General features: G+C 44.6%; 1 protein-coding gene across 1 annotated transcript; it reads left to right on the top strand.

The window, feature by feature from the left end:
* Nucleotides 1-313: 313 nt before the first annotated feature.
* Nucleotides 314-58,870, top strand: WNT9A (Wnt family member 9A). The gene is made up of 4 exons (XM_075746868.1): nt 314-467; nt 38,357-38,616; nt 42,622-42,884; nt 55,885-58,870. The coding sequence occupies exons 1-4, from the start codon at nt 373-375 to the stop codon at nt 56,356-56,358; spliced, it is 1,092 nt and encodes a 363-aa protein (XP_075602983.1). The 5' UTR covers nt 314-372; the 3' UTR covers nt 56,359-58,870.
* Nucleotides 58,871-144,179: the final 85,309 nt, after the last annotated feature.

Genomic DNA, 144,179 nt, shown 5'->3' on the forward strand with positions numbered 1-144,179 from the left:
CACACTCACCCCCCGCACCCCCGTTCCCCGCACCCCCGTGCCCTGCACACTCACCCCCCGCACCCCCGTTCCCCGCACACTCACCCCCCGCACCCCCCCGCACCCCCCGCACGCCCGTTCCCGCCCCGCTCTCTCCGCCCCGCTCCCCCGCCCTCCCCAGCTCCCGCCTCCCGGGGGGGGCGTGTCCCCACCGCCTCCCGCCCCGCCCCTCCCCGCCGGTCCCGCCCCTCCCCGCTGGCCCCGCCCCTGCCCCGCCCCTCCGCCGGCCGGGCGCTCGCTGCCGGCCGCGCTATAAGAAGCGGAGCGGGCGGCGGGACCGCAGCGGGCGCGGCGGGGGAACGAGATGAGCAGCGCCGGCGCCGCCGCTGCAAGATGCTGGATGGACACGTCCTGCTGGGATGGCTCTCCTCCTGCGCGCTCCTAGGGCTGCTCGCCTGCGCCCCGCGGCCCTCCGCCGCCTACTTCGGGTAGGTGCTCAGCGCGGACGCGCCCGCACCCCCGCTCCTTCTTTTTAACTTTTATTTTATTTTAGGTTTGTGTGTGGTGGGGTGTTGGTGTGTGGTTTTTTTTTTTTTTTTGTTTCCGAAAGGGGTTTTGCACCTTGCCCGTCCCGGCCGAGGTGGGGATGCTGCTGTGCGCCTGCTGACAGCCTCCTTCCCTCGGTGGGTGCGGGCATCCCCTCCGCCGGCGCTGACAGCCGCCCTGGGAGAGGGGTACGGGGAGGGGCAGCCCGGTGTCTCTTCCCCCCCCGCCCCGTCCCGCCGCTCGGAGCCGGGCGACCCTAATCCCCTGGGCAGGCTGCCTGCCACGGCCGGGCTCTCCGGGAGCTGCAGGTTGCAGCCTGCCAGGGGCTGCCGTGCTTTTCCCGGGGGCCGCAGGCAGAACCTCTGCGGGCGGGGGAACGTTTTTTTGCTCTGCCCTTCCCCGGCAGGGTGAACGGCGGTGGCCCGCACCGAGGGGACCCGCAGCAGAGTGACCGGGGAGCTCGGCTCCAAGGTGCGTACTGTGACCCCCCCCACCAGCATGAGAGACAGCCCCGAAAAAAACTTTTTTTCCCCCCAATTTAAGTGCATGCCTCGGCACCAGGTGCTGGCAAGCGGGTCCCGCCATCACGCCCGGCGGCGTTGTTTTATTTATTTTTTTTTTTTGGGGGGGGGGATGCGTGCTGCCGTCACCACCCTGGGACTCTGCAAAGCTTATTCCCGAAAGACGTGACGGTCCCCAGCGGGTTGGGCGCGGAGAAACGCGGAACCTCCGCATCCCGCCGCGCTCACCTGTGCGCGGTGCGGCGGAGCGGCCGGCAGGGGGCGCTACCGGCTCGGTCCGCTCCCGCTCCGCGCAGGTGGATCCCGCTCCCCCCACCCCCTCCCGGACCCCCTTATCCCCCTTCTCCCCCTTCTCCCCCTTCCTGGGGCGGGAGGCTGAGCTGGAGGAGCCAAACCCGTTCACTCCCTCTCTTTAAAGCCCCCCTGTAGCAAAGGGTCCGCTGGTTTTCCATCTGCGCAGCCCCCACCCCTTTGCTTTTTTTTTTTGGGGGGGGTGTCAGTAGGACACGCTTTGTAGCTGCCTCTTGTCTGTTTTAAAGACCTGTCACGGAATGAGGTCGTCTTGTGAGGGGAGTGGGATGTGAGCACCTGATTAGAGGTTTTGGTGTAAGTTTACTCAAGAGTGATGGTTCTTGCTGCTTTTTGGGATGTTGTATTGTGGCCGCTGGTAGGAGCCACTGGACCAGCCCTGGAGAATGTTTTAGCAGACTTGAGGTTTCCCCCCCTCCTCTTTCCAGTAAAACAAATCCTGGTGTTGAGGCTTGTCCATTGCTTGTGGTCTGGCAAAGTTTTCCAAACAGTGCTACTTGCATCTTCTGTTTCCAACTCAAGAACCATTTAACTTCCTGCTGTTGGGGCTGGTTCTCTGAGGAAACAGCCTGTGCTGTGTGTGCAGGCTTTTAGGAAAAGCCCTCTTCTCCCCCAGCAGCACGCAGAGGGCCGTACCGAGCCCTTTAGCGTGTGTGTCTGCCGAAGACCACCGGCACCGTGCAGTTGTACTGTGCCTCAGGGACTGACAGGGCTTGTAAGGAGTTTGGCTGTAACCCCCCTGTTAAGCTGTGGGGTGCTGGTATCTGCTGTAGTGCAGCAGGTAACTCATTCCAGTTGCTTTTGGGATTTTTCTTCTGACCTGGTGTGGCTGGTGTAGATTTTTAACTCCAGAGGGAAGTGCTGCTAGGTCTGTCCTGACCACTCTGGGTTATTCCCTCTGTCTCAGTACAGCTGCTGTTTCTGATTTGAGACTCTCTGGCAATAAGAAGGGGAGAGGAGATGCAGCCAGATGTACACCCAGCCAGATGTGCGCTCTGGGGCTGCCGCAGCGTGTAGCAAAGTTTGCTTATGCAAAGCATCCTGCTCTCTGGTTAGAGCCACAGCGAAGGAGCAGCATCTGCTGCTAATCTCCTCTTTGTTCTTCCAAGAGGCCTAAAGCAGATATTGTACTTGCTGAGCTGCTGGGGACATGGGGAATAGTCAGTGCTGAGGTCCAGGGTCCCTGCTAATCCCTAGTGATATGTGATCTAACAAGTGTGGAAGGGCTGAGCCCTCCTTGCTGTGGGCTTCTGTGTATTGGTAAGGAAAGAAATCTTACCTGGTAAAAACTGTATGTTTCTGTGGAGCTCTTGGTGGCTCTGCAAGTGCCCTGTAATGCTTGGTACGAGCCCTTCTTGCCATGCCTAGAACAGTAGCCACATGCATGGAGGAACTGTTCCAGGTGAGGAAACACATCTGTTTGTTCTAGTATAAATCTTTCCTAAAAACCCAGATGCATCACCTCTTGCTCAGGGGCTGTGTTGAAATGCTGAAGCAGGTTCAGTTGATGCAACGTCCTTTCTAGGCAGGGGAAGGGATACTCCTTCTTTGTCCAAGACATCATCAAAGCCACCGTGACACCTTTTGGTGGCCTGCTAGACCATCTGCTCCGGGTTCTAACATCCCCATCAGAGGTGGTGGGGAGCAGAGCACACCAGGCGGCTGTGTGAAACAGATGTCATGCTGTAGCTTAGCTGCTCTGTTCTGCAGTCTGGTGGGGGATAGGGACAGCTGTGGATGATCCCTTCCCCCCTCCATCCCCAAAGTCTTATTTCAGGGAAAGAATTCAATGTCTCCAAATGTGTGGCCTGGCAGGGAATTAGTGCATTGGGACAGAAACCGGGCACGGTTACATGATAACGAGATTGTGTCAGCATGTAGTTATGTCTGTGCCTGCCCCACAGGGGCAGCTAGCGAGCGGGAGGGGATGCTGGGGTGGGAAGGCCATGGCTGGAGGCTGCTGCTTCTCTGTCTGCCTCTGGTGTCTGAGAGGGATGCACAAGTAGCCAAAAATGATAGAGGCCCTCTGGAAGTAGAGCTTGGTGTATGTGAGAGAAAGCATTGGTGCAGATGGGGCCCTTGCTGTCTTGCTCCATCCCCAAGCTGCCTGGTTAGGATGTGTGCTGAAGGTAATGGTTCACTGCTCTGGGGTGAAGGGAGGGACAGCCTTGTCCCTTGCCTGGGGTTATGCTGGCGGCCTCAGTGATGCTCCCTGAGCGTTGCTGATGTCCTCCCTGGTGGGGGAGAGAGGCGGGTGCCAGCTTGACCTGGAGTTGGTACACAGCAAAAGCAGGACCTGAAGTGATGCTGCTGTGTAGCAGTGAGCAGAGCTGAGTCCCTGTAGGCATCTGCTCAGAAGGGGCTTGTTAGCCCTAATTACTGATAAGCAGGCTGGCTCCAGGGCTGTGGTGATGCTACAGCTCCGAAGCCTTGTCTGATATGGCACTTGGTGCTACAGAGGAGAAAGCATGCTTGCAAAGCTGAGCAGGACCTGATGGCTTGTGGTAGGTTTAGAGTTGTGCATCAGGATGCCTGATGGTGTGTTTTAGGGTAGGAGTTACGTATGGGAGACTGTTACTGGCTGAGTCTGTACCAGAGGGGGAAGCATTGCCTTGAGATAGGTGTCAGCTGAGACTGGCTTGTTGAGATGAACTGGCTGTTCAAAAAGTGAGCCTGCTTTTATGTTCAGCCATCTCCTCTGCAGCTGGGCTGTCTGAAAACTAATTTGCACCATATTACAACTGGCTGGTGGGGGTAGTTTGGAGCAGCCCCAGACTGCCGGGATCCCTGAGAAAGCATTGCATTTCACTTTTCTTCCCTGCTTTGCTTTTCTTATGCTGTACAAGTTTTGAGTGTGGGTACCCCCCTTCTTCCCTCTCCTCTCTCAAATGTGGCTAGGAGGTGGTAGAAATGCCATAGAGGCATCTGGGAATTGTGTTGGGTCTTGCACTGCTGGGCTTTGGAAGTGGCAGATGACAAGATTAGCTGTGCTGGGGTGATGTGCAGGCTGATTAACTTCACTCCTGCTGTACCCTGGTGCTAGTGGGAAGGCAAACTGGCCCGTAGGAGCCCGCTGCTTTCCTGACCCTCCTGGTCTGTGGATCTGACTGAGGCTGCAACCTGTCCAGACCATAAATTACTCCCTCTCTTTCTGGGTGTTCTGATTTATAGTCTGATTCAGTTTTGATGCACCCCTTCCTTTTTTTTTCCTTGCTGGAAGAAGTGTTGGTTTCTGCAGGTTGGGATTAGCTCTGCTTTCCTCCAGCAGCAGCAGGAGCCGAGCAGCTCTGCCCTCTCCGCAAACACTTGTCAAGACAGTAGTAATGTTACAAGTGGCTCATGCTTACATACTGTTTATATTGACAGATTGCAATGTTCTTCATAAATGTAACTGATCTGTATACTGCACGCAGGCAACAGGAACCCTTAAATGCTTGCGTGGGGGAGAGGGAGGGAGGGGAAGCATAGCTTGCCCTAATTTACCAACACATCACTAGCAGGAGCAGGTTCCTTACTGCATGGTAGCGGGTTTTTTTGGTGTGGGAAGTGCAATATATTTTTGTTCCCCTTGGCAGGTGCAGAATAGGTATCCCTGTAAGGGCTGCTGGGGTAGAAATATTACATGCCCTGCAATTCAGGGTGTGCTTCTGCTGAAATTTACTTGGAAAAGATCTGAATCTTGGACTTGAAGTATTCAGGCATGAAGAATTCAGGGGTTGTGACCACCCCAATGGGGTGGGCTCTTGTAGGGGGCTGAGACTTAGTGTGAGTTTCTGAACTCCGCTGCTACAAGCGTGTGGCATCAGCTTGAATGTCATCTCCAATAAAAGCAAGCCCACTGGTGCTGGCAGGCTCTGCTGCCTGTTTTTTCCAGCCTGTGGGATATGCTAGGTGCTAACATGGCTGTTGCATATCAAGAATTTCTGTACCTGTCACTTGATGGTAGTGTGGGGCCACACACTAGTGTCTGCAGCTTCGGCTGAAGGCGTGTGAACTTCTTGGGAAGCTGTTGCATAGCCAGGCCACAGCGCGTTGGCTTTCCAGACACGCCGGTCGTCTCTGGCGTGTGTGAGATGGAGCAGCTGGTTCTCAGCACAACCCAAAAAAACAAAACCTGGACTCGGGTGGTGAGGGAGGAATGCGGCACGCAGGCAAACACAGCTGGAGTGTAAGGAGGCAGCTCCTGGGGCTGGGAGGGTGGCTTTGCCATCCCGTCCTGGGGTGGTTCTGCCTCTTCTAGATGGTGATGCTGGTTTTTAAGGTGCTGGATTTCTGTTTTTTCTTGGAATAGGAAGGGTGTGCCTTGCTTAGTTTGTTTTTCCACACCCCCCCCCCCCCCCCCGTGCTTCTTTTGAGCGGGTGAATTGTCATGTAGAGACTGATCTTTCTGAGCCCTGACTGGCTTCTCTCACCAAAACTGGCCTCTGGGTCAGTTGAAAGCAGTGTTTAACCTCCATTTCTTTGTCAATGGGACCCCCATGCTCAGAAGAAGCATTTGCTTTGTAGATGCTTGAAGGTGGCACTAGAATTGATGAAGTTCTGTAAGGGTGGTGACAAACCCAGGAGCATTTGGAAAAATAACTGTGCATGCTGCTAAGGTCCACCAGAAAGCTGGAGAGGGTCTTTTTACAAGGGCATGGAGTGATAGGACAAGGGGTAATGGCCTGAAGGAGGCTAGATCTAGATTAGATGTTAGGAAGAAATCCTTCCCTGTGAGGGTGCTGAGGCCCTGGCAGAGGTTGCCCAGAGAAGCTGTGGCTGCCCCTGGCTCCCTGGCAGTGTTCAAGGCCAGGTTGGATGGGGCTTTGGGCAACCTGGGCTAGCGGAGGGTGTCCCTGCCCATGGCAGGGGGTTGGAACTAGGTGGGCTTTGAGGTCCCTTCCAACCCAAACTGTTCTATGTTCTTCAGCTCTGGGGACAGGGATCTGGCCTAAATTGGGCTGGGAGGTACCCAAAAGTTCCTTCCACCTGCAGTATACTTGGAGGATGGAACAAAGCTTTATTCAGACAGGGATTATAGGTCTTGGACTCATGTACTGGCTTGACCATGTTGCTTGAGATTCAGGAGCTGCTATCTTCTGCCTCAGTTTCCCTTACTTGGAAAGACATTGGGGCTATTTTTCTCTGAACTCGGCTTAATGGTGAGCATTATATGTAGCTTCTCTGTCCAAACATTCTTTTTTTGCAGGGGTCACCAGTGCTACAGATGACTCCCTAGAGGGGAAGATGGCTTGTTAGGAAAATATTAAGTGATACTTGGCAAAGCAGGAGGAGGCCGGTGACTTTCTTTAGTGTGACTGGTGATGCAGAACCAGAGACCAGGAATCTATAGGACTCTGGTCTCCTGGTGAAAGGCCTGGTCAATGATTAACTTGCTTTCTGGAAGCTGCTAACAACAATAAAAGGGAGTCCAGCCCCACAACCCCAACACAAAAAGCCCATGAGTGTTTAATAATTAAAGGCCTTGTGCTTTATCGCAGGGTAATGAGAATCGCCTTAAGGCTTATTCAGTGGTAGGTAATTGAATTAGGTTGTGGGATTGGGAAGGGGGAGGGTTAAGTGGAAGGTCTGGAAGACTGCACAGAGAAGCTGGTGTGATGCTCTTTTAGCTTGAATCTTTCTGACTGGGCTGGCTTTTGTGAGTCTTTGCTTTTTTTCATTTTTTCTGTCTGCTTAATCTACTGTGCTTGCAGCCTTGGTGTAATTGCCTCCTGGAGGAGATGTTCCTGTCCCAAGGATGCTCATCCCATTGCCTTAATTTAGGGAGATGCTGACAGTGTGTTTATTCCTGGTGTTTGTCAGTGAAATGTTGATATTTAAAGACTCCTTGAGATTTTTTCGGTGGAGAAGCCAAGCCAGAAGACACCACTGAAATAAACTGTCTATATTCTTGGAGGAGTCTGACTAGCCAGAAGAGGTACTTGAACCTGTGAGCATCACCAGTGTTTCCACTGCACGAGGCAGTTTTTAGTGCAGAGCTGCAAGGAGGTGGTGGGACCTAGAAAGCTCAGCTCAGAATAGCTGAAGGCTAGACTGTCTCCCTCATGTCCCTGTGCATAGCTATTTCCTAAGGTGGACTTATGTTGGAAGAGGGTTTTGAAGCTTTTTTGGAGACTGAGGAGATGCTACATTGAAATATCCATGTGAGGGAGATTGTCTTGAACATGCTTTCGTACCACCAATGGTGTCAGGGCTTCTGCTGCCGGAAGGCCCACACAGATCCTCTGCTCCAGATACATGGAGCAATGTGGCACCTTCAGGGCTTGGGTTCTCTGGTCACTTGTGTTCTGTAGCATACAAATGGGACAACTTTACCCTAATGTTTGCTGTATGAGGCATTTGAGAGGAAAGAGCTCAATGCATTAAAACTATCTTAATCTGCTGCTGTATGTGAAGATTCTCTATGCCAAACCATAAAGCTTACAGCTACATCCTGGAGAAAGCCCTCTTGGGAGTGATGGCACTTGCTTAGTTCATACTAAAGCCTATTTTAGACAAAACTTCTCTACCCCAAGTTCCCTGACTACCCAGGTAGCAACCTGCCAGCTTCCCAGCGCTTCCCTGAGGGTGTGCATGAAAGCAATCCAAGAAGTCTCATGTACCTGGCTTTCCAGACTGCAAACATGCTGAGCCTCTGGCTTCCCTCCATAATGAAGCAACCTTTCTCTCTGCAGCCAAAAAAAGCTCTCTAGTGGCTTGTAGCACATTAATGCAATTGGTTTCTCAATCTCAGCAGCCCTCAAGCAGAGGGACCAGTTGCTTGCACTGTTAAAAGCTGATGGGGAGGCTACCGCTCCTCCTGCAGAATGTGACTGCAGGGAGACTGGTGCTGCAGGTCCTTGACCAGCACAGGGTCTGGCTGCAGGGAGGGTACGTTTTCCTGATTTACTGGGTGCAGAGCTGGGGAGCCACCTCAGGTCAAGTTGAGTAGGAGCTAGGAACTACTATGATGCTGGGTGGAAAGGATTAACCCTTTAGAAGCTGGGTTTTTCATGCCTAGTCTTAAATTTGTCCTTTTTCCCTGTTTTTAGCTGTGCTTGTTAAGGTTCCCTCAGATTGTGGCTGTAAGTGCTAATAAGTCTTATCTCTTGAGATACTGTCATAAAATACTTATGAAGTTTATCAGCTCAGTAAGCTTTACATTTTATTGTAATGCGTGTTTGCACTGTGCTAAGTGGAACAGGGAGTATTTTGACTACATGGATAAACATAGCAGTTATGGGATTTGCTTTAGCCGATAGAAAAATCTATTCTGACTTTTTTCCTTTAGCTGTTGCAGAGAACTCTATTTCAAATGGATCAAACAGCTCCTGCATGTACTATGTGGTCTTCCAGTCTGCTTGTGACCTTACATCATTCTTCTACAAGGTGTGGGGAGTATTTTGTTAATTCAGTTGCTGAAGGATTTCTTTTGGGGGAAGGGGAAATGACAGGTTAAAAAAACTTGAACTCTTCCTTTGGAAAGAACACAGCAAAACAGCTCTTCTATACATCCACTGTAGAACATGCAAACTCAACAGTATCTGACATTAATGCTGAGTCTGTGCTGGCTTGGAAGGTAGCATGGAGCGTGCAGTTCATGTTGATGGGATGTCAGGCTGTATGGGAGTTGGCATGAATTTTATGAGCAGATTCATTTGGCCTAGCTCATTAAAATAGCATTAATTGGACAGCCAGATGCTTATGGAGTTTGGGGAATTAGCTTGCTCTGAATTCTGCATTTGCTGTGCATTGGATAGACAAATTGCACAATTGTAGCAAAAATTTCCTTTCTTGGAAAAACTGGTCTGAGTCTTCCAGAGACTGAAGTAGCATAATTGGCCATTTACTGTGCATAGTAGGAGGTAGCTTCTTGTGTGTGGAGCAACATGTATTTCCCCTAGATATGAATGAAGTACTGAGATGCCTGTAGGAATATGAGCTTTGCTTAAAAACCTGTTAAATGGCTCTGGCTAAGGCAGTACTGGGAGGAATGGGCAGAAGTTTAGCCAGAGCCTTGGGCTGCCTTTGGGAAAACATCTCTGAAACCAAACTGTAGAGCAGCTTCCCAAAGCAAATAGGGTCAAGCAATTCTTGCTTTCAAGACCAAGTCCTTTGAGAAGAGGTCAGCAGATGAGCAAAATAATTAGCTTCCATCTGCTCTTAGGCTATATAATTTTTTCCTCCTCTGTTAAAGTCCAGCAAAATCAACAGTTTATTTTGAGATATACAAGGGTGTGTCTTGAGTCTGACCCCTGGGTGATGCCTTCATGTGTAACATGCAGGTAGGTGAGACAGGCTGCCAAGATGAATTGCTTTGATGCACTGCCATCGGGTTTCCTGCTTCTGTATCTTAAGCACCTCTTAACTCCTTCCCAAAAGGAGCTGGTCATGACTCTGCTCCAAAAGCACCAGCACTGCCAGATGAGCATCTACTGAGGTGGACTCACCCATGTCTTCAAAAATACCTGTTCTAACTTCCAGTCAGAGCAAGTTATTACCCTTCAAATTCCACCTCTGCAAAGTGCCTTATTTATGTTCCCTGCTGTCATCAATCAGCTATATGTGATAGCTTCCCCAGCTCTGCATGTGGGAGTGTGCTGTGTGTTGCTACAGCGTGTGTAGGAGTGCACTGGTGCTAGCTGACCCTTCTGTGGGCTTGGCTGTGGGGTCACTGAGTGCTTGTGTTGGAGGAGTGCTCGTCTGCTGAGCTCTGGCAGGTTGCTCTCATGACTTGCTGTCATCTTTGTAGACTTCCCCACCTGAGTGCTTAAAAGACACTGCACAAACATTGCTATGCCCTAGTCCTCATGATCTGCCTACAGATAATTCCTAGGGTAGATCTTGCTGTGTGAACCCCTACTGAGTTGGGTGCATTGACTGGCTTTCACTGTTACAGTGAGCTCAGACCTTTAAATTTCCTCATTGTAAAGTCTTCTCTACAGGGTAGATTAAGATTGGTGATCTCATGCTTGGTATTGCAACAAAGCAAAGCTGGACAGCCCTGGGGGGCATAACTGCACTTCTGTTAGATTGCAACTGAAGATTGTAGGCCAAGCTGGTTCTGCTGTGAAGTTGGTTCCGCATGTTGCGGAGGACCTCTTGTGGGACTTTCCAGCTTCATATTTTAGGATTACTGTTAGTAAACACCTTGCTCTGAAGTTGCCAAGGTGAAGCATTCAATCTTCTGGGTGTTAACTTCAGGCATAGCTGAGGAGCACTGAGCTTACAGGGGCTTAATTTTATCCTGGTGACCAATACTACGCTTCACTTGGGATCAGTGCAAAGACCTCTGGTAGCTGACTGCTGGTAAGGTGTGTTTTTTGGTGAGGATCTACCCTGCTTGGCCTTAACACCAAAGCTCCTCACTCTCTCTGCAGGAAGGGTAGATGTCTTACCTGCAGGAGGTCTGGCAGATCCTTTTCCAGATGGCTTTTATCTCCCAGATGTTGCTATGGCTTCAGTGCCTCCTGATTCCCATGGAAAAGCAGTCCCCTGTGGGTGCAGAGCCTCTTCTAAGGCAGTGCCTTTGAGCATTGTGGAGGGTAGGTGAGGGCACATCAGGCAAAGCATTGTAAAATACTCAGGCAAGTGAAGAAAATGTCCTTTCACTTGAATTTAGCTTAGGCCACTGTATTTTGGTGTTTCTCAGCTTCTATACATCCTACTGCTCTCTAGTCTCAAGCATAAGTATCCCAACCCACCAAGATCTGAGGAGGCCTGGATACCTCCTTCATAGTCTCAAAGGAGACTTCTAGTGTCCCTTCTCAGGTACGGGAGCATCTGTACCCACCGATGTAGGATATGTCACAGCACTACCTTCTCCCGCCTCTTGCAGCAGCGCTGCTTGTAGAGCTGAGCTTCTCTACTGTGTGGGATCAGCTTTGGTCTTGCTCAGGTGAGTTATGATGTGAATGAATGAGCTATGACATCAGAGTGTCTGGGAGCCAGGTTCAGCTCGGGGTGGGGTGTTCACCTGGGAGCCCAGGCAGCTGGTGGGACTGGGTGCCTGGGAGACAGCCGAGTGTGACTGCACTTAGGATGAGGATCCAACTTGGGCAAATCCTTTTGGGCTGACTATGTTGGTGTTGGCTACAGTGACCTCTCCCAGAGCAATCAATGACTTCAGTGGAGCTCGCCCAGCTCAGTGACACAGCGTTCAGCTTACTGCTGTGCTACAGCTCTCCAGGGCTGCCCATCTCCTCTGACAAGAAACCCTACCCTGGAGCCCAAACCCCTCTGGGGACAGTTCACCAGAACTGATACTTTATTTAAAAGAACTGACTTGTTTGGCTTAATCTTGACAAAATTCTTTTTTAGCCTAATCCTCTTCCAGTGTAAGGTGAGATCTTGAAATACCTGGCAAACTTATAGCATAGCTCTTTCTGCATCTCTGGGCCTCTCTGTAATCAAAGGTGAGGGGGGTAGGGATGTTTTCAGCCCCTGCCAAAGATAAATCTCCTGCTGGGAGCTAGCAGGAGCTATTTCCCAGTCTGTGGTTAGCAAGTTGATCTGACAGGCCAGAGGTGAAACAGCTACTTGAGCTGAATTACAGGGTCTAACCAAAGATCCAACACTTCCTTTGGCTCATTAGCATGGCTGTGTTGCATCCTTGGTGACTATTTCTATCTTCTGGCTTGTCCCATGTTGACTCTGGAAATCCAGAGGCTTAGCATGAGTTTGAAGAGAGGACTGAAGCTGAAGAGCTGCTCTTGGGAGAGTGTGAACATGATTAAACAAGGCTTTGAGCAGTGGTCAGTGTTATGTGGTTATTTTTCATTTTGCCTGATTGAAGCCATAATATCCATGCTGGCTTTTGCAGCTGATGAAAATGTGTTTATAGGCAGAGACCTGTCCCCACAAGGTGTGGGACAGATGCTGGACCAAAGAGAACCATTTGGAGGGGAGTGGGTCCAGGCATAATCCTGCATTTGTCTCCTGAGCTTGTGGAGGGATCTGCAGCCATGCAGAAACAAATCTCACTTGATGTAGTGGAGATACCTTAAAGCTAACTGCAGTTTGTCTCTGGGGATCTCGTAGTCCCAGTCTTCCCCAGTGCATGGACTGGGTTCCTCATGGGCTGTCCCAGACACTGCCTTGTGGGAGGTACTAGCGTAAGAGAAGGGCATCCTCCCTCAGCACTGCATCCCTCGAGGCACTTGCTTGGGCTGCTGCAAGGCTCATGGAAAATCTGAGAGCTGGAGGCAGCACTGGGAGGGGGGAGGCGAGCTTGGAGGCTTGGCCTTTTCTGACTCATCGGAGTTTGGGACTGCACCAGGCTTGACCTTGTTACGTGGTGATGCTGGCCATAGCAGCTGGCTGGGGTCCCTTGCAGACTGTGCTGTAGACAGTGGGGCACCTCATGGTGTGGAGGCGAGTGGTGACCCCCATCTGCTCCCAGAGGCTGACTGCTCCAGTGTTGAGTGTGGTATGAGGCTGGTGAGCTGCTCTCAGGGATGCTGTTGGGCAGATCAGCAGCGCAGGGGCACTTGAGTAGCCTTGTCCAAACAGATGCTCTCGCCTGGTTGCGTGGGGCTGTTTGCTGTTACCAGGGTTCTTTGGAGTGCTCCTTTCAAGTGCTTTTTCCAATTGAAGTGGCTGTAGAGCTGGTGTCTGATCTGTCTAGATCTGTTCAGAGGCCAGGGGTAAGGTTTACCTGGTTGCTCGATGGTGGGTGAAGGGAGCAGAGAGATTGCTAGACATCTGCATGGCTTTAGGCATGTCCATTGACCTCAGGGTACTTCAGCTTGTAAAACAGGGCTGTTCTCAGGGGGAGCAGGCTTGGAGCTCAGTCAGGGACTTGGTGCACATCCCTTGGCCCTTCTTGGAGCCCAAAGGGCTATTGGACTATGGACCATATCTGAAAGTGTCTTCTGTAGGTGCCTGACGGAGAGCCCTCTGACTGGGTTGCTGTTATTGCTCCTGCTGGAGGGATAAATGGGGTCCAAACCCAAATGTATGGGGGATCTACCAATGGCTGTGAGCTGTGAACTGCCAATAAGCAGGAAACCCCTAGCTTCAGCCTGCAAGAGGTGACAGCAAAACCAGCTGCGTAGCTGAGCCTTTGCTTCAACGGTGCAGTGTTGTACCTGCTATCCTTCTCCAGAGCCTTGCTGGGAGATGCACAGCTGGATTGTCAGTGCAGCTGCTGCCCTTGCATAAAGCACCAGCCATGCATGGCTCCTGCTACTGACAGCTGCCTGAGCGCCTCTGTTTATGTATCTAAAACTTGAAGGCTGGAGAAGGAAGAAATCTGACCAGTGCAATGGAAACCTTCAATTCCTTGCGGTCCCAGGAGGAGGAGAGTAGCTTCAGGCTGGAGCTAGGCATGAACTTCATTTGTACGCTGCCTCGCCTTTCCAGGAGGATCAGCCAGGAAAAATATCAACAGTTCCATTAAAAAGTCTGCTGGTTTGCTAAAGTAGTGGAATAAACATACCTGTAGGCATAACGGCCTGAACCGCACAGGAAACATTAACTAGAATGAACACACGCAGACTTGCTCCCTCTCCCCCTGTATATCTACCAGATAAAAAACACTGTGCATCCATGGTAATGTGTAAATCAAACAGCAGCTGGGGGGATTATTCTTAGCTGGGGAAGAACTGGCTTGGATCAGAGGGGCTCGGTGCTTTCCTAGAAAGGCAAAACCTGTGCTGAGGCTGCTGCCTGGTCTGGAGGGGGGTGGACCTGCAGTAGAAAACAGGGCAGGATGGGTTTTAGGGTGGTGGTTAGCCCTCTCTTTGATATCTATTGCCCCTTCTTAGCTTCCCTTTCCCTGTTTCTGTGGGAACTGTGTGTGGCTGAATTGGTTTTGCTCTAACCAGTTGAGTCCAGTTGAAAAACTGGGGTGGAAACCAGTGGGAAGTACATAACACCCTGGGAACTTGCAGAAGAGTAGGGTGGGTGTCATAGCACTAAACAGGGACTCCAATCACCCCCAGACATTTAATGTGTGTGGGGATGGTCCCTTCAGTCCTCTGCTGAGCCCACAATACATCTCCTGACATCTTTGGGACACGGGGAGCGGAGACCTGCAAACTTGTATCACCTATTTCAGTGAGGGGATGTGAGCTTCAAGCATGGCTTGAAGGAGAGATGCTGCCAGCACTTTTTGGAGCAGTAACCTGGTCACTGAGCTGCCCATAAAAAAAAAATCCAGCTTCCCCCTTGGCCATACCCAGCATATATGGTATGTACAGAAAATACATGTGGAAATGCCTTCAGTTGCAACCAGATGGCACCTGTCAAGCACAAGTAGACATTTCTATTAGTGTTCTTATTTGAGTGTCTTGGACCACTCCCAGCCCCTGGATAGCAAAATAGCCCTGCTGTAGCTGTCCTCCCAGAGCAAGGCAGATTGATGTGATTATTGCATGCTAGAGACAGTCCCTGCGCTCCCGGGCCTCATCTGCACAGCCACTTAGCACGACTAATCTGAACTGACTTTTAAAGTGGATTAGTTCAATTACTCTTAACTAGCCCTGGTAGAAACACTCTCCTTGGGGATTAAAGATTCTTAATTCACTTTAACGTACTTGATTTCAATGCAAATCAGGCTAAACTGAATTAAGGGCACTTTAGAGCCTGGTGTGGCGGCACTCCTTCAAAATTGATGTGGTTTAACCACCCCACTCTGCGTTCCTCTGCTCGGTTCATTCCAGTTAGCATCGCTGAAGTGTCCCCTTACAGATGACTAATATAGGCAGCCTCTCAGATATAAAGCTGCAAACACATTGCCTAGGCTAATGTGTGAACCGGCTCCTCTGAAGAGCTCTTGCATCTGCTGATTCAGTGCTTAAAATTGCCCAGATGAGGTGTTTGCTCTCTTGTTTTCTTCACTCTTCATTTTTTCTTTTCCACATCTTGCTTTTTCGATTCTTTAAACCAAGCTCTTTGCTTTTTCACTTAAAAATGCAGGGCAGTGAGTCACACACCAATTTTTCTCTGCTGTCCTTAACTCACTGGATAAAATAGGAGTACTTCACCAAAAGTGCACTCATCCTCTTAGTAATTTAACTCTCCAGTTGAAGGTGAGCTGTGGTTGTGAAAGAGATTGGCATCTGTTTCCCTGAAGCTCAAGTGAAAAATAGTCATTAATTTGTGACGCTCTGGGCAAGCAGGCAGGATAATTCTTTCTTTGGGGAGAGTTGGGCAGGACAGGGGTTTTCTCCAGCATTTTAAGTGTTGGATGATACATGCGGTGGGGGAGAAGAGGGGAATCCTGCCAATGTGAAGTGAGGGGGAAGATCCCTGAGCAAGGCAAGAAAATTATCACAGCATAACTTTTTTTTTCCTTCCTACAGTCCTTAAAAGTTTCTGTTCTGTTTCTCAAAGGGTAGAGGAGGCAGCACTGACCCACTCCGCAGATGAGGCTCTCCATTCCCTTGCCTGTATGCCTGTAGTCCAGGGAATGAATAATTAATAATTTAATACCATCCTGACCCATTGGGCTTTATGTGAGATCTGTGTTTTGCTGCTCTGGACCCAAATTTAATCCCTGCTGAGTGGCTGCCAGCAGACTGGGGAGGGGATGGCGATTTGCCATCTTTCACAGGGACGGTGGCTGAGGAAAGGAAGGGTTAAATGTGGTGACTGAGTGCCGACGCTGCTCTTGGTACCGCTTCTTCAGCTTGCCAGAGCAAAGGTTTATTTTGCTAATAGCCCTGTGTAACTTCACTCTCCTTGCATCTCCCCCTGCTTGTGATATTTCAGCTCTTCTACTTGGAAGAAATGGGTGAGCAGTTTGGGTGGTCACAGGAGCAGTTGGCAACTATATGAGATGATTTTTTTTGGGGGGGGGGGGGAGGGGGGGAACAAACTGTCAGTTTCTTCAGCTTGGGTTTTTTTACAGCTCTTATGAAAAATCCCCTGGTGCCCTGCAGGCTGTGGAGAAGGGAACAAGCATTGCACACAAGTGGGACGTGGATGCTGCTGCCTTGCTGCGCCGGGGCTGTGGGACTGCTCGGTGCTGCGATGCTGCAGCTCTGACACCCCTCAAAGGACCCACCGTGCTGCTGTGCAAAGCCTGCATCTTGCTTATGGCCATGGGGATGGTGGAGAGGCATGCCCAAAGCTGCCTGCAGGCCTCTTCTAAGCAGGCATTTGGAGATGTTCTGGGTCTGCTGGGTTTTATTTGGGGGAGCAGAGGTGGAAGGACACAGCAGCATGCCATGGCTGGATTATGAAATGGGTCTGGGAAGACCCTTATTTGCAAGGTCTGAACAATGGCAGACATTTTCCCGTGCCAACCTTTCAAATGCTCAATGAAAGATGCTCTGCTGTGGGCCTGACTGCTTTCATCAGTGCTTCACTTCCTAGTGATAAAGGTTTTCCTCTAACAGGTGATGGAAATTTCTCTGGCTGAACCATAAGCTGGTTTCATTTTATTTTCTTACCACTGAGGAACTCCTTCCCTCTCTGTAGCAGCTTGTGCATGGCTGAAGAACATCACCATACTCTTCAGTCCCTGGCATTCTTCAGGCTTTGTCATGAGATGGACACAAACAATGACAACATGGATATCTGCTGATGTAGTCTGCATTAAACTTGGTTTCTCTGGCTAAGTTTCCTGGAGCAGTAATGTAAATCAGTGGCCAGGTCCTGGGAGGCTTTTTTGTCTTATTCTTGCTCAAAGAATATCCTCAAAAAGGAATACTCAAAGTATTCTCTAACAGTATGAGGGTAAAAAACCCCAGCAGTTCCATAAACTTATATCCTTAATTATCTTAGTGAGAAAGAGATCTTGGTTTAGTTTTGGTGGCGAGTCCTAATGAGTTGAGCATCACAAGGTGTTGGTGTTTTCTTCAAGACATGAGGCCATTAACCTCAGCTCTAGCATTACTTAAGATTTTTTGGGGCTATTGCTTTAGGCAGTCCTGAAAAAGAGTATGTCAACTGAGCATACATCAATTTTTGTGTAAGCAACCAACTTGTAGCTTCACTCCTGAGAACACCAAGTTCTTGCACTTAGGTGAACCCTCTCCTTTCAGCAAATCTTTAGTTGGGGATGATGCTGTCTTTCAACCTCATGATCTGTGAAGAGATGCATTAATACATCCTGCAAAACCTCCTCCTCTCCTAGGGATGCCTGGACAAGCATGGGGGACCTTTTCAGTATGGCTCTGAGGCCATGCTTGTACAAAGGCTTTTCAGGAGAAGACAATAAGTAGGTAGGGTTGCAGATGCTGGGAGAAAAGGCAGTCCATTAGAAAAGAGAGGCCAGCTCACCTGAGGAATTGCCATCCCTCTGTGCAGCAAGTTGGAGGTGAGGATTTGCATGAGCTAATTAGCCTCCTGCCTCTATCTCAGGAGTGTCACTCTTATTCAAAGCTTGTGGCCAAAAGACCTCGGATTTCAGTGACTGAAGGCAACTGGCATTTGATTGAGTTTGTAACCATCATCTAAGAGGGAGGCTAACGAGCTGCTTTTGTGAAGTGGGAATTGCTCGCATCAAAGAGCAACCCAGAGTGTGGTATTCCAAGCCTTGGGTCTTCCCAGGGTGGTGGCAGGGAGCTCCAGGACTACTTTTGTAAGTAGCCAGGAGTGCTGGAAACCTGAATGCAAGACCTGTGAGCTGCATTTTGCACCCAAATGAAATGATTCTGCTGGAGATGTGACTTCTTCCATCAGACAGAATGGAAGGGCTGCTGGAGCTGGCCCTTAAAATGTGCCTTCAGTAGGAGGAAAAAATCTGGTCCCATCTGAACTGAATTCTCTCTCCTGTGAACCTGCAGTCTGGGAGATGCTGGCCTGTGTCATTCAGAAGGTCTGTGGGGTTTCTTTGCTCTGTTTTCAGGCTCTGTGAATTAATCTTTTCTACTCCTGCAACTTGCCCATAGGGTTGGAAAGCGTCTGCTGTAGAAGACGCCCAACTTCCATCTACAAAAATGAACTAAACACTGCCAAAATTGGGAATAATGGGTTAAGTGAGTTATTGGGGTAAGTTTTATGGTGCTTTGTGATTTCAGGTTGGTAAGTACAAACATCAGAAGTTTGATTCTTGCTGTAATCAAGGGATTACTAGGAGGAGGGCTGGGTGGAAGAGCTGAACAGAGCTAAACCTGGAGTGGTATATAGGCTGCTACCAAGTCCTGTCTCTGTAGCTGCGAGGACTGGTTTAGGATGCCCACAAGAGAAATTTCTTTGCAGGCCAAGATCTTGTCCAGTTAGATGATGAGGCCAACATCTCTGATACTTATAAATGTACCTTTAACAGAAAGATGGTGTTATTTTAAAATAAACTCTTAAAATCAATAAAAATACCTTTTGTGGGATTTTTATACATCCTTCTTAATGGGTTAAGACTGGAACTATTTCTTGATCTCTTGCTGCCCTGTTTTCAGCAGCCTCTGGACATCCTGTGGACTGTTACATTTAGATGCCAGTATAATTTGGTAAGGATTTGTGCTTTTTAATGGCTTCTTTCCCACCTCACTCCTTAATGCTGCTCTAATTCCATACTGCCCTAATTGTGATATGCAAATTTTAAAAGGAAACTTACAGCCAGTGTATTTCAAGATTCTTATGGGCAAGCAGACCCCTGCTTAATGTGATAAATTTCGACAGCTTTTCTCACTAAGGAAAACAAAAAGCCTTCCAAATCAAGAAAATTATGTAAGCAAATCCAATGAGCATGCTCTAAAATTAAACCTGCCTCTCAAGCTCTGGGGCCTTCAGTGTGAAACCAATGAAGATTATTTTGGGGAGGCTGTAAAGCCTTGCCTGGGGGATGTCCAGTGGGATGTCCCTCTGCCAAACCACCAGAGCAAACATGTAGGAACACAAAGCTGTCAGGGACCACCCTTGCCCAGGACCAGCTCCCCATCATCTGAAATGAGCCACAAGAGGCATTTAGCCCCAAAACTTCACAGAAGTACTGGATAACTTGTTCCCTGCCCTCCTGCAACTCCTGCCATGCAGCATCCTACTCAAAGGCATGACTCTGTAGAACAGTTGTAGCTTGGTGTGGCTTTGCTGTGGTGGAGCAAAGTGATGTCTCATCATCTGTGACCGAAGATGTCTGGTGTGAACTTCCTAAGCCTGGAGTTTGCAAGCTGTGTTACGTGCACTCTGCAAATGACAGTTATTCAAGGATGAACCTGGCAAACTGAATTAAAAAGGCTTTTACTTGTTTTCTTGCCATAACCCCCTTTTTCCCTCCCTCCATGTGTATGGGACACTTTGCAGTCACATAAAGCATGTTTTTCAGTGCTACGGTGCTAAAGCTGCTTCAGAGCTGTGAGCTGTGTTTGGAAGCTCAACATGGACTAGCAACGTGTGCTTGCAGACCATAAAGCCAACTGTACCCAGGGCCACATCAAAAATGTGACCAGCAGGTCAAGGGAGGGGATTCTGCCCCTCTGAGACCCCCCTGCAGTGCTGCATCCAGCTCTGGGGTCCCCAGGACAAGAAGGACATGGAGCTGTTGGAGCGAGTCCAGAGGAGGGCCATGGAGATGATCAGAGGGCTGGAGCACCTCTGCTATGGAGACAGGCTGAGAGAGTTGGAGTTGTTCATCCTGGAGAAGAGAAGGCTCCAGGGAGACCTTATAGCACCTTCTAGCACCTAAAGGGGGCCTACAAGAAATCTGGAGAGGGACTGTTTACAAGGGCATGGAGTGATAGGATAAGGGGTAATGGCCTGAAGCTGAAGGAGTGGAGGTTTAGTTTAAAGGATGAAATTTTTTACAGTGAGGGACTGCAACAGGTTGCTCAGATAGGTTGTGGATGTCCCATCCCTGGCAGTGTTCAAGGCCAGGTTGGATGGGGCTTTGGGCAACCTGGTCTAGTGGAGGGTGTCCCTGCCTATGGCAGGGGGTGGAACTAGATGGGCTTTAAGGTCCCTTCCAATGCAAATCATTCTGTAATTCTATGAAGGGGTCAGCATTATCCTCCAGGGATTTGAGTGTCTCTGGGAGGTTTCCCAATGGGGACTCTGGTGCCAGACTTCCAGTTTGGGGTGGCAGAAGGGAAGACACATCTCTGTACGCAGTCACTAGCACACTATCTCCAGCCACAGTGGGAGTTAATTCACCTCCTTAGCACTTGTGCTGAAATGTCTTTGGGCTGTTGATAGGCTGAGGTGATCTAAAGGGGTTCATGGCACTTCTGGCTGAAGCTAGATATGAACACCTGGAAATTCTTACCAGGGAACACCTTTCATATTATGGTCTTAGTTCTTGTTATGCCCAATCGATCTGTCAACTCAGCATGCATATTTCCATCTGGGGGAAAAAATTTCCTCTAATTTTGTTTTATTCCTTTATTTGCAGACTGATGATAGGTTTCTAGCAAACATACAAAGCATTTCTTAGTGTTGCTATCCTTTCCCTGAGTCGTTCTTTCTTGGCCCTTGGTCCTCCTGAGCTCTTGCAGCCAGGAGACACTGAAATCACAAATGTGCAAAATACAAGATGGATAAACATCTTAATCTCATGGATACTTCAATCTAAATGTTTTCCAGGGCCCTCCTTCAAGAAGGATTAGCCGGTAAAAGCATCTGAAAGGTCGTAGCCTTGCTTTGACTTGCTCTGCTGCTCAAGATGCTAAACGTGTGTGAAAGCTTCAGCAAAAGGCCTGAGATGCCATTGGTGTTCTCTAAGGCTCCAGGGAGCATCTGTGTGTCCTCTTGGGCTTTGGACATTCATCTTGGAGCTCTGCCTGCCTGTATTAGCCATTGTGATAGCGTTGCCTAGAGCGCCCAAATGTGACATGTATCAACTGGCATTTTGGCTGCACTAAGTGTAAGATTTTTCCAGTGTAGGTTTATATCTGTTTTTTTCCCCTCAAGTGTGTGCATATTACTGTTATGATTTATTTTCAGGCTGTAACTTTGGTTTTATCACTTGAAATACTTTGGAAACTTGGAGGGCTTTTTTAATTAGCTGCGAGCCCTTTTTAACTCAGGATAAAAAGGATAATTCCAGTGTGAAGAATGCTTTTGATTCACAAAGAAATTGTGTGGAAAGGCTTCCTCTCATCTTTGTGTTATTTAGGCCTTACTTTCCTTCCTGAAGCTGCAGTTTGCTTTGATAAAGTTGACTTTGCTTCTTGACAGCTCCAGAACAGATCAGAGTTTGTTATTGAAATGTCAAGACTATCAACATGGATATCCTTTGGCAGAAAGCTGGGTGGGAAATCATGAACCTAGGAAACTAGTCTTGAGGACTTGCTTAAACTTTCTGACACAGGGTGGAAGAAATGAATACAAATAGTGGTTTTAATAAGTACTAGCAATAGTTGTGTGCTAGGACAGGTTATTCTTGCTTCCTTCTGCCCTGAGACCTGCTAGTCAGCCTGTAGCAACAAAAAAGTGAACGTATCCTGGTTGTTCCTTCACTACAAATGAAAATGTCTTTACCTGATTTTTAGTTTCAGTATTGCTTATTGCTCCAGCTGTGTATGCAAGTTATATGCTGTTGGGGCACTTTCAACCACTGCTATTTTGGGGCTGGAGAGGGGTAAACTAGAGGGATTCCTTTCTCCACCACTGAGAAAACAAATGGCACTCTGGGGATTGTGGTGGAGAGAAAGCTGGCAAAGCAAGTGAGATCCTGCCAGCCTTGTTCCTGTGGTTCAGCGCGAAGAATTGCAAGTGTAACCCACGTTCATGGGGTTTCAAGGAAGTGAGGTGTGAGACTTGTGGGTTAGCATCCCTTGGGGATGCAGGTCAGGGAATGCTGGATGTCTCCGTGACCTCAGGGAGGGCTGGAAGGAGCCGGGGAGGTTGGTGGAGGGCTTGGCAGAAGGCATGTGTTCTTGCAGGGATGACAGACCAAGGCTGGGGGTGGGACAGTTCTCTTGACACAGGGCCAACTGGAAAGTCTCAAGCACAGATGAAGAAAGGGGAAGGGGAATGTGATACCATCTACCAGGGAAGGACGTAAAAACCTAAGAGGAGGACGTAGCTAAGTTTTGTTGCAGTGCTATAGGGTTTCAGCTGCTGCTTCAGCAATGCTGTTTTGCAGTGATTTGCTTAAAGCACTGAGAAGTCTAGTCTAGGCTTGTAGAAGAGGCCAAAGAGATATCCAATCTTGGTATACCTATATAAACTTAAACTTTCTTGAATCTACCAATTATTTTCCTTCAACTTGCATTCATACCTCTCCTTTCAAATAGGTGTTGCCACAGGATTCAAGGGAAAACAGAAGTTGTGCTGAACTGGAGTGCAAGTGGGGTACAGTTGGTGGTTCAGCCAGCTTTTAGCTTCCTTTGCCCTGACTTGAGTCTTCTGCATATTATCTAGTATTGATCAGACAACTCTGGTCCTGCTTACAACCTATGGTGAGAAAACCTGCTGGGAAGACTTATTCATAGGCAAGCTGTTTCTTTTCTTGGAAATGTAAGTCTGTACTCTTGCTTCAGTATCATTATTTATGGGTTTTTTTGATATTTCACTGTATAGCTGAACACCTTTGACACTTGAAAATTAAATTAGATTCTGATGATTTTATCCTAATTTTTGGCCCATTGGCTCTAATTCTGACAGGTTCTGTGTAGTTGTATCATCCAGGGGAGGATGACTTGGTCTCCAGACCCACTGAAAGAGGTGGGATGTGGGAATTGTAAAGCAAGCCCACATGCATTTTGAAGACAGATGGAAACTCCATTTCAGGCTGGAGCTGCTCTGGTTGTGAGTAGCTCTAATGAGCATCTGCTGATAGAATAGCCCAGGGAGGGGATTCTCAGTGTTCTTTATTACTGATCATGGTAGAATATGAAGGGCTAAGCTGAAAAGGAAGATACAGGTTGTTTGTGAAGACATAGCGAAGCTGTCTTGCTTCTGGAATGTGCCCAATGTGTGTAACTTTTTCTTTTTTCTTTTTGTAATATTTTCATGTTGGGTAGATTCCACCTGCACCGAAGCATTGTCACAAATAGATTTATTATCTGATTGTTTATACATGCCACAGGATTTCCCTGATGTATATACGCCCCAGGTACAGGCTGGAGTTTGTGGAATTTGCTTGTCCCTTGTAGTGCTGAACACGGTTTCTGGCAAATGCGTGTGAAAATTGAGCAAAACTACTGAAGTGCATCTGTAAGTGAATCCAGAAGCGGTGTGATTTAATGCCAGCTCCTAAAGCACCTGGAGATACCTTTCAATACACAATTACTGTTAATGTAAGGCTTCAAAGTTTAATTTGGAAAACTTTAGAGGTGAGCTGTATGAGTAACCTAAATCATCTCCTTTGTGCATGCACACTGCAATGGAATTTTATTTCGTGACTGCATGCAAGTTTTGTTCTGCGAAATCCTTGCCTCTTTCAGTGAATGGGCAATTACTAAATATTTCTCTTTACCATTCTCATTAACTGTGTGGCCCCAAGACTTATTTAGAACACATTATCCAGGTTCTGTACTCAATGGAAAACACATTTGGTTCCTCATGGGTGTTTTTAAGATGCTGTCTGAGACAGAGCTCAGAGAAAGCTATCAAGAGTCCACTTATCTACAGCATCTCTTCTGATGCTGAAAGTCAGCTTTCTCTTCATTACTTCTGAGTACTTAAAATTCTTATAGGTCATCCCATGTTTAGTTGTCATCACTAGGGAAACCTAAAGACTCATACCTGGAAAATGATGCATACTAATGACTTACGAACAACTGTAAAAGCTGTTTGAATTTGCCTTGTATTGTGGCCCTACTAGAATGGTTTTTAATTCTCCAACATAATACTCAGTTTGTTCATCCTGTGGTCCCCTGCCTCCTTTCCATTTAATTGTCCTGAGGGAATGAAGACAAGATGGGCATTTGGAAAAGAATATTTATCTCATGAAGTGCTCCTTTGCAGAATGTGGCCACATAACCTTTTTTAGATAGGAATGATTTCCTAATACATACATGTATATTATTGCTGACATTTCCTGGCCTGAACTGCAAGTCATTTGTATATAACAATGTTGGTTTTTTCTTACTTCCACTTCTGGCTCTCAAGGAGTTCGCAAGGAATAATTTGGATACAAAACTTTCAAATCTTCTCTTCCTCTGTTTCACAGGTGGACACTAAAGCATTCTGAATTCTAGAGGAGTTCAAGGATATAGATCATAATTATTTCAAATGATATGTCAGCTAAATGCCTTTGTGAATCTGGGAAAAACTGATCATCCAGCCCTGGACTGGGAAATGGATCATGTATTTTCAGACCACACAAGTGATTTGTTCTGTAAGACAGAGAATCAACGTGGGTCACTCTTGTAGTTGAGTGGAGAAAGTGCACTGGTTGGTTTTTGTTCTTCTGTGTTTTTTCTCAAATGTGTAGATTAATGGGACATCTCTCAGTTGGAGCTTCTGACCTTGCTATAGTTTACCAGTCAGCTGAAACCTTGTGCCATTCATTCAGCTGTAACTTGATAATCTTTCTAAAGGAAAAGGTTCAAGTCCTGCACTGTAGATTTGAGGAGAGTGGACACAATGATGTTTCTGGGGTCTAAGAACTAAAACTATTAAGACAAAGGGAAATAGGAAGTATTTTCCTTTTTTCTTCAAGTTCGTTGCAGCTGTATGCTGCATTAGACACGTGGCCACTATATTCCCCTTCAGTCCTTAGAAATGGCCGTTATATGAGATACTGAAATGGCATAGTCAATGTTTCACCATGGCATTTCTATAGATCTCCTAATGCTCTGAAGTAGATGAAGATAGGGCATCAGGTAGTGTGCACCCATAGACCTCATAGCTTACCTCCACGGTGGTTTTGGGTAACCAATGACTTAAAGATTGTCTTTCTGGTCTGCTTGTTTTGCTAGCTTTGGTGGGTGATTTAGAAAATGGGAACTTGAACAAATTGGTTGATGGTGTCTTGGATGGTGTTTGCATGCTGGGATAACTCTAACCCTATGGATCCTCTTCCCATATGTGCTGCTTTTGGCTGGGATAGAGTTAATTTTCTTCATAGTAGCTGGTATGGGGCTGTGTTTTGGATTTGTGCTGAAAAGTGTTGATAACAGAGGGATGTTTCAGTTCCTGCTGAGCAGTGTTTACACAGAGCCAAGGCCTTTTCTGTTCATCACACCACCCCATCAGTGAGTAGGCTGCAGGTGCACAAGGAGTTGGGAGGAGACACAGCTGGAACAGCTGACCCCAACTGACCAAAGGGATATTCCATGCCATATGACATAATGCTCAGTATATAACTGAGGAACCTAGCTGGGAGGTGGGATTGCTGCTTGGAAACAGACTGAGCATCAGGGTATTTTTCTTCTGGGTCGTGTTGAGAGTGGCTGGGGTTAAACCGTAACACCATGAGACAATTTTTCTTCAAGATGCTTTCTAGCATGATTTCTTGCCCTTTTTACTTAGAATTGAACATGCTTCTCCCTTTAGCTGTCTGCAGGCACTGGGAAAGAGTGGTGTAGGGATTGGCATAGGAATAACATCGTGTAGCTCTGCATTTGTTGGGACTTGTCAAGCATGAGCAACTTGCAAATGGTTTCCTCGCTTGGTTTGCTACTTCTGAGATCATATTTTATGGTCAGTGGTTGTAACTTGAAGCTTGCTCTGAGCTGCTTCTTGGAATTGAGGTGAAACAGTCCCAGCTTCATGAAGCATATGTCTCATGGAGCTGGGGAACAGTTCTCTGCTAAATGAATATGGATACAGCTGTGGCATCCCACAATGCTGCATCTTTACATCCAGTCTTAAAGTGAGGCTCTATCCCCCCAAAAGTAACTTGAAATCTCTCAAAATGCTGTGAAGAACAGCTTTCATGTTTGGCGAGGATTGGGCTGGTGAGGTGCAGTGTGACATAATATGTCTTTGCCCTCTAATCTCTTACCCCTTCCAACATCCAGGCACACAAGAGCTGATTCAATTCTTAATCTTGGTGTAACGAAACCACCTCGTGGTTTCTGTATTTGAGTTGATCTAAATTGGGATGGCAGGAGTTCTTGAATCCAACAGCTTTAGGCTATTTTAGGTGGTGAAAATCTGCCATTGGCACTATGGAAGGCATTTATAAGTAACAAGCTAATTATGTAAAATGCACACTGTCCACTTGTTAAGATCTTCTTAAAGTTTCATAATCTAATTAGAATTTGCTATGTATAACACTTGGCTTGTTGTCCTCCCCCCTGCCTTTTTAATGCAACTTAGTTGGATAGATTGATGATCAATACAGGAAGGAAATGCTTTCCTTAATGCTGGTTGGTTCCATCCCACATGCCTCTAATACAATGCATAAAGGATTTTTCTTTTAATTACTGAGTGCAAATGCATTGCTTTGAAGATGGATGGATATGCAGTCCCATCTGCTCAGCAGCACTCGTAGAATAAAGCTTTGGGTCTCCCTGGATATAGTATTTTAGTTAATATGACTCTTTGTTCCTACAGACTTTATATAGTATTATAAAAAAGATGCATATGTTGAAGTCACCAAGTATTCTGAGGGTATTCACCTGACATGTTGGCAAAGGTAGGTCTGGCTGAGGTCCTTGCAGATATTCTATACTCCAGTCACCTTCAAAAGGTAAGTGGGGATCCTGCCAGCAGCACAGGCCTGTTACAGACATTTTGGCTGTCAATACCAACTTATTCATAGAATCATATAGAATCACAGAACGGTTTGGGTTGGAAAGGGACTCAAAGCCCATCTAGTTCCCACCCCCTGCCGTCGGCAGGGACACCCTCCACTAGCCCAGGTTGCCCAAAGCCCCATCCAACCTGGCCTTGAACACTGCCAGGGAGCCAGGGGCAGCCACAGCTTCTCTGGGCAACCTGTTCCAGTGCCTCACCACCCTCACATGGAAGAATTTCTTTCTAACATCTAATCTAAATCTGTTCTCTTTCAGTTTAAACCCACTACCCCTTGTCCTGTCACTACACTCACTGATAAACAGTCCCTCTTCATCTTTCTTGTAGGCCCTTTTAGGTACTGGAAGGTGCTATAAGGTCTCCCCGCAGCCTTCTCTTCTCCAGGCTGAACAACCCCCAACTCTCTCAGCCTGTCCTCATAGGAGAGGTGCTCCAGCCCTCTGGTTCCCTTCCACAGAGCTGTGCATGGATTCAGTGCTTTGAGGAAGGGTTGTACTATTGCTATAATGATTTAGGACCTGGGCCTTTCTTGATAGTGGTGAATGGACATTGGGTGATTGGGGGCAGATGTTCACAAATTGTTTGTTCTTTCCCTCTTCCTCTTGCTGGGACAAGTTGTGGTGTGGAGGAGCAGTGTTTCGGGGTGTTGAGGAAGATGAAGGGAGAGCACAATGTTGTTTAATGGATGGCGGTGAGGGAATGACCATGCAGTGCCCTTGCATTTGGAGCAGAAGACAGGTTTATGTTGGTTGGCTTCACGGGAACCTGTTCTAGGATACATCAGTGAGAACATAGTCTCCTGCACTGGTAGTTTATCTGATGAGTTTGAAACCTTGGCCAGAGCTAGTTTGCTTAGCTGCAGATCTGACTGTTGAAGTCTCATTTGAGGCTTGTAAAACCTCAGGACTGCAAAGTTCCCTCAAAGAAATTCATGAGATACCTTTTGTGATGGGATGACCTTTATCTAAGAGCCTTCGAGTATCCTCCTGTTGAGCTCTGTAAGGAACCAGTCTCTATTTTCACAATTCATTCTGTTGGGGCTCAGAATGAAGATAAACTTGTAACATCCCATCACCATAATCTCTCTCTCATGCATCCTGCTCTCTCCAGTGCCCAGAAAGTTTGTGTTTTCACCTGTTTAGTTTTTAAAACCTGCCATGAGGATAATATGACATTAGAGTGGAAAAGCTATCGCTGTTGTGCAGGGGAGGAATTGCAGAGCTGTAAACTGCTCCCAAAATAGATCAGATGATGTGTCAAACCGCCCAGCCATCTAAATACTCCACGAGCTGACCTCCATGTGATATAAAATAGGGGCTGGGTAAAATGTTTTGAGGGGAGGGAGGTGAGAACCCCTTTCTGCATGAATCTGCACGCTTGTTTCTAGAAATTGTCATTTGTCCAGAAGTTGATTAGGAGCCAATCCCTGCTTCCAGCTGGGACCTCCAGATCCTGAATATAAAAGCTAGGGCTGGGGAGGGAGGAGGAAGCTCATTCTCCAGCTGTTTTTCTGTCCCAATGAACTTGAGGAGCATTTTGCATTCACTGTGCTTCCTTCAAAGGTTCAATTTCAGCCCCCCCTCAGCTTCTGAGATTTGTATAGTCTGGAGAGTAACCTTTATTTTCTCTGTAGCTGCTGTGCTACTTGAGCGTGTGTGTGCATAGGGATATCTCCAGGCAGTGAGGCAAGCTGCTGCGTTGGCTACAAGGAGTTTCTTCCCTGGCTGCCAATTTCTGTGGTCTGGGCAAGGGCAGCTATGTAACTGCAGCATCTGCTGAGAACAGACCGGGCAGTGTTCGGGAGGGACAGCACGATTTATCCCACAGGCGGGAGGGGGAAAGGAAGAGGCCAAGTCCTGCTGCATGATGTGTGCTGCAGAGCTGTTAAATTTGGGAGATAAAGGCTTAACAAAAGGGCTGGCTGAGGTGTTAGGGAGACAAATGGGCGATTCATTATAAAGTCAGATGTGTTCCCTGGCAGGGGTGGGTGGGAGAGACTGACACTAACACATGGCTGGCCACGCTGTCGCTGGAGCCGTGTGAGGCATGCCCACGTCCCGGTGTGCTGAGGGCTGCCGTGGGTGGGAGGCTTGCTGGGGATGTGGCAGGATTGCTGCTGGGACCGTGGAGGTGGGGTTGCCCAAAGTGAGCGTGGCAGCAATAGCTGCTCTGAGGAAAGAGGAGGTTGCTCCAAACTTACGAATCCATCAACCTGGTGTTGCACAGTGAGCACAAGTCATGCACTGATGCTGCTGGGTTGGTTATTGCTGTTGTCCAAAAGGGTTGGAGGGTGCAGGTGGCTTAAATGCTGCAGCTGAAGCAAGGTTCTGCAGTGTGACTCTTACAGGTGCTAGTCTTGGTGCTGCGAACATAACTGCCATATGGGGTTGAACCAAAGGTTTCTTCAGCCAGGCATGGACATCTGGGGAAGCCAAGGAGAAGTGGGACAAGTGATGTGTCTCCTGGTGCGTCCTGCTTGCTCCTGGGGGTCAGTGGTTTAGAGGCTTCCTGAGCCAGAAGCTGTGTTCAAGCCTTCATGTTTCATCACCCACCTGGGTGAACTTCCCTTTCCTGAATGTGTCTAATCCCTTTTGGAATCTATTCATGTTTTTGGGCTTCACAAGATCCGGTGGCAATGAGCCTTGCAGTTTAATGGTGCACTGTTTGGAAGAAGGGCTCCATTCTCAGCGTCTAGCATTTATTATTTTTTCTCTTTAATGCTGCACCTGGTTTGAGCCAGCAGGTCTGATCCCTGCATTGCCCTGAGCAAAGAGCTCCTGGTGGAGTCCCCAGCCCTGGGCAGATCTGTGGGGCTTCGTTAGTCTTCACATCAGCAGCTTGAGCTGTAGAGAGCCAGAAGGACAAATGGGAGGTGTCTTGGGAACTAGAGGTACCCTTACCCCATGTGTGATGCTTTCCGATGCTGCCTTTGTAAACCTACTGGAATAAACATAAGGCAGCACCAGTGCAAAAAGCACAATGAACAAACACTTCTTAGTTTTTTCTTTGTTTAGATTTCAAATGCTAAATATTTTTTGCTATGTGCAACTCTCCCAAGACAAGGGAAGCTACAGAGAAAGACCATGAAGTTGGATTTTGTTTGCCTGGAACAGAAAACCAAAACTATTGCTGCAGGTTTCTAGCACAGATGATTTTCCAGCTTTTAGTAATTCAGGCTTTATGGTAGGAGTAGATGAACAGGGTTTGCATATGGCTCAACTCTTTGTCGCAAGAAAATGGTGCCATTGAGCACCGGGCCTGTTTCTTCTGGTCTGCTGTCTTTAAAATCTAGTATAAATTATTCTGCTGTATTCCTTTGTGTGGTCTTCTCCTGGTCCTCAGCCCCACCAGAAAAAATTCAAAAGGAAGGCGAGCGGAGAGATGGCTGTATATACTTTCTCTAAATGTGGTGTAGAAATGTCCCTTGTTTACTACATCATGGAGAGCTCTTAGGCCCAATTATAGATGAAAATGAACCCTCTAACCTTATGTCAGGGATGGAGCTGAGCTGGTTTTTACTGCAGCAGAGATCTGAGATCCTGGGATGGCAGGATTTTCATCAGTGTAAAAAAACAAACCCTAAACACCCACAACTACCCCCCTCAAAACCAAAACCCTACCCAACCCACAAAATAAGCCCCCAAACAAATGAAAAAACCCACAATAATCAAACAAAACCCCTAATCTTATGGTAGTCTTCCCTTTCTGCTGCAAGGAGGTGTTACTATAGGGCATACATATGTTGTGCATGTCCGCATCTTGCCAGTTATCATGGAAAATACTCTGAAAAACCTCTTTTTTCCTCCCTACACACCATGGGTTGCTAAACAGGTTAAACCAAGCCTTCTGTTTGTTTCTCTAAGCTTATTTCTTCATCTTCTTCCATCGCATTGTTCCCTGCTTACTGCTTCTCTGCACCAAAACTCTGCCGATGGTCTAGTGGGACCTGTGCCAAAAGAAATTAAGTTAAGCTGGGGAAAAAAATAAAAAAAAGGCAGTGAGTGGGATAAGGAGCAGCGGTGGGTTGCAGGGTGGGGGTCTGAGATCTGTCCAGCTGGGGGGAGTGTAATTCCTGGCACAGGCTGCCAAGGCAAAGCTAATGCTGTCTTAAATCGGGAGCGAAAGCCCCTGTTGCTGCCTGGCCCATGCATTCCACTGGCACCGTGGCTCACCGGCCGGCTTTAAGTTGGGTTGAAAATCCTTTGTAAGTCTCACTGATTGCTGTTTCATTCTTGAGAGGATGAAGGGGAGAGGAAACAACCTTCCCCTCCTTGCCTCCTTTCTCCACCTCTGCTCGCTTATGGACAAAATGGGTTGTTCCAGCAGAATTGGGTTGTGAGGAGCTCTTGGGGCCAAGCTACCTGGGACCTTCCAGCCAAGGGCAGCGAACAGTCATTGAGTTGTAAAAACTGAACACCCCCTCAAAACCCCAGCAGTGTTCTGCAAAGGTGATTTGGTGCTGGGAATTGTTTGGCACAAGCCATGGGAATTGCAAAGGAGTATAGCAAGCGCTTGTAGAGCTTGTCCTGATATTTGCTCTCTTCTAGTGTCGTTTCCATGCTGGTTAATCTTAATGCTGCAACTCTGAAATATTTGCCTAAAATAAAAATGTCTTTTGCTCTGGTGGACTAGAAACTTCCTGAATAAGGTTTGTTGTAAGGAGTTGGGGGGGAAGGTGGAGATGTAGTTCAGCCTTGTGGTTCAGACACACCACCAAGGGCTGAAAGACCCAAGTTTGATTCCTTCCTCTGGTGTGGGGTTTCTCTGTGATTGCTTGTGCCTTCCTCACTGGGGGAAGGGAGGCAGAAAGGAAGGCAATGCTTCCTTACTTCAAGGGAGTGCTATAAGCTGTAATTCATAACCCGTGCAGGTCTTCTACCTTGCATGGGTGGGAAATGCTGCAGCAGCTTTAAGTATTTGCTTGTGGTGCTTCTGGTTGCCACAGTGCAAAAATAGCTGTTCCTCGCGGCACCTTGGTCCCATAAGTCCTATGCAGGAATTCACCATAATGAGAACATCTCCAGCCCTTTACATCTGAACTGAGTCACGTATTCCCTGCTCATTCACTGGGTATTTTTCCTTCAGTTACTAAATTTTGCCCTCATACTATGTGCCAAAGTTTTTTTGGTAGCTTCTACAGGAGAAGCTGAGGGTACGTTTTGGCAGGAAATTGCATGGAAGCTCATTTATACATGCAGCAACCATCCTGTATTTGGGAGGCAACCGTCTGTGTCTTGCCCCATTCACAGAAAAATCCCTTCTGAACTGAGTGATAACTCCTTTGTAAGGGAGTTGGAGTCCAGCTCTCTTTTCAGTGCAGGACAACTGGCCTGTGGGGGGGTTCACTTGGACTGCTGCATTCACTAGACTGGGAAAAGTCCTCTGACTTCTATGTGAACTTTTAGCTGAGACTAAAACAGGAAGCTCAGGCATAAATTATCTCTGTGGTATCTCAGAGTGGCTGATGTGAGTGTTAGAAGCATTCAGGAGAGTGGTGTTGGAAAGGGAAGAGCTGCAGACTTGCAGCAGCAAATTCTTACTTCTAGAAGCAGCTGTTTTTTCCTCTTCTTGCTGGATACTGGAAGTAACCCTTGATAAGACCCAAGAGCCTATAGGTATGTATAGCAGGATCTCTACATGCCCACTCCTCCATCCCCTTGCCCAAGATGCTCAAAGAGACCTAGAGGAAACCACCGTATAGATCTATCCAGGCAGAGGAGTGATCAAAGACCAGTTTTAATGACTGAAGCCTACAAGAATCTGCACCTTTGTCTCCTAGAAAAAGGAAACCTGTTTCAGCATACTTCATCAGGAGTCTGATGGAGACTGATGCTTCCTTCCCTGCTAAGTGGTATCTATTGGGTTGGAAATTCCCCCATGCTGTAGTTTTTCTCCTCTCTATCCTTCTAATTCCCACCACTCAGAAGCAGATCCAAGGACTCAAAGGCATTTCTCTCTGTGAAACACATGGTCTCCATTGGAGCATGAGTGTCAGGTTTGGCTACTTTCCACCTGCATGCAGTGAGATCGCAAGGCCCTATGGCTCCTACCATATGCTGGTGGAAGTATGTAATGTTGTAGTGGTGGGAGGGCTCTTGTTTCTTTGCAAGTAGAGGCAGCAACTGAGACTTGGGTATTATTGATTGAGGAAGCCCACATCTGAGGGGTTGCCACCTAAAGAAAAGCTCTGGGTGTGTGTACCATGCTGTTGAGGAAAATAAGTACCAAAATGTCTGTTGGGACATACTTGTGATGAGAATAGCTGTATTCATTACTTGAGTTTCCAAATGTGTTTTTTCTTTAGTAGTCTCTAACAACAAGACACCATGGTGTATGACAAAAAGCAAAAAGGAGAGATGAGCACAAAGAGTTGGTTGGGAAGACCTTGAAGGAAAAGAACTATTGTGGAAGCTGAGAAATCCTTGCTGAGGTTTGGAGAATAGCTTGCACTATTTTTTGTAAGGAATCAAGGGGATATGGGATTTTTTGGCATGTGTATATATTAGCCAAAGTAGGAAACCTTTGGCTTTGTAGCTCAGAACAGCAGAGAATTCTGAAACTAGCACGTGTGGCTTTGGCTTTTGTTGTCTAAGCAAGGTGACAATAGACATGAATGCCTGAATGCTGGGGTGAGCACCAGGTCTTGGAGGAAAAATGCTTAGTTCTGACATTGAGGAATAGAAAGAAAATAGAGAACTAAGTATTTATTAGCAAAGAGGAGAAAGCCTTCTTTGATCCCAAATGATTTGGGGGTCCAAAAATATTTCTGACAGCTCTGGGAAGAGCAGAAATGAGGTTGGTGAGCATTCTTTAAATAGTTTCCTCCAAAGGATGTTGAGTGAGCACAATGGTGGCACTTGTACCTGTGAACACTTAAAAAACCCAAACAACACAGTGCAGAATGAGATAGTTGATTCTTCAATGGCCAACTCTTGCTCCAAATGTCAAGTCTTCATCACTCACTATGGAATTCAGAGTTTTATTGGACTTTTGGCTTCTTATACTTCAAATAGCAATTAGCCTTTGTGAGATGGAGGACTATTAAAAGAAAGGAGAGAAGTGGTGGAAAGAAAAGGGTTGGAAGAGTAGCAATACTGCAGAAAAAAAATTCATGTAGAAAGTGAAAATAGAATCAATTTGGTCTTTGTACAGATGTACCAAAGATAAATTTTCTGGCAGAGAAGGAAGAAGAGCTAGGATAGGAATGCAATATTTCAGCAGGCCTGTCATTCCAGGCGGGTATAGCAGAGGCGTTTCCTTGCAGGAAAGCAGCTCACCTTGGTTTGTCTCTCTGGTGGCACGTGCAAAGGAAACTCTTGAGTACGTCAAAAATGAGTGCACTCAGAAGTCTATGCAGGCACCTTACTTCTGTCTCATCCCCCTCAAGTTCTCATCAGGAACAATCCCCAGTTAAATAAGGGGAAAATACAGGGATGCTGATGAAAGAATAAACTGATGAGGCAATAAAAACTCTTGACTTCTGAGATGAGCTGAAAGCAGGACCCATCTTGAATTGCCTCTCTGGAAAGGTGATAATTCCATGGTGCTACACATAAAAATTGGCAACGCAGCTATCGGTGAATTCTGCAGTGGCAGAGACCATGTTTGGGATCTCTCCCAAGCCTGGGTGATTGGAGTCTGAACTCCAGGAGAGCAAAGCAATTAGCACTGATGTGACATTCACAACTGAGGCAGTCGAATGCCACCAGTAGTATATGTGCAAACTGGATAGGTCTTGGTATTTACAGCTGGTGATAATAAACCTTTTGGTTTCCTGGCTTCAAACTAGTGACAGATTGAACTAGAAGAACAGTGCAAATAATGTTGCAAAAGTCCCTCTCACGTAGGTGGGTATGACACTGAGCAACCAGGTCCTTCCTGAGGTCTGGACAGTGCAGGTGTGCCACTCAGAGCAGAAGTCAGGCAAGGTGCACCGCAGCTTAGGTCAAAGTCTGAAGCAGAAACGGTCTCTTGACTTTGTAGATTCATATTGCTTCCACGGACACCTGAGTTAATTTCCAGAGTTAAAGCTTCGTGGGTTGTGTGCAATGAGCTGTTTGGTCTCTCTCCAGGTTCCCAGTGGACAAACACACCTTCATCTCATGTTCAGCCCCCTCGATCCAAAATAGTACAATTGCACAGAGTGCTGGCTGCAGCTTAATCGTAACAGATGTGGATCGAGTGTGTATAAAATAAAAAAAAAAAACACTCCCCCTTCTCCCCCATCCTGAAAAACTTCCTTGGAAGGAACAGCTCAGTCTTTGTGAGGAGCTGAGAAAGCATCTGACTCTGACACGGTTGCCTTACGGGACCTCACTCAGCCTAGGTTGCATAAAAGGGCTTTATAGGATTATAAAGGTTCCATGCAGCGGCAGCTCCAAGGCAGCATTTCAGGTGGGGGCACCGGCTCTGCCTGTGCTTGTTTATTATTGATGCCATGCTCTGAAAAGTGCCACCTCACCCTTCTTCCCGGGGCTGCTGGAATGTGAGTGCAGAGCTGAGGCGGTTGCATCGGGCTCCTCTGCTGAAATGGGCATGGATCCAGCACCGGGGAGGGAAAATGTATGTGCGCGTGCACGTGTGCTGCTTTTGCTTGTGGAGGTCTTCACCTGGAAGAGCTTCGTTGCTTGTTGGCTAGGAAAAGTCCCTTTCTCCTAAATTTACTCATGGTCTTGATCTGGAGATGCTTTCCTAATTCACTTGCTTTGCTCTGATTCAGACCAGCTTGAAAGCCAGTGAAATTAGTGTAAACAATAAACCAGGCAGTGATGGACGTGTCTGTGTTCACCGTGCGTGTTGCATGACTTGTTCTTCACCGTTTGGACTTTCATGTCCCCTTTCCTCTAATGGGTGAGGACAGGGCAGAGCTGGGTCAGGAAGCAGGAGGTGGAAGGTGTTCTTCTGCCTTCTCTATAAGAAGGTTGTATTGGTGCCTTGTCTTTGAGTTGTTTTCTCAAAGAGGTGAAGTGGCTGTCTGCGTGCTGGCCCAGCTTTCTCAGCTCACTGTGGCTGTTATCCACGTGTCCCAGATATCAGAGCTGGAGAACTCCTACCCAAGCCTTTTGCACAGAGCAGTGAAAATGGACATTGATGACAATTGGCCCACTTAATGCTTCAATTTTCTATTGTTTCCCAGGACATTCCATCCACTACTTCTAAACGGATGCTAGAGAGCTGGTATTGTGCTTACCACAATACCCTTCTCCCTATCCCAGGCTCTTTATTTTGTTTTTCTTTAGGTGAGTCTTATTGAGACCTACTTCAGAGATACATGCAAGTGGGCTGTGCTGTCAGCAGCCACACTTTGAAGTATCTCAAAGCCAAGCACCTAAGGGGGAGGATGGGGAAGGGGTTCAAAATCACCAATTGCTCTGCAGAATCCTTGGCCGTAGGATCAATTCCTTCATCCCTCCTCGCTGCAATAGCTGTCTGCTATGTAATACTTGGAGCTTATGTTTTCCAGAATGTTTAGTTGAACGTTACCTGCTCAGAAAGGTAAACTGAGGAGGGGGAGCTGTAGAAAATGCTTTTATGCTTTCCTCTCTCTTCTTTGCTAGCTGAGGATATCTCTTGCACCAACTGTGAAAGCTTGCAGGAATGAACCTCCTGAGCAGAATTATCGATGAAGGCCAGGAATCGATGTCCCACAGATTTTTCTTTACTACTGTGAAGCTCAGACCAAGCCACCTTTCTCGTGCACAAGCCTCCTTGGAGTGTCAGTTAATGAGGCACCCAGTCTGGGTGATGTCCTGTCTCCTCGGGGAGCAGTCAAGCCCAAGTCCATGCTCTGTCCCAGTCCAGACAGAACAAAAAACCATGAGGGTTAACATTTGTCAGTGCTTCAGATGGAGCTTACTATTTGGCCTTCTGAATGGTTTTTGTCACTTTTGGAGAGCAGAATTTGGGGAGAAAAATTTTTTTTTTAGAATTTACACTAACTTTGTTTCCCACAAGTCACTCTGACTTGACTTTTTCTATTACAGTTTATCTTTCTTGAAATCCTAATACTTTTGAAGGTTACTGAAGGAGAACATTTCCCTCCCCATCTCTATTCCCGTAAAAAAAAAACCCCAAAACAACAACAAAAAAACCCAGAAACCAAACCACCAAAACAAAAAACCCCAGCCAAACCCAGTAATTTTTTTCTCACCTCCTTAAATGACTGGCTTTGTATGGGATGTTGCTGGCTGTGGCTCAGATCAGGATTTTGTGCCCATTGTGCAAGGAGGTTTGGAAGTTAAAGCATCCTAGCTACTTGCCCTCTGGGATTGTGCTCCTGGCATGATGTGTCCCACTGATTAGAGAGAAATCCTCATTAAAAACCCCCAATCAAACAACAAGCCACTGCTCCTGCAGGACAGGTGGGGTTTTGATCCATCTGCATTCGGTGAAGGGGGCGAGCGTGTGTTCCCCTCCCATGCCCACCACCCCAGGACCTCGGTGGTCCTGCAGCGATGGAGATTTCCCAAGCCTGCGACCCATCCCTGTGCTCGCCTGTGCAGGATCGCAACCTTCTAGCATATTTTTTAGTTCTGGCTTTAAGCAATTTTTTCCTTTTTGGCTGGGGAAACGCGTCTTCAGGTCCTTCAAAACCCTACATAGTGATTCCCATTGACTGCGTGGACTGGCACCTCGCCGGAAAAGGGCAGAGCCAGGAGAGTGGGGTGCGGGCAGCCCGGCCAACAAACCGCTCATGAGCCCAGCAGATGTTCCTGCAGCCTCTCCGCTCCCCGGGGCCGATGCCAGCCTGGTCCTTTTCCAGCAGCTCGTCACTTGACACCGGGAACAGTACGCTGGCTTCTTTTGTTGCACATTGTACGAGTCAAGGACCTTGTGCAAGGGAGAAGGCAACAGGACACGTATTTCTTCAGGTCGTTTTTTAGGTTTTGAGCTCATTCTTCCTTGTAAAAGCTTTTGGCAGTATCGCCTGTAAAAGTGTATCCTGCTCTCGGGCTTCAGGCTGTGGCTCGTTAGGATTTATGTAAGGATCTCTTCTGCTGAGGGCAGAGTGGTTGTAGGAGCTTTATCAGCGTGTCTCTTGGGGTCTGGTGGGACCCATCACCCTCTATCCCTTCTCAAGATGCTTCTGGCTGTGCTTGATGTGCTAAAATGATTTTTTTGTTTATGCACAGGATATTGGCATGTAGTTTTGCTAGTTTCCCAATTTTATGCGGTTTAGATACCTTCAAGTATTTTTTCCCTATTTCAGTTTTTGACACGCTGTCTTGTGATGGAGATTGCTAAGGTCTTATGTCTAAACAAGCTCTGTGAGAGCTGGTAGAAGAAATAAACCCAAATAATGCTGTTTACCCTTTTCTCCTTGCTCCTACCTTGCACACACTGCAGAGAGGCTTGCTGTACAATCGCTCCTTGCCCAGGCATCGGCAAGTCCACGTGGGTGCTCAGCTGGGGATCCCACCACAGTCCTCATTCCTGTGTCAGGCTGTATTTCTCTCTCCTTACCCACGTGCCGCTCTGTTCCTCTGCAGGCTGACGGGGAACGAACCCCTGACCATCCTCCCTCTGACCTCAGAAATGGAGGAAGCTGCCGTCAAAGCCCACTACAAAGTCTGTGACCGCCTGAAGCTGGAGAAGAAGCAGCGCAGGATGTGCCGGCGGGACCCCGGTGTGGCCGAGACCCTGATGGAGGCCATCAGCATGAGTGCACTGGAGTGCCAGTACCAGTTTCGCTTCGAGCGCTGGAATTGCACCCTCGAGGGTCGCTACCGGGCCAGCTTGCTGAAGAGAGGTGAGTGGAGTTGGGGGGGGGGGGGGGGCAGGTCTCGATCAGGGGTGCTGGCACCCTCTGCACCCATCATCAGCTTCCCTGGAGTTTTGCAGAGTGGTCACCCTGGTGCATCCTTTGCCAGCGGTGGATCACCACCCCCCCAGAGCTCCCAAACGAGCTCGTAGAAGGTAAAGACAAAGCCAGGTTCAGCTCATCCATGAAAGCGCCCAGCAGGCAAAGGACACGCAACGTGGTGATAATTCCTGCGCCTGTACCAGTGAAGCAAGCCCTGTCCGCCTCCCACTGCTGACCACGGCTTCCCTCCTTGGAGGCTGGAGATTGTCGTGTGTCTGTCTGAAGCCAGGACCTACCTTTGCTCCTCACTTCTGCTGAAAGTTGAGCTGGTGCTGGAGGGGAAGGTGTTAAAGTTCCTAAAGCTAAAGTTCCCTCTCTTTTTATTATTTTTTTTTTCTACTTTTCAACCTTTACAGGAAAGAAATTGAGAAAATGCTTTAAGGGAAATAAGGCAAAACAGGCTGTGCTGTTAGTGGGGGCAAAGGGAGCCCTATCATAGTGCAGGGCAAAGCCTGCAAATATCTGTGTGTCCTGTTACTGCTTTACCCAGGGAAAAGTTCCCTGGATGCGAGTGGTGGGTAATTCCCACACCCTGTCCCAGCAGCTCAGCTGGAGACGGCCAGAGGCTGAGAGGGAGTATTCAAGGAGCAGGTGGTATTTTTATCTCCTTCCTTTGTGCTACCTCATATAATCCAATTTCCTGTACCCTCCTAGTAAAATCCAGATCTTATTTTTGGACTGAAGATAAGGATGCAGCAGGACCACTTTACAGATAGCTTGCATGGGTCTCAAGGGCTTTGTTGACTTCCAGAAAGTCCCACACTCAGCGATGGAGCTGGACCTACAAACCCAGGATCTGACATGCTCAAAGATAAGAGCAGAGGTCTGCAAAGTGCTCTCACTCGCTAATTAGTGAGAAGTAGTAATTCAGAAGTGCTGAGGCTTAACTAATGCACTGTCACTGACTGCAGTGGAAACAAGGAAAGTCCTTATGAAACCCAAGAGGTCCAGCCAGAGCTGCAAGACATTTAAAAATATCCCCGCATGCCAGAGGAGTCCCTGGATTAGTGGTGCCTTGGGAAAGCCAAGCACTTTCTCATGCTGACACCTGGAGGCCACAGCTTGTTCCTTCAGATGTTCCTGCCCCCGTGGGCAACCCTCGGCCAGGGGCATTTCAAAGCGGCCTGAAGCCGAGCTGCCTTAAAACACCATCGAGAATCCCCCACCCCTTGTCGGGACCCCGTGTAATAAATGATAGCTCTGAGGTTGCAAGGCTCTGCCTGCTGTCTCATTCTTCCATGTTTTATGCCCCTGCAACATCTCTGCCCTCCGCTGATGCTGTAAATCCTTCAGGTGGTGTTCCCCGCGGCGTAACACACTGTCCTGTAAATCTTTCTACTCCTCTCCGGGAGCTGCTGGTTCCTGGTTCGGCATCGCAGCAAGCGATACCCCAGGGCAAAGGGGCACATGTATCACCCACTGAGACAGAGCTGTTCAAGTATGTCAGTGTGAGCTTGCTTCCTCTCCTCCAGGACCACTGCAGCTTTTTAAGAAGAAGAAGAAGAAGAAAAAAAAAAAAAAAGACAACCTCCCCCCCCATGCTTCACTTAAAGTTCCTCCCTCCATTTTTACTCGGTCACCAGAACAGCCTGGCTGCTGGTTTGCAACTTGGACTGATGCAGCCTGTTTCTTAAAATAACGGGGGATTGTTTAAGGGACTTGTTATCCTCTTTGGATACTCGTGAACAATTTTGGAAATGGCTGAAACTGGATATCTGTGGATGGCAGGCTGTCGATGCACTGGGGGTTAGAATGCCTGCATTGATTTTAAAGCTCATTATCTTGTTACAAAATATCTTGGTGCAATCAAATAGTGCATGGCGGAGATGGCTTTAAATCTGGCCAGAGCCAAATGTCACATGGACTTGCTTGGAAGCTGCCTGCGGGTGAGATGATACCTGTGCTGATGGGCACCGGGAATTCGTGAGGCTTTTAATGATGGAGAATGGGAGGAGTAGAGCTGAAGCTGGTGGGGAGATTGATGGAGGGGGAGAACCTGGCAAATCAACCATTCCTCCTGGCTTTGTGTCAAACCTGGTATGCATTGTGGTTGCACGGCACTGACTTTCTGCTGAGATTTCACAACCGCTCTGAATTCAGTGCTCCAAACCAGGAGGCCTTCAAGCAGGTTGTAGATCTGGGCTGTCTACTAAACTGGACGATATCCAGGCTGTTTGCTAATCACAGTGTCTCAGACTCTCAGAGGAGAGTTTACACACCCTATTCCATCAAGGACCTTCTGGTAGCACGCTGGTACCTCTACATTTCATAGCACAAGTAGTAGCAGTGGCAAAAGACCAATTCTACAACCTGGGAGCACGGAGCCTTGGGAGCATCTCTCCAGCAGTGGCATCCCTTTGACAGGCGTGTGGGCAGTCTGACCTGTGGTGTAACCTAGAGAAAGCTGAACCTAGTCTACAAGAGATGAAAGGTGCCTGGAAGGTGATTTCTACACAGGGGAGTTTGGGGGTCTGCATTCCCATGAGTTTTTGTTGTGGGAGAATTCTTTACTTAATTGACACCACTCCCAATGAGAGTTTGCAATGCTGAAGATGTTTCTGGAATGAAGGACATGGTCTAACTTCAGGGAGAAAACAGAGGGCAAACCCCCAAATTTGGTTTCTTAACCCTGACCACTGTTTATGGTGTCCCCACTGAGCATGGAGTTGATCTTTTTTTATTTTAACCTTCTTTCCAATGAGGGAAAGGTTCCTGCTCTTCTTTTCCAGGTGAGCAGTAGAACAGTAGGATAATTCCTACCATGATTTGGTTTGAATCAGCTCCCTTGGGAGGACCAAAACTCAGTTTCCTGGGCTGGGTTTTCATCTGTGTTCTGCTGAAGTTCACCTGGGAGTGCTTTGGGAAGGCAGGCTCTGGGGATGGGCCAGGGTAGGGCCCCATGAGCTTGCTTGGACTACCATGAACCTCCCAAGGAACAGTTCCAAAAATGACCTGGCAGTGTCTCTTCATGTCCTTGGTTGACACACCAGCTTACAGATATATCCACTACTGTCACCATCCACTTGTGTTATTTCTGAGTGGGGGATTTCTTGAGTCAGATCCAAAGCTGTTCTGGAATTGCATCTCAAATATGCAGTCGTTTACGGCTTCCATAGCCGGAGAATGAGGAGCTATAAATACTGGCATGTTTGCTTTTTATTTCTGGCTTTTATCATTTGGAGTGAAATCATGGGTCTCTCTGGGCCTCAGTTTACCTCCTGGGGAGAGGGGATGCTGTTGCATCCCTGCAGGAGAGCATAGAGGTGTAAAAAAAGGGTTGTGTGTGAAAGGTTTGAGATGTGAACTGCTTTTTGAGGTATTTGAGTGAGGTCTTGCTTTGGGTGACAGGCTGGCTACTGTGTGCTTCTCAGCCCTCAGGTGCTTTTTGTTAACAATTTTCTTGCACTGGAGTAGGACTAGTGATTTTTTTTTCTGGGGAGGGGTAAGAACAAGGAGCCCTCATGATTTCTACCCCAACCATCAGTCTGGAAGTCTATGCTATGTTCCTGCTATTTGATGTCCCCTCATCCCCTCAGTAGCAGTATTGCTGTACCATGGTGATGGCACCTCCATGGCACGTTCAACTCTTGCTCACCTCTTTCTCTTTTCAGGCAGAGACTGTCTGCACAGGGACAGCCACAAAGCTGGCCAGACTTCATTTGTGTTCTTGAATCCTGGCTCGTGCCACCTCTGTCCACTATCCATCATTCCTTGCTTTCCACTGTGTCCTCTCCACCGTGTCCTCTCCACCATCAGTGATGCGCGTAGAGCTTGGCATGCTTTGACATTGCTCAGACTCTTCTCACAATGAGTTTTGCCTTTATTTCCTCACTCTCTTCGTTAACTTTTGCTCCAGCTGCAATTAAAGCTGCCTGCTCCTCTTTCCTGCAGGTTTTAAGGAGACAGCCTTCTTGTATGCCATCTCCTCTGCGGGGCTTACGCACGCCATGGCCAAGGCATGCAGTGCAGGGCGGATGGAGCGTTGCACCTGCGATGAGGCCCCCGACTTGGAGAACCGTGAGGCTTGGCAGTGGGGCGGCTGTGGTGACAACCTGAAGTACAGCAACAAGTTTGTCAAGGAGTTCCTGGGGAGGAAGCCCAACAAGGACCTGCGAGCCAGGGTGGACTTCCACAATAACCTCGTGGGGATGAAGGTGCGTTGCAGACTGCTTAGTGTGGGGGGTGTTACGCTGTTCTGGGGGCAATAAAATGCTGCACTTAAGTGTGGAAACAGTAGCATTGCATGCAAAATGCATGGAGTGATCATTCTGCTGGAGAGGTGAAGTCTCACTTAAGGGACTGGTTTTGTCACTGTGCTTCAAGAGCACAGGCTGGGTGGAGAATGGATTGAGAGCAGCAGAGAGAAGGACTTGGCAGTGTTGGTGGACAAGAAACTCAACATGACCTGGCAATGTGCGCTGGCAGCCCAGAAAGCCAACCGTGTCCTGGGCTGGATCAAAAGCAGCGTGAGCAGCAGGTCGAGGGAGGGGATTCTGCCCCTCTGCTCCACTCTGGTGAGACCCCCCTGCAGGGGGGGGTCCCCAGTACAAGGGGGACGTGGAGCTGTTGGAGTGAGTCCAGAGGAGGCCATGAAGATGATCAGAGGGCTGGAGCACCTCTCCTGTGAGGACAGGCTGAGAGAGTTGGGGTGGTTGATCCTGGAGAAGAGAAGGCCCCAGGGAGACCTTATAGAAGCCTTCTAGCACCTAAAGGGGCTTATAAGAAATCTGGAGAGGGACTGTTTACAAGGGCGAGGAGTGACAGCACAAGGGGTAATGGCCTTAAGCTGAAGGAGGGGAGATTTAGATGAGATCTGAGAGAGAAATTCTTCCCTGTGAGGGTGCTGAGGCCCTGGCACAGGTTGCCCAGAGAAGCTGTGGATGTCCCATCCCTGGCAGTGTTCAAGGCCAGGTTGGATGGGGCTTTGGGCAACCTGGTCTAGTGGAGGGTGTCCCTGCCTATGGCAGGGGGTGGAACTAGATGGGCTTTAAGGTCCCTTCCAACCCAAACCATTCTGTGATTTGATGATGAGTTGTGCAAAACCATTGGTGGGAGACCATAGGGAAAGAAATAGAACTGTCCAGGTCTAGAAAACATGACCGGGGTGGGGAAGACTCCTGCCTTTCTACAGGGAGGAGAGAGTCTTACATGCAAAGGGTTGGAAAAGCAGGTGCTCCAGGCTTACATGAGGTAGGACAAGGAGGAAGGGATTTATGCTGCCACAACACAAGTTGAAGAATGCTTTTCTTGTAGCAGGTCAGTAGAGCATGGACAGTCTAGCATCTCCATAGCCAGGTTTCTTTAAAACTGGCCAGATAAACACCTGGTGGGGAACCAGAGTGGAGATGTTCCTCTCTGACTGACCTCAGTCCTAAAAGTCCCTTCAGCCTTGTTTTCTGGCAGAAGCCTCCCATGTTGCCTAGAGCTGCTGGGTTTGTAGCTTGGACAGTGCTTAGGTGTATAGTCCCTCTTTTCTTTTCCCATCCTTATCCTCTCTGTTGGAGGACTTTCTGCTCTTTATCCCAATTTCTTCCCATGAGGATTTATCCTCCTGCCTGGGGGTCTCCCTGCAGGACTGATGTAAAGGACAAAGTGTCTGCAATTGCTGGGTCATCCCAGCAAGAGAAGGGAAAGGAAGGCTTTCCACCTTCTCCTATAATCTGCTTGGCTGTACCTAGCCTAGAGTTGCTTGAACACGAAAAACCCTCAGACTGGCCAGCACAGGTGCCCAGGATCAGTGTTCCGTTGCGCCAACCTCGAAGGGGGACATACTGTAAGGCTATAAATAGCCTTTGAGCCTTGTTATTGTCCGTGTGATTGGATGGAGGGTTGGGGCTGGGATGGGGGACCTGGGTCTCCAGTTTCCCAGGCAAATGCAGCCCAGCCAGTTGTGCATTCTAGGAATCGCCACCCCAGCTCAGTTGTTCCTGTGCGTATGCATAAAATGCCATTCCTCACGACAGAGTTGGGGCATCAGAGAATGCTACCAGTGAGTGCTAGCCAGCAAAAAGTCTCCCCCTCTCCCACCACCAGATGCTCCTAGACAGCGCTGACATCAGGATTAGAAATATCCTGGATTTAGCTGGTGTCTGGCTTTGGCTGACAGCTTTTCTGCCTCTGGATTAAAAGGCTCAGTGCCTCTGAACTCCTGTTGCAGCTCTTTGGCATGTGAAACAGGCTTTGCGGGGTGATGAAATTTGTTTTAATCCTTGTGGTTGGTTGTTCCTGAGGGACTATCCCAACTCTTTGGAGTTGGCTGTGTAGCAAATGGGACTGAAAATGGAGAAGATGGTCCATGGAGGCTGTGATTTCATGCTGGAGATTGCTGTGAGATGACTCTAGAAAGGGAGGAGAGCAGGGATATATACAGCCTCACCAAAACCTACAAGGCTATTGTTTTAGGTGCCATTGGCATTTTCTTGTAACTCCATGAATATCTCCCCTCCAGCAGTGGTGGGGCTAAAAAACTCAGCCAAAGGATTTGACCAAACTCCCAGTGCTTTCCACCCCAGTAGCTCCAGTCGAGATGCCCATATGTCTGAGACTCAGTCTTGCATAGGTTAGGTGACCTCATTTGTCATCTCTGCTCTATGCTGTCTGTGCAACTTCGGGCTAAATGAACTCCAAGGATGAGCTGGAGGGAGTGAATCTCCCCTTTTTGCCTGCCCTTTCTTGTCCAGATCCCACTGTGAGCTAGTTCTTAGGGGAACGGGAGATGTCAGGGACTCTTGCATCCTCTGCCTCCACTTGACTTGGCACGGTCAGGGCTTGGTCATTGGCAGTGGTTTCTAAGTACTAGTGTAATATCTGCAGCTAAACAGCTGAGTAACAGTTGTGACTGTTGTCCAGACACTGAGAGCCCTCATGGCAATCCACATCAAAGACCTTTGCTGCAGGTCAGTGATCCGGTGTTCCTATTTTTGTCCACCCACGCCGTGTCTGTCAAGTTGGTGTTGCTGTCTGACAGCTTTTCTTGCCCATTTGCAGCAGTGGTTGAAATTATTTCGCTGTTTATGCTCCTAGAATAATTGTACCTTAGCCTGGCTGAAAGGCAAGCCAAGCAGCCCACCAGATTCACAACAGCACTGTGAAGCCAGGCAGAGAACAGCGAATTGCATGTTGAGGGGGAAGCTTTTAGGAGGATGGTGGCTCAAGATCTATGTAGGTAGGATGTGTTGATCTAAACCATTGGCACAATATAGTATCAAGAAGATGATCAGAGAGGTTTTGAGTCAGAGATGAGGACCCAGACTGGCTTTATAATTGCAAGGTCAAAACTTGCAATGCTTGCTTAAGATTTCAAAATATTGAAACTGATTTGAGGCCTGAGCATTGACCACCTTGGTGTGGCTGATGGATTGTCTCTGATGTTACTTACACTTGGGTGTAGATTAATATCAAGTTCAATCTGCTGTTTCCCTCCTGGTCCTACTGCCATTGCTGTGCTGGTGGAGGATGCGAGTTGCTCAGCAGGCAGTACTAGGTTCCCTCACTGAATTTATTGATGGTTCCCTTGATGAAGACAGTGGGTTAAATATGAAACTCAGCATGTTTCCTCTACTTGTCTTTCTCCAAAGAAGTTGCCCATCAACTAACTATTGTCTTACAGACTTTCCAACCATTGAGTAGCAAGAAATGCTAACCTAGTGTCTATGACAGTCTGAAACCACTTTGAACTAACCTACTTTGGTTATTTGGGCAATAATTCATTTGTATTTGATGTGAATCAAAGGCACTATAGGAGTGCAGGTAACCTTGATTTATGCCCTTTTGGAACTGAACAATTTTGAACTGGAGCGCTCGTTATGTAAATAAGATGCTCTTATGGCCTCTAATGTGTTAAATGTCCCTGTGAGTTCCAGAAAGATGATTATGGCCATTTTGAATGGGAGCTGAGATGCAAACTGAATGCCCTTTCCCCAGGTTACACAGCAAGCTGACGATGGAGCAGGAGACTGAAGCCAGCTCTCCTGAATTCCTGCTCAGCACCCGTTGTGTTTTTTCTGTAACAAAACCACAGATTTTATGTCTACTAGTGAAGCCATACATGCATGAACCAAAACCTTTGCTGAACTACAGCCTGCTTTGGGCTGGGAATGGACAAGGAGACTTTCTTTACTAGTACTTTGCTATGGGAGCTTGCTGAAGTGCCAGCCTATGTTGGTGTGCTTACAGTGTATGTGTGGATGTGCGTGTGTGCGTTCGCTGAAGGAGTGGAGGAGTATCTATTAAAGATACAGCACAAGCTTGGTGGTCTCTCGCTGATTCTTAACAACATATAATCCTTCCCCTCTATTTACTCCCAACCATGGCAAAATGTATAAATAGCCCCTTGAGACCCACCAAAAAAAGGACCTGTGCTTAATTGACTGATTTGGCAACCAACACTATACCCTTCTGGTCAACGTGGCAGTTTCTCCATGGTGTCATATTAGCAAACAATCTGCGTATTTCTGCAAGGGTGACATTATCGTATCCCGCCTAGTTTTAGTGTCTCTTGGTAGGCGTTCTCATTTAATTATTATTTTACTTCTGGTTTTTTTACAACCTTGATGGGCCGACTGTAATTTTGCTACACCAATGAAATAATCACTGAACATGTTGTGCCTGTGATGGCTCACAAAGTTATATGATATGACCTCAATCACTAATGAAAGGGTGAGCTTGTCTAGTGTGAGGATGAGGTAATTAGACCAGGACTTCTCCAGCCTTCTCTTTATTGAAAAGTAGGAGCTCTGAATAGACCACTTATTAAAAAAGCAATTTCCCTTCCTTTGCCAAATCTACTCTTGCTCATTCAGCTATTCTTTCAGAAGAATCTTGGGTGGAGAGGGTGTGTGTTGGGGGGGGGAGGTGTGTGTATGTGTCAAGGGAACGGGGGGCGGTGGTGCTGGGAGAAGTCAACTGTATTAAAGTTCCGTTGCCAGCAATGAAGCTTCTTGGTTATATTAAATGAAGCACAGGCAGCCTTGCTAAAGCTCTCTTCTTGTCTATATCCTCCCCCTTTTTATCCCCCCTTGTACACACAAATGCAGCCCCTTTTGTAACCCATTAATGAAAAGTCGGAATATTAGAGGACTCAATTAGTTCCACTGGGCTTGAGTAAGTGATGTTTTAATTAAATTTGCCCAGTTTCTCAGCAAAGTATCATTAAACATGACTTTCCAACTCCCTCTCTGGAGCGTTGCTAAGTTTCTTAATCCCAGGAGTGCTGACCTCTTCCAGAGGTATGTCTGGTCAAGCATGTCTTACAGATCCAAGGGGCACTATTAAAGGGGGCTGCTGTTACCCAAGGAAAAAAATTAAAAAAAAAGTCATGTTCTCATTCCATTTTCCTTTTATCCTTCCAGAAGGAGGGACAAACAAACCTTTGCCTTCAGGACCCTGAAGCCAGGGGTATAACCACAGTCTCCCTGAGAGCCAAGAATGTTTAGTGCAAAACTATAGGAGGGCAGAAATGGAGAACAAGAAAATTCCTCCCTCCGAAAAGTCTCTTTTTAGGCAATATCTCCCTTTGAAACTGGTTCCCTTAATGAGGGTTCCTTAATTGTTTTCACACAATTAAATTCATATGTTTTGGTCTGCATAGACTATATGTGCTTTTCTGAAGGATCCTTATTGCTTGTAGGGTTCAAGACCAGACCCATCCTGAGACATCTTATACCTGCATCTCTAAAACCATATGGGATGCTCTGGAGAGGATAGTGGGAGGTGCATGAACTTTTCCTTGCTGTTGACTTGCTTGTTTTGGAAGTCCATGCAAGGAATGGCTTTTCCCCTTAGGCGGTCCTGGCAGACATCTATCTCAAGGGCTGAGCGTGCCTCCTGTGCTGGAGACGGACTCTCCATATCAGGTAGATGTTTGCCCAGCTATCATCTGTCTGAGGAACTTCACGAGCTATCACGTAACATGTTATCAGAGCATACCACCCTCTTCACTTCTGTATCTCCATTTTACAGAGGGGAAATTGACACCCAGAAAGATTAAGTGACTTACTAAAGGTCACACACAGGCGTAGCGAAGCAGAGACTTGCACCCTGGTCTCCTGTTGCAGAGACAGTGTTTACAAGCGCTGCCCATCTTGTCTCATACGGTTCCTGCTAGCAAACATGATTCCAGTCGAACTCCAGAGTTTGTCAAAGAGGCAAGCTTAAATGCTGATCTCTGTTTTTCTGCACCCTCAAAAAGTGTAATAACTGCTTTTTTTTTTTGATAAGGCAAATCCACATGAACTTACTAATACAGTTGGCGCATGGATAAAAGCCAAGGAGACATAGTGCATCCTTTAGGCAGTTTCTTTTAGGGGTGTGTGTAGCAAGAAATCTAGTACCACGCTTTTACCAATGTACAAATCAAACCTTGACTTCATATGTACAGGTCAGTTTGCAGAGCCACCACTAGTATTAATTGCTCCAGGTTATGAGAGGTAGGAATGCATAAGCGTGATCTCTGGATTTTCCCCTCCTCCTTTCAGGCTGAGATTGGCTCAGCCAAAGTCTTTCTAAGGCCTGGAAATCAACACTCTGGAAAAAATTGCTTGCTGTATCCCATAAGTAATTGCAATTAGTTGTTTATGTGGAGCTTTCTTAGCATGTGAAGCATACTAGGAATATTGAAGGGGAAAAAAATACTTTTAAAGTTCTCAAAGTAGGGTTACGTTATTCTGTGTTTAAGTGTTTGTATTTTAATGCATATTTGACTAAAATATGAGTGTTTATACTTTTAAAGAATGAAGGGCAGTGGAAAGGGAAAACAGTTCTGAAAAAAACAGTTTGAGAACAGGCTCAAAAGAAGGGCTTTTCTTTAAAAAAAAAAGATGGAAGAAAAAAGGGAAAAAGCAAAGAAAACTTCTAACAATCTGTGAAACTTTTATAATTCAACCAATGGCAATGGCCAGTGTTAAGGGACAAGTCTAGTCGTATGAACACTGAAGAAATGGGAACCATGGCTGTTGTCCAAACAAACGTTAATACTTGAGCTGAGAGAATAACTAAGCCTATTTAAATTGAAGGAGGATATGTATATAGGGGATGGAAGAGATTTGATTTGTAAAGAAGTCATCCCAAAGCCCTCTCTGAAGTAAGACAAGATGAGGGCAGGCTTTTTCCTGGATGAGCTGACTCTAAGGAGGTTCATCTGCTCCCTCCTCTTCCCCAAACCATAGCGAATGGTTTGAAGCCTTGGAGCCGCAGACCAGCCATGACGACAGCGCAGCTATAACCGAGGAATTCCCACGGCTGCGCGTCCGCTTCGCACTGCTGCTGCCCAGACAAGAGTTGTCTGAAAACCACCGGCAGAGCCCCGTGACCCAGCTGGGAATGAATGGGAATCTGTCCTCAGCGTTTCAGCTAAAACACTGAGAAATTGTGTGTTGCAGCATGTCTGAGACTGATCATTACGGGGGCACTTAGTCTGGGCTTCGTAGCAAACCATTGTTGTGAGGGAGGATTACATGTTGCATAGCAATGCTCTGCTGTGATCCCTTTTCCCATTTGGGCAGGCGGTCCTGCAGTGCTATCTAGTTTCCTCTTAGCAGCAAGCACCAATAAAGACGGCTCAGTCTCGCTCTATCATAATTGTTTTCCTCGTTGTGTTTTTGTCAGTATTTCGTATTCTCATGACAAGATCAGTGGGAGTTTGTGTTCCTAAGTCAAACAAACAAATTTGCTCAAAGAGCTTTATTTTCATCCCAAACTGCTCTCCTGTTTGTGAGACTACCAGACCAGGTGGTTGTTCAGAGGAGAGGGAGAGGACAAAATTTTAATGTGTGATGTTATCCCTGATCCGCTGATTGTCTTTGTTCAACTTTACTTTCACGGTAGAAGCTTTCTACAGCATATAACACAATAAGGTTTCAAATGCACACTTGTGTTGTTACTCCTGGGTTACTACAACTCTGATGTGTGGTGGCTATGGTGAGCATGAAATGTTTTGTGCTTTGGATTTGAGCTAATACATTTTGCTTCACATCTGTGACAAGATAGAAGCGTGCATGTGGTCACTTACCATGGTGTAGGTGAAATATGGCTATTAAAAAAGTGGTGAGGCCATATGTATTCAAGAGAGGTTCAAGTCTACGTGGGATGGAGGAACATCAGGCTCTGAACTGTGTGATATGCCTTGAAAAGAAAACAGGAGCTGCCTGTGGCTCTTGAAATGATAAGTTTGTGTTAAAGTCTTATTCTGCCCAGGCTTTTTTGATAATAAAAGCTAAGTTATTCTAGCCTGGAAGGTCCCTCCAGGTTTGAAAGCGTGATCTAGACATTTACTCATTTGTCTCGGGGCCCAGCCAGGAGAGGTTTCTCCAACATTTCTCCAAGCAACCTGCTAACTTGGATAAGTCTTGCTCTGCTTTTTGAAGGAATGATGTGGATTTAAGTGTCTGACAGGAGCCTGCAACAAGAGGAGGAAGGTCTTTGTGGAAGCTGGGGAATGAGACGAGACGCAGAAGGGCTTTGCCAAGAATTATTTTGGCTCGCGGGTGGTTAGGGGCCTGTAGGCAGCAGTTCTCCATCATGCATCACCTTGAGTAGCTGCATCTGACAAAATCTGACTGACAGCAGCAGGGGAGGTTGGCTGGGGAAGAATTTTTTCTAGGATTTTTTAGATGCCTCGTAACATTCTTGAGCCCTTCCTGACTCTTCAAGGAGAAGGTTTATGGGGCAGTTGGGATGCACCACACTTGCACAGTGGCCACAGAAGAATCCACATGCTGGATTTCATGAACTGGTGCATTCAAGAGAGCAGGGACAATGGAAACCTTTTATGCTTTAGTCCACCAGTGCACAACACCTAAGCTCTCCTAGCCACTGCTTAACAAGGAGCTAGAAGTAGGTCAGGATAAGGCTGGGATTCATTAGGGGTTTTGTTCATCACTGCTTTAAGCCCAGACTAGGAGAGTAGGATTTATCCAGTTAAATATATGCATTAGTACCATTTGATAGACCTTTATGCTTCTGGAGGGACAGCTGGTGCTGAAGAGCGATGTTCTACACTACCTCAAACAATGCTCAGTGCTGATATTTAGACACCTGAATTCATCCCAGAGGTTGGGATTCTGCTCACAGGTTAAGATATCTAAACCGAGGTGCCTCTGTGTGAGCCCGGGTCCCTAGGCTCCTGTTAGTGAGTGGAGATGTGGTCAGCACAGTTGGTGGAGCCTGGAGAGCTGTTCAGCTGAGCACATGCGGGTGTCTGCTTCACTCTAGAATCCTCTGCCTAATTTAGCTACACTGAGTCAGATGGGAGTTTAGAGGTGTTTCTCAAATGTAAGCATTTAAACTCAAAAATCTGTCTCAGTGAGGTCAGCTCTGGCTGGATGGTGTGATTCAGGTGCCTAAACCTACACGCTTATTCCTGACTGAAGGTCTTCTGCCATCTGCTAGCTGCCAATCCACAAGGATCTGGATTTTCAACACGTGTTGTGCTGTATCTACCAGCCCCACGTGGATGCTTTGGATGTACTGCACCTGCAATGTCAGCTCTCCCACTGAGCTCAGGAGAGGTGGCTCCTGATGTGAACAGCCTCGTGTCCAGGTTACCTTCCTGCGTTTCATGACCATGTCTTGTTCAATCTGCTCTAAATCTAGCCAAGCCTGTCCACAGGAGCGTGTCTACCAGTCGAGCCAATTCCTCCTGGTTTCTTGCTTTCCCATCTCCTGTACAATGGTGGTCGTCTCCTTTTCCAGGTGGAGCAGATGCGAATGAGTTGGGGGAGGTGGAAGGGTTGAGAAAAGCCTGGACTGATGAATGACTGCAGTGTGTAGCCCTTCTGCAAGTATCTCAGCAATTTTGCTCAGTTTGCTGATGGTCTGGGCGTGAAATCAGGTATAGGAGCTTTGTTTCACATGAACTCAGCTCTCACTTCTGGACAACCAGTGAAACGTGACTTTACATGAGGGACAGTATGGGTGAGGGTTTTTTTTCCTCGGTGTTGAAATGTGTTCTGTACGCTCTTGTCTAACATTGTGGGATTTCTTGCAGAGTTGGCTAGACACTTTGGCACGCAAAGCGTGACAGCCCCTAACCAAGTCAGCCCAGCTGAGTACTATAAGCAGTAACACATCTCCCTCTGTAACCCGTCACTTGTTTGAATGCTACTGTGTATTATTGGATTGCATTTGAAAAGGTCTTGGCTGTCGCAGGAATGAAGTGTGATCATTGGCCAGGCTTTGCTGAAGGCCGTATTATACATAGTGTCTTTCTAAAAATGTCTCTGTAATATCAGGATTGGGCCAGACCCCAATTCTGAGTCCATGACCTATTGCACATTTGCACATGGTGCTCAGCAGGACTCATGCAGCCAAATAATTAAGAACCGGATGGTCAGGAAATGGACTGGAGCCAGTCCTCTGCTGTCATGAGGCCATAATGTTGGCAGATGCCATAATGGGCAGAGGGGGGAGATTTTTTTCTTTTTTTTTTTCTTTTTTCTTTTTCAGATCCCATAGATGCCCAAAGGAAGGGCGCTTGCAGTAGTTCCTTGACAGGAGGCAGCTCTATAAAACAGACTCTGTTCTAACTTGCTATTTTAAGGGGTGGTTATACCTTACCCATTTAAAATCAAAATGTAGCCTATTTTGGGGGAAGGCAGAACTAGAACTATAAATATCTGTTTATAATCTGTGGACAAAACACAGGTTATCTATGACTGTCTAACTAAAGTGTCTGCTCTTGTGTTGCCCATGGAGGAGTCCAAAGCGTACACCTATCTCTGGAGAAGGTGGAGGAGAACATTCAGATGCCATTTATAAGGAGATGGACATGCGTTTGTGTCATGAAGCATCTTTATTGCAGTCTGATTCAAAAAGGATGAGATCTTTTGTTTAGCATCTGTCAGTGTATGGGCATGGGATCCTTTATGGCACGCGGGGGGCTGTTAACCATCTTTGTCTCTCTTCAGGGTGAATAACCATTGACTCTTTCCCTTCCTGATACTGCTTCTCCTTCCCATGCTGCTTCTCCTGTTGAAAATAAGCTTCTCTTTCCATTCCCTCCACCTTGCGTGTGAGCACCGTGGTTCCACTGGCTCTGCTCTACCTTCTGTTTTTACGCTTCGTGGTGGTCTGAAGAGAGCTATTCCCATACAACCTGTCCCCAGGCAAGATCTGTATGCCTTCCTCTATGGAGACTGACTTTTGTTTGCTTACGGACTGATTGGGACTAAATCAAACATACACATTTACTTTCTGTTATCTTGAACAAGTTATTTCCTCCTTTAGGGATCTGTGAGATGAGCCTTATTACTCATTGCAACACCCGCTGCAAGTATTTGAATTTTAAAATAAAAAAAAAATAAATTAAGAAAGGATTTGAAACCAAGCCTTGCCCTTGATAGCTGTAATCAAGAGGCATAAACAGGCACAAAGTTTAATGTGAGAGTCCTGGCGCGGAGGGTACAGAATCCACTTTAGCTTCCAACGATTTGAATGCCTTCCCTTTTCCAGCTTTGAAGACCTTGGTCATAAGTGCTCTGCTTTTTTATGGAGAGAATAAGATATACATTTCCATCCTAGTTGAAAACACCTTATAGAAGGGTCTGCTAACACATTATACAAGTTATGCTAGCCTGGGACTTGAAACTCGCAGCCTGTTCCTCCCTGGACGTGACTTGCATAAACAACATTTGGGCGCAGCAGCCCCTGAATGCGTGTGTGATGCCATTTCCTTCTGTCCCTTCACCAGAAGCCCTGCACAGCATTTAGCTAAGTGACTTTTCCACCCCTGGGTCAGGCTCTTTTTAAACACTTGTGGACTTGCTCACAGTCTTGCCTTGTCAAGTCTCAAGACCTGCTCACCCGGAGGTGCTGCTTAAGCATCAAGACAGCAGTTGAGGTTCCTCATCCTGATATGGGGCAGCTCCTGCTTGGTCAGGATGGGGCAGATGGTGTAGCCTTTAGTGCAGGAAGTCCATTCGCGTGGCCAGAACTGAAAATGTAAAGTCCCCATGGGTCACTGCCTGATGGGCTGAGCACTGAACCCACTGGGATGGACTCTTCTCACTGCAGCATCAGCCCAGATTTCATGTTTTTCCCCTTGAAACCCTCTGTGTGAGAAGCCAGCCTTCCAAGCTGCCTACACTGGTGCCACAGGCAGAGTAAATCCTGGGGGCTGCATTAAAGCACCTGGAATTACTGAACTCTTCACACAGGGGTCTGTTTTCCATTTCTTCACATCTTAATTTTTAAGGGTAAGGGAGGGCATAGTGGAGGCTGTGGCAATCTTGGGTTTTGCCCTACGTGAAAACGTGCTTCATTAAACACGTTTGGCCAACATGCAGTGGCATTCTTTGTTTTTAAAAGCACATGCAAGCTTCTTCATTTCTAGCAGAAAAAAAATGGCAGGTCCTTTTGAACACGCTACCACATTCCAGAATAGGATCCCGCAGACAGGTTGGAGAGGCGGAAGCTACCTGGATGCTTTTGGAGCTGCTAGTTTTGGTGGTGGCAACCGAGGCTGTTGTTCTCAAGGGCTTATATATAATTTCAGCTATATGAAGGTTTTTCCTCAGTCACAAAGTGAACTGGATGGGATGCTATACCTAGTCACTGCTGGTGGAAACAGCACAGCTTAACCATGTTTCCAACTGAGTCTGTGCTGCTAATTGGGAACTACGTGAGTTTAAGGTGGTATCCTGTGTGTTGGTGTGGAAAAGGTTCCTACTGTCCATGCTCATGTTCTAGAGCATGTGTCACCTCATCTGTGTGTTTGTGTGCGTTACAGCAGCGTTCTCCACCTTCTCTCCACTAAACCAAGTCCTTCCACTTTTGTTACATCTTATCTCCTTGTTGTTATTAAAATAAATAGGTTAAAATATGTCTTAATCTCTTAGTTGCACCACAGCTTCAGACCTCTGTCTACCTAGACGAGTGACAGCACCTGACAGCCTTTGTACGCTTTACTGGTATGATTAACTAGCCAATAAAGCAATATTCTGGCAGGTAAATGTCATATTCCTGGTAACTAGGAGCCCTCCAAAACAAGTATTTCCTGTAGCGTGTGTTTTCTGTCCTCTTCCAATGGATAGCTTTTCTGTTGTCATCAACTTTGTGTTCCAGGAGTGTCTTCTAGCAATTTTTTTTGTTTTTTTCTGCTCTATGTCTTGATTTCTTCCCCCATAACTGATTTTCTTTTGGGGCCATGTGTGTCTGCAGGTCATCAAAGCTGGAGTGGAGACAACCTGTAAATGCCATGGCGTATCTGGATCCTGTACTGTCCGAACATGTTGGAGGCAGCTCTCTCCATTCCATGAAATAGGGAAGCAACTGAAGCAGAAGTACGAGACATCGCTCAAAGTGGGGAGCACTACCAATGAGGCCACGGGGGAAGGAGACATCTCCCCACCCAAGAAGTCCATCCCTGGTCACAGTGATCAAATCCCAAGGACTACGGATCTTGTCTACATTGACGATTCCCCAAGCTTCTGTATGATGAGTAGATACTCACCTGGGACTTCGGGAAGGAAATGTTACAAAGACAAGAACTGTGACAGCATCTGCTGCGGGCGAGGGCACAATACGCAGAGTCGGGTGGTCACCCGTCCGTGCCAATGCCAAGTCCGTTGGTGCTGCTATGTGGAATGCAAGCAATGCACCCAGAGAGAAGAGGTTTACACCTGCAAAGACTGACGCGTCTTCTGCTTGATGGCAACCCTTGGTGACGGGCAATGGCGATCTATGAGAACTACATATGGAGACAAACAGGGTTTGATTGACCTTTTGGGATCTGAAAGCTATGTTGAGACATAAGCACTTTGTAGGGTACAGGTGACCCAGCTGTGTTGCTGTTTTGTTTTTGTTTTTGTTTTGTTTTCCTGTAGACTGAATTTTAATGAGGTCCAACCATGTGGAAATAAGTGCCTGTCACACTGGGGTTAGACACCAGTTGACCTTCACCTTAGTCGTCTACGCAGTTTGGCGGATCATTTATCCTTGGAACATCTTGATTATTTTGCCAATCCTCCATGAACTCCTGGGCTAATATATTCTCTTTGGCATAAATAACCTATACTACTTTATTCCTGAAGCTTACCCAACTGCTTAGAGAGCTAAGCAGATACGAAAGAAAGATCTTTCTGCTTTGAATGTGATGGTACGGGAAGTGGTCAAATTTCTTCCACTTCTAAAACTGGGGAGAAGTGCGTAGGGTAAGCAGGAACAGCCCTGATGGTTCCTCTAGTGGAGTTTCTGCACACCGAGCAAACAAGGCTCTGACAAAGAGACCCACTGGCAGGATCAGCTTTTTAACGACAGCTCTGTATCTGCATGCTTTGATCACCAAATACAGCTCAAAAAATGTTGGGTCCACCATGTTGCACACAGAAATACAACCAAGAAAGAGGTTGGGGAGACAGTAGAAAACCGGACTTTCCTGTCCCCTTCAGTCCAATCACATGTTCTTTTTTTCAAAAATAATTTCTTCAAATGCAGTTTCTTTAGCACTATTGCTGTCTTAATTTAAAAAAAAAAAAAAAAAAAAACCAAACCACTAGATACTCATGTTTTATTTTCACCTTGTGCATGATTTATTTTTCTCTCTCCTTCCCACCTCTTGTTGATTGAATTCACCCTGTGGTAACTGCTTCAGAAATCTGAACTGGAACTTTTTAGTCTTATGCCAGCTGAATTTGGATGTGTGTTTCTGAGTAGGACAAGAGAAATTCCAGTGCATCTTGGAACGCAGTGCTGTCTTGCATTGTATAGCAGCCATTTTGGACTGGATCAGACCTATGGAGGAGTTGACTTTTCTTTTACTAGGTCATCATTCCATTTATCTAAACCATGGCAGTGGTACATGATACAAGCTGTACGTACACCCTATGACCTTAAGATTTTATTTTATTTTTTTTAACCACTAGATCAAGAACTGTAGTTTAAAATTACAACTGCTAAATTGTAACCAACTATTGGATTCGGAACAACTAATCGACGAAGAGACAAACTATCAAGTGGCCAGAGAAGCCAGAAATTGACTGCAGTGGTAGATCGCTCTGACGCTGTGAAATAGATGACAACCTTCAGCATTTTGTTTTTTCCTTTGAAGAGGATACTTACAGTCCAGGACTTGATGTGGCAATATCCTTCAGTCATATAAAAGTGGATTGGAAGCAGCCAATGAATGCCTCAACAAAGCTTTCTAAGGAAACACTGGAGAGTGGAGGGCATTTTATTTTATTTTTGGTAGCAAATTTTGATTTGTCCAGTAGTAGAAATTTCCACCCATTTTATATAAGCCATTGATCTGGTTCTCAAAAGAGGAAAGCTGGCTAGAGATTTTCAGGCAGTAGTAGATGCTAGCCAAGCACAGAGAGAGCAGTTTTCCAAGATAGAATATTATTTTTCAAGATCTTTTTAATTTTTTTTCTTTTTTTTTTTTTGTCCCCCAAATAGTAGCCACTAATATTTAAGCTTTTCATGTGCATCTACTGGAAGGAGGAAATATTTTTTTTTTTTTTTTTCCCCGTGGTAACAAATACCTGCAGTCCAGCCTGGCTCGTAGGCATCAAATCTCGAGGTGGGGGCATGGGGAGGGACAGGATGTTACTGTTAATAGGGCTATGGTCCTGCAAAACAAAGCGTACTGTCTCTTGTTTTTTTTTTTTTTTTTTTTGGATGTTTGCTTATTTGCTGTACAATTCTGGAGGTTGGGGTAGTGCTGGAAAAGGAGGAAGCCGCACATGGTGTTTGTCCCTTCCACCACGGCAAATGCGCGGTGGTGCGTTTGATGCAGAAAGTTTGCAGGAAGGTCTCGCGGCTTCTGGGAGATGCACCCCTTTGAAAGTCACCCACGAGCAGTTTATCTAATGGTTTAAAAAATAAACTGACTAGAAACCTATTATTCAGTGTGTGCATGTGTGTATATGCATACACACACGCTGACACATAAATATATATATAAATATTGAACGAACATTTATTTATTGTAAAGCCCTTCAGAAGAACCTTCTTATGGTTTCAATGTGGTATTATGTTAAATTCTCTTTCTCCCTCTCTCTGTCTCACACATATGTGCAAACTCACTGTTACATTTTTGTGTGTGTGCTAGAATAGCTCTTCCCTTCCAAAGTAAGGCCGGATCCAAACCTGCTCAAAACATGAGGATTTTTGGGTCTGAATTACTATTTCTGGCCTCATTCTTTTTTTTTTTTTTTTTTTTAAATTTGTTCTTAATTAGAGAATGGGCCGCAATTTATGTGCATTATTATTATTATTAATTATTATTATTATTGTTATATTTAAACCATGGGCCTCATTTTCCTCCTTTTCACTGGTGTCTCTGTCTCCATTGACCTCGCTGGAGTAACTCCACATTGCACTGGTGTGAGAGGAGAATGAGTCCCTAGATGCAGAAGAGAGGGCGGTGTTGGCATCAATATCATTGCGGAGAAAATGCCTGGGTCGGATGGGATAGGGTAGCCTGGTGTGTTTGGCAGCGGGGGCGAGAGAGAGGTGGGTGGGCAATAAGGCAGATTGTCAAAGCTTGATTAGAGGAAAGAGGCAAAGAGTGAATGAACTACTGAGTGAAAGAGCTCTTCTGTGTATTATAACTCACGCACTGAAGCCTGGATGCTTTCTGTAAGTATTTAAAAAAAAAAAAAACAAAACCCAACAAAAAAACACAAAAAACAAATTGTATTTATGTTAATGTGGATATATTACTTGCCTGTTATATATTGTAAATAGCAAGGTTTATTCTCCTGTGGTTAAAAAAAAATATAAATAACTAAATAGTAGCGAGGCACATGTGTTAAATGTATAGGCAGTGTATAAAATATACTAACACTCTGAAATCAGGAGAACTTGTCTTCTTGGCCTTTTGACCTAGGGTGGTAAAACATATGTGGGTTATTTTTGTTCTCCCCCCCCACCGCGTTGTGTGTGTTTTGGGTGGGGGGGTGTTTAGTTCCAGCTTTTTCCAATGTTTGCCTTATCTTTGGAAAAAAAAAAAAAAAGTGGGGGGAGAAAGCCTAATTTTGGAAAAGTCCAGTGGCCCTTGAGTAGGATGAAGCAAGTAGCAGCTGGTAGAAAAGATGTCAAACCCTCTCAAACGCTTGACCTGGGTTTTCTGCTGGTGATAGATATGCGTTGGAATTGAATTAACCCGTGGAGCAAGAGCTTCTGCTTGTGCTACTCCATACGTGAGTTCAGAAAACCCTAGATAAGAGACCCTGAAGTTCTTTATAAAACATTGGGTAGGGTCCTGTAAAACCTTTTTTATTCCAGCTGTATGAAACTGGATTTTTCCAGAGGGGCTAATTCTACCACCACACCATTGGATCTCCAGTGCAATTCAAGGAAATTGCTTGTTTTTGTAAAACTACTACAAGAGTGGGTTTGGGTCCCTGAATCTTTCATGGTGTCATTTCATTATTAAAAAAAAGTGCAAAGCAACTTTTTCCCTTTTTCTTACCCCCAGAGAAACAGTTTTTTGCAGCAGATGTAACTGGAGAAGGACGGATGGGTGTAGGGGAGGTCTCTGGTTTCTGATCCCCTTTTCTGATCCTCCTGTCCCCCCAAAAGTTTCAAAGTGTTGGTTCTCCTAAGCTGATCCAGCAAGACTTGCAGGATCAGTTTTGGGGTGGGGGGGTGCAACCATTATTTATATAACTTTTTTATTAATTTTTTTAAAAGAGAAGTTAGCTGATGGAAGAATATTTTTATTGAATAGTGCATTTAGTTATGTCAGAAATATAAAAAAATATATATAATATTTTTGTAAACAAGGCAAACTGAAAATGTTTGCTGTTTTATATTAGAATTTTCTATTAAAAGAAATAAAAACCCACACAAATAATTGTTGCACCCGTCATCTGTTTTTTAACAAGCTTCTATTCTGTGTGACTGACTCATATATGCCGGATGTGGAGACATGCAAAACAAGTCCTAAACATTACATTCTCATTGTCTTCCAGCTCTCAAAAGACTCCAGTTGGTGAAACAATCAGTGTTTAATCCAAGGGGCTTTTTTTTTTTTTTTTTTTTTTAATTCCTGACACTAAAAATGATTTATGAAGAATCAGTAGCTTGTAATTAAAATACGAAAACCTACCCTGAAACCTCAAGCTCACCCTTTTTAGTTGTGCATCCTGGTCTTGAGATGGGTCTGGATGGAGGAAATCTGAAACCTATTCACAATAACTAGATATTTGCCATTGATCTCAGTTGGCTTGGGAAGAATGACTCTTAAAAAGGTTGTTGGGGAGGGGAAAAGTAATCTGAGTCCATGGGAAGGTTAAATGAAGAGGACCAAATGCCAGGCTTGATCTAAACCAAGCAATTTTTTATCTATTTGAATGGGGCAGTGTAAAACTATGGAGCTGGCAACTTGGTCTGCTGCGGTTCAGGAAGCCTGTCGTACACCTTTGGAAGCAGGGGATGAGTTATGGACCATCTGTTTTCAAAAAAGCTTTTGGGATTACTGGTTTGGAGACCTGAGCAGGGGCGAAATAATTTCTGAGGATTTTTTGTGGTCGGCCAGCTCGTACACATCTGCCTTCCTTCAGCCCAGGTCTTGAATTTCTTTGTTAATTGTTTTTCAGCTGCCCTCTTTTAGCCAACACATGAGGAGAAATTAAGTTGGTTTGGCTTTAGTAGGGTTGGATGAGAACCCAGATGAAGGGACAGATTTCTCAAGGGTACTTTCATGGAGTAGATGCTTCTTAGGGTAATTTTCTGGTGGATTATAGTGCCTGTGAAAAATTCCTCAGTTGATGTTGCAGTAAAATTAGGTCTGTTCTGTACTCGATAAAACAGGTGCAGCAAAGTTCTTTGTTCCTGGTTTATTCAGCTCTATGCACATCTGTTGGGTTGAGTCTGGCTTCCATGGTCAGCTCGTCCTGACTTTCAGTTTTCAGGTTGCTAACTAGATGATGACTTTTGGAGAGCAACATTTTCCTGCAGGAGAAATAGTGCCTTTTTAAAACCATTACTGCCTATGTAACTTGAAGGCGGTTCAATACGGCACAGGATCAGGCCTGTAGAAATCTGGTGATAAGCAGTCAAGCTTAGGGCCATGAATATTACCACTGAATAACTTTTAAATCTATTTTTTGCTGATGAACGTTGGATTTGATGAAACTATTTACAAGTTCCAGGAAGCCCCAGGAAACAGAATATCTCTTAACAAAAAAAGGGGAATCTCTAGCATTTGTGGCTGGGTAGGACAAACAAATAGATATTGTAAGCACAATTTAGCTCTGGCATCATTGTAGGCTTTTTGTAACTACATTTCTTCAGGGGCAGGAAGTGAGTAGAGTTAAGACCATAAATGATTCAGACACAAAAAATTCAGCAGGCTATCAAGGTACACATCTGAACAATGAATTTTTCCCAGTTGTTGCTGAATGTTTTCAGAAATGGGTAAAACCCTTCTCAGCAGCATTTGGCAAGGTTACCCAAAGGAACAGGAGATTTGTCCCTCACCCAGTTTTCCCTTTCATCACAGAGTTGCTCAGGAAAGTTGGGAGAGATGCTGACATGCTTGGCATAGTGGGGCATTTGCAATGGTCCTGGAGTCATCTCCCCTTAGATAAGGAGCCCGTGGTCTGCAATCAGTGTAGGCACCTCTGGAAGGTGTTTTGGCCCATTTGGAGGTGCCAGTTTCTCCCTGCTGAAAATAGAAGGGGATAAAGACATAGACACCAGGTTAATAGAGATTAATAGAGGTGGGGATGAATTCAGGAGTAATCAAGGTATGTGTGGATAACCCTGCCAGCTCCCCTTGGGCATGGACCCATCTGAAATAGTGATCACAAAACTAGCAAGGGAATTTTCCCTTGTTCCACCCCAGTCTCTAACAATGCCCTTTGAGGCCTGAATGTAAAGTCTAGGATTTGTTTTGCACACTTGGGATGGCATTTCCTTTTAAAGGGAGGTGGGAATACTAACATGAAGGATTAGTATTGTTCTTTTGTTTTTCTTTTTTTTTTCCAATGTCTTATGGGAGCCTAAGTTATTTTTCTCTACCTCATATGTACAGCTTGTAGGTATAAATCTGATTCTGAGTGACTGTTGAGAATGTATTTAAGTTATTTAACATCTTTGTATAACAAAAAAGCCAGAACAAATGAAACAATAAATGTATTTTAAATTATACTTGAAGTGTTGCTCCTCTTTCTTCGCATCTGTTGAAAAAGGTCTATGTTCCGTGGCTGTGGGGAGACCCTGTGCCTCCCTCAGCACTACTCCTGACCTCTGGTCCTGGAGCCAGCGTGTCCCTTTGGCTAATGGAATCCTTAAAAGACTGTAGAGCCTGGTAGAGTGGCAAGTGTGTTGCCTAGATGAGTAGGATGGTGTATTTCCAGCCTGAGATCCTCATATGCTTTGGGAGGGCAAAATGATCCCCATTAATTGGTTGGGTGGTGGTGATCCTCATCTGTTTGTTCCCGTTGCAGCCTCCCCCACTTTGAAAGCCCCCAGGCTTTCAGGGGAAGGGATGCTCACAGCCTTCATAGGAGAAAGTGTTCTCCTTTTCTCTCTGCAGTAATTATGCCGGCAGAAAGCAGAGTCAGCAGCTCAGGAAACAGGTCCTTAACAAGCCCAGCCTTGGCAACAGTTAACACTTGCCAAGTGAACTCTGAGATCTGTCCATCTTAGGTCCTTGAGCTGGCCCTCCAGTCACAGCCAACGCAGTGCCTCAGCAGTTTAAAAGTAGTTGCCCCCGTAGTGTTACTGTGAGCTGGAGAAATGCCTCTACGCCAATTTTGCATGATGATGGAGTGACCTGACTACAGCAAGGTCAAAACCCCCAGATTCCTGCTCTCCCCCGCCTCAGATCCTCTACTCTTCCAGTGAAAAAGCTCACAAAGTACGATCTGATTCAGGACTGTTACAGAGTGCTCTTGTTTGTGCCAGTTGCTGTGCCAGTGTTTTGCGCAATACAATATTATACAAGCTCAGGAGGCTGATGAATTCCATCAGCTTTTCATGGGATTGCATTAGTCATCATACTCTGCTGGAGAAGTCATGATACCTTGGCAGAATGTCACTGTCATGATGTGATTGCAAAGTTACTCTCATCGAGTAACTGGCTGGAGCTCAGAATAGGGAAGGCGCGGCCAGATTTAGTCTGGCTGAACAACAACAATTAGAAAAATTGTCATTATCCCAGGCTACATATTGTCTTGCTTGATCAAATGCCTTTTTCGTCACAATGACCCCTGGAGCTATTTAGCACCTAAAATTCATTTCAGCTGAGCTTTAAATAACCAGAGCCTGTTGCTGTTCATCTTACAACCTACTAATGACTCAAACATGGCTGATTTGGGTTTGAGAAACAGCATGGTGCCCCCGTACGAGGATATATGCAATGAGCTGCTGCTTCTGTGGACCACAGCTGTGGGATGGTTCGCAGATGCTGCTTTTTATGTGGATGAGGAGAAAACTTAGAAATCAACCAGCAGCCACCTGAGGTCCAACTGCTAAAGATGTTTAAAGCAAGCAAAGAAACAACCCAACCTAAAACCTAGCCCTGGAGGAGAGAAAACTTGTGGCAGAAAAGATCTTACTGAGATAGCAGGTGGTGGACTATTAAGTAAGAGGCTATTTAGATTCCTGGGCTATTGTTTGTTGAGGCAGGCAACCAGGCACAGGCAATCCTTGCCATCTCCCTCAATGGTCAAGTAATCATGTTAATATAAAGCATCTTCATGGGGTAAGAAAAAGCACATAACCAGTAATGGCAGTTCAGCTGGCAGGAGGTAACTTCCTACCCTGCGGTAACTTAACGGCTTTCATGCCTGTGTCCAGGTACTCCTTCTCAATGGTTTGGCACCCTGTTGAGGCAGCTAAGTGTGGTCCAAATGAGTCAGACAAACAGACAGCCAACCCAGGTTGCTTGGCAGGCTGACTGAGCATGTGATAGAAAAACTGAGCTTGGAAAGAGCTTTAGCCACAGCTGCCCTTTCAGTGTACCCCTGATAGACTTCTGTACATCCCAGGTTAGACTATTAAACAAGGGCTACTGTGTTCTTGATGGTGTGCTGGAGGACTTTGAAAGCTCTGGCTTGTATCTTCAAAGTGCTTCACAAAGTCAGAGTTGGCTATCCAATACTTTCCTTCCCATGCATATAAAATTCTGTATTTATTTTACCTTCCAATCTCATTTTTGCCTGTGGTGCAGCAATTGCACCTAGGCCTTTAACCAACCTTTAAGAGATGGTTCCTCAGTACTTTACACAGAATCAGCACTCTCCATCCTCAAACAGAGATGATGGTATCTTTATCCAGTATCATGCTGATGTTGGTATGGTGTTGCACTGTTGCACTCCTCACAGTTTATCATCTGCAGCATCCACCCAAGGAAATGTTTACTAAATCAGTGAGAATCCTGCACAACCAATGCACCTTCTGCTTTGGTTTTTCTTTGCCCCTTCTTGTGATGAGAAATATCAACACCAAGCTCTGAGGAACCAAGCAGATACTTTGGCTGATGTTTGCTCCAGGTAGTTTTAAGCTAGAAGACTGGATGATGGGACTGGAGATGGGGATCCATGGAGCTACCTCTGGTCTACCTCCCGTCAAATCCTGCAGCATACCTCTCTGCCTTCTTCAGCTTCCCAACTGACCTTGCATTACACTTCCTGGCAGTTGGGTAATGAGAAATCGCAGGCTTGAAACCTCACAGCCAGCCTCCGCCAGACCTTTAAAGAGCTGCTAATGTGAGTCGTAAAGCCGCAGTAGCCTAGGATGTAACAGCATTTGGACAGCTGTTCCCGCAGAGGAAGTGGGTGAAGCTAGAATGCGTATTGTAAGAATTTGGGATTAAAAAAAAATAAAAATCAAATGAGAGACTTCATCTCCAGAAAAATAAAAGAGGTTTCCTTCCCCCTTCTCTCCCATTGCTTTCCTTAAGGCCACTGCTAGTTCTTTGCAAGAAGGTGGTTTCAGCCTGCATCTGTGTAGCAGGCGAGCATGAGAACTGAGTAAAAACCATAAAATAATAGAGGTGCCTTTAGCTTAGAAAGAAGTAAGGACTTGCCTGAACCTCTTACAAGCTTCTAGCTGCACATCTGAGGAATGTGTTTTGTGTGGAACTGTGTGCGTAATCTAGCTAGGAAACTAATAGCTGAGCATAGACAGGAAAGAAAAAAAAAAGTAATACAGAATGAGGAGAAAGAGAAAGAAAAAATAACAAGGGGACAAATTTTTACAGAGCTTCCTCTTAAATGTGCATGAAAGATGAGAATTTGACTGGTACTTGGACAAAAATAGTCATCAAGAGAAGAGATGGGAGAGTCGGGTCCCAGATATTAATTCATCATCATCATTAACATAGCTCAGACTGTGTAGGTGCTTTTGAATGTCTCATCGTAGAGGTCCTGAGTTATTTAAGAGACAGATGCGATGCCTACTCTCTGTCAGTCTAAATGGAAGTACAGACATATAGTCAGAGAGGTGAAAGAGGGCTAGAAAGAAGATGTGACTTGCCCAAACTCATAGCTTGGTCATTTTGTGACCAAGAATCAGGTAGTGGTAAGTGCCCTCAACACTATTTGAGATGTGGGGTACCACAAATGAACAGGAAAGAGACACAAATCACGCTACACTTCCATGTTCATATCCTGCCTTTGTGTGATGGGAAGCAGATGGGATAGCATCATGATGGGATAGCAGATGGGATAGCCTAGCTCTCCAGGCTTACACTGGAAGCTGTCTCCTCCACTTCTGCCAGTTACCACTCTTGCAGTGGGAATCAAAGCTGGCTGGAGAAGACGCTAAACATATGACTCCCTAGTGCGCTGTTGGCTACAGCACTGGTGGGCTGTAGCCAGGCTAATAAAGGGTATAACTGCTGTCAGATGCAAAATGGAGCATTTCCCTCAGGACCTGGGATATAGAGACAGTGAGAGGAAGATGCTGCCAATTGCTTGGAAAAGAGGAGGAGCAATTTAATTTTCTACATCCTCTCCCAAGTCATCTCTGCTTCTACTTCCAAGAGTCACAGTGTCAGTATAGGCAATGGATTAGACTTTCTGGCTACATCTCCACTAGTTAATTAAACATAGCTCTCACACTGATGCCACCTGGCATAAAATAGCCCACATCTAACCTATTAAATACTCTTGCCTTCCAGAACAAGGTGGCTCTGTGCAAAATATCTCCTGGGAATGTCCCTTGGCCCATGCTAACTCTTGAACCATGCCCAGGAATTGCTTGGGAATGTGCTTTTACCTGAGCCAGAAACACGCTGGGGATTTTCTAATATTTTAACAATATACTCGACCAAGTTCCAATGCCCAGGAATGTTCCTTGCTGCTCTTTAAATCCACTAAAATAGATGCAGAAATTCAAGTGCTCTACAAATAGTTCTCACACACTAAGTCCGGAGTATTTATTGGTCAGTTCTGTCATTCTGCTAGTGGGGAAACCACATCTCAGGGAAGGTTGGCCTTCCTGGCTGGCTAAAGGAAGAAACAAGTCCATCACAGCTGCTCCAGCACATCAGCCTCCAGGTACCCCGAAATGATTTCTGTAGTGGTGAGTAACTATAACTAGACCTCACAAAATCATCAGGTTTTGGATAAGACATGGCTAGACCTTGAAAAAGACCTCATGCCAAAAGACAGCCAAAGTGCTTATCACTGTTTGTAGGCCCTGCATAGCCTTCTCCTGGTTCAATCAACATGCTCAAGGACTGAACAGCCACAGCTTGTTTTAATTATTTAACTGAGGTACCTATAGAAGGAATGTAGGTACTACAACTTCCACCTCTAGTTAATGGAGAGATAATCACTCCTAGAGAGTATCAGTGAAGGTAAGTAGTGCCTCTCATGTCTCTTTCTCCATTGACTGTTCATGCTTTGAGTTATCTGTATGTGTGTATACATGTGTCTGTGATTGTGGACATACATATTAATATTCACATGCCTATAAATTTAATGGCTGGCAGCGTTTGCTGCAAGAAAACCAAACCAAGGGACTGATACAAAACCTTCTGGAGTCAATAGAAAGACGCTGATGGGCTCCAATCAGTGTGAAATCCCTCATCCACATAACTGATATTCATGACTGATATTCTAATACTAGAATTCAAGTCCGGAGCCTGTGTTTCAGTTCATTCTCCACCTCTCCTTCAATAATGAACTACTTAGATGAAGTCTCTGACAATAGCTCCAGTTCTCTAAGATGACTCTGGCCAATAGCTCCTGCCTTAAAGAGCTTGATATTGCATCAGGTAAGGCAAAGGGAAGGGTTTCAGAGCTCTGATTGTTTGGGGCCTTCTCCACATTTCTAGGCTATGCTATCTCTGTCTTCCAACACCTTCAGCTCCTGCTGGCTTTAATAAGAATTTAGCCTTAGCATCAGAGTGACACTTCTGTCCTGGCTATGCTTTCATCTATGGGTTTCTCAGCTTCCCCAGGCAGCGTTATTTTCCAAGGTGCTAATTGCAAGGGCACTTATCATAAAGTATCACTCATTTCTCCCCCACATTTGCATGGAAGAATTCTTCAAGGGATTATGCTCATTACAGCAGGACCAGGCTCTCTATGAACGATGTCCCAGGAGAACTGGCAGTCTGTTGGGAGGGCTGAGGGAATAAAAAGACAATAAAGGTGGTTCAGCACTGAGGTGTAAAATGTAGGGACCTCCAGCCCTAGGGGATCCCCCAACATCGTGCTGAGAAAGTCTACCAGCTAACCATACCTGCTGATTCTGACAGAAGGACAGAGGACTGCATGTCTGAGATGTCACTGCTTTTTCTTCTCTTTTTTTTTTTTTTTTTTTTTTTTTGGTAAGGAATAAAGATGAAAAAATGCGATTAGTTACTTCTAACAAGGTAGCACTTAAATTGAAGTATTGGACACAGCTAAAAAGGAAAAAAAAAAAAAAAAAGCATAAGGAAGAGATTTGTGGCACAACTGGGTGGGCTTTACCTGATTTGTTAATTTTAATCTTGATTAATGTCACAGACTGACAAACTATCCCAAGAATCAAGACTGGTCTGCTAGCATGTCTTCCATGAGCAACCTCTCTTGTTCTTCTGTTTATTGTCTCCTGAGGCAAGGAAACCTCAACAAAACCAAAGTTTTCCCTTCCCCACGTGTGAATGACCTCATTTGTGCCCGTTAGCCTTTATTTATTCCTTGTGACAGGTCACCTGGATATGTACCCAGCTCAGAAGCACAAATTGGCTGTGCAAGGACACAGTGAGGAGAGAGTATATTTATAACTGAGTTTTATTTCTGGATTGCATTGGCTATTAACTTTGAATCTACCCTCTTTTAAAAAATCTACTTCTACTAGCTGACATTTGGAAAAAGCATGAAAAGGCCGTTCTTATCTTTGAGATGGGCTGCCCAGAGCATCCAAAAAAAGCCCTGGACTAATTGTGGTCTTACCTAAACCATGCTTGGTTGACTCTTCCATGATTCCCTCTCCCAGATGGGCTGGTTCATCTCAATTACTACAGCTGTAATTGCACTGAAATGTTATTAGTCATCTACCGTCAAGAGAAATTACTTTACAGACAGTCAAATCACTTGTTTCCTAATTTCCAGCTCACAGCAGAGTGTGCGTGGAGGCTGCATACAACACATAACAGCACACGTGATTTGGCATGAAGATGCGTGTCTTAAATTGCTTTTCCTTCATGGGTCATCACATTAGAGGTGGTGGAAATCTTCAATCAAGCAATCCGATGTACTCTAGTGGGTGCCTCATGCTGTTAATTCCTTCAAGGATAGTTAGTGGTGCCTCTCGGTGAAATGGAAACAATTATAAATATTGGATAAGTGAAAGGAAAGATGGCAAATGCCTGTTTTGTGCAGATCTGGTTGGTTCTAGGCAGGGAAGTCAGCGGTAGTTTTATTGTGGCAGTAAATTGCGTTGTGAATTGAAAACGCTGCAGTGGAGTGATCCGCAGTGCGAGGACTTTGCTGTGGAGAAGCTGGTGGTACCAAGCAAGCTTTGCATTACCTGATGGAGGGAAGGTTTCCACTTTCACTTGTGGCTTGAAGCTACAAAGGTGGGGAGAACAAGGCACATGTGAAGTTTTCTGAAGCTTCAGCAAGGTTTGGTGACAGAAAATGAGCTGGAATGGGTTATTTGAACAGCACAAAGAGGCTACTGGTGCTAGTGACTACAGCTGACTGGACAATTTTTTGGGTTTATTTTTTTTCATCCATGCAAAAAGCAATTTTTTATTGGAAAACTGAAAAAGGATAATTTTTTAAATTAAAAAATGCAGCTGTGATGATTCATGAAAATCACATTTAAATTGCTTTTATTCCCCTATAGGCTGGTCTACTGGTCACTCCAGCCTGCCCTGATGCATGTTCCTCCCCAGGGACACTGTGGGAGATGAATTGGCTGGAGAACTTGGTCTGCATCTCAGAACAGGGAAAGGAGACATTTGAGCTATAACTCTCAGAAGCTAGAGTGGCGGGGGGAGGAAAAGGATTTTCAGTGCATGGCAGTACAAAGGAGGGGATGGCAGGGAGGAAATTTGAAGAAAATAGCAATATTTTCCGTGGAATCAGAAGATATTTGAACTGTATTGAAACCAAAATTCTCCACTGAAAGCAGGTATTTGTGGGGATATTTTACCCATGGTTATCTGCAGGTAAGAGGACCCTCAGAGAAGATCATCAGTATAAGACTGAAGTGTCCTGATTGTAACTGTTGGCTCCTGTTGCCAAGATCAGCTCAAGGCCAACCTTACCTGCACCACCTCAGTTTTTCATCTCACTCGCCTGATATCATTGAGATATGGGATGCGCTGGAGCACTCTCAGAAGTTGGAGGTTGTTTACATGTGAATCCATATTTCAGTTGTATTTTGGGATTCTTCATTCCTGAATCCTGACAGAAATCCAGAGCCCATTCTATCAGGTTATACCCACTTAAAATGCAAAACAAATGGCCGTGTGGAAGGCTTTATAATTTAAGTATTCAAGAGTTATAGAACTGAAGATATGTTCCATATTTTAGGAATTATTTATTATTAATCAGATATAATATTTTTTTCTGTTCGTTTCTTCCCAAATAAGCATTTTGGAACATTCTTTCTTTATGCAGGGCTCTTAGTTCACTATTTAAAAGTATCTGACTGGTACATTTGTTGTAGGAATCACTAACGGGAGGAAATAGATGCTGTGATATACAGTTAGTCCTAATTGCTTTGATTGGGGGGAAAAAAAAAAATCTGCCCTTGTGAAAAACATTAAATCTGAGTAGATATCAAAATGCAACTTTTTGCTAAATGCCCCCCCATTCCTCCCCCCAAATGCTCTGTCAAGCCTTTCTCTCACCTGAGCTGTAGTTCAAATAGAGCTTATGGGAATTACCATAACTGGCAAAGATGCTTTGGAATTGATGAGCAATTACTGACTTGGTTATTTCCAAGCATCTTGTCCAATTTTGGAGTTAGGGGAGACAGTGCGGTTCTGGTACTTCCTCTCTTGGTTTGGAAATGCCCTCTACGCTGCCCTCTGCTCCAGGAGAGAGCCAAACGCAGATTTCGTGTTACACCCTCGGTGCCTCGCTGCTGCTCACATCGTCACCTCTCCCTTCCCGAAGGGATCTGCCCGGGTGGGTGGAGGACACGAGCTGCAGCAAACTGCCCTGTAGATCCTGATGGGTGGAGGTTAGATTGGGACATCTGCTTTGCTGGTCTCCATATGGCTTTAGCTTAATATATACTTGGGCGGTTTACGGAATATGTTGGATTCCAGCCTTTTTGGAAGTGTTGGCAGCATGGCTTTGCCTCCCCCCCCCCCTTTTTTTTTTTTTTCTTTTTATTTCTTCCTCCTCCTCAGTGCTGTATTGTCTCTATAAAGCTTCATCAGTGTTTCTGAACCTGGCATTAGCCCTCTATAGCTCCTATAACTTCCTACAAAGGCTTCACTTCTCACACCCTGATGTTTCTCATACCAGTGACCTCAGCTCCTGGCATGTATAAGCCAGGCCTGTTACTTGTAAGCTAGGGGAAGATCCCCAAAGGATGAATGCAGCCTTCCCAAGAGTATTTTCAGCAACGATAAATAACAGTATTTGTAATCAGGTTTATGTTAGAAGTCAAAGTATTATGCGCTTGGGGCTGTAGCGTCTTAATTAGCCATGAGCCAGTACTAGGAGTCTTTGCCAGATCATGATTTTTGATAATTTTTGATGTTTAGAAATTAGATATTTAATATGTAGGAAAAAACATGGAGAGTTTTTAATGATTCTTTTTTCTCTCTGTTTTCTCAGGAAATATATTCTGTTATATGTTTTAAAATATCAAATTTCTAGTATTCAAAAAAGAGCTGTAATTAATTCTGGCTTTTAGGGGTGTGATGCTCTGCATTTGGTCTGGAACTACTGGGATTTTCTTTGCTTTCTTCTTTCTTCTTGGTCTGTTTCTTTCTCTTTCTTTTGTTCTGTCTTTTGTTCTTTTTCTTTCCTTCGCTCAGAAGGTACCATAGCAAAAACAGGCAGACAATGATGTTGCTGTTCTGATTGTTGTAGCTGGAGAAATTCGTGGTAAGGCCTGGTCTGAGCTGTATTTTGGACCTGGAGGTGACTAAATCCTGAAGCTATCTTGATCAAGATTTCTTATCTGACTCATTCAAAGGGTGAAGGCTTTGAAGGGTCCTGGACTAATACAATGCTATCTGGGCATGTCTGTATCTTTATCTTTTTACAGCTCCTTATTACAGTCATTTCAAATATACTGATGGAGCTGAAGGTATCTTTACCACCAGCGCAACTTCCACTCCATGTGAGAAGGAAAGCAGAACAGGTGAGACACTTCAGGTCATCTCAAAGGACATGCGATGCCTATGATGTCAGGGCAATTGCGTTCAGCCTTGGACCTCCTAAATGCCAAGCTAGAAGATACGACTGCTCTAACCACACTCAGGGAAGACTCTTGATGGACTTTTGTGTTCTTTGACAGTCAGGAGTGATTCAGCCCCAAGGCAAATGCTGCAAAGAGCTGTCAGCTGTTCCTGACTGCCAGCCCAAGGCTCCCTTGGCTTTCTTGCTAAGTGCCTCCTTCCCAGCTGTGACTTCCCCACCGTACCACACTTGCCATGTGAGTACGCAGGAGACTGGATTTACTGAACTATGCAGTGATGGGCACGGAGTTCCCACCTCATGAGAGGAGGCAAGCCAATGCCATGCAGAACGGGGGGCACTCATGCAAAATAGCAGCAGCAGAAACTGAATCCCTGTCCCCTTGGAGCCCAGTCCGATGACCACAGCAATAGCCTGAATGTCCTTTTTGCCACCAGGTGGAGCTGGGAGAGAGCTCCTTGGAACGGGCCAGCTGACACCACCACCCTGGGACGATTGCACAATCCCTGTGGCTAACCGAAAAGAGGATTTTTTTTTTTGTTTGGTTGTTTCCCCACACACGCACACCCAGCCTAGGAAACTCATGTCTGTCTTACTGAGAAATTTCCTCCCAAGAATCAAAGAAGGGATGTTTGGGTGTGGTTTCGTTTTCAAAGAACGAACTCCTGCCGAGATGTAAATCAAGCCATTGCAACTAGACCTTGGCATGGCTGACCGTTGGCTGGGAGGAACAGTTAATGCAATGCTGTTGTTGCTGTTTATCTCATGCACAACTGTTAGGTCGGCTCCTTGCTCCTGCCTGTGGTCACCTTGCGGCTTGGGACTGCCCACCCAGGCTTGCTGAGAACAAGGCTGGGTTCAATCTGGTCTCACAGAGCTTCTACTTGCATCCCTTGGTAGCTGCTCAAGTGACGGCTCCAGCGATGCTGACCGCTTCTGTTATTTCAGCCCTCAGCCAAAGTGCGTGGAAATGCTCTGCTGACGCATTTTCCCCATCTATAAGAGGCTCTTAACCACATAGACACTGAGACAACTTCTCCCACTTAACAGCTTATAGAAGCCACTTAAAGTACCCTGCCTTGCCTCTCCTTTCTCTAGGCTGTATATTTTGCCTCCACCTACACCACAGTGGTTGTGTCCAGTCTGATGGTCACACACAGGCCCAATTTTCATGCAGAAAATCAGATGTGGCTATTCTCTGCTGGCCTCATGAGCCGCTGCTTTGTGACTTTCACCCTGGTGTTCAGGAACCTTAATGAGACTTAATATTAATGTGCATTATTGGCAGGGGAGATCTATTACATGAGGTTTGCCAGGTCTCCACAGATGAAGTCAGCTCATATCTGTCTGCCCCAAGACCATGCTGGGGAGGTCAGATGGTAAAGGGCCATGAGCTGGAAGTCATTTGAACAGATGAACATGACGCTGTATCTGTGCTAATTTCTACTGCCTCTGAATGGGGCTTATGCCATGAGTCACATCTGCTGTAACATGACTATTTGGGGCCCAGAAAGGACACGATTCATCTGCAGCAGGTCAGAGTATGGGTCCATTGCTTGTATGTGCTGTTAGGGGCTCATTGGATGGATGAGGGCAAGCAGTTCAGCAGGTTGGATTACTGTTTGTAGCCAGGATTGTGGTGCTATGGTCAGGCCGTTCATAGTCAGGAGTTCGAGAAACCAAGGGTGCATCCAAACTAAGGTTCAGGGCAGGAGGATGGCTCTCATGTTAAACTAAACCCCATGAAATAAGGGAAGGTGATAATAAAGTGTAAGGCAAAGAAAAATCAGGGTTCTGGGACAGACCAAAGGTCAGAAAATACATTACACAAGGTCAGGACCAGGAAACGGCGCAAGTATGGCTAAGGCAAGGTCAGGAGATCACTCAAACATCCACTCTTTGCTCATCCATGTTCTGCCCAGGCAAACCTCCATTCTTGTCTGTGTAAAGCAGTGGCAAGTTCATCAGCTGATGGAGAAGTGATGCACAGACAGTTGCATGGGTCTGGTCTGCACAGGTCCTGAGTAACTTGGTGCCCTGGTCTCTGACGGGGTGACCCTACCCTGACCAAACACCATTTGGCTGGCACACAGGGTCCAACAACTCACCTGCTGCTCATCTGCATCTCCTGTTTTTACTTTGGACTTAATATGAAATAACAGCGTAGGTGATTTCTTGCCCGAACTGAGTCCTGTGTGATCTCTGCTCCAGACGCAGGCAGAGCCTCAGCTCTTGTAACTCGTGGAATGAGACAAGTCATTTGGTGGCTTGTTTTTATTTTTTTAAACTGGACTGACCCTGAGATCTCTTGACTTCACCTCATACTAGACAGTTCCCCTCCCTGTTTTTTTTATTATTATTATTTTTATTCCAGCAGGATTTGCTTTCCTTTTGTTATATTCTTTAGTGCTGTTGAACTTTAGTACTCAGTTCACAGGCTTTCATCTGCTTCCTTCCAGCTCACAGATTCTCTTAGTGTAAAGAGATGGAAAAGGAGACCTCTGAGGTGGAGCTGGGCTCTAGGAAATGGCTTTTGGGGCTTTCCTGGACTTTGTCTCTGGGCTGCAGACCACCAGTTTTCCTGTTTTACGCATTATGGTCATATCTTGTGGCAAGAGTCCAAATTTTGCAGTAATAAAAACACTCAACTTTGATTTCATCTAAATTACATTTGGGGGACACTCTCCTCTGATTGCATATAAGGATGGTACTTCCTTCATCCAAAATAACCAGCATATTTCAGATGAGCTTGCAGACAGGCTCTGCCTCACATGTGCAATGCCCTGACCCCCAACTTTCTGGTGCTTACACACCAAGCAGGGCTGATTACCTTCACCCATACCCAGGGAGTGCTGGCAGCGATCGCTTCTGGAGCAGAAGTTGTGCTGCAAGCAGAGGCTGATCCCTCAGAGGAACCTCTCCAGATGTGACCTTCTCACCCTGCAGCCTGGTCCCAGGCCCCTTCCTGTTAACATGTCTCCTCCATCTGCCAATGCCCAACAAGTCCATGGTGCATGTACTGTAAGGGAGGAGAAGCGAGTAGCTTCTCCTCCCCACCATCTGCACCTCCCCATCACCAGTTCAAATGACCCTCACTGGTGAGCTGACACTGGGTAGAGGAGAGAAATATTTTCTTCCAGGGTATTCACTCGCTCACTTTTATTTACACCCAACCAGTGTGTTTCTATCTTGGTGTGGGTTTGTTGGGGTTTTGGGGGGTTTTGGTTGTTTTTTTTTTTTCACCCAGCTGTGCCATTCCTTCCTCAAGCTGGTTTATTTCTTTTCCATACACTCGGCATCCTTCATAGGGCTGCTGGAAAGGCTTTGCAAGCTAGCATGGAGGTAGCATAGGTAATAAAATACACGTTACCGAATGCTATGCAAACAAGTGAGGTCACTGTGTTTAGTAAATCTGTTTTTCCCTCGACTGAGGATAAAATCTTGTTCTTTCAGAATGCTGGAAAGTCTAACGCCTTCCTTTTTTTCCCTCTCCTTCTTTATTAATTTTTAATTCCCTCTGTTGGTTCCCCTTGTGAGTATCCCACCTATTTATCCAATGCTTGTTATTGTTGTTAGGTAACTGGCAAAGATCAACATCTTGGTGAGCAGTCTCCCAGCCCACAATACTGCCTTTTTCTCAGTCCCAGCAAAGAAGCTGAGGACCTCTAATACCGGCTTTATTTTTGTTGGCACTTTCTAGAGCTGGAGCCACCCAGTCTTTCCCCGCAGAGTGCTTCTCGATCAATACTGAATGGCTGACAGTGCAAGCAGCTTCCCTCTGCAAACAATTATTAATCAATGCTGGGGGGCTTTGATGGCGAAGGGTGTGCGGTAAGGCTTTAAGATGGGAGCGAATGGGAGGTTGCACGATTTGGGTTCTGGCAGAGGAGGGGTACGTGTATGTCAGGTACGTGCTCACACGACCTCCAGTTCAGAGGGATGAACGCTGCCCGGTGTTGGTACCCAGGATCTGATGTCACTTGAATGAGAAAGATTCCTTCTGGTTTTTGAGGGGGTTTTGTCTGGTTTTTTGTTTGGTTTCTTTTCTTTTGTTGTTTTTTTTCTTCCTTTTTTTCCCTTCTCCAATATTTTACAATCCCTATCAAGACTCAATTTTAAGTTCTGCAGTAGCTCAAGCTGTATATTAATGCTTTCTTTAATATAAGGAGTATTTAAGTTCTTAACTGGATAAACATATTTAGAGAACAAAGGGTACAAGAATTAAAAAATCTGAGAAAATAAATAATTCATTCTACTTAAGCACTGTTTGAATTTAGCTATAGGTGCTGTACTGCTCCTGAATGCACTGATTAAAATATTTAAATTACTTCAATTTAAAAGGAATCCTTCACTTGCACTATAATAATTTTCTGTGAAATGCATCTTCTGGGAAAGGAATAGTTGGGAAGTTTATATTCTTGGAGACCAGAAACAAAAAGCACTCTTTTTGACCTTGATATTGCAAAGACCTATCTAAGAGCCAATGGGAAATTTTCTGAAGGAATTTTTTCCTGTTGGAAAAAGCCAATTTGATAAAACTGAAATGGTTTGCAAATGTTTATTCTGATGAACTTTCATTTAAAATAAAAAAAGGTTTTCAGTTTCAGACTGTATTTTCATTTCTATTTTTTATTTTAGGTGCTGTAGCATGTTGGTTGTATAGAAGCAATAAATCCCAAACTCAGTCCAAAAATTTGTCTTTATTGACATGAACATTTTTATCAACTGCAAGTGTCCTTTTCTCTGTGTTTAGTAGGAAATTTTGAAAATACTTAGCTTTCCTTTGGATCCAGACTGGAAAGATATTTAAAAGCATGGGATTTACCACAGAATGGAAAAATCGATTCCTCTCCAGCTACGGTGCTTGCAGGTAACAGGCACTTTATGGTGCTTTTTAAAAAGGATACAGGAACAGATTGTGGACTAGACTTTCCAGGAACGTGGTAGAACCCCCCATTGCTTGAGGAATGCTAAAGCTGATTTGACAAAGCCCTGGAGAATATGTTCTTGAGGGCAATTTGGTATTGGCAGGCAAGTGGATGGGTTGACTTAAGGCATTCTTTATGCTTCCATGAAAGGAGGACAAAATGTTTATTTTGGTTTCAGGGTTTAATAGGTTTGGAGATATTTCAAGCTACTGGAGGCCTCAAAATTAAAGTATTCAACCCAGAGACTTCTCCCTTTTTTTTTTTTTTTTTTTACTTTTTTTTTTTTTTTTTTTTTTTTTTTTTTCAGGAGGACCAAGAGCAATCTGGGCAGTAACAAAACTAGTTACCTACACAAAACCTTTCTCATGTTACACTTTGGGCCACAAAGCACTTTCCGACCTGAAGAATGAGCTTTTATGGGGGAATGTTTTCTCCCCTCCATAACTGCACCATTGAATCTCCTTCAACCTTAAGTCAAATTGACATGGGAAAAGTTTGATCACAGAGGAATAAAATTCCTCAAATGAATATTAATTCTTCGGTTGTTTTCTACAGTAGGGATAGTGTCTCATGGCTTCCTCTTCTTCGTTTCTGTTGGCTGTTGACATTTCCCTGGGGTTTTGCAAGCAGCCGTGTTTTCTTCAGAATGTGAAGACTTTCTTGCCTTTCAGTTTTCCAACTGCATGTCAGAAGGCCAAAGTCCGTGGAAATGTCGACTCAAAGGGGAAACAGGTGATGTGAACTCGCCATGAGTAAGGCTGGAGGGTGGCTGCAGAAGTACGGCATTCCAAGAGTTTTATGTAAAAATGCCGATCTGCTGGAGCATGAAATGACCCTGCTGGTCTTTATTTTTTTTTTTTTCCCCCATCTTTTTATTTTCCTTTCTCTTCCTTTCCTGCCTCTTTTAATTGTGTGTGTCCTTTTCATGCTCAGTGAGTTGTGTGTTTTGGATGAGGAGGCACCTCCTGCTCTCTCATGTGATGGGATTCAAGGACAGGTCCACCAAGAGCATTAGGAGAGCAGATAAAACCTCGGGTAATCTCTGAATCCAAGTGTGAGTCATCAGAAGAGTTGATTTGAAAGGACAGCTGTACTAACATTGACTAAGATGCCTATTAAAAATATTGGCAGTCAAAGAAGGATCACTCAGTATTTGGTCATCCATTTTGGAAATTAGCAAAACAATCCACAGAGATTCTCAATAATATTTTCATGTCAAGATAAGACTTTTCATTTGTGGGTGTTTTTTGCATTTTACGATTTCCTCCCAATTTTAGTCAGGAAATCATAGAAACACAAAATACTCCTCCTTTGGTGGGACTGATATTTGAAACAAAACCAGAAGCCTAGGGTATGTTTTGCAAGTCTAATTATGATTTTCCCCACATGGTTCATTATTCTTTTTATTAGCCTGTGACAAACTGCCTGAGGGTTCTAGGAAACGAGCAGTTAATGCCATATCCTCTGGGGCTCAGTTTGTGGGTGGTTTAGTGCCTGGGTAATGCATTTGGGTCAGTTGTAGCCTTTCTGCCACAGTGAAGAAAGGGAATCCTCAGTGAAGAAGACCTCTTTCCCATGGTACCAAATGGACACTGCAAGATATGCTCCATCTGCAAAAAGCCTTGTGTTCAGGTGTGGTTTTGGGACCACCTCACCAAGTTTGTGCCTGTACATGGTGGTCTAAGCCTGCATGTGTTCTACCCATCAGTAATGGCTTAGGAAATCCACTAAGGTGTCCATTCATTCGAAGCCTTATTACAGCTCAGGTGAGGTGCAATGTTGAACCTCAAACCCTTGAAAACAGGAGGAAGTGGCTGTTTTTCTTGTTAATTCCAGGGTGGGGCATGCCTGGTCCTTCCCATGCCCAAAGACAGGTAGAAATGCAGGGCAGAGGGTCAGGATGACTTTGGCAAGGAAGAACCCTCCAGTCAGATGTCTGGGACCAGGGCAAGCTTCAGGCAAGGGATTTTCTTTGAGTTTCCTTCCAGGGAATCCCAGCCTTCAGCCTCAGTCAGTTGATCCTTTCTGCTTTCCCTATTAACACATCACCCACGCCAGAGCAGGATGCAGCAGCGTAGGGGCTTTGCTGGGTGTCTGCTCACTCCAGAGATGTGCGGGTGTCAGGGCTGGATTCAGTGTGGAGACCTATTGGGACCTATAGATGTAGCATTTCTATATTGGTCCACATTTCCTCACCTGTCTGTTGTGTTTAGGGCTTGTTGGATATAAGGGTTGCTTTTGCTGTTTGTTTGAACACAAAGGATCCTTTTTATGAGACAAAATAATTTTTTATGGGGAAATAATGTTTAACTGAAGTCTTAATTGAAAGGATTAAAAGTGTATTTCCCTTTTTTGCGAGAGCAGAGAGAGGCAAAACCTCTTTTGCTTCTGTAAGGATCTAGTCTCAACATTTCTTTAGCTGAAGCGGTTAAAAAGAGACTGTGTGTATTTTTCCTATGACTCTATAGCCCATTTTTTTCATTAAAACAAGCCAGCAAACAGAAGTTTAAGAAAGAAGGTACTTAGACTTGACATTTTATCACAGCTAGATTTGCTTCTGCTCTGTCAGTGATACTACAGTGGCTCAGCTTTCTGATGTAAAAATACCCTGTATGGACTGAGCTCTGCTCAGTGCACTGAAAGCTCAGAAGAAATGGGACCGCAGACAACCTGTCTTCGAGCTCTGTGCCATCAAGACCTGGCCTGCATGTTTGTGTGAGCCTGTGTGTAAATGAAAGCAGAGAGTGAGTAAAATAATATGAGCAGGAAACCATTTTTCTTTCAAGTACCAGATATGTGCTACTTTTTCTTTGGTGAGCTTTCATGTATTTTACTCTGCATCAAGACAAAGCTGAACTCCATGAGTGCTTGTCACAAAATAAGAGACCTGCAAGCCCATGGCAGAACACCCAAAGACCTGGCACATTTAAGAGTGACCAAGGACATATTGAAATTTGAATTTAGACCTCCCATGTCCAAGATGAGGTGCAGTCCCACACATGAAAGCCACTGGAGGGAAGGTGATGGTTTGGTGGTGCTCATGCCATGACAGCTAAGCCTTTGCTTCATCTTCCCAAGTTATCTTCCAAACAGCCCTCAGTGTTTTTATGTGAATGCTGTAACGTAACGGTCCTGGTGTTGTCCTCACTCTTTCAGAGGAGACGAGCAAGTGGCAGGAGAGATCTGCATCCATTCATTGCCCTTGCCAGTGCTAATACTTAAGGAACGTCACTCTTTCTCCAGAGATGCTTTACATTGCTCTGGCTCGAGCCAGGCTTTCAAAACCTCTCTCCATCCATCCGTGCCTTGCAAAGAGAAGGGAATCTTTCTGCCTTTCCAACCTTTAAGGAAAATAGGAAGAGCCGAATGACTGGTGAAGGAAACCACCAAAACAGAACCAGAATTGCGTTCTTCCCCAAGCTACATACTCTCACTACAAGCTATCCTCCCCCTTGCCACCGTCATACCAGATGACATTCAGATCTACGCTACTCTCTGATGAAAATCCATTTTCCCATAGTACTCATTTTGACAATCTGCCAGCAAAGGTTATTAGATACCATCCATAAAGGCTGTGGCACATTGACCTGTTCTGAGGGAATCAAGTGAAAGCCTATCCCCTCCCCAGCCAGAGCCCACCCAGTGAGAAGCAGGCTGGTGGGTTGACTAAACTCAGATTATTCTGTCCAGAAAACTGCACTTTTAATGGATTAAACTTCTCTGAGTTTTGTGGTCTTCCTTACAAGAAGAAAATGTTGAACTAGTGTATATTTTCATCTTTTGATTCAGAATATTTTTTTCTCCCTCCTCCATGCCTTCTTCCTCTGCTGTTTTTCTGCAAATAGAGAAGTAAATTTTGTTTCCGTGATATTTCTTTGGCTGAACATGATTCAGCACCACTGGCGCTCTAAATCAAGGTAATCAAAATAATCTTGTTCTTTTAATCCATCCACTGGTCCCAACCCTGTGTACTACATATATATTTTTTTTCCCTAAGGTTTGGCTCTGACATCACTGAAATACTTCAGCAAAATATCAGGACTAATGTCAGGAATAAACCATCATTGTTAGTTCCTCCTTTCATCCGAAGCCAAACACCTGCAGCTCTCCACAGGCCTCAGAGAAGACCTCGCTGCCTAGAAATGCCCAAACAGGACTCCTTTTCCAATGCTGTGCTGCTGCAAGAAGTGGATTCATTAACGGAAAAAGCTCAAGTCACAGATTCCAGGAAAACTGCAAAGGTGAAAAAAACACAAACCAACAAAAAACAAAGAGGAGGGCCAGATCCTCAGCTGATGTCAATTAGGAGAGCTCTGTCAATGTCAAAAGCTATCCTGATTTACTGCACCTGAAATTTTGGCCTGGGATCTTCCATCTGAGGCTCCCAGTTGCTATGCAAGGGTGTGGTGTCAGCACTGCTTTTTCTCATGAAGACCTGAAAGTGGGCTCCTGGGTTCGTTTTCCCCATGTCTGCTGATCTTGCTGATGTGCACCAAGGTTTGCTCAGCAGTAAGCAATGCGCTCGCTCTCCCTCTGCCAGCCCACCCAAGCTGCTATATGTTGCTTCCACGAGTGGGAATGGCGGTGCAATGGATTTGCCTCTTGAGAGACTGAGGGGCTGATAAGGGGCATGGGAATTCCACCAGGAAGGCGGGTTATATCAGATATCTGAGACTTTGGTGAGGCCCAAGCAAAATTTGCTTGTGCTCTAAATCTGTTGTTTGCTGTCTGAGTAGCTTTCTCCTATCACTTCCACAGCTCTGTACTAGCTAAACCTACTGGAACACAAAAATTTTCAGGTCAGGTACAATATTTAATACCATACTCACACATTATGTTGGTTAAAGGACTAGGCTGGTATCTCCACATGGTGCCAGATTGTATTATGTGAGGAGACTGGCTGGAACTAAGCATCAGTGCAAGACTCTGCACCATACTCCACTGCTCAGTCAAAGTGTTTCCTAGCTTTGGAGCCTCTTACATAGAAAAGAAAAAACCTGCTGACCTCCATATGACCACTACAGGTGGTTACCACTGTTAAGAACAGAGGCTTTGATGCCTAAATCTTGATATCCAGGAAATTATATATAGAGAGATGCATTTAAAATACATGCAGCTTTTTAAATTTTTTTGCCTGCTCTTCCTGCGTATGGCTGCCTTGAGAATATGAGGTCTGGGAATCAGCAGGAACAGTTAAATTTTACACCCAGTCTCTGTATGCTGATATCGGGGAGACTACATCAATTCCTTGTTTGAAATGTTGGTGTTGGGAAATCACTAAAAGTTCTTGGGAAGTACCCAGCTCGAAGTTTCAAGGAATCTCACTGAGAGGCTATGACTACTATGGCTAACAGAAAAAAAACAAAGGGTAAAACTGGCTTTCCAGCTAACCATTTATTTTCCCAGAGAAGTCCCTTATTAATTTTTTATGGTGCATAAATACCAGAAAACCAGACACCATTAATTAGCGACTGGTTTTGGTGTTCATACTGAACTCAGTTCAATCCAAGCCAAAATGGGATGTTTTAACTTTTTTTTTTTAAGGTTTAGAGAAAAATGCGTATGTGGATAGATTGATTTAATTATTTCTTTAATATTCCTGGGCAAGTCTGGTCCCAATTTAAATTAGTGCTTTTTTTTTTTTTTTCATTCCAATCTCTGGGACCCTCTCTCACAAGATTCTGTTCTTCACATCTCCCCTATGTATTCTGTTGGTAGCTGACACATGACATATAGTGCTTTATGGATAGATACAGGATCTTGAAGAGTGAAGTCCATTTGTCTTAGATTTTGACCCAACATCTATTGACTCAACAGATGTTCTTCCACTGACTTCAATGGGCATCTTTAGGGTGGCGGACAAGAGCCCTTTTGTGAAGTGCCTTGATGCGATAAACACAATGCTGGATGTGCATTCCCTCTCAGCCAACTCTTCTGCTTCAAAAGTAGAAAAAAGGCAGGAGACAACAGATCCACAGCACATCCCTGCCCCATGTCTGCACAGAGGGCTCCAGCAGCAGTAAGCACTTTGGCTGCTAGAGAGTGGCATCGACAACATGTTCTTCCCCTGATATAGGGGTTCTTGGACTTGACCTTCATCCTTCATACCTCACAGGGACTGGTTAGCCAGAGAACAAGTTTGATTGGGCCCCCCTGATGTGAGTCGGGTTTATCATGGGAGACAGAGATTCTCTTGACCTTGATCACCTGGTGTTCAGAGAAGGCATGTCTGATAGACATGGTGACTGTCAAGGACTAATCTGCAGTTTATCTCTTTGCTGTCAGTTGCTGACAGGCTTCTTCCTCATGTGGAGTTTGTTTTAAGGCTTATATGGTAGGCCCATCCATCAAAATAACCAGAGAAATGCACCAAGAATCTGATCTATGAAATTCTTGAACCTGAGAGGATTTGATTGTGATGAGTTATTGGCCATCGGGACTGGTAAAGGATGATATTTCTCTGAGTATTGCATCTGCCAGTAAATCACGCAGAAGTCTAGCTTTTAATCTCTCTGTATGTTGAAAGCATGCCTTAGTTATTGTGTTAACCCTTTTGTTGTCAGACTGTATTTCAGCACTCTTTGTGGAGCTGGACTCTAGCTAGTTGGAGAGCACAGCAGCAGTAGAAAACTAGGGCTTCCAGAGTTCCACAAGAGGTGTAGAAAGGGCATTCAGTGAGAGCTCAGTGCCTAACTCACTTAGGTCCCAAGAAAAAAAGTCAAGCCTAAATATCTAAGCCCAGTTTGGTTTGAAAGCCTTGGAGATTGGACCTACTGGCAGAATCACACAATGGTGGGTATGGCTGTACAATATACCCTCAACCCAATGCAGCAATATGCTCCTGTGGAGACCAAGTCTTGGGTTTGTGTCTAGGTCTTATTGCAGATCCAGCATTTCTGTTTCAATTCCCACAAAGTCAGGAAAAGAAATCCACCCTACAAGGTGTTTTTTGTTGTATCCTTTACTGTCAGGTTTAGTGATAGTTTAGATCGATTACAACTAATGCTGAATTTAGGAGTAAATTTAATAAAAATCTCTCAGTTCGTCTGGAACATATTTGCTCCATTTATGGAGAGGGTTTCGATAGTATGTGGCTAGTTCCAGATGAGAGAACAGCCCATTACCCTAGGCACCATGCATATGGTGACTGATGACTGACAGTAGCCAATTTACAAATTTACTTCCCAAATAGTGAGTTCCTCCTTTTTTGATGACGTGAATGACCTCCTTGATAGAGCCTCTCTACTTCTTCTAGCTAGAGGAGTGTGTATGGTTAGCTGGAAGAGATGGGTAAGGCTAGGGCTGAAAGTTGCAAAGACTTCTTCACTCACAAAAGGAGGTGGTGGGAAGGATGTAGAGGGACACATTTGCTGCTTCACCGTGCTGTGGTATCTTTCATCTCCAATTCTCAGCATCCCACCTCATTCTCACTCCCAGATGTTGTGCAGTAAAGCCATCAACCAATGTTGATCAGTCCATCCAGGTAGGTTTGGTTGTGGGTTTTTTTCAATACTCTCTGCTTAGTGAAATAGTTATTAAATAGGGGCAGCGATTCCAGAAGCCAATGCAAATCAGAGCACAGAAACTCAGTGGACTGAAAGCATTTTGTCTACAGGCACTGCCAACTCTTTTGAATGAGAAGACAAAGTGAAAATTGGAGTTCTGTGTGTTTAGACCACAGAGCTGGGAAAATGGAGTTGACTGAATGTAGGTTGGTGAGAAATGGTGTGAAAATTACATGTCTTCCAGACTCAAGCACAGCTGTAGAGCACCCGAGGGTATGCACTGCTCTGGGTTTCTGCTATTCTTGGCTCTCTTAGTACCTCTTAAGTGGCAGATGACATCTTGAGAGTCTCCATACGTGACATGATCCGTGTGCTCTGTAAAAACTCCATGCAGGATTAACGTGCTGTTTGCTTAGGAGAAAATCTTGAAGTCTTGGAGAGGCTGAAACTCAGTGTCATTCAAGGGAATTCACTCACAGAAGATGCCCGAGTGGAGCACGCAGGAATTTCAGAGCCTTGGGAATGGCTTGTGCATGTACAGCTTGACCTTATGTGCATAGTACGCGTGATATTATACACAGCAGATGAGCCGATCGCACAAGGAATGCTGTACACAGCTTCAGTGTACAGGTTATTACAGGGGGATAAGAGGGGTAAATGGTGTCTCTGGGAACAGCCTGCCTTGCTTTTCTGTTATACACCAGTGATGAATAGTACGTGTGTGGGCACGGAGATCTCTAAAGAGGCTGGTTTATAGCCCAGCGACTTTACCAGTAATACCACACTCTTTTTTCGATGTTTGCCTGAACTCTCTGTTGACATTACAGTTTAACTGAAGGCAGACTGGCTTGTGGCTTAGGAGATCTAGGTGCAAGTCCTGAGTGGGTTTCTGGACAAGCCACTTAAACCTCCCCATGCTGTGGCTTTCCTCTCAGAATTGAAATGTTTTGGTTTAAAACAAAACTTCCTCCCTCACCCCCCCCCCCTCCAATGGTTTTTCCCTCTAGATTTTATATTTTAGATGGAAAATTTCTAAAAGTTGGGTTGGTGTTTTGTTTTTTGGTTGGTTTTTTTTTTTTCTGGTTCCAGTTCCTGTTGGAAAACATTTTTTGTGGAAAACACAACTTTTCCCATAAAGTTCTGAACTCTACAAAAGGAAAGTGCAGTATAAGATCTATTATTCTTGTGGTGCTTTTGGGGTCAGGATGCATTCATTGGTCACGTAGCCTTACCCAGTGTGCTCTTCTGGAATGGGAGTGCTGATGGGAGAGAAACACTCAAGGACATGGTTTTGGGTTTTCTTGGTCTATTTGTTTTTTAAACATTTCTAACCTCTTCTTAAATGCAGGCTTCTGCTCCTTTTTTTCAACTATTTCCAAAGGGAGGAATCCTAAATCTGTTCCTCAAGACTTTTTTTCTATGTGGAAGTACCACACACAGCTCTTATTACCCTCCTTTACCTCTCCCCCTCCCCACTCTTCATCCTCTCCCCCAGATCCCTCCCAAACACTTGGGTTTGGCTCATTCCTGAAGCCAGTTTGGTTTTCCTTCAAGAACCCTTTCCGCAGCTCTTGTTGCAAACCACACATTAGCAAGGCAATGAGCTTCTCCAACCGCCTTTGCTCCTTGCTATGTTGTGAATCCAGAAAAAAAAAAAAAAAATCTGTCCTCAGGAACAACAAACATGTTTTCCCTGTCTGCAGACCCAGGTGAAAAAGTAGGATGTTCAGATCCTGAACCAGAAGTTCATCAGGTCATCATCCCTGAAGTCCACACCATGATGGTGATTTGCAAGGAGATGTGCAACTGAGTGCCACAATGCTGAACTCTTTTACATACCCTTTAGTGGATTCACTGTCCGGTTTGGAGCAGAACTCATGACCTAGATGGGAACGTTTAGTTTAAAAGAGAACCTGGAGTCTAATTGTCCTTTGGTTTTGGCTACGCTGTAAGCAAAGCTCTGCTGTGTGTCTTGAAAATGGAGCAAACCCAAAGCTAGTCAGGGCTGATTTGCTTTGGTTTATTTTGTTTAATTTACATTAACGTAAACCAAGAAAAATGGTTAAAAAATGGGGTGTCTGAGCAGAGAAGCAAGAATGTGATCAAGGACGTGAATAGAGAGCAATTTTACAGCAGCTGGCGGTGATTGTTCAGGATGTGTTTGCACCCAGCTCTCGGATCTCAAGCCAGGACCTCTGTTTTCTCACTTGCCATCAGACTTGATGGGGAGTTGGGATTCTAAGGAAGATGCGAGGAGCTTTCTTGAGACTACACTAATGAAATCTAATTATTAGTTAGATGTCTGGGTTTATAGATGGGTATACATCAGTGCATTCATCTGCAGAGAGGCAGACTGGAAGGCACGCAAAATGTGTGGGAACTGACTTTCACTTTGAAGAGAATTCTGTAATTTAAAAAACACTGTAAAATTTACCAAGGAGCTAATCCCCTTCCTTACCCTCTCTCCCCCAGATTGCTCGAATAACATGAATCATTCCACCTTGTACACGTCAGAGAAGGAAATTTTCATCTTAAAGCATTAGTTTTCTTGTTGTTTTTTTTTCCCCTGCAACAAAATGTTATCAAAACCAATATATTCCCATGTGATATTTCCATCTCTTTTGCTGAAAAAGAATATTCCAGAGTAAAACCTCTCGGAGGCTCAACAGCTATCCAGGTCCTAACAATTTTTTGGCACTGTTCCTTGCTTTGTCACTGCTGCGGGTTAAAAAGCACTGATAAAACCAACCAAACCCTTGTCAGTCAATGCTGTAGTGCCTCACTCTGCACGGCTGGAAAACAAAAGACTGTGCTGAAGACATCACAGACTGAAGCTCAGGTTCTTTTTTTGGTACACACCAAAACCCTGACATGCTTTTCATGTCACCAGCTTCCAATGCTGACTTTCAAACGCAGGTATTTTCAAGTGCTGATCCTCCTTTCTTCTCTCTTTTTCCTTTTGTGGCTAATGTTTTGTTGTTTACTGGGGGTTGCCTGTTTCTCCTTCCTCTGCCAAAAATCCCTCTTCTTCCCACTCCGTTGTGGGCATGCATAGCAGTACCTTGAAGTAAGACTTATATTGTCTAATGACTTTATGGCTCAGACATGTATGTTCTCATGAAATCAGACTCTAACATCCATACAATGTACAAAGAATGAAATATTTCAGCAGGGAGATTATGGGGACAGAGCTGGCTTGTCCTAGGGCTGCAATAGACACTATCACCCTTTGAGATGGACTGGTGGGTTGAGCCTGCTGGCAAGGTAACATGGACAGAGGGAGAGCTTTACTTGTCTCACAGCATTATCAGTCATCCCAAAGGGAAAAATGGTTTTGTTCACCCCACACTTCACCCAAGGGGAGGGCTGTTGAGAGCCATTCTGAAACCCCATTGCTCCCCCCATGTCGTGGGACTTTCCCATCCCACCACACGACTATGTTGCTCTCCACTGTGTTTCCAGGTCCTCCCTGACCCCACCACCTGGGTGATAAACGCTTCTTAACAGTCACGAGCACATACCTTTTGGGAGGGCATGGGGAGTGGTGTGAAGCCAAGGAGAGGAGATTAAATTGTCGTTTCAATAAATCACTCCAGAACCCCTCTGCTCTTTGGAAATTTCTGTACATCCCCAGAAAAATCCACTCAAATCTATTTTGGTTCCTTTTTTTGTCCTGTCTCTTTACCTTCCTTGCAATGATCTCTATTTCCTTTTGAGTGAATGCATTTTGCACAATGAGTGATATTTTCTCTTCTACCCATCCTTTCCTCATTATTCAGCCTGGCCTGGAATGCAGGATTAGTCGTTGTAATGCGGCATTAGGAGCTGTAAAGGTTAATATCCTGCCTTCCAAAGTCACTTTTAGGCTCACAGGCTTTGCTAATGAAAGAACCCCATACCTCTCCCCTGCCCCTCCCTCCTCCCCCCAAAAAAAAGGATTTAGGAAACTGGTCAGGGTCTTGTCTTGTCAAGGGTGAGAAAGGGGGAGGGAAATAATAATGATAAATAAATTAAATAAAGACCTGCCATACATAGGATTCAGGAGCCCTTTTGCATTTGAGACACCCAGCAATTACTAACTAATCCATTTGGCAAATGCAAGATGGTGCATAGATCAATTCTTCCCAGCCCAGTTTTTTTGTGTGGGGAATGTTTGCTGACTGAATTAAGGGACAAGCAAAGAAAATACCCTCCTTGTTTCCCTCAAGGCAGCAGAGTAGCTGGACAAAGCCGCTGGCTCCTTGGGCTGTAGCCTTGGAAGATGGAGGCTGCTGAGCCTCTGGATGTCTGGGAAGGCTGGAGGAGTAACGGAGTTTTTGAGGAAAATTGCTGTCTACACCTTGGCCCTGCATTGGCCCCCTCTGTGTTGGGGGAAACAAATCCTCTGCCATTGCATCTGTCATTGATCACAGCTCAAGGCAGGTTTAAGCAGAAGGCAAGAGGAGGAAGGAGATCGTGTTGTAAAAGAGGAGGGTGGGAAAGCCTGAGATGCCACACAGCTCAAGTCACCTTTCATGGTAACTCGGGGAATGGATTCTGGAGGGCTCTGGGCTGGCAAGGGTAGGTCTTGGCATGGGGAGGTGAGTCTAAGCTGGTGAGGTTTGTTTTCTTGTTCCCTGGGTGTCCTGGCAAGGCGAAGGCTCTTCAGAGCACCTAGGAGGGATGTGCAGTGTCATGCTTCCTTGCTGCTGATGCAGCTTATTGCACTCAAGGGTGGGATGGATGATTCCTTAGCCCCACTCTGCTTATCCATCCTCTCAGGATTGAGGACTACAGTTGTGTGTGCCCTTTGGAAAGGAGCATGCTTCATACCCCGTTTAGATGAAGGTGGTTGAATTTGGAGTTAACATGCTGATCTGAGTCATAGGAAATACAGGTCCGAGTTCTTTAAAGTCTCTAGCTGTCAAATAGATGCTCTCAGTGTGTTTTTGTGTCCTACCTGTAAAATCAAGAGATTATATATTTTTTTGTCTAAGGAGCTGGTCAGCTGAACCTTGCAGGAAGCCAAAGAGTTTCACAGACTGGAAAATAGGAAGGAGATCTGGCCATGGAATAAAAATTCTGCTTCATTAGAAATCTTAGAAATTGGTCACTGACTCTGATTTTCTCATCCAATCTGTTTTCCCAAGCACCAACCTACAACTAACTTCTTGGGAAGCTTTTTCAGGCTCTGATGGAAATTTTACCCTGAACCTGACAGACTTTTAGGCAGTATCTGCCTGGAAACCAAAGAGGGTTTTTTTGTGCAATGAAATGACATTTTCCCATTAAAAGCAAATAATCAAGCAGCCCTTTGAAACCAAAAAGTGCCCCACCAGCGAATTCCCTAATAGCCCTATTTGAGTGGCAACAGAGGAAAGCATTTACATATTGCCTACAGGTCAGAAATGTTTAAGGGGAAAATCTCCAATAAATGATAATTTCTCCAAAGCTTAATAATATCTCAGTCTGCTCTGCTTGTTTCATGAATAATTTCATAAAATAAGAACAGTCCTTACACCTGCTCTGGACTAGCTAACCCTCATTCCTGTTTGGTTATTTGAATTCCTATAATATTCTCAGCAAGATGTGTCTAAGTGATCCACATCTATCTGAGTATGTCCAGTAAAGCATGAGAGTGAGTAATTGTAGGTGTCTGGAAAAACCTCAAACTGATATTTCAGGCTTTTTGATTGTTTCTGTTCTTGGTGACGGTATTTTAACATGGAGACTATCCCCTGAGATAATCAGTAACCTCAACACTGATTTCTAGAGCTGTGTAAGTAGTAGATAAATCAGTGGATAGATAAATCAGCATACTTAAAAGTGCCTGAGATGTTAGCACCACGTCCCACAGATTCCCATCTGTCACTGCCCTGGATTTTTGTGGAATATGTACATACATTTCTCCTTGAGAAATGGTCCACAGTCACACTTGGTTACACAAGTCCTGTCCCAGCAGGCACCAGGACAGTTAGTTAGTTTTACACTAAAGTTGGATTGAGTTGGAATATTTGAGAAGGTTTGTTGTTTTGGTTTGGTTTGGTTTTTTTTTTCATTCTTAGATTTATACAATCTTCATCAGGAATCTACTGGAGGCTCCACAGTGCGTGTTAAAAATAACATAGCACCCAGCTCAGCAACTTCAGTAAGCTGCAGTGATCTGGTGGGAGTGACAGCATTTCTCCTACCCAGCCATGGGAAGTGCCATAAAAAGTAGGGAGAGTTTGAAATGAAAATGCGTGATTGATGGTGCTCACGAGGGCCATATACCTAGAATTACTCCAGTGTTCATAAACTTAGGACATTCCACTCAACAGCTCAGAGGAAAGGTGTCCCTTTGACACCTTGGCTGTCCTCCAGCTTAAACTCCAGAAAGACCTCACACAGGGCCACAAAGAAGCCAAATGAACATGAAATAACCTGAGCCTGAGGCCATGGCATGTCAAGACCCGAAGGACTGACGGAATGGTTATTAGTCTGGGAGAATTACTTGTTTCCATGAACGTTGTGTACAGTGTATATTTATGAGTTTGATGCTATTCGTAATGAGAGATTATTGATGTATTGATGGCTTGGAGACCTTAAACCCTCTGATTAGCCACAGGAATAACAGACCATAGCAACAGCAAAGGAACTCTCCTCTGTCTTCCCTTACTGTGGCCAATTCTGTCCTGCTGCAGGGGAACCTGAACTGCAGGCAAAAAGCCATGCTGTTTTTCTTCGTTTGTTCTACTATTGCCTGTCTACTTGGATTCCCTGGCAAGGACACTAATCAAATCCTGTCAGGGTTACTAATCGGGCTACTAGTAACTAAAAGATTGCTACTTATCTACAGAGAGCAGAGATTTCCCCCACATACTTAATCTATCTAGGTGCTGGATTTGACGTAAGACCTGGTGTGGGTTATTGGCTGGTTTTCTTGGGAATTTACTAGCTCATTTAATAGGGGACACTGAAGATACATTCCAATGGTTTCAGCTGTGATGGACCAAAGTGAGTCTTGTGAAAGGAGGAAGACAGAAGATACCATGTTTTGTCTTTGCAGCAAATTTCACAGTGTTTTTTGTGTTTTTGTTTTGTTTGTTTGTTTTTCTGAACAGGGCTCGTGCATTTTTAGGGGACATTGGTGAATCTAGAATTGATTCCCATAAAACTGCAGCATATAGGAATTGTATAGGAGTGTAAAGAAGGTGAGAGTGTATAGTGAATGTGTTAGGGTGTTACCAGCACCAGCAGATCTTAGGAAAGGATGACTTTGTGCAGCACATCCTGGTGATGACAGATATGTTTTGCCTGGGATTTTAAGCATGGAATATCTGTATTTGAAGAGAAAGGGTATGGAAAGGTCCTGATGGTGATGGAAAGGAACGTCAAAATGAAATGCCTCAGAATGTTAGCAGAAATGGCTCATCAGGCACAGCTTCCACCAAGGGCCTTGTCTGCTTCTACATTCTCCAGATCGGCTCCAAACTCCATGTATCTTTGCTATTACTGCAGTTCCCAAATGCAGCTGAGTACATCAGCGCACAGAGCACAAAGCAATCAAATCAAGTAATTTACAGAATTCTCTGCTCACTTGATGTCAGACTTACCACAGTCCTAGCAGTGTCATAGTGGATAATGGAAAGAGTGACACGAAACCTTTGCTTTCATCCAGATAGGTCCCACGGTTCCCATAAGATGTGGAATTTAAGAACCAACTCTCAAGAATCAGCACTAAATCTAGTCTTAGCCTTCCTTTTGGATTTGTCATTTTGCTCCTTTGTTATATTTTGGTTCCAGACTGCTAGACAAACAGAAACGATCACCGTTGGGGTTTTATCGCATGGCTGCTGAGGACTGGCTACTACCTTGGATAAATTGACTTGATCACGCAGTGTCGTTGATCTGGGGGCCCATCTGGGCATTCAAGGGCTGGATCTATCCACCAGGACACACAATTCCCTCTAAACTGCTGCATTTGCCTGAGAAGTCCAACAGCTAAATAGATCCTAACATTTGTCTGGATTACAATTGGCCAGAAAATAAAGGTCAGCATTTGCTGTTATCCCATCTGCAGAGCTTCTGAGAAAGGGTCCCAATATTGACATCCAACCCCTACCACCTAAGAAGTTGGATCCACTTGTTTTACGGAAAATGTAATGCAAAATACCCCTCTCCTATTTCTTCTAGGTGGCTAGTTTGAGAGTAGTCTATTTTGACTGCGGTGGTCAAAGGCTCTAGTGTGCTAGCGGTGAGTGACGTGAAATGAATCTGTGGTCTCAGCCCATTTCTCAGTACACTCAGGGGCTGTGTCATCCTTAACAGCTGGCATTAATTGTCAGGGTATTCAGCAGAGAAGCCAAACCCTGCTTTGTGTAGGGGGTTAATTAATGGTCTTTGCAAAGGAAGATGCAGTGGTTGGGAAGTGGGAAGAGGTACAATGCTCTGACCTTTATTAAGTGTGGGTTTGTGGATAAAGCCATCTCCATTTCTGAATCTCTAGGAAAACCAAAGCAAACCAAATAAAACAGAGCAAAGAGAAGCCATGGGGAAAGTAACTGCTTCAGAAAATAAAATAATCTCTGTAACAGAAATTTGTAGATTGCCGAATTTACCATCAGTCTGAAAAATGCTTTCCAAGATAAGGTGGTCACTGACCTAGAACCACCAGAAACTGCATTTCTGTTGTCCATCAGTCCTCAGCTCAATCTGTGCATTATGTCCATTGATACCCGTGGACACTCAATATTTCAAGTCTTAGCTGAAGGTCAGTGAAATCAATGAGTAGTTCTCCAGATATTCCAAGAACCTCAGAGGTAGAGAGCCATTGATGGCCTAGGATCTCCATACAAGAAGAGCTCCTTTGGTGTGTGCTCTGTAAGGCTCTAAGAGGACTTCAGAGTCCACACAGAGAATGGAAAAAGATGTTTATTGCCTTGTGCTGGCTTTTTAATACCTACAGCAATGCCTAAGTACCTTTCCTTGCCCCTTCTCTCATCCCCACTTACAGATCAACTCAGACATGTGACAGCTTTAATATAACTTTGATCATTAACTGGAGTAAGAGGGGCCAACCTCTGTTTTTGAACAAAATGCTTCAAAATGCTCATGCCACCTAGGACCTGAAGGCTGATCTGGTGCAAGTCATGGGCTGAACTAAACACTGGTAGTGGGAGGATGAATTGGGGAGCTACCCACATGGAAGTCATGCTAAGAGACAGCCACCAGCTCCCGATTCCTTCCTTGGCTCTTCCACTGACCTTCTACCTGAAGGATGGGGTGGCTGTAGAGGTGGAAGGTAGCTGTTCAAGCCCGATTTTGGTTCTCAGCCCAGCCAGGAGTGAGCCTTTTGTTAGCAGCAAGATTTGCCCTAGATTTACCCCCTGAGATTAGAATTTAGCCCATGGTTCTTTGGATGGATGATGTAGTTACTAGCTGATATGCTCAGACCACTCCCAGACTGTGGTCAGTTATTAGGGTAACCACAAGACTTACATGACCTGTCTGTATTGCATACATCTTGGAGGGGTTTGTACTCCTCAACCTATGCCTTGTAAAGGGCGCAAGTTGGGAACCTCTCCTCTTTGGCCCAGATTTTCCCAGGGTATGTTCCAATGGTGAAATTAGAAGTAGTAAATGTTAATAACATTCCCTCTCATCCACTTGATAATTGATTTTATAATGAAGCTGAATTTTGTGCGGTGGAGATATTTTTAGCTTCTCAAACTGACACCATGTCCTTTCTGATAAGTCTATTGTCTTGCCTCAGTTTCCCCAATATGAAAAAAAAAAAAAAAAAAGCACATGTGTTGTCATCCTTGTTTTGTAATGCTGTCCATGGCTTTAAAGGCCTTTGCTTTATTGTCCTTAGCAGCTTGCATGGCGTGGCAGAGGGCACAGAGTGCTCTAGCACCTCAGCAGTACACCAACTCTCCACACTTCATGGTGACAACAATATCTAGCAAGTTGGGCAAGAGAACTAAACTTCTAGCAATTAAACTAAACCCATGTTTTCTGATTTTAGGAATCATTGATCCACTGTTTAGCACTTTTACTAATAGCTTGCTCCACTGGGTGCCACAGACTTCCAGCCAGTGATTTCCAGGGAAAGGGAAGGAGACAAATTGGCTATGAAAATCAAAATCAAACCCAAAAATAGAATCCTATCTATTTTGAGAATTTGATTTCTAGTGTTAATTAAGGAAATCTTTGGATTGTCAAACAGCCCTGTGGCTTTGTGGCAAGTACAGGCAGCTCTTGATTCACGGGTTGGAGACCTGACCCCCTCCTCCGTAGCATGGTGGTGGGATGGGGATTCTTTCAGAGAGAAGTCATCTGCACGTCCCGGGGGAGCTGGTTTTATGGGCTCGTTCTGACCACCAGCAGCTGACTTGGGGGGAGAAGGGTTTCTGGGATGGTGTTGGGAGGGGGAGGTTGACAAGCCCGTTGTGACTCACAAGAGGAGAGGAAAGTGATTTTTTTCAGAGCTTTAGTAGAAGGGATAGTTGATAGGGATCCTTTGTGTGGTTAAATACCAGCCGAGCTTTGCCTCTAAGGGGGAGTTATTCCACTTGGGAGGGAACCCAACATCATTAGTAATGTCATATGCACAAATCATCTGCTTCTGGTATGAATGGTCCTGCAACCCATGACAGCAAGTTGCTGCTGTATTTGGAAACGGTCTTACTCATGTCTCTGGGATGCAAATGATCCAACTCCTGGCTTCCTCATCACCCCGTATCCTTACGCTGCACAGGGCCAGAGGCCAGCGCCGTGCTGTGCCACTGCCATGTGGGGACGGTCTAAGTGACAAGCAGCACACGGAGCGGCTGAGGATATGATGCGAGGGCAATAGCGTGTGGAAGCGGTGCCGATGAAGGGAGGCCGAAGCTCTGCAGCGGCTGTGCTGCTGTGCCTGTGCCAGCTGTGGCTGGGGTGGATGCACGGGGCAGCCAGCTGTTGCTGCGCTCGGCGATGCAACCTCCTTTCCCTCCAGATGTTCCTGCTCACCGGCACGGACAAACCCAGCCCTTACCCTCCAAATGGATCAATATTTCCTGACTCCAATACTCAGTTCCCAGGGCCCCTTTGCCAGGGTGGCAATTGGGAAATTAGCTGGGTGGATGTTTTGTTTAATAATTAAGATATATGTATGTATAATAATATGATCAGATCTCAAATAATGAGCTCAGATTTTTTCCCCCTTATTCCTGCTTTCCAGGGAATGCTGGCAGGTTTGGCTCTGTGCATCATACCACAAAAATCTCTCTCCTCCAGAAGAGGGCTAATACACGAAGGAGCTTTCTACCAGGCTGATGTATCACACATGCTTTATATATCAGCTTGGATTTCTTTAGTCCAGACAAAAGGATCAAAGACCTAGGGAGGGGCAGGGGTTTTAGGGAGCTTTAATTCTTGCAGACGTGGAGAGTAGGGCAGCATATCATGGCTAGAAAGGCTCAGATGTAGCCAAATGTAAGAAATGGTATTTATGAGCTGTGCTAAAATACTGCCTCTGAAGCTTGTAGAGCAGCTGGCGTCACTTTCAGCTGACATTTGTGCAACTGAAACTCGTACAGCACAGACAGGAGCAGGAAACACAAATTATGGACAAAGGTTTGGTGGATGCAGGACCAGGAGCTATGTGTTGTGTAGTCCAGGTTGCCTTTTTATAGGTTTATGTCATATTATCTACATGAAGCTAAGGCAGGTATTAATCCCAAGGCTGAAATGCTGCTGGGGATGGGAGTAAATTTAAATGTCTTCAGCTAAACTGTTCTTCAAAAGGACACTGGCTCTGCCAGAGGTGTCCAGCATTCAACAGGTGAATAGCTGAGATCCTGACATTCTTATCCAGCTCTGAGGGTGTCCTACAGTCACACTCTTGACATGGAGAAGTTACCTGTGAAGGAACATCAGTGGTATATATTTAACAGCAATAGAAAGAAGGATGCTTGTAGGAGGAGCTACCCAATAGTAGTCATTTTAAATTTATTGCAAGTCCCAAATATTTGAGAGTTTTTTCCAAACATGATTTACAAGGTTTTCTATGCTTATTAAATGCTTGTTAAGAAATTGCACGGTGCCTTGTCTTTGAGTTTTGACTAGGAATCATTAACACCCACTCAGTAGGGTTTCACATACCAAATGCTGGATTTTAAGCCAGTTTAATATATATTCAGGAGAGTCTAGGAAAAACCAGACCTGCAGCCAGCTAAAATGGTGGCAAACAGAGACTATTCTATTGACACACATGCCCGTCTCCTGTAGCTATCCTCCAGTGAGAAAAGTCTTCTGCCTGGCCTCTCAGAAAACCAAAGAAACAGCTTTTTATGGTGGGATGTGGTGTGAGGATGAAAGACTCAGCAAAGCACAGGGTTGCCCTCAACCTAGCAATGATATGACAATGTCAGCAGGGTTTGGAACAAGACACTTTATCTCCTTTCAATGTGGTTGATTGCTAGTGTCCCTCCTACCTGTGTTTTTCCCTTGTTGGTATAGGCACCCCCACCTCCAAAACTGCCACCAAATCACTCACAAAGGATGCTCCAAATGTGGAAAGCCTGAGCTAAGTCCTGGCCAGCCTTCGATGGGGACCTGTCCTGCCATATGCAGAACAGCACTGAAGGACACTCTGCAGAAGGTCACAGGGCTGCTGTGGGGGGTACATTGTTACCTTTGATCTCAGAATCGATCATTCCCTGGCCTCGAGAGAAATATTCTCCTTCCATGCCAAATGGCCACATTCCCCCTTGCTGGGCCACCCTTGATCTAGACAGGATAAGAGGGGACAGCCCACGTCTGGAAAAATCCTGCAGATCATTGGGTTGTAGGAACTACTGCTACAGAACTGCCTCCTGCTCCCTGATCCCCTCACACCACAGAGATAGATATATATATATATATATATATATACACACACACACATATATAGCTTTCACATGTGCCAGCTTTTACTGGGGACCAGAGGCTCACTGGAGCCCAAATGAGACTTGCCAAGTCCAAGAAGACAAAGTTAGACTTGTATTAGCGGTGTGGAAAGAGGAGTGGGAGGTCCTGCTCCACCTCATCTCCATCAGCCCAACACAGGTTTTACTGTTCCTTGATGATATATTTTCATTGCAGGAATAGCTGGAGAGCACATCACACATTTTTGTTCGCTCTGCCACTGCCTGGGTTGGCAGGAGGTGTTGCTAAGCAGTCATTGTGAGTGTTTGTATACACTCGGCACCAGGTTACCGTAAAGATTTGGGAAAGACCCGTCCTGGAGGGGACGTTCTCACCACCGCAAGGTGACTCCCTGAGCAGTTTTCTACGAGTGTGGGGAAGTTGTCACTCTTTGCAAACATTGATCTGATTTTTTTAAAACAGCGCTAACATTGTTGTTCTTATAGCCTACGGTAGAGTGGAAAGCTGATATGATATCAGGAGTGATAGTGACAACCCTGCTTGGCATAAAAGAGGGGAGGAGCTGCGCTATCAAGTGCTACAACATCATCACACAAATTCATTTACAGCATCACCCAGGGACAGGGAATGTGCATAGAGCAACTTTATCCCTACCGTTTATTTGGAAATTGGGAGCGGATGCAAACATAGCACCTTTCTCGGGTGTGTTCAGGTTGGAAGAAACCAAGCACCCCCTGCTCCTCCAAATCTGACTCAACTGTTGCCGTGCAGAGGTGTCTCACCAGATCATGAAAATCATAATACCACTGCCTTTAAAGCCTTACTGAGGTCAGAACTGGGAGGTGGGAAGGGATTCTTAAAAGACAAGCTCCTGGACCCACGACAGGACTGAGTGTGAGAGTGGTTCAAGGGAAGTCTTAACCAGCAGGAGGCCAGAACAACAGTCCTGGTGCTGTATCCTGATCTTGCTTCAGTGGATTTACAGCTGGTTCCTTTCCTGGAATGAAAAGATTAGAATCGCTGGAGCTGCATGTGCGTCTTCCAGCGAGGAGAACTAGGTATGCAGCAGCTGTAAAAATAAAGAGCCCTCTCAGGCCATCGTAGTAAAAAGGTTTGGAAACTGTTGAAAGTGGGGTGGGGTGGGAAAATCCTCAAATTTCCTTTTTTTTTTTTTTTTTTTTGTATTCTGAATTTCAACATGTCAGCTTTGAATTTGGTTTGAAAGAAAAGAAAGAACTCTACATGAAATTGTGGAGGGAGCCTAAAGATAAAAAAAAAAAAATAATTCAAAACTTCCTTGAAAACTCAAAATATTCTGTTTGGTTTTCTCTCATTTATCCCGTTGCTGCCTTTCCCAAGAGCACCGCTGATATTGGAGAGCCTGGCTACAAGAAATCAAGGATACAAAATGTGACGAGAGACATTTCAGAGCAACTTGACAAGATTAATCTGTGCTTAGTTATGCGGTTAGTTCAGCTTATCTTCATATTTGGAACATCATCTGAAGACCTATAGGAATCAAGAAGAGGGCGTGCAGGTATATATACCTGCAGGTGATCAGCAATTTGCCTGTGACACTAAACTTGTGATTTCCACTAAGTATCAGTTGCTGAAGGAAACAGAGTAGAAGACAAATATGAAAAATAGTGGCTTAACCAAATCTAGTAAAAGACTGTATTGAGAACTGGAAAAATGAATCTCATCTGTTTCTTCTGATAAAACTTTGTGTAAAATGGATTGAACAGAATAGCAAATGGCCGTTCTGCTAATCAATGCATGTTACTGCACAACTAGAACAGTTTGGGTTGGAAGTAATCTTTAAAGGTCATCTAGTCCAAACCCCTGCAATAAGCAGGAACATCTTCAACTAGATCAGGTCGCTCAGACCCCCATCCAACCTCACCTTGAATGTTTCCAGGGAATGGGGCATCTACCACCTCTCTGGGCAACCTGTGCCTGTTTTTCACCACCCTCACTGTAAAAAATTTCTTCCTTATATCTAGTCTGAATCTACCCTTTTTTAGTTTTAAACCATAACCCTTTGTCCTATAATTTTTCTTTCCCTCCTACCTGGGTCTGGACAACAGGTAAGGCAGCACCACCACAGACTTTCCTCCTAGCCCTGAACTGGTCGCAGATACCCTGTTCTGGCACTGTCATGGGCAGGAGAAGGAGAAGGAGAAGCATTATCTGGGGAGATTCACAGCCCATGGTGCAGGTAGCATGAGCTCCAAGTAATGGGATGGTGCCTTGATAGCACTGCCAAGCAATGTAGGTTTGCTCAGGATAACCACACCTCTACGTTCTTTGGTGGTGTCAGTCATTAGTAGGGGTGGCTGATTTGTGTAGTGGAAGAAGGCTTGATGTTACTGGACATGAGAGCCCTCCACGTAACTGCAGATTCTTAAATCTCAGCCTCTGATTTCTCTCATCCATCTCTGAAACAAAAACCAGGCTGGAACTACAGGGAAAATCAAGTGAATGGAAAATGGTTGCTTCCCAGAGACCATTTTATTATGGAAATACACCTCCTGCCTATCAGTAAATTAAATCTGTTAATGTCTTTACTCACTGAACTGAAATTGTTAATTGCAAGCTTACTGGTACATTTCTTCTAATTTTGGGTCCCTAGGTCTTCACCTACATTTTTGTTTACCTCTAGGCATGTCCCTTTGGTCGGGTGGCCATGGTCTGTCCTTCCAGAAAGGTGCTCTTTGGTTCTGAGCCTTGTGAAGATCCGTGCAGGTGGGAGAGCATTGCAGCACGTTACACGTTCGGTTCCTCTCATCTTTGTTCTATGTGTTTTCTGGACATGGAGACTACTATCCTGGCTCAGACTACAGATCCAGAACCTGTTCTGAATCGTGAGCAGTGGCAAGTGATATCTGCTATAGAAAAAAGCATGAAAACCTCCTGATCAACAATTATGGAACTCTGCCCTTGCAAAGTTTCTTCCTGACTTGTGTTAGCAAGAAATCAGTTTATGCTGAGAGTTTCCATGCCCTCCCACAAGTACATGTTAAAATTCCTTATTAATCTTTGTACAAGGTCATTATTGATCAACATGTATTTAAAGTACATAAGCGCAATGCTGGGATTTGCAGAACTATTTGTTGTGTAAAGACTTTTTTCCATCTTAATAACTTTTCACAGCCCCTCACAGAATTTGTTGAGCAACCCCTGAGATTAGAGGCTGCTTTGGACTTGGTCCTAGAAAACAAGCCAAGTATGATAAATAAAATAAAACATCTGGAGGTCTAGCCATCAGAATATCATCAGATATCCACTGATTCTGAGGGAATGTTATGTATGAAAGGTAATAATCTGAAGTATTGGGCTTTTCATAAAACATAACTCTCTGAAAGAATGTAGAATGAGACAAAAAATAATGTTGATCTGCGTTGATTGTCTAGAAAATTTACTATGGAAAATCATGAGGTCTGTAATGAATAGTTGGATCACTTTAACAAGCGTCTGTGCCAATAAAATCTAAATATATATTTAAAAAACAAAGATAACAGAAGTCAATCTTGCTAAGCAGAGATGCAAGGAACAATGCGAAGGATAAACATTGTTGAAAGGGGAAAAAAGGCAAATAAGGTTCTAATTAGTGGGAGGGACTGAATAGATTACACAAAGAAGATAAAAGCATGGAAACCTAATTGGAAACACAGCAATGTAGTATCAAACAATCCAAAGTATGTTATCTAGTACAAATGGGTTTTCAGCTCTTTCCACAGGAAAGTGGTGAGTAAAAAGGTTGATGCTCTTGAGGTTAGGAGACAGGAAGCAGAGACAAGAAAAAGTATTAGTCACGACAAAAATGCCCACTTCGCAAGTTGAGTAACAGGCACATACAACCCTTCTCCCATGGTAAAGACTGCAATTTCACTCTCAGCCCTCATGGAAATAGATGAGCACGGACTGATGTTAAATGTTCAAGGAGATCATCAAAGACCCACTGTTTCTTCATGTCTTTCAATGTTGATGGAAACAGAAACCTAAGTTCAGCCTGACCGCTGCTACCATGTCATCTCTCTGTGGTGGCCCATGAAGAAAGAGTATTTCTCTGAATTTGGCTGATCCATTGAAGAGACCCACTGTAGACTTTGCAGTGTGGAAGCAGTAGCTTTGGTGATTCCTCTCACTCCCTAGCCAGAAAATGCATTGGTAGGTGCTTCTTACAGGGTTAAAATAGTTGGAAAAAGACCTTATATTCAATTAGGCATTATGTCTATTTATAGACACCTAATTAAGGACTTTGATGCTCCTTTTGGGAGTCAACTCTAAATCGAGATTCTGAGGAAGGATGGACAAGTAAAGGAGCAGGAAATTGCTCTCCTGAGTTTATGGTGCCTGTGTGTATCCTATGTGCTGCAGCTAGGGGCTGGCATATGACCTTTCGTTCTCCCTGTGTGAGCATCCTTACTAAAAAAACCCCAGCAATCCTCAGTGCTGTGTGTCCTTGTATTCAGCCTCAGAATTAAATGCAGAAGTGGCCCATTTTCCCCCAAACTCTTTGTATTTAAAGACAAGGGAAGAGATCTAGGAAAACAGTCTGTGGTGAATAATCTATTGGCTGCTCTTCTATCTTCACGGGTTATGATTTTCTTGAGTTGATGCCTCAACTTTGACTCTCAATACAGTGAGAGCGAGTCCCAGCAGGTGAGCTGCTTTGGCTGGGTGCATAAGTCACACAACAGCAGTTTGAGTTCTTTGAAGTGACATGCACAGCTTTTCACAAGTCACTTTGTAGAAGGAAGACCACTTATTTGCAAATGGTTTTCTGCAGCATTGGTTTGGTTGCTGGGCATTGCTTGGAAAATTTACCCCCTTGCCGAGAACGCAAGGGTGCCTCGCTGCAATCGTATAGGTTTGGCTGCTCCCTTTCCAACTAGCAGACTACCAGGCAGTGCCAACTCTAGAATTTAAAACACAGGCATATTTGTGGTAATTTCCACTTATTTTGTAGGGCTTTGCTCAGCAGGACTTGGAACATGTTGGCCTCATGGATTTCTGGCAGAAGATTGTAGTGCTGAGATCCTTTCTGTGAACAAAGTGTCTGTCATCTGTTTATCTGTCTGTCTGTCAACCTGTTCCTCCTGCAATTTGAAGCCTTAAAAGTATAGCAAGCTCACAGCTCACCCATAACAGTGAACCCGGAGAAGAATTTCTCACTTGTGAGGAAGGGAAACTGCCTGCAGGACCATACCACGTTTGTAGGAATGACTATTAATGGCATTTTTTTTGTTAAAACATGATGACATGTGAAGGTGAAATAAAAGCAGTCATTCCTGTCTGACAAATGGGTGCAAAAACGCCAGGAAATATACTGGGACCAAAGGAAAGAAGTTGCTTAAGAAACTTCCTTCTGAGTATGGCTGCGTGTTTGCTCCTTTGCCTTTGGAAGGGTGTCCCGCCTGAGGACTGTGCTGCAGGCTTCGTTTTGGCTGTGTCTTTCAAAACTTCTCTGCCCTGCTTTCCATCTCTACTGTCAGTAAACTCAGTCATGCCTGGGGTGGGAAATCTGCCTTTCCTTCTCAGGGATCAGCATGCAAACACCCATCCCCTCTCTCTGAAGAAGTTGCCCTGGTTTTCCAGATTTTGCTGTTTATTTTAGTAAACTAGACCACGGGACCATCTTCCTTGTGAGTCCTCTTCAAACTGCTGCCATAGAGAGTTTATTTTGCCTCTGGATAGAGGTTGCCTTGCATTTTTGATCTTTTACATAGGAAAATATATTAAAAAAAAATTGAACTTGGCCTTTTCCTCTGCTGTGCTGTTGCTAGCAAAAATGTCACAAATGCTCTTCTCTCTTTCCTTCCTTTTTTCCCCTAAATTTTCACGAGTGAACAGATATAAAAAAAGGACATCTCTAGCCTTCCCTACTGACTAGTGTTTTTAAGGGTCATTGCATAATTAAATCTTGCCAGCACTGTTCACACCACCTTTGGTGTTGTAAAGAGATAAAGCACCTCTGATTAACAACGTGCAAATAAAATTTCACAGCCTTGACTGCTTGCCCCATGAGCCTGACGGCACTAAGTGACCTGACCGCTCCAGTACTGACCGAGGATGAAACAAGCCAACGGTGAAATACCTCTCTAAATAAGGACAGGAAAGATGGCTTCAGAAAATGAATGCTGTCTCGTCTTAGTATGTGGTAAACTTTTGAGGTTACTGCTGGTGGCCAAATATTAAAAGCTGGTCTGCCATATGTTCTCTTGATAAATTTTAAACAGGGGACCATGCTGTGGTTGAGGTTTGCATCTCAGATATGGAGTGATAGAGTAGGAGAAAAATTTGGCACAGCAGCCAAAGGTCAGGAATGGCGGTGCAGACACAAGTGGAAAGTTTTGAGGCAGGACAAAGTTTATGAAGTTAGCGATGAGATCAGACGGCTGCAGCAGCAAGACTCAAATGCAGCGACTGGAGTGACTCATCCGCGCACAGTTGTTCCTCACAGGAACCGGGATGGGGTTTGTCCCCTCGGGGTTCAGTCTCGCCAAGCTGAGCTTTGCTGGATTACTGATGGAAGCTTGCTTGGTTTCGCAGGCTCCCTGCCAAATCACTGCATGCGTGAGCCTCGCTCTCCTGTGGTGATGATCTCCCTTTCCTCCCCACTTCCAAGACAACCTTGTCCCTGAAAGCCATACTGGATCACAGGCAAATTCAGGTCAGAGGAGACTGCAGGTCACCTTGTCCACCTTCTTGCTCAAAGCAGGGTCAGCAATGAGGACAACCCGCTGTAAGTGACAGGGTGGGTGAGATGAGTGCTCACCTTGAGCTCCGGGCTTGAGAAAAGGCAATGAACCTTCTGCAGCAGCTGACATGAAGGACAGCCTTTCATGAATCAAGTGGGATGGCATTTTGCTTTTCGTCCCCAACACTGTGACAAATGACAGCGTCAATCTGGCAACATTTCTGTTCTGCCAGCAGACGCTTTCAACCACTAAAAAAGCCACTGATTTCAAAATGACCCAAATTTATGAAGAACAGCCCTTGTTTCCCTGCTTTCAGGGATTAATCTGAATTGGGTATGACTCCCCATTTACAGATAATGAAATGCAAAGATGGACCTCTCCAAGCAGAATGAAAGATCTGTTAGCACTGCAGACAACACTGCTTAAGCCTGGCTGCTACAGAAAGTATTTTCAAGGTCTCCACTGTCACTGCGGGGGTTTTTTGTGGCTTGTAACTTTTCGGTACACCATCTGAAGTGTGAAAATGCTAATATCCTCATTTTCCAAGTGGAAGCTGGGGGCAGTATAAAGGAAAGAATAAGATTCATTTTGGTCAATATGAGCAATCTAAAACCTAAGTTGGTCATTTCAACTCTTTCTGGAGTAGCCGAAGCTAGATAGGTGTATTTAGAGGGCAAATTAACCGATTTCACAGGAATCTCTCTTAAATGAATCCTTGCAAGACTTTGTCAGAGGACCATTCCCATGACTAGAAATGAAATGGAAGAGGAATGATGCAAAGTGACCTAAATACTGCATTTTAAAACATTGCCTCTGACTTGAAAGAGGAATTCCTATTTCAAAATTAAAGAAATAATGCATTCGGTAATAATAACAACTACATAAACCTCCAAATTAGCTTATTATTTTATTTGTCCTTGGACACTCTAGATTCTGATAGAACCTCATTTTACAATGAAAAACTTTGAGGCCTGCAATTTCTGTTCACTGCTCTTGATCACAGGCTCCTCGCTGGGGGCAGATGAAACTACAGAACTGTTTACCAGGTTTAGTGTGATGAGTGCCCTTAATGACTCCTGCTCAGTGATTTTTCCAACTTCCTTAACTCGATGCCATGACCTGGTTGTACCAGTTCTACAAAGCTGCCACATCTTCAGGATGACTTTACAGACAGCTCCTCTAGGGATATCTCTAAAGCTGGATTATCAGCTGTTTTCCATCTGATCTAGCTTTTTTATTATTATTACTCTCTTTTTTCTTTTTTCTTTTTTTTTTTTTTATTCCCCGCCCCCCCTTTCTTCTGCTTTTGTTTAGATCCAGAAAAATCAATAAATATCCCAGCAAAAAGCATTCCTGGAAGGTTAGGGTGCATGGAGCCACATTAGCCATTAAAATTGTCTGCAGGGCACAGTTCCCAGTCAGTAGACGTGGGGGTGGGATTTCTCTCATTTTAATATCAGATGTCTGCAAATTATTTAAGTATGTGCTAGTCACTCAATTCTCTCTTTACAGTGAAGGCAGCCTCCAGACACCCATTCACTCCCTGGCCTCCAGGTTCAATATCATTAAAGGTCTCTATAATCCTGATTAAAAGAAAAAAAGCAAAACAAACAAACAAAAATAAAAATAGGTCCTGCTTTGCAGCGGGACAGGTAGAATTTGAAGACTGCCAGACAGTACTATCTCAGAGTATCTCAGGGATTTGTAAGTCTATTTTACCTCCAGCTGCTCTCTCCTCTCAAAGGTTTTTCTCACCAGAGACTCTCTTAACCCCAATCCATTGCAGCTGACTTCAAACCCTGCAAGTCAAATAAAGACCAGCTAAATTTTCAACAAAGTAGGGTCAGTTCCGGTTTCATTCAAAATGTAAAGCCAGGTACTTTAAATGCACTTTGCAAGAGAGGGTTAAGTTACAATAATAAACTTCATTGCACTGGCACTAGCTCGCATAGAAGGAGAAAAAGAAAAATTATGCTCATCCAATTTTATACAGCTGGCAGGAGATGGGAAAAGCAGAGCAGGGTTTCTAGGAAAGCGCAAGGAAAGTCACTGCTTAGAAAGCTGATCTGGTGAATTTTGCTTTTTTAATTTTTTTTTTTTTTCCTGGATTCTCGCAAAACCACACAGGCCAGGAGGGATTTACTTCAGTGTCTGCCATAGTGCATGGTAATGAACACTGGTTCAAAAAGAAGCTTTTTACAGATGATGTTATATGTGCTGAGCATTTCTGTGGCCCTGTTAAATTAGATGAGAAAGAAAGTCCTAAAGTGCAAAGAGCACCAAATACGCTTCTCTAAAGCTTCAGCCGTGTAGAGAGCCAGACTGCAGTTGATGCACATCTCTGTTTATATGGTAGTTAAACGTATATTTAAGTTATGACCTTAAAATTAGAGTCGAGCTTCTACATATCCCTTGTAAAGTTAGTCAGTCGGACAGGAACAGCTCTGCTTGATTTGGAGGTGTGAAGCCCATCCTGATCCTCTTTGCCTCTCAGGCTCTTCTCTTCCTGCAGTGTATCTGGACCTTCTCCAGGTGCACATGGTCCTGGTCCTGGTTATCCAGAAGTGCTTATCCAGTTCTTCTGCTTGTCAAAGGGTTTGGGTGCACACTAGTAAGGAGGGCTTGGATCCTGGTGGGGTTTTGCTCCACTTCCCTACAAACTGTGGTTCTCTGGAATAGGTGAAAGCAAAGGGGGCAAGGATTTCTTGAGCTTTTTTCCCCCATCAGCAAAATGAAAACTCATGGAGAATTCATTTATGGATATTTGATATTTAGAAATAAGTACAACAGGAATTAAAAGGTAAATGTTGATGCTCAAAATTAAAGATTGCTTTACAGAAAAGTAAGATGTGATTGGTGTTTCAGGGATGTAAAACTAACAATGTACAAAGAAAGCTTTGGGGAATCTTTAGATGAAACTTCATCATGAGCACTGGACTATTTGTTTAATTTAATTTAAATTTTATCTTTTTTTTTTTAAACAGTTTTATCTAACATTTCCTACTACCATATATAAAGGAAATCTAAGCATGCACATCTATTATTCTTATTCATGTTCTGATTGCTTTCTTGCATTATTTTCAATGATATTTTACACTATTTAATACAGAAAAGCCTACTAAATTAGTGATTAACTGATATATCTGCAGTCTTGTCAGACAAGTTTGGCAGTGAGCTAAATGTATAGTCTACTCCAAAGACCTTCAAGAACAAAATTCAGGATATATTCTTGTCATTGAAAAAGGATGGTCCATCTCACCATGTGATGGAGCCCTCTGATGGGTCTTGCTTTCAAAATGGTTAATGGATGGGAAATCTGTGGCAAACTGTAACTCCGAACAGTCATCAGTCTCAACAGTCCAGGGGCAGGGCTTGGGGAAGAAGAAGAAAAACAGCACATCTTGAGTTCTGCAACCAAGACAACATGACTTTACACAAGTATAGTTCCTGTGCAGAGAAACTTATGGTTAAAGTACTTGTCTAACACAAGTTACACTGGCAGAAGCAGAGGAATTATGAAAAATGAGGAAAGACTACTTTGAGGATGACAGAGCACTGGGACAGGCTGCCCAGAGACTCTGTGCAGTCTCCGTCTCTGGAGAGATTCAAAACCTGCCTGGACATGATCTTGTGCAACCTGCTCTGGGTGATCCTGCTCTAGCAGAGGGTTGGACTAGATGATCTCCAGAGGTCCCTTCCAACCCCTACCATTGATTCTGTGAAAGCTCCCAAATCTGTCCAAAGGGGCTTTGCAGTATTTTCACAAATAAGAGACAGAAATCTCCTTTTGACACATGGGAGGGGAGGTGGCAAGAAGTTTCACAGATTTGAAGACAGATGATTATTTGGCCAAAACAGCACTCCAGCAACCACATTTTCTTGAGGACTCGGGGCAGAGGATTGTGAACGGTTTAGTAAGTTGTCATGCTGTCAGATGAACTGTAACTTGACCACAAGTCTACTGCAATGCAAAGTACTAATTTGCTTAAGCCCTCGTCAGAGCCCATTTACATGGATCTCACAACATTGGAGAAAGGGCACACAGTTCCCTAAAAATAGATTTCTATTGCTATTCAAGGCTCTTGGGAGTTTAAGACACCCACATGGGGCTGGTGGATACCAGACGGGTCTTACAGAAGACTCTTTGTCCTCCAGATGCTGGAGACCAGCTGGAAAACCCTAGAGCATCTCAGATGGCATTGGACATCTATGTTTGGGGAAGTGAATAATGGTCCTTAATCACCATGACCAGCTTGGAGGAAGAGGGAATGACTCTCCATTTAAAAAAAACTTTCAAATTGCTCCGACAGACACATATAAGGGTCTGTCCATGCCCTCAGTCCAACTGCCATCCCAGCTGGGAAGATGAAGCAGCGATCATAATATTTGCTTACTTACATATTCCCCATAATGAGGAAAAAAACAGCTAAAACCACATGGGTACAACCAGCATGGGGAAATCCAAGGACTGTATATGCTTTTGTCCCAGTCTTTACCTGGAGAGTTTGTTATGCATCCCTCACTCTGAAAGACAATTAATTATGAGGAAATCTCAGGCTTGTTTTAAAAAGAAAATACAGTAATAATTCTCAGAAGTGCAAAAGAAACCTTAAAAAGTCAAAATAGAAAGTACGAGAAGGCAAATAAAAAGACTCTACTTTTATTTTTGTAAAAGTCTGATGAAGTTCAAGTTGATAATATGCCTGGGATGGGAGGGGGGGAGGCAAAGAGAGGGCTGACTCATGTTTTTTGAATGTTTGGGGTTAGCACCAGTGTGCTTGGCAAATTCTTGTGTGTACTTAATATGTGTGAAGGAAATTATAATTGGTCCATAGATGATTTGTTAACTAAAAATAGGGCTAAAGCTGTAAAAATATTTGTAACATAAAATTTCACCAACTCTTCATCATTCTGTAGTACTTTTCTCAAAACACATTGCTAACTATGGGGTCTCTAAACACCTCTCCATGGTAATTTATTTGAGGGCTGATGGCAAAGCTGAAGATGCATTTCAGCACGTTGGGCGAGATCTGCAAAGGCAGTTAAACCAGATGAGGACCTACCAAGCTAATGGAGCAACTCCTTCTCAATCACAACATTGAATTGCCTCACTGACTTCAATGCCTTTACCCTCCCAGCGCCCCTTGTTGGGTTAGAAACTTGCTCTGGTCCTGTATTTGTAAGTGAAGGAGCAGCAACTGTAGTTTGGCTGCCTGAGCAGCCTGTCCTTGGTGGTTGAAAATGTCCCCAAAGCAAGGAACTCATCCCAGGATTTGCTAATCACTGTATTACTTTTCCTGCTCTAATTTTGCATGTTGTTTCCATATTTTGAACATCTTTCTGCCAGTTAGGTTGTCTTAGTCGTTCTTCTTCTGAGACAATAGCAAAAAACCTGCTAGGACACCTGTTTTCCATGCACCCCAAATGGGAATGTTCCCAGATGTCCTTAGCAAAATTGCTATGAGAGAGGAACCTTAAGTGAGTCACCGCTGTGTGGTCCCACTCGTTATATGGCACATCACCTCATTTTCTTGGGTACATGCAGGGAAAGTCTCAGGCTGAACCTGGAATTGATTGAAAGTCCAGTTGAAGTTGGTGGAAATAATCCTCTCTTGACCTTCATGAGCTTTGGCTGGTATCCAGACTCATGATGTTCACACCTCCTTAATGCAACCTCCGGCACTTGAGTCATGTAAAACTGGGTCGGGGAAAATGTCAGGTAATGTAGTGTAAGCAGCCACCCTGGAAGAGACGAGCTGGTCAGCTTTTCCCAGCTCTGCCGTGGTTGAGTGCAGAGTTTATGAAGTGCTCCTTCTCCGAGTGCATCCAAACTGAGCAGCGGCTTTTGCTGTGCCTGAGACCAGAGACCACAGAACATGAGCTGCCACCGACACCTCGCCGTTGACCTCAGCCTTGCTCGCCTCTCTCTCCTCTCTGCAAGCTCACCCCCCCTCTCCGCTTCTTCCTCTCCCCAGCCCCATGACAGCACCATCGCCAGCTCCAAAAATCTGTCAGCCGGAGTTCCTACTCCCTGAAATTATAGGCGATGGTTTGCAAAATGGTGGAGGCCTGCTCAGTGTTATCTCCCTGTCACTCCTCATTTGTCCTTTATTAATAGGTGGATGAACTTGAACAAATCCCACAAATTCCTCTGCTTTCCTCTTTGTGCTTTCCCATCTCATCTCTCTTCTGCTGCTCTGCACCGTTCACCTCCCAACCCACTCCCTTCTCCCCCTCCCAGCCCAAGTCAAAAAGCAAGATTAAAACCCATGTCCTTTCCCCAGGCTGTTAACCAGTCATATAAGCTTAAGGCTTGTTCACAGCATGCAACTAGAAATGAGAAAGTGTATGTGCCACACACGTGTGCAAATGCCTGTGCACATGTGTGAAAGCACAGCCTTCGCATCGAGGTTTGCATCTGGTTGCAGAAGGGGTGGAGAGCTTGGGAGGAAATCTGTCTGGGAATGGGAGCAACTGCAAGTTTTCAGTTCATTTAGTTTTTTATTTCAATCTCCACCCCAGCTCTCTGCATTCAGCGATGTATTTTTTCCCTTAGGGAGCAGAGTTCTGCTGCTCACAGGCACTAGATTGAATTACAGGTCACATCTCTGCTTGGTGTGAAATCAACAGTTACATGGGTCCGTATGAGCTGACCAGCCAATTTTCACTTATTTGGGTAATTATATGTTTATTCCCTCCTCTTATTACCAGGGGATGCCTAGCATGTTCTGGTTTGAATAGACCTAGGTGACTGATGTCAAAAAAAGGGATGTTATAATTTGGAGGAGAGTAGTTGGGATCACAGCTGAACCACAAGTTAGTTGCCCTGTGGAGGGTATATCACAGCTATATAGGAAGTCAGCATCCAGTAGTGCTGGAGTCATTGCTTTTTTGAAGTCGGATACCACAGTAAGCAGCAAAGTCTGTCTTGGATAGATCCAGATTGTTTGTTATGACCCTCAGCTTACATTTATGCTTTTACTCTAGAACAGGGACAAGTCGTGAAGGAACAACTTCTGCATGTGCTGATGAACACTCTCACCCTTCAGAACTGCTCGGTTCCATGGAAACAGGCTGCTGGAAATGTTTCCTTTCCATGCTAACTCCTAAGGAGCACCCAAGAGTTACTTGCAAGTTTGCTAGTTCATCTGGGCTGATATGGTCAGTGTTAACAAATGAATAGCATGAACAACCAAGTCCTGACATCCAGAGACAGTCCTATAACTTTCTTTTGCTGCTAGTAGAAGTCTGAGATACTAGTAAGCAAAGGTAAAGCTTTGTGTAAATGATAGCTCCCTCAGTTAAACTCGTGACTCTTTAATATTCAGTGCTAATTGAACAGATCTGGAGAGTCTTTAGACTGAGAATACTTGGACAGTTTATTAGGTAAAAAATGTCAGCTGGGGCTTTCTCACATTAGGGTCTTATGTTTGGCCCATTTTTTCAAGAAGCGAGGTCACTATTAGCTACCCTCAGTTCATGTGACTTACACAAAATAAGATTTTGTCTTTTTCTTTAGGAAAGAAACATCACCCAGCCATCAGCATCATTGGAGGCAGGACCTCAATGGTCTGTATTCCTCTCTAAAATGGCTAGGCAAAGCTGGACTTCTTTTGACATATCCCCGTGATTAGAACTAAAAAGACGAGTTTCACTGGAGGTCACCAGAGTTACTGCTCAGTTTGCTGCTGGAGGAGCTTTGCCTCCCAGTCTGACAGCCAGATTCACCCAGATCTTGGCTATCAGGATTCTCCTGGGTTGTTGGGCTGCTGGTGGAGTCTGGTCAACTTTAAAATAAATATTGCACTGGCTGTCTGGAGATGGTCCCTGGAGGGAGACCCTGATATCTCTTGTTGTAGACCACTACAAATCAAGGACTCCCACCCATCCAAGGAGATAAGGAGACAAGCTACTGTCAGCTGCACTAGTGGAATGTAGGAGGCATGCCTTTCTCTGGAAAGAAAACATACTGCAAATGCCCTGGATATTTTTTTTTCACTTTCTTTCCAATTTTGTGAGTGTGTGAGTGCCGGATTTGTGCCAATTCAGGTCACTGCACACAGCACAGCAGAAAAAACAAAACAAAACCCCTAAGGAACTCAGCACAGCGGAGCAGTCCAGGCTTCAGTAGCTGCAGCAGCAGGTGGGCAATGTTAACTGGGCTTGGCCGTCTTCAGCTGTTTTGAACATTTGCTGGTAGAAGGAGATGATCAGAGGTCATGTCTGTGTTACAACGGAGCACTGTTTCCAGTTTGGGATATTAGTCATTAATTAAGAGCAGGTGTTGGTTGTCTAGACAACTATGTGGGATAGCCAGAAAGAAGTGGATTTTCAGGTGATTATTGACAAAGTTTGGGAATTAACCACTTAATAACCTTCATTTTATTTTGTTTTAGTTTACAATTTTTAACCATGGGATCTCACTTTTTTTCCAGTGAATCAATGAATAATTTTATAAATCCAGAGCATTACCTTGAGGATTCACCCTGATTGTCCATCGTGAAACGCAGATCAGACCAGTACCTGGTAGGATTTCACTCCATTTGAGCTTTCAAACAGAAACATTACATGTTAGACTGATCTTGTCTGCATAGTTATGAGCTTTGCTGGGAAGGAAACAGCTGGCATCAATGGGTTTAGAATGAGGCCAGTGAACCCTTGGTCACTTTCCATGCAGGGTTGCACAAAGGTATCGTTAACAGCCACAGGCGGTTAAGAGATGAGCACCGCCTAATCCCATGCTGCTCGGATATTTGCTCATCCGCCTGCTAAATCTTCATCCTCTTGGAGCTATAACACCTTGTAAGTCCTCACACTTTCTCTGCTGTGATGTGTGTCTTTGTGTAAGTGTGAAAGTATGGTTACATCTGGATAGGTGCATGCACATATGTACATGTACACCCATATTTTGCCCTGTATTATTCTAAGCTATCTACTATTCAAAAGTAAGAGACTACATGACCTGCTGCTTTGGCCATTATATGCTAATTTCAATGTTTCTACATTTTTACTTTGTTGAATCTGCTTGCTCACGTGGTGCTTGAAGGCAGAATTGTTTGGAATCTGCAAGACGCACTTTCCAATAGGTTACATTAATGATAGTGCTCTGGATTAATCTAATCTTAAATTCAATTTCCCCTTAGTGGCCTTTGCAGGATGTCTTCGTATTCTCCTTAAATGGCTTCATAAGGGACATACAAATCCTTTGGCACGAAAGGTGTTTTTTAAGTACAGTACTTGGTTCTGTCTTTCTGCAGTCTTGATTCGTGCAGAGCTCCCATCCCATCAAGTGGCATCATCCCTTTCCATATGTTGAGGAAGGGGGAAATTCAAACCATGAAGTTGTCCTGCTCAGCCTGTGAGAGAATGTTGTTTTTTCTGGTATGAATCTGAGCTCATTGGATGGATGTGATGGAGGGCATCAGAAAATCCATTTGGTACTCATTGTTGAATTTATAAGGGGTTAATAACTCATCTGGGTAGAAATCCAATCTTACACTTTGTTTGGGAAGCACTAGCTTAGTCTGAAATTGACTGTTTAATGACCCTGTTTTGGATTTCTGTCTTCTAATCTTAGATCCCTGAAAGACAGATGTCTCAGTCTAGCCTGATCACAGCAGGCTGCCTTTATACTGCCTCGCTAGAAGACGCTTCCCACTGTATCATACACGTAAAACCTGCTAGCAAAGACCAAAAGCTACAATAAAAACATGATTGTGAGAGCAGGAGAGAGCACCAATGTCCTCTGGCACTGTACTAGACCCAAGCTGGGATCTCCATGGAAGGGGTTGAGGCTTCTGACTCAGGTGCTTTCTCAGTGGAAATGGTCATTAATTTGGGCATCCTGGCATCAGTCTCAGAGCTCTTGAAACCTTTGAGTTACCAATCCCCGTGTAGGGGGAGACCATCTTGGAGCTAGATTACTCAGTGCTTGCCCTGGGCTCAGGCTCTACAACTATGGCAGCTGTAGGAGACATGATGCCGGAGAAAACGTATATCTGAGCTGGGCAGGTATGGGTGTCCCTTAGTCATTTTCCTATTTCTTTTTTCTACTACACCATATGTTAACACTGTGAAAGTGTATATTCATTTTCCCTGCATATTTAGACACCTCTCAAGCACATGGAAGCTGCTAAAAAAATAAATAACTTGTTTTCTTAAACAAGAACACCAATTGTTTCAGTTCTTTTGGAACAAATGTGAAGTTTTCTTCTGTAATTAAGGATCACACTTGACTCGCACGTGCTTTTTCCAGGAGGACTTAAGCTTATGCTTAACATGCAGCACATTTTCAGATTCTTTGCTGAACAAAGGCTTTGATCTCAATTTTTTCGCTTCCCCCTCATCCTTTCTCATCCCTTTTCTCATCTGCTACTTCTAATCTAAGCTTGCCTTGTATAAATAAATCCTAAATTGACGTCATTTGTCTGTGGTATGGAACACTGTTTATGTTGAATCAGGTTTGCTGTTTTGTTAGCATGGAAGGCAACCTGAAGGGTCCAGGTGCAGAAGCCTGAAGCTTAGTGGCTTGAAATGAACATGTGGATTGATCCGGTCAAATTCTTATATTAATCAACTGTACTTCTTAACTGTTCTCCTTTTTTTGTCCCTCCACCTCCTGCTCCTTTGTTAAATGAAAACATTATCCTGATTCATGCAGTATAGATTTGCTTTTGGTCTGACAGAGAACTGAAGTGGGTTTTGCTTGGCAAAGCAAGGTATTGCAAAGGTTGCTGAAAACAGTGTGTGTTCTCTACGTGATTTTTTCTTCTCTTTTGTTTCTTGCCCTCGCAGGTGAAATCAACATACATCTATAAATGAGGTGTGTCTAATTTAAACTACTGACTACTTTATTGGTGACAAATTTGCTGTAACTATTTCCTGAAACTATTTGTTTTCTTTTCCCCACTTACGCTGAGAGTTGGGACATTATTTTTCTATAGAAAGGCCATGTAAAAAGTCCACTTCCAGCTGAAACAGCTCTAGTCTTTGTTAAAATATATATTTGTTTAAATGACTTCTACAGAAAAAAAATAACAAAAATAACCCCTGAAAAGTACAAGTCCTTGATCAGAACTTGGTTGTTTAGGCTTCATTAACAGCTTTGCCACAAATTTCCTCCGTAACTTGGGCATGTTATGTTACCTCTTCACCTTGTTTATAAATTGGTAGAAAATATAAAAAATGGTCCCCTTATCTTATTTCTCACCACTGGCCATTCTGCATAGCAGATTTAGTACATATTTTATCATAGCTATCTGTAGTTGAGTGTTACTTAAGGTACAATGCCAGAATAGTGTACACATTTTTATAGATCTATATGTATATATAAAAGAATCAAGCCTTTAATCTCTTGATGCCTTGATCTGTAATGACCATGATAATACTTGCTTTGTCTCTCAGCTCTTTGATGCAGGGTGGTTTCCAGATCCATCGCTTTTGGGAGTCCCTTGCTGAGTGAGGACCTTGTTCTTTGTTGGACCTGCTACAACATTCACTATTTCCTAAAACGCAGCATATGTCTAAACTCGAACTGGTATTGTGAAAACATGTGCTTGCCCGTAAGGTAGGGCTAGAACAACTCCTGGACCATTCAGTGCCCAAAAATGAATGGGTGCCTCTTAGAAACTGGCTGTTCAACGTTATATATTATTGACACAGTTTGGGGTTTTGCCCCTGGCTAATTTTCTGAAAGCTGCTCAAGCCCCGATGGGAGAACAGAACAATCACTTTCCTTTTTGACTTCTCTGTGACACTCATATTTCACAACTGCAACACAGTTGCTTTCAACCTTTTTGCATATGTGGACGTATGGAAAATTTCCAAAGCTGGAGCATGCCCTGAGCAGAAAATTTATCTCTGTTAACTTGAATCTTTTTGTGCACGTGAAACAAAAGCAAAAAAACACATTTGATTTTCTACAGAATTTACATGCATGTTTGGGAAACTGGAAGAAGGGACCCCGACGGAGAAACAAAGGGCTGGTTCTTAGTGGGTGTCAACACAGACCATCATTACAAAATAATAGTAATAATAATAATGATAAGTTCTGCACACATCTCTCTGTAAATTAGACTAACGGGGCGGGTGGTGGTCAATCTCTTCTCACTTTATATATCCATGGAATAGACTGCTTCAGCTGAGCTACTCTCTCTCTGCTCCCAAATCATACTCCAGGCTTCACCAGCTCCCCTGCCGGTGCTCAAATCCCTGCTGCCATGAAATCCCGAGGGTATTCAGGTGGAGTCCTGTGGTGCAAGTCTGTCTGTCTTTCGCTTACCAGAGCAGGCTGTGAGACTCCATAACGAATTCCACAGGAGCCAGGCTGCTGGAAAAAACCCTGCTGAAGTTTAAGAAAAGTGTCATTGGAGGAGGAGATACGATGGAGAGCAGATATCTGACCCAAGGGTGGCCACATTGGTTCAACAGTATGACAGTGCTGATTGCTTTTTGAAGGCAGCAGTCAAGTGGGTGGGTAGCTCAGAGAGGACTCGATCTCTTGTGAGGTTCTTGGTGGCTTCCATGTTCAGTGAGACTGGTGGGAATGACTCGGTGTAATGATGGAGCAGTTGTTAACAACCCCTCCACATGAATTTTGGACACTCATAGAATTTGGTGAGTTATTTTCTGCTCTGATGTACAGTTCCTGAGATGCTTTTTTTTTTTTTTTTTTTTGTAATGACCAAGAACCTGCGCTCCTCAAAGCGGTTTGAGACTCTCAGCGCCAAATGACCTCAGATGGTTTGTAAACCAGGTTACTTGAACTGGTGTCATGTGGACTTTCTGCTATTCCACCTCCCCTTAACCCAGTCCCCATTTAGCTGAGGGATGCATGAGTGGTCTTCCAGTCCTCCTTTGTGGTGTTGGACTCTGAAGATCTGCACAGATATAATATGATGATATACCCTAATCTTAGGCTATACCCTAATCCGAATTACAGATACTTATACAACGGAAGATGGTGATTGTACAGAAGGTAGCACAGTGACTGGATCCTTGGAATTAGCTGGGTGCTAATGGTAGTAATTACCGTAACGTGATGCTGCTGAATTGAATGCGAATTGGCCAAATCACTAGCTTACTTTTAAACTTATTCCTGTATGTTTTCCCCTCCACCTAAATGTCAGAATATGAAATAAATTATATCAAAACAAGGATAAGAAAAGCAGCTAAGTGCAAATTATTTTTTTTGTTTCCTATATTTCCTACTGCTGAAATTAGGATGTCATTGGGGAGAGAAGTGAAGGAAAGAGATAATTTTTTCTGAGTTATCACCAACTTTAATTTTTTTTTTAAGTAGTTGGGACTATGTGACACAGCTGAAGGTTACTGTGGTGAGGAAGATGCTAAACATCACTTTGCTCTGCAGACGATAGAGATTTGGCCTGTGCACGTGGTTAAATTCCAGGAGCCTAATGCAAAACCTGACTAATTATGTTAAAGCATACCTGAAAACTATTTGGCCACAGACAAATTCATATCTCCATGGCTTAGTGACACAAGGGAAAACAGTCTTGTCTACTGCCCCAGATTTCTACCTCCTTATGATTTACCTTCCTCACTGGGATGTTATCAAGCCAACTCTAACTCCTCCCAGATTTCTGCTGACGGAGGTCCCTTTTCTTCTGGTGCTTAGCAGTTTTTCTGGGGAGTGTCTCTGAGCTGTAAGCTGATCCAGACATCAGGCAGGAGGTTTTAGCCTGAAGAATTTGGAGGGAGGGTTTCTAAACCTCTCGATGCATAAGCCATGCGAGCATATGGCCATAAATCCTTAAAGCTTGGGCACTTAGTGGTGATACAATAGCACTTGATGGACTTCTCTGGATAATGCCGCTGTAATGTAAGGTGGATGCAGCGGGGAAAGACTGGAGCCTCAGGGTCGGATCTGTGGGCTTTGCTGTCTTAGGTAATATGGCAAATGTCCACCGTACACACAGACAGCTCCAGCATGCAGCAATACGTCTGGGCATCTGCTTATTGAACCCCCAACACAGAGACACAACACTCTGCATCATCTGCCGGGAGGAGTTTCTGGGAGAGGAGGACTGATGTCCTCACAGCAAAGCTGAGAGCTTCCTCCTTGCCTCCTCCTCCTCTTATCCCTTGGCTGAGGATGGAGAGCATCTGTTTAGCCTTCTCATTCCTTCCCTGCTCCCCTGAAGCATGACTTGTATTAAGGCTCTGGTTTTTGTGTTGGATGCTGTGTATTCTCCATGAGCATCAGGGCCCCGAAATGCCAGCCCTCGTGCCAACAACAAGATGTTAGAAAGGATTTTTCTGATTTGCTTCTATCTGATTACAAGCTGATCGTGACGTTTCCTACTGGGGATCACTGAGTAGTGCCACCCCCTTCCTTCCCTCTCGTATGTCCCGGGGATGAAGGGGCTAATCCTTTACATTAACCAGCCCATTAACTATTGTGCCTGTAAAAACACCCAGCCTGTCACAATTACTTCTGGCTCTGTTCCCTCCTGCCCATCAACTTGATCGAAGATAATGTGTAACGGGATAGGGCAGCGCTGCATGCTGTTGACACTAGGAAGAAAGATCCCAGGGCTGAAGTGCCACTCAGGTTACAGATGAGCTGGAAAATCCACCCACTCATGAGGGTGGTGACAGCTTTGTATACAAACTCTTGCTGCCCCTGATACCGAGATTGCAGAGGCTGAAAGTCTGCAAGTGCTTAACAGACAGGACTTTGACGAGAGCCAACAGGGAGAGGGGCTGGGTGGATGTTGCTGGAGGTCAGATGGGTCATCTCTTTTTAAACCTTGATGCTGTAGCATAAGTGGAATAAGTTATCGGCTTAAGATAAATCAAATGAGGATATCTGCTTACTGCACAGCTCATCCTTTTTGTCAGTCAGCATAAAGGGGAGATCGAGGAGCTGAACGCACAACTACGTTGTTGTGGCCGTAGGTTGCTCTTGCATGCTTGTGCACGTCAGGCTGCGGTTGGATGAATTCTTGCAAACCGTGACTGAGATGCCTGGCAGGCTGCTGCAGTAGCTGCGGCATTGAAACCAAGGCATGGGGCATCAGCAGAGTCACACCCGGGAGCCCTGCCTTGTCCTCTTGGTTCTGACATGGACATTACATACACCACTGCTTTGTCTCATATCAGTAATTCTATAAATGCTCTAAGGTAGGACTTAAATATTGACATATTGAACTTTTTTTTTTTTTTTTTTTTAACTTTGCCCCAGAGAAGTGCATGAGGTTTTGGGTGGGTTTTTTGGTTGGGTTTTTTGTTTGTTTTTTGTTTGGTTTTTTTAATGGGAAAAGGCTAAATTGTCAGCTTCCAACCTAGGGTAGCCCAGCCCCAAGCAGAATATTTCAGTTTTATCAGCTGGCACAAAGTGGTCTGTTTCAAATAATTTTTGGCAGCATATTAAGCTGCATTTCTATCTGAGTTTGAAATTCCCCTGCCCATTGGGCCATTCCCTTTCTCTAGAAAGCAATATGCTTTTCTCCAACTGCAAACAACATAAAACAGGTGAGTGCGTGAATCACTGGGACATGAGCTTGGGTTAGAGGAGAAAAAGAGAGACTAGGATTTTCAGAATATAGTACCAAACAAAGGAACAGTTTGAGTTTCACTTGATCTGAAATTACCCATGGCAGCCAGGTTTGATAACCTGAAATGCAATAGTGCATCTTCAGTAGTAATGAAACATCTTGTTTCAAGTAAAAACAACCAAATTTTTCAGAACTGATGTTCTGTGAAAAGGTTCCAAACGTCCGCGATTTCATTTTGGGATGCAAACAGTGGCTGGAAAGCCAGGGCTTTCTTGAAGGACAGAAATCCTGCAGTTCACACCTCTAACATTTATTTACCAGCTGGCATAGCAAGACTTCATTATTGGCTGGGACTTTCCATGAAAGTGTAGCAGTAACATAAAATAAAGGTTTCTGAAAACTCTGGGCTGAGCTTGTTTTCCTAAGAGGGATGCTATATGCTGGGACAAGATGCTGATTTTAGAAGCCCACAGAGAAAGATTATCCATATTTGGGTGGAAGAAGTACACTGAAACTGGTTTTATATTTTTTTCCATGCAAAGTCCTTCACAGCTGATGTTGCATAGTGCAGCTACTCTTACTAACACAGAGAATGGGGTAACATAAAATTGTTTGTCACTGGGTTTCTGGAGACTGCACCAGCTAAGACGGGTCATTTCCATGATTTGTGCATTTCCATTGCTTTTTTGGGGTCCCCAAAACCTTTGAGACATCTTTATAATGCAGCAATCCTCTCAAACTTGAAGTATGCTGAGATTAAAGGAAATTCTGCAAACTAGTAGTCGTAATACCAGCACGGATGATGTTAATGGCTTCAAGATGAATTCATAGTCCTAATAATAATTGTTGGGCTAAGGCAAGATGAAAGATAGAGTTCAACCAGACAAAGCGAGTTTATGATGCCATGAATGCTGCTTGACCTCAGAGGGGTGATTCTGCCAGAATCTCCCATTTCCAGGGTCAACTTAGGAAGAAAGTAAAACTCAGAGCACATTTTGAAAAGAACAGCTCATCACTTACGTGTCCTGGTCAATAACTTCTCACTCAATAAAGGCAGGTTCAAATGACTGAGACTGTGGAGTTTAAACCAGATTCTGTCCTCTGTGCCTAAAGAAGATGAAACCCCTGGATTTCAGCTGATATGTTTTCTGCACAGCTTTCTCTGTTCACAGTGGCAGGCATGTTCTGGATGAAAATCCTAAGGACCATTTGCAAAAAAGGGAGCAAAAGCAATGAGAAAACCCTAGTAACTCAACAGAGGCAAGTAATTTTCTGGATAAGAAGAATATATAGGAAATAAAATTATATAGCCTCTGCTTCTTTTAAGTGCTCTTGGAGGCCTCTAGGAAATGACACTGGGCTACCATCTATTCAGTTAGCACACCCAGCCTTGACTTAGAGAGTACAGAGACTGTTGTGACTCTAGATGTGGTAGATGGGGGTCAAATTTGTGTTGACATCTAAGCTTCTCCAAAAGTCCAGAAACTGTATAATTGTTGTATAATGTATATTCCCAGTGATAATTATGTTAAATCCTTTTTTTTTAAAGAATGCATATACAAATAAAAGGGACTGACAGTAGACTTATGATTACCTAAACACTAAATGTGTCTTTTTAGTAACTCGTAACTTTATGTCAAGAGCAGGAGCGCTATTTTCTCGCTCCTGCCTCATCACCCGTGAACAGCTAATGGTTCGTGATATGATGCCAAACACTTCTTTTCAGCAGTTTGGATGCGAACCAACTGCTCAAGTGAAGTATACTTTAGAACCCAAGCACAAACTTGCTGGTCCTGTTTCAAAGAAAGGTTTGCCTACCAAGGAACTTGTCTGTTATTTGCCTTTCTGGTTTTAGTTTTTCCTCAGCTCTGTGTGTCCAATCTAATAAAACTACTGCCTCTCCCTGCCATCTTTACTGATTGCACTGTTGCAGCAAGATTGTCTTTCCACAAAAGGGCACAGATGCTGCAAGGCTCCGTGATGAAACATCTGGAAGTTGGTCAGTAAACCTTGGAAGCGAGACACACATGGATGATTTCAGCACCTTGCTTTCCTCTGTAACGTGTGGTGAGGGGAATTAAGCTCCTAGAATGAACTTCCCAAAGCCAGAATTGCAGGTGATATCTACCCTTATCGGATGGAAACAATAAAGGAAGGAATGCTGGGATGTCATTGGTGCTGTTTTAGGGCTATAACTAGTGAAAAATACAGGTCATAAAACATTTTCCTGCTCTGAGGAGCTTTCTGGAAGATTTCTGCAAAGGGTATTTATATTTTATTTTAGACACCAGAAACCACTAACCACTAGATTATACAACCAGACCCCACTTTGCTGCCTGTTCTTCAAGCTCCATGAATCTTGCAAGATTGATGCAACATTAGCAGGAGGGAAGAGATGCATTCACTTCCAGACTATATCCTGTCTTAGAGTGCTTTTCTAGCTTGTGCGGACGTTAGTCCACAAGTTTGACGTTAGTCATGGGAGTTTGTTGACCACTACAATGGTCTTTGAAAACAGCTTGATCCAAGTGAGTTGGCCTCTACCCGGGGAGGTACCTCTGGGGAGGTAAGTGCTGATATGTCTCTTTTCTTGCCTTAGGGAGGAAAGTAGGTAGTGATCAGTCTGTTAATATTTGCTGTTATCACTTGCTATTTATAATTCAGTGACCTAAGGACACTGGGCAGTACATGCATCAGTCATAATGCCAGTTTAGCTTCAGAGACCTCAGTGTGCAACGTTAGGAAAAGGAAGAGTGTGCATAAGCGTGTGTGTGATGAGGGGCATGGATTTGGAAAAATGAAATAGCACAGAAAGCAGCAGTATTGCATGAAAAGCCCTTCAGCCTGGACTCTCCAGAACCATGGAACCTTTTGCTTTTTAGCTGCTGGAATTTTACTTTATTGTTGTTCGTTTCTATTCCTTTAATAAGGAATCCTGAGTTGAACTCCTTGCATGCTTACTGCACTCTGCCTTTGGCTGGCTTACTCAGGCTTTCCCTTGCAAACCCTGGAGTGAATTGTTTAATCCCCTGGACTGGAGTTAAGAGAAACTCTGGAGCAGCTCGTTCATTCACTGGCTAGGCTGCACTTCCACACTGCTGTGGCGGGCACAGCCTACGTGTGTTCCTGGACTCAGTAAGCTATCCGTTTCACCGGCTGGTTCGAGCCGTGTGCTCCCTGCATTCCTTTGGCCACAGGGGCCATGATCTTACCGCTCAACTTATATAATGAAATGCCCTGGCAAAGCCATCCATGATTTTGTCATTAAACTTTGATGCCGCCTCTCTCAACCCTCCCTTCCTCCCCTTTCCTTCCTTGAGTCTATGCTGGCAATGAGTCTACCACAGAAATCATTAATTCAGCGAGGTAGGGAGGTCTGTATGCATATGTTGCTGACATGGGCTTTCATCAGTGTTTGCATGGCTTTGCTATCCTGGGCTCCTCAGGGGCTTGGGATCGAGTGGTGGTGGATACAGGTGAGGACTTCACCCAATGAAAAGCAAGATTTGGTGGTTCCAGTAAGCATTGGCTCTACGCGAACACAGAAAGCTGGTGGGGAAGCACCAGGGTGAGGAAGGAATTTCTGCCACAGCATGATGTTGGGTTTGTGATTCAATACAATCAACGTGTGGTATTTTTCTTTTTTTTCTGTCTTGGAAGAAAATGGAGGTGGTTACCCTACAATGGAGAGTGAGATCACTCTGCAGAGCCAAGGGCAAACTGTGAGAGAGCTCCATCCTGCCACAGCAAGGAAAGCATCAGATCAGAGACTTACAGCATGACTGCAACCCAGCTCAGGATTGCTCAGAAAAATGCATCCCACTTGTACACTAGAGCCCACAAAACCATGGGCCTAAGGAGCAGGTAGACCCCCTGTTCTCTAAAGCCAAGGTACTGGTGGTGGATACGTATAGAAAAGCTGTGGAGGAGATGTTGCCACAGACATTACTTTAATCATCCATACTTACCCAGAGCACCTAGAGTTTTGGTGTGGTTTAAGCCATCTAGAACATCACCTCATAGTATGGTGGCTTTACAGAACAATCAGGTTTACTTTTCTATAAGGGCATTCACTTGTGGCTGGAAGCTTTCTGAAGAGATTTTTTTTCTGTGTTGAAAATGGAATTTATTCCCTCTTCCCTGCCACAAAAAAAAAAAAAAAAAAAAAGTTCCAGAAAAAAAATGTGTCTGTTAACAGACTGCATTTTGCAAACATATGTGTGTGTCTGTACATATGCAAATGTAGCATTTTGTAGGATGGAAACATTCTGTCTTAATCTTGTCAGAAAAGAAAATGACGAATTTTCACATTGTCGTGACTTTTCATTTTGAGGATTGTTTTATATGCTGTAATAGTCATTATAAATCTTTAAATTATTATAATAGACTATATCTATTTCATGTATGTGAAATTTTTTTATTTTAATCTGAATTGTTGTGTCTTCATCCCCCAAAAAGTAATTTTCAGATTATTTTGATATTGTTGACAGTGATTTTCATTTTGAGTATTTTGAACTATTTCAGAAAAGAAAAGTTCATGTTCTTACGCAGACTTAGAAACATCTCAGATGTAGACAAAATATATGCCACTTTTCTGCTAATGGTGACCGTCAAAACCTCAGTAACAGCTGAGTGGAAATTATACCACATGATCTAGGAATGTGCACTGTTGCCACATGTGCACAATAAAAGCCTTATGTAAATACTGCTGATATCAAACCTATGAGCTATGAGGTCTTTGTAACTCTCAGCAACATGAAGTAGTAGAGTCAATGGCCAGGAATTGCTCCATTCTACAGAAAAAATAAGCGATGGGAAGCAAGCTTTTACTTACTGCTGGAACATTACCCAGAGCTGTAGGACCTACAGAGTAAGGTCACAGGTATGGAGAAGGAGCAGAGTCACACGAAGTTGTGGCATATGGAAATCCTGGTCTAGCTAAGGGACCAGAAGCAAGATGTTCATCTAAACATGGCTTTCTACCTGGGTGGACTTGTTCTGCGTTGTATCATGAAGACTTTTCCCACTTTCCATCCTGAAGCACAGCAGAATAAGGACTCAAGGTCAATAAAGGATCCACTTGATCATGTCTGAATACTGTTTTGTGCCTTCTGGGACATGCCATACCATGGCAAAAAGGCTCAGTGTCTAATGACTCTGGAACACTGCATTGTGTTTATTAAAGAACAGAAATTACCATCGATGTCAGGAGTGTGGCACTGCAATAGGAGATGTCTGGTGGACATAGCTGAAAGGGCATAGAGAATATGGTAGGTAGGGAACAAAGGATGAGGGTGCTTGAAGGGAGGTGAAGATCATTTATAACATAGATGTGCATGTCTGAGCAAGAGACACTGAAGTCTTTTATAATGGACAACTAGTCAACACAACAGGTAGCATCTACAGTGCAATTTATCCCTAAAAAATAGATCACATGAATCATGCTCTGAAAGTGTCTTTCTCTCCAAGACTATAAAAACAGTTGAGGGAGGCCAATTCAAATGGAGATGTAAACACTGAAAATGAAGGGAGGCAAGCTTTTATTCTCATATTTCTCCTGGTGTGGTGGGTTAACCCTGGCTGGAGGCCGGGTGCCCACCAAAGCCACTCTATCACTCCTTTTTCTCAACTGGACAGGGGGAGAGAAATTATAACGAGAGGCTCATGGGTTGAGATAAGGACAAGGAGAGATCGTTCACCAATTACTGTCATAGGCAAAACAGACTCAGCTCTCATGGATGACAGTTACTTGTTTCACTGAAAATTTCTGTCTGAGACACAAATATGGGATTTTTGCAAGCAAATAAAATCCCATCCAACATCTTCTACTACTACTCGTGGTACTTACTACTCATGAGAAGAGACTTGACCATGAAAGCTCTCATAAAAAGCGACATTATGGGCCAGATTAGTGACTGGTATAAACTGAAATCTCCAGAGAGATGCTGATTCACTCAAAACTGAGGATATATCCTTCTATTTTCTGCTTGGAAAATTAGACAAACGACGATGTACGTGAAGGCCCAACCCTGTCTGGAAATGCCATCTGGTAAAGGTACGGTGGTGCACGTGGCCATAGTTCAGTGGGTAATCACAACCACACGGTGATTACTGAAAGGAAAAAAATGGCCTTCCCTTTGCAAGGATCTTCTGTTGAGTTTTGAAACTGCTTCTCTCTCGTGTGTCTCGGGAGGAAAATGACTGTGAAAGAAAACATTCGTGGGTACATCTGTTTGTCGGTCTTTTCAGGTAAACAAGGATCTCCCGGTTTTTCATCTGTAGCACATTTCCAAGTGATTTAACGGCAGCCAAGCCTGTTTGTGGAAACTGTGCTTGTTTTTCTACCACTTCTCCCCAGAAGCACTCACAAATCCTGATTTCCCAAACTGCCACGGCCGTGATCCTGGATTGCAGCACTGCTAAGCCTCCTGTTTGTATCAGCACCTGACTAGGAGCCCAGGCAGCCAGAAAGCTTTCCTCCGTCTGCAGATCTGAGCACACGACGGGTACAGGCTCAGCAGTGACAGGGTCCTCCTAGCATCCCCTTTCCTATCCCCTGACCACCGTTGGTACAGGATTTGCCTCTTTTCGTCCTAGCAGCAATGTACAGGGTTGCACCGTCCTGTGGTGAGCTATCCCGTAAACAACAACAAAATGAGCTTATAACTTTAAGCCTCCAAATGAAATAAGAAGCTAATTTGCCCCATCGCAGTGCTTGCCATCTGTAAGAATTAGTCCCAGGGGGAAATGAATAGAGCCATTATTCCTACTGTGCTCTTGGCTGTGTAATTCCTACAGTGGTGAAACAGTAGACAGCGAGAGGAATAACATAATACTTGTGTGACCAGCCTGCCATTGGCTAAACGAGGTTGTGTGTATCTTGTTCGTGAAATGAAGAGTCGGGCAGACAGCTTAAGGGGTGACAGACTTCAATGTCCAAAATGCTTCTTAGGCACCAAGTAATTAAAGCGCTGTGCAGAACGGATAACAGAGCTAGGAGGCAAGTTAAAGGTTCATTTATTGATGTCTGAGGCTTGTGAATGACTCCACTACAAACCATGGAAAATATCGGCCTCCGACTGCAATTACATTTATGCTCCCTCAGAAAATCTGTCGCTCCCTTTCTATGTCTCCTGTGTACTCCTTTTGTTAGAGATGATGTTAAAAGTGAAGCATGACGGCCCGTTAACCCTCGCTGGTCGATCCGAGCAGCGTTGTTCTTGCCAGGGGAGGCTGGATTCTCCCCTGGTGGAAACTGGCCCGAGTCCCGTTTTATACTACGTGAGGATGTGGCCTCTAGTTTTTCAGCTGAGCTGAGCCCAAGCCATGAAGTAAAAGGTTCATAAAGTAAGATTTTCCAGTCTTAAGTAAACGTTACTTTATCTGAGAGGAATGAACAAGAATGAGTGCAAGCACAAGGAGCAGGAGAGCAATGTGTGAGACTCCTCTCCGGGGTGAAAAATGGTCCCAGGAAGAAAATGGATTCTGTTGCTGAGCACAACCAAGCAAATGCTGCCTCCTGGAAAGGTAAATGTTATATTCAAGAGAGCGTCTAGGAACTCAGCTGCAATCAAAGCTTGCTATCCAAACAAACAGAAATGCCTTTATCTCTTATTTCTACGTTGAGGAGTGAGGCATAGTTTCAGTAACTCATTACATGTGTTAAAGACCTGCCCATTATTTTACAAGAAGTCCCAGTTCGGGGACTTTGCCCCAGACTACTTGGTTTTCTTTGTCCCACTTACTTCAGTGGTTTTCAGACTTTGCCAATGAAGAAATAAGCGAGCCTACTCATCACAGGACCTTCCCGATTTGGATTAGGTGCACCAGTTCTGCATTCAAAACGGAGAATCATTGAGCCTGGGAATGTCACCCTTTCAGCTGAGATAAAGGCTGCTGTAGTAGGAGTGAGGGAGTCAAATTTGAGGGCTAAGTGATTCTGTATGATAAGCAGCTTTTCTTGTGCAGCCCAGCACCACCCAGTGCAGGCACTGGTTCCTGCCAACTTTTTGCTGCAGACATGGCTTTCCTCATTTATGATTTTTTCTCTGTTTAGAGGCATCCTGTTGCTGTTCAAAGACAATAACATCTCCATCGATGCTGCTGACCTGTCCTACTACTTCTGTTTGTCCCTTTCCTTCCTGTTCCGTTTGGCTTTATACCTTATTCTGTGCCATGACTGGAACTGTCCCTCTCTCCTCCCTTCCCATCTCCCTAAATCAAAGCCTTTCAGCATCATGTGTTTGTTGTAATCTTCCTTTCCCAATACAAACCCTGAACCTCTATGCACCATGCCCTCGGTATTTGCTGTGATATTGGCCTTTTTTTCTTTTCATTTCAAAAAAAAGCACTGGGAGTATCGAATCATCTCAGCCACCTTGAGGATCTGAGCAAGAAGATGCAACAGAGACTATGTGTCCTTAAACAAATTGCTTCACCCCATCGTGCCTCATTTCATTCACCTCCCTTTCTCCTAGTTTATCTACTTGCATTGTCTTTAGAAGTTCCTCAGCTTTGAGACTTTGTTTTATTAGGGGTTCTTTTTTTTATTTTTAGCCAAATGTGGCCCCATTTTACACAGGACCTCTCAGTAATTCTGTAATACAAATTGCAATACACCTGAGGGATTGCAAAAGATAGGAAAGAGTATCTCTGACCAAGGGCATGCCAGCTACCAAGCCCACGATAGCTTTCTGGTGGAGAAAGCAGACAGGCTGACCATTAGTATGTCCTGAATATACAGTGGAGTTTAAATATGATTTTGAGATCGAACACCTTGGACTCTGAATCAAAGAGGAGCCCAGAATTTGCACTGAGAATGTGGAATAGGAGCACCAGGCAGGAAATTAGCAACCTTTGCTGTGTTTTACTGAGCCATAGCACATTTTGACATTTTCTTTTTAACCTGTGGTGAGAAAGACAATTTGAATCACAGTGGAAATGGATCTACAGGGTTATGGCTCCTCAGAAGAGGACCTTATAGGGTAGACTCCAAATCACCTGCCTACCAAAATCTTTCCCTGCTTTAAAGATCAGCAAAAGAAATACCTTTGATGCAGAAACGGCTTCTCAGGCATGGTAGGTGGGTTCAGTAGGCTTTGCAAGCTTAACAGCTGCTCTCGCATCACTTGGATCTTGGTGTCCAAGAGGCGAGGTGGTGGTGTTCTGCATGAGTGGTCTGGTAGGGGAGAGAGCAGATTTAACATCTCCTCCAAGACCAGCAACTCTAACAGCTTTAGTTCCTTGAAAAGGAAGCCTTAGCCAAATTAATTGGGATCTGGTAAGGGGTGTTTGAGGGGTATATTGGATGTCTGGAGAAAGAAAAAGTATTGTGTTACTGACTGAAGAAAAGTACTTTGCAGCCAATTTGCACAGTTTGAGCTCGTTGCCATGGTGTTCCTGCAGGAGTGGGAGTAGATAGGAACTTGCTGTGGGATTTACAAGTGCTGGAGCCCTGAGGTCTCTTTCTCCATCCACCCCACAAACTCATCCAGCTATTAATTGTATAGGGGAAGCTTACCAGATCCACTAATGGTGATCCTATAGTTTACTGGGAAGGGACCAAGACAAAGGATATTATAAAAGTCAACACCAGTCATATGGATTCCGTGCTCGCAGGCGAAATCACATGGATGTGCATATGCACACGCAGTGGAAAAACGGAGGCTGGATTGCTCTGAGCTGCCATTACGTTAACAAGATGGCTACCCGCAAACCTGTGACCCAAAGTCATATGTTCCTACTGGGAATATCTTAGCACAAAACATTACGTCAGCCCCACACAGTTCTCTAAGAACAGCACTGCCTTTCCGCTCTGCACTATATATTCCTCCCTTTCGTCTCTTGGAGAATTACCAGAACCGCTAGTTCTAGGCATGGAAATCTGCCTCCGGATCCTAAAGCCAGCTAACACATCCCACAGAACATTTGTGTTCAGATGGGTGGACAGCATCATAGGTCAAGAAAGTCCGTCTTGTATTGCCTTCTCTGTGCCAACCTGACGTGGTGATGGTGACCTTCTCAGGTCCCTGGACCAGGTCCATCACCACAGTAATGAGACGAAAAGGAGGTTGAGGCAAATGAAAGCTAGGTGTGGAGAAAGCTTCCTGCAAGAGAGAAGTTGTTCAATTAAAATGGCAGAAATGTCGCCAGAGATGTGGTGTAGGCAGGGCTGTATTGCCTGTGTTATTTAAAAATAGACTGAGCACAGCACGAAGAGTCATGAGGTTGATGGTGTCAGAGAAAGGGAACCTTGTACCAGCCCTTTGGAGAGATGGGATCCATTCACACTGAAGAAGGCCTTACCCTGATCTGTACAGTGTTCCCAGGTGGAGGGTGTGGGTCCATCCAGCCCATGCATGTCTCAGGATCAGTCTCCTGGGCTACCTTGCTGCTGAGTGACAGCATATTTTTCTTGTCTCAGACCTTTTTGACAAGCCCTTGCCAAACGCTTACTTATGACCCAGCAATCACAGTCAGATTCAAAATGTGCGATAAAATGCTTTGCTGAATCAGGACTTGGATCTTGTTTAATCAACATCCACATGCTGTTTGCAGTTGCCATTAGGTCTAGATGCAGATATTGTGAAACCATGCTTATAACTCTGATGCTCTTCACATCACCCTGGCTACCTCCCCTGAGGACCGAAGCCAGGGCACAATGGAAAAGGTGTCCACTTCCACTCCTCAGGAGAAAGTTTTCCTTTCCATGGTGGACTTCTGTATCTCATATATGAAGAATGGATTATATTCCGACCACCTATTAACGTGCCTTAAATGGATGAAGATACCCCAGATGGTATTATTTCATTGCGTGACAGTGATGAATAATTCAGACCACCCACTCTCAAGGCTCCTAGATGCTCCCCCTGGGTCTATGGAATGAAGCAGTAATGACAAAAGAATTAGGCTCCACGAGTAGGTGGTTGAAAGACAGTCCCATCTTCTCTCCATTCACTGGGAAAGGAGCCAGCCTCTGGTAGCCCTTGCTGCTGGGTAGTTTGGGTCCTCATCACACTTTTCATTACCAGATTAGGAGCCAGTATCTATGAAAGGCACCACAGTGAGCTGAAAGAGTATTGCCCTTGGGAGAAGCTTCTCTGCCACCTCTGAGTTTCTCTCTCTGACTGATGAGGGTGGTGAAGCTTGTCAGCCAGCACAGATAGAAAATCAACCATTAGACACCCCGTGATTAGGGGCCCTCTCATTATTTTAATTTTGGTTTTGCAGTGAGACAAGCTGGCAGCCTTGCGCTGTGCTTGGCACTGCAGAATAGTTTAATAATCACCTAATAAAACTTTTCATCTGGCTTCCCACATCCCCTCCCTTTCCCAGATCCCTGCCCTTCCCTGCACTCTCTATCAAGGATACACGGCCTTGCATAACACGCATCACTGCAGTAGCAACCTTCCTCTCGCTGCTGCTACAGCTATTCAGGTATTTGCAGATATCATAATAATTTCACTCTCTTTAATCCAGTTGCAGCCAAAGCTGCCATTTGTAGCCTGTCTCCATGAATTTCTCCCCATTCTGTGGGGTTCCTGGTTATGTCCAAGAGTAAAGGAAAATCTGGATCTAGATTTTATATTTGTTTGGTCTACAGCACTATGGAGTAGTTCAGTATGAGCAGTCCTTACACTGAGATGGCTCAAGCTGTCTTCATAATCTTGTCTGTTCCTGGTGGTGATGCTCCAATGAAACTTGAACTTCACAGCCTGTATTTTTCCAATGAAGGCATGAAAATAAGATTTCGGGCAACAGATGTTAGAGTGCCTAGCAAAACAAATCACTTTCCCCCAATAGGATTCTGAATCTTTCTTGTAAACATTTTTCATCTAATAGAGTTCTGATTGAAATAAGTGTAGATTATGACCTTGAACAAAAATCACAAATTTTGTGGCCAGGAATGCAGATCAACAAGATCATGGGCTGACCCAAGTCAAGGTGACTGCAGTTGTCTTTTAAAGACTATGGGTTCCTTTCTGTTTCTTGCACTGTTGATGTCAGGCAGCAGCCTAAGGATCAGTCCATTCAGAGAAACAGGCCAGCTGAAAAATTAACAATTTTTAAAAAAGGTGAAAGTTGAACTATAGATGTGCTATAACTGTCAATCCTTTACAAAAACTGCAGCTGAGCAGCAGGAGATAAGACTGCTTGTTTGGTTTGTATCAGATGCTACCCTTCGGGCCAAATAGAGGAAATGGAAATTATAACCCTTCTGACAGCAGCAAGGCCTCCCTTGGAGACCTTGGAAAAAGACATTTATGGAGGGCACAGAGAGGGTGAGATACAGATGTGGACAGAATGGAGCCTGCAGAAGGAGCAGAGACCTGACTGAGAAGACTGGTAAGCATGAGTGCAGGTTTCCAGTGTGACAAAGACAAATTCCTAGGGTGCCAAAGGGGACTCTATGGACTGGTTTGCAATCCAGGATGCTGCTGACAATTGCTAGACTGAAAGCAAGCCTGTGCATAGCAATTCATCAGGCAAGTGGGACCATAAAAGGCAACTGGAGAGACTTGTTCGCAGCCCTTTTTGTTTCTGATTTCACCCGGTCTGTTTTCCCTTCTTAAACCTCTAGAACGAGTAGTTAATTCTTTTTCATGTTCAGAGCTATTTGGGTGGAGAGTCCTTTAGGTGACTTTGGAGAGAATGGAGGGCACAGGACAGGCGTGAATGGGACTGAATCCTTTATGAACAGTGCTGGTTTAAAGCGTTCATCAACCCACGGCCCGATGCCACTGCTTCAGAATATGCTAAAACTGACTTCAGGGCTCCTAACGCTGAACAAAAAAAGCTGCAGCTTACCGACTCCACTGAAATCATTCAACACTTTTCCACATTTTACTGATCCTGAAGTGGATGTATTCACTAGATTATATGGATCATGTCCTAAGAAGTTTTTTTTTTCCTGTTGAATCTAAGAAGAGCTGAGGGTTACAAGCTCAGGCAGCTTTCTGCACTGTAGGCATCTATATTTGACTTGAATCCCATTGAATACAGTTCAAGTCCTGAAATACCTGTGTGGATGTTGCGACAAATGTGTGGTTTGAATTCAGCAATTGAGTTTGATTGACAGCATTACTCACGCACTGAAAGCAGAGCAAGTGTGCAAGGGTTTTGCTGACCAGGGAACTCTCCTGATGCTGTATATCCTACCTGGCAAAGCAAAGTCAGTAAGATGGATACCGTCTGTAGCATTTTATTTATCAAAGTCATTGCTGAGTGGTGGAAAGTAAGTTAAAGATAACTTTGACCAGGCCATTTGGGGTGAATATTCTCAGTGCTGTGCAAAGTGTACCAAGTCTCCAATGGACAGGCAGTCAGAAGGACATGGATTTGACCCATTTTTCAGAAGAATGACTCCAGTTGTTCCCAGCTTTGGGATAATCTTTGACTGAAAAATAAGTTTGTTGCCAATTGATGGAATAGCACCAGTTTTGATGGACAGTGGGGTTTCACTAAGAGGAGTCTTATCCAACCTCTGCCCTGGGCTGACCTTGCTTGGTTTGTGAAATCAGAGAGGATCCCAGACCTAGGTGGCCCAGCATGTGTTCAAGTGCACTTGAGGAACACCAGCAGGCAGATAAGCTGGGTAAATGTCTAATAAGGCAAGGTTTCATGCTCTGTTATTGTTAAAAACATATCTATAGGATCCTTTTTTTTAAGAGGTCATTTTGATTTGTTTCCCATGTGCTTTTTTAAAAGTCAGTGTTTGGCATCTGATACCTTGTGCAATGTATAATCCCTATGGTCCAAAGAGCTTTAGAGCGCCAGGAAATCCAGAATCTTGGCATGAATATGGGGCCAGCTCCCATAACACATGGCTGCATGACTTTTCTCTGTGGTATCTTTGTGACACCACGGTACGTGGTGTACTCAGAAATCATCTGTGGGGCTTGCCTCAGAGACCCTGTGAGAGAATCCCCCCACCCCTCCCATCTAGTGCAACTTGTAGGAGCCCCAAACAAAGAAGGCTTGTTCTTTCAAAAGAAATAAATGATGACTGGAAAGAATATAACACAGAACGTTGTCCCCCTGAGGGGAGGGGAAGAGAGGGGGTGGCCAAAGGAGTGATTGATTGACCACAACCCTTTGACACCTAAATGCATACTCTACAGTGATATGTGTGTGCATTGATGCGCTGTACAGAGAGACAGGCAGCCCTGGAGGGTCAGACCCATGCAGATCATGGATCCAGGGATAAATTGCATTTATTATGCAATTTCACTTACATGAGCTCGCTAATCCATCTTCTCTAGACTGACAAGCCCTCTTACATCTCTGTCTCTGAGCAGCACATTGGCTGGGGAAATATTTAAGTTACTACTCTTTCCTCTCAGCTTTCCCAAATAAAGCCCTCTCCACCTTTTCCTCCCCAGAGCGACCTGAAGCTCAGGATGGGATCCACAGTTTTCACAGAAATGATATCCATGTGTGAGTAATAGCTGCACCACACAGGTAGCACTGAGCAGGATCACTTTTGTTTTAAGGACTACAGACATGGTGCATACATTAAAATTGTTTAAATTAACATCCCCTTTGGGGGGAGGATAAAATATTGCAATTAGTTGATCAAATGCTATCATCTCCTGTACTAAAGCAGTGACAAATTCAACTGAAAATATTCAGTGATCTGGTAGGACCAGACAATGGCAAATGATCTTTGGACAACTGGAAGAACTTCTGGTTCCCATCAGCTGAGGATATGACCCCTGAAAGTTTCTACTGAATGCTAACTGTGAAGGCACCTACCTCAGAAGAGCCCGGTCCCTGTGGATACCACTGTGAGTCCCTACATGTACTCCTTGACGGACCTAGAACACCTCTAAATACTAAATGCCATCATACTGCAGTCCATTTGCACACGTGTACCAGCATTTCACAAAAACAACACAAGAAAGTCACCAGCTTTGATCTGTGTTTGAGATTTTTTTTTTTTTTATTACTCTAAAAATATTATTAATTTCTACATGTTCCCCCTGCCACTTCTTCCTTCATGAGACTTACAGACCTAGAATCCCGGACTGGAGGGACTTTATTTTCCCAGTGGAATAATAGCAATAAAAAAAAAAAAAAAAAAAATCCTGAATTATGAATTATGTCCTTCTATAAAACTTTCTTGTAACCATGGCATGTAAAGAACACTCAAAGGAGCAACATGATTGAAAAAATAAATTAAGGCACATGGAGAATTCTCAGTTTAATGGTTCTCTGAGTGATATGCTCATCAGAAATCCTCACAGATAAATTTTCTCACTCTCTGTATATCTGTATACCAGAATTGAAGAGAGGAGGCTTTCATAGAAGGCCTGGCATTAAATAAAGGTGAGATTCGGCACTGCCAATCCTAACAAGAAACTGGTAAGTGACAAGAAAGCAAATGAACAAATGAAAAAAAATTACTCTTCACTAGCCAGTTAAAACTGGCAACTTGGGCAGAAACATGAGTCTAAAAAATTTCTTATTTTAGGAGAGTCAAGAAGTTATTGCAAAATGATGGAAACCATTTTTGCTTAACCTAGAAAATGGTCAAAAGCCAGTGTTTCTGCAAATGTTTATCTCAATATGCTGTGGATGACATTTCAAATTAAACACATCCTCAATTTCTGTTGGGAATTGGATCCTAAATGTGGGATTCATCTCATCTGACTTAACCATTCGTCTTAGCTGGTCAACCATGGTTCATTTGAGAGTCTTTGAGATGGGAGATGGATATCTAAAGGGTGTTTCCTCCTCCTTTCTGGAGGTACCTGTTTCTTTCCACAGATTAAGAAGAAAGCCAAAAATGATTAGCAAAGACCTAAATGTCCCATCTAGATTACATGGTTAATATCCAAAGTGACTTTCACTGGAAATGGCGGGACAATAGTCTTTCTTCATGGAAAAATTGGAGACAAACTGGTGAGTAGAAAAGACACGGTCTGGGATACAATTAAAAGTAATCAACATATTGTAACAAAGCAAACTATTGTTTGAACCAACAATATTCAGGTTTCTGGGCACGGCTGATGAAGAAGTGATGATTTATGTTAATATGTGTTACTTAGCTGACGTAGCAAAAGAATGTGTGTATAGTCATGTCTCAGTTCAGCTGCTCACATATAGATACTTCATGTCAGTTAAGATGCCCTGAAGCATCTTAGACATGACACAGGATTAATGGAAGACCTGAAGCTTCTGGAGTGACAATTAGAGGTTGGTTTGGATAATGTGCGACATCCAAAACAATGTTAAATGCCTGCATGCTGGCAACTGAATCCTGTCCCTGCAGTGAGATGTGCCAGATACAGCAAGACATGAATATTCCCAGCCCTTTTTTTTTTGTCAGGTTGCCAGGGACATCCTGTGTCATGTAATGAGATAGGGAGAGGCTTCACGCTGGAGAAGTACTTGAGCATACCAATCAAAGAAGGCAGGAAAAGCATTTAATTAAGCTGGTGAATTTGAAGTGAGGTCCCTGACAAAGTCTTACATTCGGTGGACCATCTCTTCTACTATCAATTTTCTTGTGTCATGTTTGTTTTGAAATAGACAGAACAAAGCAGTAAGGCAGAGTGAGGAGTAATCACCAAAACAACAAAAGGGAGGGAAGTCTTTTATGAATGAGCATCTTCTACTTTAGGAATGATCCAAAATAACTCCTTTTCTATGAAAACCACCTGCTCCGAACTCTTACCTGTCTTAATTCTGTAAGGCTGACATAAAAATGACTCTTTAGGAAGACCCTTGCTGCCTGTTACAGGTCTTTCTCCTGATTTTTTACATTGCATTTTAATTAGAAGTGCACCTGTAGTCAGAGACCACCCAACTGCAAGAGTCCCATTTTGCAAGGATTAAAGTGAGCCCCCAGAGAGGACTTACCCTTAAGAACCAAATGTAATTACAAGCCCTCCAGATGTATCCCCTGCATTGCTAAGGTAAGAATTATATATGGTAACCAACCCAGGATACACCTGATTTGTGCTGTCAGGGAACTTTCTTTAGGTCACAGGTGGTTCTTCTTCCTCCTATAGAGTTACTATGAGCTGTTTTTGCATGCCGATAGATATTCAGAAACACTGAAACACCAGTCCTTGGCCCTGAAGTCTGGAGGAACCCCACTGAATTCACCAAAGCTCATTCATCCTGCCCTCAGGGACAGACACCGTGCTTTGCAGAACTCAATACCCCAACTTTATACTCTGTTGAGACTGGTCTTGTCCTGCTGAGTGTCTGTAGCCCCACACAGGACTTGATTACAGGTTCCTCACTCCTAGGCAGAATCTATTCCAGACCCAACCTCCAAGCTTTTCCTGTTCTTCTCAAATGTCTGAATCCTCTCACTGGTAGCAGTTGCAAAGAGTTTCTTTTAGCACAGGGGCGGGATGCTAACATTTTTAGTGCCAAGTGTTCAGCAGTTCCAGTGTCAGATTCCGTTCTCCTGCACCATGTCCATTGTTTACAGGATGTGGCTTTGTTACCGACTGTGAAGGGAAACACAGAAGCAACATGCCTTGGGAAAGGCCATCCCAACAACGTTTCCTGCATCCTGAGAAAGAGAGACCTGCCTACCTAGGTTCTTCAGTCGTTGCCAGTAACCAACATGGAAGATTCTTAGACCATTTCCAGATGTATTTTCATGATATTCCAAGCTTTTGCAGCTGAGTTTTGTTTGGACCTCTGAACTCTCCAGAGCCAGAAACATGAATAGCAGTTCTGGCTTTCCCATGGTGGACGATCGTTGCTAACAGTATGAGTCTTGTCACATTTCCCAGCCTAGAAATGTCATAATTCAAACAATTGGAGTAGCTATTTTGGGCAGTGCCAAGCTAAAGATGTCCCTTACTTTCCTTGCCCATGTATGACTAGCTACAATTCTTTTATCTGCAGCGAGTGAATGTGGGGTCATCTAACTTTGTGTTATCTTTCAGCTTTCAACAAGAGAATGCAAAGACCATGAGGAATCCAAAAGATGAAAACTTTACCTCAAGGCAAAAGAACTGCAACCTGTACTTTTATTACCAGTTGTATTGTTTTACATATTCACGAGAGCTGAATCCCATGTTCCACAACTCAACATGCTGAGATAAGGAGAGACAAAAGTGGAATGATCCCATAGCTCATCTGGAAAATATCAGACAGGAATACAAGCGTGCCTGCCAAGCTGTGAGCCCAGGATGCCCAGGATACATGACCATGATCTAGGACAAGAGGAAATGGCCTCAAGTTGCACCAGGGGAGGTTTAGAGTGGGTATTAGGAGAAATTTCTTCACCAAGTACTTATCAAGCACTGGAACAGGCTGCCCAGGGAAGTGGTTGAGTCACCATCCCTGGAGGTATTTAAAAGATGTGTAGATGTGGTGTTTGGGGACATCGTTTAGTGGTGGATTTGGCAGTGCTGGGTTAACGGTGATGATCTTGATGATCTTAAAGGTATTTTCCACCCTAAATGTTTCTATGATTCTATTATTGGATATAATCTGTGATGAGCGCTTTTACCTGCAGAGTAAGTTCAACGCTTTCATGATGTGTCAGATTCTGTGCATATACAAATCATAGAAACATAGCATCATAGAATGGTTTGGGTTGGAAAGGGACCTCAAAGATCATCTAGTTACAACCCCCCCCCTTGCCATGGGCAGGGACACCCTCCACTAGCCCAGGTTGCCCAAAGCCCCATCCAACCTGGCCTTGAACACTGCCAGGGAGCCAGGGGCAGCCACAGCTTCTCGGGGCAACCTCTGCCAGTGCCTCACCACCCTCACGGTAAAGAATTTCTTTCTAACATCTAATCTAAATCTACCCTCCTTCAGCTTAAGGCCATTACCCCTTCTGCTATCACTACATGCCCGTGCAAAAAGTCCCTTTCCAGCTTTCTGTCATCAGTACTATCTATGTGCTGTGAAACCACCATGTCCAGGCTGTTAACGTTCCTTTTCCAGTGTAGCAGAAAAGGCTTGTTTATCCTAGGACTGGACATTCTGCAGCTGCTGCTCTGGTGGGAAGTCCTGGCTAAATGACCAAATTTTTGTTTTCCATTCAATCAAATTTTGGAGTAGCAACAGAAGACATCTTCATGGAAAGTGGAGCTGTCATAGCTTTACAAAACTGACTTGGTTATCAGTAGGCAAGGAGTGGAATAGATGAGATAGAGCAGTACCTCTTCTCCAACTGTAGAACCACTATCTGGGATGAAGATTATGGCTTCTGACACATCTTCATCCTTGGTGTGGGTATTCCTTCAGGGTACATGTCTGACTTCCTGTGTCTTTGGATCACGGGACAGCAAGATTACCTCCTTTAAAATGCAAGAGAACAGCCAGTAATGAAAATTGTCATCTAGTCGAGGCAGCGTGGTGTCTAAGGGGGTCTGCATTACATAGAACTTAACTCCTATGGATGCAGCTTTAACTTTGACAACAGAAAAATTGGTCTACCTTGACCTGATAAGTTCAGGAAAGAACTGGGAAATCTTTGCAGCATAGCTCTCCCTCTGTGCTATGATTCATATGGCTATGAATCTCCCTGTGCATGCTAGGACGAGGGAGCTCTGTCAGCAATGTCAGAATTAGTAGCAGTTGCAGGAAGAAGGGATAAATGTGCTTTAGCTCAACCACAAGTCATTGGTAACATTCCTCCAGAGGAACATAGGAACCAGTCCATGACATCCAGTGCTCTGCTATCACAGGCAATATGATACCCATAATCAGTTTATTAAGCTGCATCTTAGAAATGTACTCACATAGTGGGGATAATTCCTTCCATTCCTGGAATCACTGGGTAAAGTTTCTAGACTGAGTTAAGAAAGGTCAGGTTAGATGATCATAGGGTGTCTGCTGGCTTCAATGTCTCAAAATCTCTGTAGGGATTTAGAAGGAGCCAACACATTTTCACTTGTAAGTTAGGATTTAAATAGAGATTTGTTAACGTGCTACTCTCTTTCTCTTTCCTCTGCATATTAGTTAATCGACATCAGTACAGAAATATTTGTCTTCCTTCCCTTTTTTCCTTCATGTTTCCCCACTGTGCATCTCTCTTTCCTCTGTCTTTCAGAGCAAAAAACTAAGCCAGACTAGGAAAAGCAATACAATTCCCTGCCCCCAAAATCCACACCTACCAAACGACTGAAGATGAAATATTTCAATATGCGTCAAGGAGGAGAAAACTGCAGGTTTGAAGTGTAATACTTACTAGTGCTTTCAAGTGCAGTCTGTGTCATGCTACTGTCCTACAAAGCCAGCATTCCCCTGGGGGAGGCACAGAAACCATGGCAAGGCTGGGTACGGTTGAGGACTGATGCTAGTTTTTTCCCTGTGCCTTCAAGGCAGAAGTGCCTTGAAGGTGCTTTGCTATGTAGGTATAGCTACCATTTCCCCTCTCTATCAGAAATTGCATCTGGCTATGGAAAATATGGATAAACTTTCTGTTAGCTTCAATTAATGAAGATCTAGGGGGTTCATGGGTACCTTCATGTACAGCCACTGAGGACTCGGAGAGGGCAAAACTGCGCAAACATCGTTCATGTTGTGCAGTAGCAGTGTGCTCACAGTTTGGGACATATTTCTGGGGACATAAATGTGGGATATTTGTAACACTTGAGCACTTCTCATTGATAGGATAAATGTTAAGCTGTCCCTGCTGAAAACCAGGTGCCTTTAAAGGAGTGGTCTTTCATTATTTTTTTTCTGAAATGAGCCAAATTTCTAGCTTATGCTCACATAGGGAAAAAATTAATAGCTTCGGTTTGATGCCAGTGACAGTATTGAGCAACTTGGCAAAGACTCATGGAAAAAAGCCAAAGCCTTTAAAAATAACAACAACAACAACTAATAATAATGCAAGATTTCAATTAAATCGCTGTCAACTGATTGAAAGTAATGCATTGGCCATGGGCTACTGTGAATTTATGGAGCAACTGATCGGTCTCATCAGGTTTTATTCAGCAGATTAGCCACAGTCACTTTATGACTGAACACCAAGTTCTTCGCTTGCCCTCAAGTTAAATTATTTTTGAGGTCAGCAGAGGTATACTGATCCAGGCCAAGTGAAAAACTGGCACAACAGTACCTAGTACTACAGCTACATTTTCCATTATTTTTTTTTTTTTTTTTAAATGGAGAGTGCAAGTTTCAAAAAGAAAATGCTACTTTCCATGAAAAATGAATGATTCAGCATAGAGGCAGACAGACAGAAAGACAGATAATATGGTTGAAAGAAGGTGACCTGTGCAATCAGTGGAGAGAAATGTGCAGCCTCAGGGGGTGAGTCACACAAACGCAGAAACTTGGTTTAGGCTGGTATTTCTCTGTTCTGACTATTACATTGATGGAGGTTGACTAGCTCAGATTCAGATGTCTGATTTTTGGGTGTATAAAAATAGGGCAGATGAATGCCAGCTTGTATGCCTGATATGTGCGTGGGGATTAGCAAGGTAATGAAATGTGCCATCTGCTTTTTGTCTTCCTTGCTGGTGGCAGCTTTAACGGAGGACTTTTATCCTGGTCTTCAAGATGATTTCACAGCAAAAACGTGTAGTTGTTGGGAGAAGGAAGGTGTATGAGGGATTGCAGGAAAGACTTATTTGAGTAAAAATGGTATAACCTTATTGGTATTAAAAATGTTCTGCAAGTAGTTATCAAGGTGTTTAGCTTCCTGAAACTTGGATTTATTGAGATTTTGTAACAAAAATAATTTTAAGAACTGTAATTAATCACTTTGTTTATTTAAAAAAAAATGAAGACAAGTGTCTGAAAATTTAGAAAAGAAGAAAAAATAATCTATATTGAGGCCTGGGAAATGAAAACAATGGGGAAATGTCAGTATGGCTTCAAGAATCGTTTTTCAAACCTTCTTAGAACACAAATAAGATTTTGCTAGAAGTTTAACTAAATCGCCTTTTGATTTCAGACTTCTAAAACTTTCATCACTGCAGGTTTTCTGGGGGATCTGGAAAGAGGACAATTCTGCAGGAGGGGCTGTTTTTATAGTATGTTTGGACTTGGGAAATAGAAGGCTCCAAATAATCTGAGCTCATGTGGATTTCTCATGTGGATTCCTGACCCACCTTTCAGTGTAACTAAGCCAAATTCTCATCTGGTCTATATCAATGTCACAGGGGTACCTCCAACTTATACCCACTGAGGACCTGAATCAAAATATTCACACTCTAAAATGCAAATTAATCATCTAGAGGCGCATTAGTTGACTACTGGTATTTCCCAAGAAGTTTTGTAAATTTAAAAGTTGAACAAGAAGACATATTACCTTAAGTTCCAAGTCCTCTTTCTTTCCATTATCTCAGTGCGTCGCCCAAGTGACCCTCTGATGGTAATACACATAAATACATCAGAGACGTGCCCAGTCCATGATTAAATACCCTGATAATTTTGAGGCCCTCCAACATATAGTATTTCACTCTATCGCGAACACTAATGCAGTCAACCAGTAGCCACAATCAATTACTCAGAGCGGCTGCACTCGTGTTCCTTCTCCAAAGTTTCTTGATTAGGTGCCAACTGCGTTAAAGGCCTATCATTTTCCAAAGTAAGAAGAAAAAAAAAAAAAGAAAACTCCCACAGTGATATCCTCTAAAATAGATATAAACACACTGACTGCATGACTAGTTATAATACAGCCCCTGAACAAACTCTTGTGTCCAGGGCTGCTAACAAACAGTTAACCCTCTAACCCATTCTGCGTCCCACCGACGGACTGAGAGAACAAACTTGGATAAAGCAACCAAGTGACTGGGAGCCACAACCAGTTCCAAGAACACTCCGGGACCAGAAAGCTCTGGCTGGGTAGGATTTCAAGGTCTTGTCCACAAGGATCCACAATTAAAATTTCTTGTGCTAAAGTTTCATGGTGAAATAAAAACCCTGAGATTCCAACGCTTCCCCGCTTCCCCCCCCTTCCAAACACCGCTCATAATACAGCACGGTGGAAGGAACAGAAAACCTCCAGTATTTTGGCAATCGGTGCTGCCCTGTTTTACATATTTCAATTCCATCTTTTGGAAGAGCTGTAAATCTTTCCTCCTATTTTTTCTCTTGTTCTGTCTTCAGCTAGCTTGGCTATATAATTGCAGTGTTCATGTTACTTGCATGCATAGGAAATGATGCCTAAAGGGAAGGGAACGGAAGGAAAGGCTTTTCCCTACCTTTCTCTCCTCAGCTTTAGGTGTGTGCTAATACACGCAGTGAAGTGATAATGTGTTTCCTTCTCTCTACCCTAGTTTATTTTTTATTACATTTTGTTTGTGGTCTTCAGCTCTCTGGGGGTGTTATCTGACAGGGAAGAGCTGGTGAGGGATTGTTTATCAGGGAGTTTAGTGATAGGACAAGGGGTAATGGGTTTAAGCTACAGGGGGTAGATTTAGATTAGATGTGAGGCAGAAATTCTTCCCTGTGAGGGTGCTGAGGCGCTGGCACAGGTTGCCCACAGAAGCTGTGGATGCCCCATCCCTGGCAGTGTTCAAGGCCAGGTTGGATGGGGCTTTGGGCAACGTGGTCTGTGTCCCTTCCCATGGCAGGGGGGTTGGAACTAGATGATCTTTGAGGTCCCTTCCAGCCCAAACCGTTCTATGATTCTATGATTCTAGATGCTACGGGTGCAAGCATCACTCCCAGCTTCACAGCCTGTGTCTCCTACAAAGATTATCAACACTCCAAATAGAGTGGGCAGAAGGAACACCTTGGTCTCACCTTCTCCAGCTCATGGCTTGGATATGACTGAGATGGTTTGTGATGGAAGGGTTGAGGCCTGTCGCTCTCCCTGTGGCCATCTTTGCTAGCAGACAGAAAGGACATGGTGTTTGTCTTTTATTCAAATCACACTTCTTTTTATTTCCAGAAGCACTTCAAGCACTTGGGGAGCAACACCTGTATTAGGGCAGCCAATATCTCGCTACTCTGTGGGTGTGGAAACCGAATTATGGGACAGAAGTCCAAGCTGCAAATGGTTCATGCCTGGTGACACACAAGGACACCAGAGATTAAAAGTCAGTTTGCCAGATGGGGTGATCTTGGGCCCTGTCCCTCACTTGTTAGTATATTTGAGCTGCTGCTCTCCCTTGGAGCTCCACAGGTGACTTCTGCAGGCAAACCGTGTGCAAGTGGCTTTGAGCAATCAAGCAATGCTTTTACAGATCTGCGGCTATTAATA

Source organism: Balearica regulorum, chromosome 2 (genome assembly GCF_011004875.1).
Source record: "Balearica regulorum gibbericeps isolate bBalReg1 chromosome 2, bBalReg1.pri, whole genome shotgun sequence".
Classification (NCBI taxonomy): domain Eukaryota; kingdom Metazoa; phylum Chordata; class Aves; order Gruiformes; family Gruidae; genus Balearica; species Balearica regulorum.

Bases quoted from the DNA above. Each gene is read 5' to 3' on its own strand.
- WNT9A (XM_075746868.1), top strand. From the start codon at position 373: ATGCTGGATGGACACGTCCTGCTGGGATGGCTCTCCTCCTGCGCGCTC. The intron at 38,617-42,621 runs GTGAGTGGAGTT...TCTTTCCTGCAG, and splicing joins GGCCAGCTTGCTGAAGAGAG to GTTTTAAGGAGACAGCCTTC. The intron at 42,885-55,884 runs GTGCGTTGCAGA...GTGTGTCTGCAG, and splicing joins ATAACCTCGTGGGGATGAAG to GTCATCAAAGCTGGAGTGGA.